Raw genomic sequence first — 133,729 nt, 5'->3', positions numbered from 1 at the left:
CAAGTTACGTTCATAAGTTTTACTGAAACTTTAGGTCAAATGTAACTGCGATTTTCTCCCAATATACTTAGATTTATGGGGTGTTCCACCTATCAAATTAAAGATCTATGAGTCTACTTTCCAACGCATTAAACCGTTTGTCAATACGAAATCGGAGTAGAGAGATATGTGCATTTTTGCGAGACTGCACAGACTGTCACCTACTTGCTTAAACGAGAATCCAAAACTGGGTCAGTTCGGGTCGTCCAAAACTGGGCCAGTTCAGGTCGCTCAAAGAGGCCTTTTTAAAGGCTTATCCCCTTCATATATTAGGATGATAATAGGGCAAAATAACCAGACTTAATTTCTGCAAAAATCCTCCCAAAAATTTCTCACAAACCCCAATTGATTTTCTCTCCCTTTCAAGTTCTAATTGGAGGTAAAGCCTAGAGTTTGAAGAACCAAGATAAGAACTGAGTTATCCCACAAATAAGGTAAGTTTACTGCTCTCTTTCATTCATTCTTTACAGTTGTAGATGCATGGAAAGTTATTCTATATTTGTAAGAACTCACGGGACGGTAATCGGAAGCCGTGAGTTTGAGTTATTCACTTGTAGCGGACTGTTTTATGGATTGTTTTGTGGACTGTTTGGTATTGCTATTGGGCTGCGTGATTTACTACTGTTTTGTGGAGTTTTGGAGGAGGAAGGGTGTGGAGAAACACCACATAAATGCAGGATATTGGGCTGGTCGTTCGTCGTAATATTTTCGGGGTTGTTGACACTACTACGGTAGTTGTTTCGTGTATGAAGAGATTGGGGTGTGTTGGGCTACTTTGTAGTATTGTGTGGTGTACATAAGGTTGGAAAATAATATATATATATATATATATATATATGCTGTTATTGTTATTTTTGGTGTTGTTGGTGTTATCTTGAATTTGGAGGAAGTAAAGATTATTGGGGAGATGCTGTCCGTTTTAATACAAAATAAGCATGTCGTTCGTTATGCGATAGTTATACGTTTCATAACTTAATGATAGTATTATTATCGTTATTGTAGATTAAGGTGAGAAGAGGCGAGTTCAACTTGGTGATTGGAAAGAGTGTGATAAGTTATATTAAGGCTAAGCCTTCCTTCATTTTGGCATGATCTCCTAGCTACATGTGTTAGTAATGAGACATAAAGAGTAGTTCGTATTCATGAATTTATTCACATTATTCTAGTCTCATAAGTTACAATATCATTCCTTATCGAGACTCTATATTCAATTTAGTATTGTCTTCTTCCAATCAAGAGAGCAGCAAGCCTATATATACAGTATTACAGTATTTTCATTACCATCGAGCTATAATCGATGGGCAGGCCCCTATTGGGCAACCTCTGATCGAATAGAAAGTTATATACCGAGCCTACTGTGGCCGAGCGCCTATGAGCGAGCCAGCATGGCCGAGATACATAGCCTAGTATGGCCGAGTGCCTATGAGCGAGCCTACTACGGCAGAGCAGTTATATATACCGAGCCTTATAAGGCCAGACAATTATTTTACTTACTATATTGAAGGAGCTGAGTCAGTATCAACAAGTAAGTATATCTCCAGATCATCTTTGACTCTCAATTACTTTCAATTATTAAATTATCAGTTCAGTTTTAACTTTCAGTTATGGTATTGCCTTATATACTCGGTACATTATTTTATACTAACGTCCCTTTTCTGGGGACGCTGTATTTCATGCGTGCAGGTTCAGATAGACAGACGGGTAGACCTTCTTAGTAGGTGTTTTTAGAGTTCAGCCTGATCGGTAAGCTCCAAGTCCTTCGGAGTTATCGGGTCTAAGTTTTCGTGTACATCTTTTGTATGTATGTATATATGTTATGGGTAGGTCGGGGCCATGTTCCGATCATAATATATCCATCAGTAGAGGCTTGTAGACATATCTTGTCAGTTAGTGCACTATGTTGGGATTCTAGGCCTGGTATGTATATTTTGGTGGTTTGTCAGTTGTAGTAGTTATGACGGCCTTGTCGGGCAAACATTATATTGATGTTTAGTCAGTACTAGTTTCCATTCAGTTTTATATTTTGCTTCGCAGATTATCTTGCAAGGTGGCCCCATGGCCAAATTATGACATTATATGTTTAGAGTCCCTTAGTCGCAATTTGGTACACTAGGTTAGTTGAGGCACCGGGTGCCAGTCTCGCTCCCAGGTCGGGGCGTGACAAACTTGGTATCAAAGCGGTTCTGTCCTAGGGAGTCTACAAGCCGTGTCTAGTAGGATCTTGTTTATAGATGTGTTGCGCACCACATTATATAAGCATGGAGCTACAGGACATTTAGGAGTTGGTTACCCTTCTTTCAAATCTAAATCGTGCTGTAGAACTGAGTTATAGGAAATTTGAGTTAAACTTACGTGTTGGTGTTTTCATACACAGATGACAGTGACTAGGAAGACTACGGCTAGCCAGAGGGGAGATACAACAACAGGTGAGGGGACCAGCAGGGTACCCCCAGTAGATGGGTCCCAGTCTGAGGCCTAAGGCAAGACCCTTACTCAGCCATTACCGGTTCCTCCACCACCTGAGGAGATTCCTAGGGATACCGCACATCCAGTTCCCCCTCCACTTTCACCAGATCAGGACTTGAGGAGTGCGGTGCATTTGTTGACATAATTGGTAGCTACCCAGCAGCAAGCTAGGGCATCAGCTAGTGGAGGATCTTCTGAGGGGTCTGGGAGTTCAAGGGTCCGAGAGTTTATTGCTTTGAGTCCCCCAGATTTTACGGGGTCAGATCAGAGGGAGGACCCGCAGGATTTCATAGATCAGCTTCACAGGATCTTTCGGGTTATGCATGCCACAGAGAAAGAAGCAGTTGAGCTAGCAGCTTTTTGACTCCGAGATATAGCCATCCTTTGGTACGAGGGATGGGAGAGGTCCAGGGCACGTGATGCACCTCCATCTAGTTGGGAGAATTTTTCAGATGCTTTTCTTGACCAGTACTTATCGAGGGAGATCCGACAGGCTCGGGTCGATCAGCTTCTAGCCCTTAAGCAGGGCAATATGAGTGTTCGAGAGTATAGTCTCTGTTTTGACTCATTAGCCAGATATGCACCATCCATAGTTGTTACTATGCGTGATAGGATCCACAGGTTTATAGCAGGGTTAGCCCCAGAGTTGACCGAGGCATGTGCCACCGCTGCATTGCATGATAATATGGATATCTCCCGGATTCAGGCATTCGCTCAGAATATAAAAAGGGGTAGGCGTCGACAGCATGGTACAGAGAGGACTGAGCAAGGGCAGCGTAAGAGGATGAGATTTCCTAGGTATCAGGAGCAGTCTCAGGGTAGTTATAGGCCCCAGTACTTCGGACGGCCACCTAGGCCTCCGCTACCTCAGTTACAGGGTTACAGGTATGACCGCTATACTCAGTCAGGACCAAGTGAGAGCTCACGGGTGTCGGTTTTGCAACGACAACGAGGTTCAAGGCAGACATGGTCATTTCCACCGCGGTGTGACATCTGTGGTAGAGGACACTTGGGCCAATGCTGAGCAGGTTCTGATGTTTGTTATACATGTGGGCGTCCGGGGCATATGATGTGAGATTGCCCAAATAGAGATTCTGGGGGTATGGCACAACCAGCAAGTTCAGTGACAGGATCATCTATGTCTGTGCATCCTTCTAGGCGCGAGCCTCAATCTTCGGCTGGTAGAGGTCGAGGCAGAGGTAGAGGTTCCATTTCAGGTGTTAATCAGAATCGTATTTATGCTTTAGCGGGTCGACAGGACCAGGAGTCTTCACCAGACATTGTGACAGGTATATTGACCATTTGCTCTCACGATGCTTATGCCTTGATAGACCCAGGATCTACTTTATCATATATTACCCCATTTGTCGTGGGGAAATTTGGTATAGTGCCTGAAATACTAAGTGATCCTTTTGCGGTATCTACACCGGTCGGAGAATCGATTATTGCTAGACGGGTTTACCGAGGTTGTACGGTGACAGTTTGTAGTCGTCAGACCTCAACCGACCTAGTTGAGCTAGAGATGATGGATTTTGATGCTATCATGGGCATGGACTGGTTATCAGCTTGCTATGCCATAGTTGATTGCCGAGCAAAGGCAGCCAGATTTCATTTTCCAGGTGAGGCAGTCCTTGAATGGGTAGGTAATACAGCGGCACCCAGAGGTAGGTTTATTTCTTATATGAAGGCGATGAAAATGATTGCAAAAGGGTGCATTTATCATATTGTGTGAGTTAGAGATGCAGATGCTGAGATATCTACACTTCAGTCTATTCCCGTAGTCAATGAGTATGCAGATGTGTTTCCAGATGAGCTTCCAGGTATTCCTCCAGAGCGAGAGATTAATTTTAGCATCGATTTGCTTCCAGGAACTCAACCAATATCCATCCCTCCGTATAGAATGGCACCTGCCGAATTAAAGGAGTTGAAGGAGCAGTTAAAAGATTTGCTGGAGAAAGGTTTCATCAGGCCCAGTACCTCACCTTGAGGTGCACCGGTACTCTTTGTGCGAAAGAAAGACGGCTCGTTGAGGATGTGTATCAATTATAGGCAGCTGAACAAGGTAACTATTAAGAATAAGTATCCACTTCCAAGGATTGATGACTTGTTTGATCAGTTGCAGGAGGCTAAATTCTTTTCAAAGATAGATTTGAGATCGGGATACCACCAGCTCAGAGTTCGGGAGAAAGATATTCCGAAGACAGCCTTCAGGACCCGATATGGCCACTTTGAGTTCTTTGTCATGTCCTTCGGGTTGACGAATGCACCCGCTGTATTTATGGACTTGATGAATAGCCTATTCCGGCCATTTGTAGATCTGTTCGTGATAGTATTTATTGATGATATTCTGGTCTATTCAAGTTCAGAGGATGAGCATGTGGACCACTTGCGAGCGGTACTCCAAACCCTCCGTGATCGTAAGTTGTATGCTAAGTTTTCTAAATATGAGTTCTGGTTGAAGTCTGTAGCATTCTTGGGGCATATTGTATCCGATGAAAGTATAAAGGTAGACACTCAGAAGATTGAGGCCGTGAAATCTTGGCCTAGACCTACCACTCCGACAGAGGTTCGTAGCTTTCTAGGCTTAGCAAGATACTACCGGAGGTTCGTAGAGGGTTTTTCTTCCCTTTCGGCACCATTGACGAAGTTGACGTAGAAATCAACTAAGTTTCAGTGGACGGAGTCTTGCTAGCGGAGTTTCCAAGAGCTTAAGAACATGTTGACCTCAACGCCAGTTCTAACACTTCTAGAGGATCCAGAGGGTTATGTCGTGTATTGTGATGCCTCAGGTGTCGGGTTAGGATGTGTCCTGATGCAACATGGGAAGGTAATTGCGTATGCTTCAAGGCAGTTAAGGAAGCACGAGAAGAATTATCCAACCCACGATCTCGAGTTAGCTGCGGTTGTCCATGCACTTAAGATATGGCGGCATTATTTATATGGTGTTCATGTTGATGTATTTACAGATCATAAAAGTCTGCAATATATATTCAAGCAAAAAGAGTTGAATTTGCGACAGAGGTGATGGCTTGAGTTATTGAAATATTATGATGTTAACATTCTCTATCATCCAGGGAAAGCTAATGTTGTAGCAGACACCTTAAGCCGCCGATCTATGGGTAGCTTAGCACATGTAAAGGTCGAGAAAAGACAATTAACTAGAGAGATTCATCAAATGGCTTATTTGGGGGTTCGGCTAGTAGATTCCAACGATGATGGAGTTGTACTCCAAAACACTACAAAATCATCTCTCACAGCTGAAGTCAAGGAAAGGCAGTACAAGGACCTAGAGTTGGTCGAGTTGGGAGAGCGAGTTCCGCAGCAGAAGAATCCATTGTTAGAGCTCAAGGGAGATGGTTTCTCAGATACATGGGTCGTTTGTGTGTTCCAAATGTAGCAGGGCTACGAGACAGGATTATGTCAGAGGCACATTATTCGTGGTACTCCATTCATCCTGGGTCGACGAAGATGTATCATAACATTAATGATGTGTACTGGTGGAACGATATGAAGAAGAACATTATAGAGTTTGTCGCCCAGTGTCCTAGTTTCCAGCAGGTGAAAATAGAGCATCAGAAGCCCGGAGAGCTAATGCAGACTATAGAGATCCCGACATGGAAATGGGAGGCGATAAACATGGACTTTGTTATGGGTTTACCTCGTTTTCATCGTAAGTTCGATTCTATATGGGTGATAGTCGATAGGCTCACTAAATCAGCTCATTTTCTACCGGTCAGATCTACATATACAGTAGAAGATTATGCAAAGTTATATATTAAGGAGATAGTGCTGCTACACGGAGTACCAATATCTATTATATCTGACCGTGAGGCTCAATTTACAGCACATTTTTGGAGGTCATTTCAGAGAGGTCTAGGGACTCAGGTGAATCTCAACACATCTTTTCATCCACTGACTGATGGACAAGCTGAGTGCACAATTCAGACGCTCGAGGATATGTTACGAGCATGTGTGTTGGATTTTAAAAGAAGTTGGGATGAACATCTACCTCTTGTCGAGTTTGCATATAATAACAGTTACCACTCTAGTATCTGGATGGCTCCGTATGAGGCTTTGTATGGGCGTAAGTGCAGATCTCCTATAGGGTGGTTTGATGTTGGAGAATCTGGGTTACATGGGCCAAACCTAGTTCAGCAGGCCGTAGAGAAAGTAAAGCTTATCCGGGAGCGACTGTTGACAGCTCAGAGTCGCCAGAAGTCATATTCTGACGTGCGGCGACGAGACTTAGAGTTTGAGGTTAATGACTGGGTATTCTTAAAGGTATCCCCTATGAAGGGCGTGATGAGGTTTGGCAAGAAAGGCAAGCTTAGCCCACGGTATATTGGGCCTTACAGGATTATTCGGAGAGTGGGCCAAGTAGCTTATGAGTTAGAATTTTCCTCAGAATTGGAGTCAGTCCATCCGATTTTTCATGTATCTATGCTACGGAAGTGCATTGGCGATCCTACCAGAGTGGTGTCCACAGATGATGTACAAATTACTGAGGACTTGTCATAAAAGGAAATTCCAGTTGCCATCTTAGACCGACAAATTCGCAAGCTACGAAATAAGGAGGTAGTCTCCGTGAAGGTTTTATGGAGAAGCAATAATGTGGAAGAGATGACATGGGAAGCGGAGGAAGAAATGAAGTATAAATACCCCCACCTATTTCAAACTGAAGATATGGCTCGAGATGGGATGCTACAACATAACTCTATTCAGGCTAGTAGGTCATCAAGTAAGCTCTTATTTTCTCACTTTCAGTATTTATGATTTACGACTCTTTGAGGCAAAGTGTTGTTATTTATAGACATTGGCCATGTGTGGCATGCATAGTATATTTTCTGGCTGCATGCAAGTTGGTTATAGTCTAGTGTACGAAGGAAACTCTGGCAAATTTTTTCCAAAGTCTCTAAAAGTAAACATTCGAGGACGAATGTTCCCAAGGGGAGAATGATGTTACACCCTATATTTTTTTGTACGTAAAACTTCATCGTGAGCAAACTAATATAGGATCCAATAATGAGATCATCTTTGAAAATATATAAAGCAAGTTAATCATGTTACCTCAGAAGTTAATAATATTAAATACCATGAACAACAAGTACAAAGAGGGTTGGAAGGTTTAGAAGCTAAAGGAATTGAAGAAAATAATATTTCGTCGAAAGCCGACAAATTGAGAATGTTATAGCATGTACTTTTGGGATGAGATCAGGGTGTTTTACATGATAAGGAGGTTATGTTACGAGTTATGTTATTCGTATGATAGTCGTGTGTTATGTTTTGAAGTCAAACGAGTGGTGGAACAAAAGTCGATGAAAGTCATCACAAGTTACGTTCATAAGTTTTACTGAAACTTTAGGTCAAATGTAATTGCGATTTTCTCCCAATATACTTAGATTTATGGGGTGTTCCACCCATCAAATTAAAGATCTATGAGTCTACTTTCCAACTCATTAAACCGTTTGTCAATATGATATCGGAGTAGAGAGATATGGGCATTTCTAAGAGACTGCGCAGACTGTCACCTACTTGCTTAAACGAGAATCCAAAACTGGGCTAGTTCGGGTCGCTCAAAGAGGCCTTTTTAAAGGCCTATCCCCTTCATATATTAGAATGATAATAGGGCAAAATAACCAGACTTAATCTCTGAAAAAATCCTCCCAAAAATTTCTCACAAACCCCAATTGATTTTCTCTCCCTTTCAAGTTCTAATTGGAGGTAAAGCCTAGAGTTTGAAGAACCAAGATAGGAGCTGAGTTATTCCATAAATAAGGTAAGTTTACTGCTCTCTTTCATCCATTCTTTACAGTTGTAGATGCATGGTAAGTTATTCTATATTTGTAAGAACTCACGGGACGGTGATCGGAAGCCGTGAGTTCAAGTTATTCACTTGTAGCGGACTGTTTTATGGATTGTTTTGTGGACTGTTTGGTGTTGCTGTTGGGCTGCGTGATTTACTACTATTTTGTGGAGTTTTGGAGGAGGAAAGGGTGTGGAGAAATACCACATAAATACAGGATGTTGGGCTGGTCTTTCGTCGTAACATTTTCGGGGTTGTTGACACTACTACGATGGTCGTTTTGTGTATGAAGAGATTGGGGTGTGTTGGGCTATTTTGTAGTATTGTGTGGTGTATATAAGGTTGGAAAATAATGTATATATGCTGTTATTGTTATTTTTGGTGTTGTTGGTGTTATCTTAAATTTGGAGGAAGTAAGGATTATAGGGGAGATGCTGTCCTTTTTAATACAAAATAAGCATATCGTTCGTTATGCGATAGTTATACGTTTCATAACTTAATGATAGTATTATTATCATTATTGTAGATTAAGGTGAGAAGAGGCGAGTTCAACTTGGTGATTGGAAAGAGTGTGATAAGGTATGTTAAGGCTAAGTCTTCCTTCATTTTGGTATGATCTCGTACCTACATGTGTTAGTAATGAGACATAAAGAGAAGTTCGTATTCATGAATTTATTCACATTATTCTAGTCTCATAAGTTATAATATTATTCCTTATCGAGACTCTATATTCAATTTAGTATTGTCTTCTTCCAATCAAGAGAGCAGCAAGCCTATATATACAGTATTACAATATTTTCATTACCATCGAGCTATAACCGATGGGCAAGCCCCTATTGGGCAACCTCTGATCAGATGGAAAGTTATATACCGAGCCTACTGTGGCCGAGCGCCTATGAGCGAGCCCAACATGGCCGAGATACATAGCCTAGTATGGCCGAGCACCTATGAGCGAGCCTACTACGGCAGAGCAGTTATATATACCGAGCCTTATAAGGCCGGACAATTATTTTACTTACTATATTGAAGGAGTTGAGTCAGTATCAACAAGTAAGTATATCTCCAGATCATCTTTGACTCTCAATTACTTTCAATTATTATATTATCAGTTCAGTTTTAACTTTCAGTTATGTTATTGCCTTATATACTCGGTACATTATTTTATACTGACGTCCCTTTTCTGAGGACGCTGCATTTCATGCGTGCAGGTTCAGATAGACAGATGAGTAGACCTCCTCAGTAGGTGTTTCCAGAGTTCAGCCTGATCGGTAAGCTCCAAGTCCTTCGGAGTTATCGGGTCTAGGTTTTTGTGTACATCTTCTGTATGTATGTATATATGTTATGGGTAGGTCGGGGCCTTGTTCCGATCACAATATATCCATTAGTAGAGGCTTGTAGACATATCCTGTCAGTTAGTGCACTATGTTGGGATTCTAGGCCTGGTATACATATTTTGGTGGTTTGTCAGTTGTAGTAGTTATGACGGCCTTGTCGGCCCAACTTTATATTGATGTTTAGTCAGTGTTAGTTTTCATTCAGTTTTATATTTTGCTTCGCAAATTATCTTGCAAGGTGGCCCCATGGCCAAATTATGACATTATATATTCAGAGTCCCTTAGTCACAATTTGGTACACCAGGTTAGTTGAGGTACCGGGTGCTAGTCTCGCTCCCAGGCAGGAGCGTGACAGCATATGGGGTCTAGAGCCAACTTTTAATGACACACATAAGGTTCCATCAACTACTGAACCTCCTTCTTTCTAAGGACCCAAACTGTTGCTTGTTTCTAAGGGTCCAAACTGTTGCTTCTAATATAAGAGAACTAGATTACACAACAAATAAGAGATTGCACCCACTCCAATACTCAAAAAAACAGAAAAAGGAATAGCTTTGGATCATCATTCATGGTGCTAGCAAAAAAATAAAGAGCTCTGGGTTATCATCCATGGCTTTTCAATCTATACCTAAGTGTGTGTTATATGCACATTATAGATACAAATTAAAAGTAAATGGACGGCATAAATATTTTGAGTAGGAAAATAATTGAAAAAAAGGGAGAAACGCTATAGAGATGATATAACAAGAAAATACTCCCAACATTTAATATCATGAGAAGAGTAGCCAGTGAAGGAGCAGAGTCAAAAGCAAAGTAAAAGCACTCCTTCTGTGAGCAGCTTGTTCGGGTTAATTTGACGAGATGGATAACGGAAAGGATTAAGGGGGATTGTCGTTCATTTATAATAACTATGTAATTTTTGCTTAAAGTTATTTGAGGTGACAAAATGGGAAAAACACAATGCAATCTCAGCTCTTAAATTTTGAATGTACATGTGGCTCACATCAAGATGTCTATTGATGATTACTGGATGAATACATTATTGGAGCGAATCGGAACCCTATTTACATGGTGCATATACGTTTATGGTCCTTTTAATTATTGAAGATAAATGGACTGCACCTTCAATTCTTGTATTTTTAATCTATGTACCTTGAGTTTTTCCACTATTTCATTAGTAGCGTGATCACCTTTACTCATTTTTACTCAATAAAAATGGTAGACAAATAAACTCACTTTCATCAGTCACGATCAACAAATTGAATTTCTTTCTATTTTGGCTTTTATAATTTTGTGTGAATTTATAAGGATTCAATTGAAAACGCGGTGGTGTTTAAAAGAAAATAGCATTTTAAAATAATAAAAACAGAATAGTATTGGAATCCTGCAGGATAACATCCTTATTTTTAGTAGAACTCAAATTTGTTACACTAAGTTTCAACATTAATATTAATATTCCATAACATAAAACTTTTTAAGATACCATAATAAGACAAAATACGTGAACATCACTAAATAGGAAAATCAGAGTACCAAAACTAATCATAATGTATTTGTTTACTTTATTTTTGTGTTTTTTTCTTCAAAATTTTAAATTAATTTTGGATATTAAATTAACATTTTATTTTGGAAAAGTAAACCTTGAATGGCCATTATTTCGAAATTTTGTTATATTCCTATATTTAGATGGTATATTAATAAGTTAATAAATAACTGAATAATTTAACACGTTAGCAAATTTACTTTTCTAAACCTTAATAATTGATTTTTTCCCATAAATATGGTGAATGTAAATTCTAAAAACTATAGCTTCATTTGGGTTTTAGGAAAATTTTCTGATATTCCATTTGTCTGAAAACTTTGATAAAATCAACAGGTACAAAAACAAACAAGAGTTGTTTTGTTTCTTGCCTTACATATACCTTGTGCAGGTACGAGATTTTTTCTGATAGACCCTCAACTCAGGGTCTCATAGGTTAGCAACTTCAAGTAATATTCTAGATGTTGTTTTTCTTTATTAGAGTTTTAGCATTTAACATTAATTAGGTGTATAAAAAAGGACAGTCCGGTGCACTAAGCTCCTGCTATGCACGAATATTAATTATGTGTATATTTATATTAAACTTGATTTTAATTATTAAGCAAAATATAAATGTATACCAATTTATTTTATGAAAAGTATTTTTTTAATAATTGAGAAGTTCATCTATAAAAAAATATAAAACAAAAAAACTACTCTTTTTTGAATTGCAGAGAAACTACCTTACGAATAAAATTAATTTTATTGAAAAGGAATTGGCGAGAATATTACACATAAAACTGCGGTGTGTCAAAGGAATTTGCATACAGATTAAGGGGGCAAAGTATGTATTAGGCCAAAATTATTTTACCTTCTAATATGTATTTAAGTTAAATAAAACTAGACGAAAATACAAACTAAATATTAGCAACATTTATGAGTTTATGATAAGGTTTGATTATATTATTGAGAGTTGTCTTTTATGATAAGGTTTGATTATATTATTGAGAGCTGTCATTCGTAAAGTTGTGTATAGAGAATGATCATTAATTAATGAGAATTCCATATATGCAATATTTGAAAATATGAATAAATATTATTTGAAGTTTGAGTCAATTATCCGCTCGGATTTGAAGTAGTTCAATCTCTTTAATGCAACTTCATAAATCAAATCTGAAGTTCTTTTATCTTTCAAATGCAACTTTAGAAATTCGAATCTTAAGTAGTTTACTTTATTGATTGCAACTTCAGAAATTCGAATCTTAAGTAGTTCACTCTATTGAATGCAACTTCGGATTTCGAATCTAAAATTCTGAATGGAACTTCGGATTTCGAATCTTAAATTCTGAAACATAAACTTGTTTTTCGATTTTCAACAATCCAATACACGATTCAATACCAAAATTTACTTTAAATGGGCTCAAATTTAAAGCATAACTTTTAAATATCATAAATAACAAATCTCGATCATCAGATTATTGAAATAACAACAAATTTAACAAACCCAATAAGAAAACAAAATTAAAGAAAAAGAGAAAAGTGTATGTATCTGAAGTTATCTAAAAATTGGGTATCAGTTAAATTTTTTTTTAAAAGTAGATATAAATTCAACGGATAACGCAAAATTTGGCTCCGCATAAAAATTTTGCCTTTCACTATGGTTGTTGGGCCCGGGCACAACCGAGGCTAATCTTAACTAGTAATAGCTATGTTAGAGAGTACTTTCTCACTTCTATTTTCACCTATAGTCGAGCCAGCCAATCCTAATCGATTGAGTTCGAGCTTCAGTTGATCATTGATCAAACTAAACTTTGTCCAAAATCGAGCCGCAAATAAGATAAGTTGTGACGTTAACTCAATCAACATAAAATGCGAGTGCCAAGCTAAAATACAAGTGCCAAACTAAACCTCCATACATTTCAGCCTAGTAAGCATATCTTGAGTATTACATAAATTTTGACAAATTTAATAAGTTTTCTCGTAAAATAAGAAATGAGAGTACGAAGAATACGTTTTTTCAAACATAAAAAGTAGTACCCACGTGATTTTATATTCAAAAGAGTTTTTCAATTTACAAAACATTGTAAATGGAAGGTGTTTCCCAAGCCCATGTATGGGATTGCACTGGATTTCAAAATTTTATTAATTGAAAGTTAAATGTGATGTTGAATAGCACAAAGACCAAATTTGGTGTATTTGTGAAACAAACTGGATATTACATCCAAAGTAACTTATTGTATTAACTCACCAAACGAAATTACAATAAAAAAATGTTCATAGAACAATAGAAACAACACCGAAGGAAATAGAGGCGAGATGAGAAAAGAAACTACAACAGGAAGCTAAGAAGAAAGGAGATGAGATATAGATTCGGAAGAGGAGATGAGAAGCACAGACTTGAACCGAAGCTTCAAGATAATTCGCATGCCCTGTATTCCCCGGGATCCCAAATATAATGTCCTAGCATTCTATTTAGTTATTTAGTCAATGAGCCTTTTCTCAATTTAACTCTAGTCCCAATGCTCCCAACTGGATCAGTTTTGTTGCACACTTCTGGTCTATAATCCCATACTGAGTCACGCGGGTTCACAACAATACCTCCCGCCTCAAAAAGAACCTTGTTCTCAAGGTTCTGGGTAAAACAGAAAATGCAACAATATCCGCTTAACCTTGTCAACAACAAACATTAAATTCAAAGCAACAGTAGGATGGTTGGTTTTCTCTTCCCATAGTTCCGCCTGACATCTAGATAGTATAAGCATAACAGTACAACAATTAGGATCACCATCTAGCCGCGATGAGATCAATCTAGCTAAGTGAAGTTGCACCATGTATTTTATCTTGAAGTAAAAACAATGTTATCCAATTAAAGGAGCCCTCAAACTTCAGAATACTAGCCTGCATGAGTTGCTGGACTTTAGCTTCTGAAAGTTTTGAAGCAAGCCCAGCCAATCCAGATTTTATTCTTTCATATGTGATTGTTCCACTATCGTTGGTATCCATACTCGTGAACACATATTTCAGATACTTGATTTCTTCTTCTGATAAATCTGTTGCAGTGACCTTTAATGCTGGTTTCATGAGATTGCCTATTACCCTGAACTGCTTCAGTTTGGACAGCACTACATGGTCTATTGGCTTGTCTGATGCTTCCTCCCATTGAAGCTATGGTTGTTCAATAACTTTTGATGAAGTACTTCTCTGTTTCATATCCTCTGGTAGCATTGTTGGAACTAGGTCCTTTGCATTATTTGTTATGAATGGCCATGGACCAGTGAGAAAGTCATTTACTCCATCGGTGAAGATATGAAATCCAAAATTAGTCGCTTGTATTGCATATCATCCTTGCTAGCCAGCAAGAAATTCTCTAGCTTAAGATCCTTATGCATAACACCCATGAAATAGCTATTGTGGACTACATTTGGAAGCTATCTAAAAATATCAGCAAGATCTTTCTCTAACGAATATCCTCGGGTGATGGTTCCATCAAACAACTTCCCTCCAGCACACAGTACCATCAGAAGGTGCATATAATACTTGTCCTTATAAAATGATGTAGGTAAAGCAGTCGAGCGATTCAGTACTATGCAACTCAGAAATAAACACTGCAAAATTCTGTCGCAAAGACTGTTTAATGATTAACACGAACTCTTCCAACAAAACTGGGCTTGCAGACTCAAGCAACAAAATATCATCAGGAACATATGTCTCAATATTAGGGACCTCATTAGCCAACATGAACTTTTTATCATGTGGCAGAACAGACACATGACTAAGAAAAAGATTCAGCCATGACTCCTTATGTGAAACTGGACTTAGCAGAAAACTAATTGGAACCCTTTGAGGAATGTTGTCAAATACTAAGACTATACTGGTTCGTGATTTTTCCTCCTCCGCAATAGTAGTTCCGCTTAGGGTTTCCACATTCCAATTGAAACCAAAGGAAACCACTAAGGAATTAAAATTATTAAGTGAACTTTCTTGTAACGATCCGGCCAGTCGTTCCAGGAGTTATAGCCTTGTTTCCCCATTCCTGCTTCTTTATGTGTTGTTCAGCGGTGTTGAGTTGTATCGAGTTGGTAGGTTTGGGTCCGGAGTAGTTTTGGAGTGAAATGAACACTTAGTCTCTTAGTTAGAAAGTTAAGTTAGACAAGTCAACCGAAAGTTGACTTATGAGTAAACGAATTCGGATGTGGATTTTTATGATTCGATTAGCTTCGTGGGGTGATTTTAGACTTAGGAGTGTGTCCGGAATGTAATTTGGAGGTTCGTGGTAGAATTAGGCTTGAATTGGCGAAAGTTGAAAGTTTAGAAGTTCTTAAGCTTGAATTCGAGGTTGATTTGGTGTTTGGGTGTTGTTTTGGGTATTCCGGAGGTTCAACTAAGTTCAGGTAGGATATATGACTTGTTGGAATTATTGGTTGAGGTTCTGAGGGCCTCGTGTGAGTTTCGGATAGGTTTGGGTTGTGTTGCGCTCGTTTTTCTTATGTTTCGACGTCGTTTCTTCAAGCATAAATGATATTATATTGAACAAATGAGCTTCGATTTCTTTTTTGATTGAAGAATTAGATCCATATTGTAATTAAGGACCCGTAGCAAAAAAAATCGTCGAATTTGGACATCGTATGAGAATTTTATGGTCATTTTACTAAGAATTAGGTTGCTAGATTTTTCAGCTTAATTACGAAATTGTCACTAACGACATATTTACTAACGGCATATTTAAAAATCTGTACTATTTGCAAATATTAAAACCTACATATCTCCTTCATTATAAGGTCAAATTGAGTGATTCAAAAGCCTAACTTGACTAAAATTTCACAAGAAATCCATTGGAGGTATAAAAAGCGAGTTTAAGGATCGTTTATCATGAGAAACGAGGTAGAATAACTGGCGGGAAAATATATAAAACGAGAATTTGTTCATTCAGTCATATTTTGAGTTGGGGAGCTCGAATTTGGGCGATTTTGGGGGCGATTTTCACCATAAGGATTGGGTAAGTGTTCTCTACTCAGTTTTGGTTATATTTCATGAATCCATCTTCGTTTTTGAGATTTGATTGATGATTTCAAAGTGAAATTGAGGGAATTAGGGTTTGAGTTTTGGAGAGGTTAAGTGAGGATTTGAGGGACCAAACGGAGTCTTATTTTGATGAATTTTATATGGTTAGACTCGAGAGAGGATGAGGTTTATTATTCTGCCATTTTTGACTGATTTCGAGACGTGGGCTCGGGGGGCGGGTTTTGGCCGGTTTCGGATTTTTGGCATATTTTGTAGTTTTTATTGTGGAATTCAATTCGTTAGCCTATGTTGATGATATTAATCTGATTATGGTTAGATTTGGAGCTTCTGGAGACCAAGTCCAGAGACGACGACATCCCGGAGTAGGATTTTACGCTGTTAAGGTAAGTAACAATTTTAACTCTAGCTTTGAGGGTATAAACCCGGAGAATTTGATATCGTGTGACTGTTTGAAGGTGATACCCACGCTAGGTGACGAGCGTGTGGGTGTATACCTCGAGGGATTGAGACTTGGTCCGTCCCATGAGGCCTCATGACCATCATCTGTGTTTACGTAGTTACTTGTTGTTGAACTTGTCTGTCTTCATGTTAGAGATCATGCTTAGGCTTTATTCATGCTCACATTATTTGTACTCAGTCATAGAAATTATTGTACATGTTTACCTCAGTCTCTATTATTTGCTAATATGCAGTGATACTTGATGTGGGCTGTGTTCCCTTTTTTGTTGATGATGGTGAGACTAGTGAGGTACATGATTGAGTGAGGTCGAGTGCCTGGTTGTGAAGATATTAATACCATAGCGCGTGAGTTGTCCGCGTAGCACGTGAGTTGACCGTGCGGGTCCAGGGATTGATACCATAGCGCGTGAGTTGTCCGCGTAGCACATGAGTTGACCGTGCGGATCCAGGTATTGATATGATGGCACGTGAGTTGTCCGTGCTTAGAGCTTGGGCTTTGGGTGCCCCTCCGGAGTCTGTACACACCCTCAGTGAGCGCAGAGTGTTGAGTGTTTTGAGTGCTGAGTGCGAGTGATGAGTGATGGAGTGACACTACTGTGAGGTTGTATTTATTAGTGTTGTTGCTGCATTCATCTGTTAAACTTCTTTGTGGCATTTACTGAGTTATGGAATTTACCTGTTTATTTTTATTTATTTTTAAATTGTGAAAATAAATAATTGGACTGTTTTACTTAGCTCGTCACTACTACTCAGTTCCTTAGTTATTTCTGTTACTACTGAGTTGGTTGTACTCATATTACACCCTGCACTTTATGTGCAGATCCAGGTGAGTTAGAGCGCGGCGATCGTTGAGTTCAGGCCGGCTATCTGTGGAGATTGTAAGGTAGCTGCTAGCGTTCGCAAGACCTTGTTACTCCTTTTGTCATTTCTTCTTTTGGACAGTTAGACAATATATATATATATATATATATATATATATATATATATATATATATATATATATCTTAGTTTATAATTTTAGACGCTCATGACTTAGTGACACCCTGATGTTTGGGGCTCGTTTTCGTATTTTCTATAATTATATTTAGAGTTGATTTAGTTTACGAGAAATTCAAATGTTGGTATTATTTTATTAAATTCTTATAATCGATTTAATAGTAATATTTTGGGAAATAGGCTTGCCTTATAACACGATAGGCGTCATCACAATCATGGTTAGATTTTGGGTCGTGACACTAACAACTCAGCAACTATCTCGAAATTGTCCTCGAGGCTAAATACACCAAAATGCAGTGTAATGGGAAAGTACCGTGATTTATCCAAATGTACATTCAAGTGCTCAAATAAAATGCATGGAGGAACATACTCACCGGGATCAAATGGAAGGTATATAGATATATGCTCATGAATCAATCTGATTCCATCCAAAATCAATAGGCCATTCCTGTCCCCGAGTGATTCGACCACTTCATTGTCAACCAAAGATTGGCCGGCATGGTGAGAAAAATTATCAAACGGCTGACTCACATCAGTTCTAGAGTGCTCGTCATCTTCATATGTAACTATGATACCTTCTCCATTGCAAATGATAAAAGGAAGTCTATAGATAGGGAGAATGAGATGGTAATTTCCACAAACTTCACTCTCTGACTCCAACTTTTTGCTGAGAACCAGGCAAATAATCTCAAAGTCATCTACCATAGGTGAGAACTCTTGAAAAGTTTGCCCAGCTCCTTGAGAAAAATTATCAAACACCTCGCCTTCGCGCGTTGTTGAGGAGCCCTTAATCAATTGATACTTGCCGAAACTAGATCTTCATAAATAAGTGTAGATTGCGTAACAGAAACACTAACCTCATCTTTGTGAGAGCTTTCATCAAACACATGGACATCCTCTGATTTTGCATAATCAGATTCTATTGTATGAGTAAGGACACTAACACCTGATCTCTCTGTAGCAAACACCTTGGAACAACAACATTCATGTGACATATTGTCGAACACCTAGGCTTTAGTTTCTATAAAATATTCCTTGATTGTGGCCATGTGACCTCCCAACAATGCGAGATGCTGTTTACGAAAACGAATTCGCACCTTTGCAGCAAAGTGTTCCCAATCCGTCAATTGCTTGTTCCGAAGAAGCCATTGGAACCACTCCAACGCCTCACCATCTAGGTAAATAGATGCGCGTAACAATTTGTTATTTTTCCCATGTGCCATAAAATTTAAAGTAGCGTTCAGCCTGAGAAATCCGTAACTCTGGATCCTCGCCACTAAATCGTCAGAATTCCACCAGAGTAGACTTACTCGTTGTAAGGTTTTCAACCAACTCATGTAACAGTGAACGATTTTGAGCGATATCCTTCGACCATGAATCCTTCACGACCTTAATTGAATCATCGATAGTTCGAAATATTTGGTCCTCCATTGAAGACCTCCGGATAAAAGCACCAATGAAACAAACTGGATATCACACTCAAAGCAACTAATTGTATTAACTCACCAAACGAAATTACAATAACCAAATGTCCATAGAACAATAGAAACAACACTGAAGGAAATAGAGACGAGATGAGAAAAGGAACTGCAACATGAAGCTAAGAAGAAAGGGGATGAGATACAGATTCAGAAGAGGATATGAGAAGCACAAACTTGAGCCGAATCTTCAACATAATTCGCATCCTGTATTCTCCTGCATCCCAAATATCACGTCATAGCATTCTATTTGGTTGTTTAGCCATTGAGTCTCTTTTCTATTTAGCTTCAGGCCCAATAATCCCAATTGGATCAGCTTTGTTGCACACTTCTAACCTATAATCCCATACGTTACGCCGGTTCACAACAATTTACTACTCCCTCCTGTCCTTTTTTTGTTGTTGTCATATTTCTCTTTTATAAGAAAACTATTAATGAGAAAGACTTTTATTATTATACTCCTTTAAATTTTTTATGTTATGTTATCAATATCTTTTACGTTAAAAAATAATTAATACTAAAAATAAATAAAAAAATAATTATATCTTAATTTTTTAAAATTAAAAAATATTTTGAATCAATTATTTATAATAATATGATAGTTAAAATGGATCGGAGAAAATAATAATTAAGGACCAAAATCAGATGTCCAAAGGGACCGAAATTCTCCCAGAAAGAAAAAAAAAAAAAACGAAACAAGAATGAGCCAACTTTGAAAAGACCCAGAATTTTTTTTGGAAAAGACCGACATGAAAAAAACAAACATGAAAAGACCAAGAGAACCCCGCCATTTTCAACATATATCAATGACTACCCCCATAAAACCCTAATTCTCAAACCCCTTCAAAACTACACTTCCCTTTAGCGGAGCCTCTCCTCCGTGCCACCCCTTCACCGTCGTCTATCGTTTCCTCCTTTTCTCAAATCTACCCAAAACCCAGAACCCCATTTTTGTTTCTGCCTCAAATTAGCCAAAATGTCGATGTCAAAGAGTTCCAAAATGCTTCAATACATCAATTACCGTATGCGTGTAACAATCCAAGACGGCCGTCAATTGATCGGAAAATTCATGGCTTTCGACCGACACATGAACCTCGTGCTCGGAGACTGTGAAGAGTTCCGCAAACTCCCTCCGACAAAAGGATCCAAAGAAGAACGTGAAGATCGGCGTACACTTGGTCTTGTACTTCTCCGTGGTGAAGAGGTTATTTCCATGACTGTTGAGGGCCCACCTCCTCCCGATGAATCCCGGGTCAAGTCTACTGCTGCTGGTTCTGCTGTACCCGGCCCGGGGCTCGGTCGGGCTGCTGGTCGTGGTGTTCCTACCGGGCCTTTAGTTCATGCTCAGCCTGGACTTGCTGGGCCTGTTCGTGGTGTTGGTGGGCCTGCTCCTGGTATGATGCAGCCTCAAATTTCTCGGCCTCCGATGCCGAATGTCTCTGCTCCCCCAATGAATTACCCGCCGCCGGTGATGAGGCCGCCTGGTGGTGGCCCACCAATGCAAATGCAGATGCAGAGACCTGGGGGCCCACCACCGCCTATGGCGCCACCACCACAGTTCAGGCCTGGTGGTGGCCCACCACAGTTCCCGCCGCAGTTTGGTCAGCGGCCAATGGTTCCGCCGCCTCCCATGATGAGGGGCCCACCTCCACCTGGTGCTCCACCTAGACCAGGAATGCCTGGTGGTCCTCCTGGTCAACCGCCTCGCCCGGGTATGCCACCCCCGCCTCCTGGCGGTCAGGTTCCTGTTTATGGACCTCCTCGTCCTGGTATGCCTCCACCACCTAATCAGCAGTAATATAACCGGTAAGTACTGCCAACTGACTTCAAATGTCTATGCTTTACACTCCTTCATTATGTATGAATATATTTTACTATGTTTTAATTTGATATGCTAATTTGAGTTATTATGATGTTAGTGGCAGTTGACCTTTTTTCTTAATTGAAGTAATAGTTGAAATTATAGAGAAGTGCATCTAAGTTCAAAATATATAAAGCTTAATGAATCTGAGTTCTAGGAAATTACACGAGCTGTAGGTGTGACGTTATTAATGGAATAGTGTCAAAATTTAGTATTATATAAAAATTGAAGTGAAGGGAGTTGATACGACATTTGACATGCTCAAGAAGTATGAGTTTCATTTACTGCTGTCTAGCTTCAAACTTCAAATGTAGTTCTATAAATCTAATCTTACGTTCAGAGTTTACAGACTCAGATGTCGGAGTAGGAATTTACTAACTCGCGTAATTTCTTTTCGGCGATTGAACTTGGGCTTACTGAAGAAATGGCTAGTATGATATACTCTATGTTGCTGTCTAGCACGAATCTTTAAGTTTAGCTCTATAATGCTTATCTTAGCTCAAATTCTAGTAATTCGTTGATGAGAAATTTATTTCTAGAGTATATTTTGCAACTAAATTTCGAATGTTAAACTAAACACAGCTATCTCAAGGTTGAGCTAGAGTATGGGAAAAAAATTGGATGGTAGGTGCTCATAATATTTGTTACTACTTTTATGGTTATAGCGCATAGTTTTAGCTCTAGCATCAGGTGTTATTTGATAGGGCTCTTTTTCGATAAAGTTGATTAGAGGCTCTTTTAGTTTTCATTACCAATATCATATGTGTAGCGCTTTTTCGTCTTATGGATTGGGCCAGAAAAGAATAATTTACGTGATCTGTTTAACTAGCTCTCATGTCCATGATTCTTCTGAAGGTTTTAAGTAGAATTTCTTTGTTATCGAATTGAGAAGGAAGTACTCAAGCATTAATTCTTATATAAAGTCATTTGAGGACATTTTCTTTTTCGGATGTGTGATTCTAGGACATATGCTGAACTACTATCCAACCGCTAATAATTAACATCTTTTGGAAAGATACTTCTTATCATTTGCTTGTTGCAGTTAGGTTTTATATGGTTTCTCTTGTGTTCAATTGTGTGGTGATCTGCAATAAGATTGGTTCTATGTCAACTGAACGGGATCTCTTCTTTGATTTGGTTTCCGTTTTATGTTAGATAGCAGGTTTGTCAGAGATGAAATCATGTGTGTTGTGCATATTGTAGGCATATATATGTTGATGGATTTATGATATTTGATGTAGTGTGTGTCCTTTTGGAAAGACAACTAGACTAAACATTCTTTTTCAGGATCTTCCACCTTTTAAGGTCATAGCACACGTAGTTGAACACTTATTATACTTGTCATGTTAGCCTTTTCTTGGATGCCCTAGGTTCTTGTTTGAAGCCAGTTGTTTAACACAGAACAAGCGCCATAGCTGACCTTTGGTATTAAATAATTTTGGTTCGTTTTGTTTGTGTAAAACTTTTTTTGTTTTTTGTTGTTGCAAAAAGTGAATTTATTTTTTGGAAACAAGCTGTGTGTTTCAAAGTTATAATCTTTTTTCTTGTGTAGAAAGATGAAAATTTATTTTGAAGTTGAAGTGTCAAGGAGTTGTTTTTCACCAAATAAACACACTCTTCTTCCACTCGCATTCTCATTACTAAAAGGACTACTACTACTACAGAACACATCAACTTCCATAAACTTTTTTTGAGAAGGAAACTTCCATAAACTTTCCTTCCAATCAAATTCATCAAAAATCTTTTTTCCAAATGTCATCCAATGGGCTTCTTAGTCCCGATTGCATTTGCTAGTAACTTGTATAATTATGTGAGAAGCTGAAATCCTTAACTATTTTTTTTTCTGGCTGAGAAATCCATATGAAATGTAGAACTAATGTGAGTTCTTTCCATCATTTTTCTTCTTTCTTCATCTTTTAGGTTGTTTACTGGTTCCTATTTCCTATTGCACTAATGATCTTCGAGCATGGCCAAGATTTTGAGTAATTTGTGGGATATCACTTCAGAGGCTCATTTTTTTCCTTTGTTATGTGTACACGACAAACTTATGGTTACTTTGCGAATTGAAAGTGTGCTACTACTGCCTAGATATACAGCAAATGCGTGTGAATCATTTTTCTTGCATTACTAGAAAAAACTCGGTTTTCTAAGAATGCTCCAGTCATTTAATCAATGAATTCTCTGGAAGAATTGTTCTCTCTTTCCCCTCCCGTTCCTTGGCTCTGTTCCTGGTCCATCTTGAATGATGACTCATTTGTATTGTTTTTCTGGGAGCAGTGTAGGGCTTACTGTAAAGGTCAACTAGTCATATCTTCTCCTGCATGCGTGAATGGTGGTGTTACAAGTATCACTGGGCTAAGGCGGTTTCTATTATGTTGAGCTGGTCAGATGATCTATCTTCATGCTGTATGCACCCAATGTTCGTCGAGTTCTGTAACTTTGCGATATAGGAGATTTCAAACGGATGTAGTTAACAGTATTTGTCTTTTCTCTTCTTCTGAATATTAAAACTGTTTACTATTTTGATGTGACTGAATGAGAACTTAAGTGGTACTAGACGGAGCTGGAATGTGCGTCTTGCATCTTTTTTTTTCTTCCATTCCCTGGATGGCAAGAATAATTGCAGATGCTCAGTACTAGGTTATTTCTTCAACTAGTCTTAGGAGTACGCGAACCTCGTCTGAAAAAACAAAAGTTTTAAAAAAATCTCATAAGCATTATATTAAAGTTTTGAGTTATATAAAAGATAACAAAAAAATAATATAAAATCGTGAGAATGATGATTGTCGATTTTATTCAACAATCTCAATAAAGGAAGAAGCTTTGTCCCTATAGAAGTGCACAAAGTTTTAAATTTTAGTTATGTCAAAACATAATTATTAATTATAATTATGATTTTATCTTACATGAATTCATTATGAATTAGCAAGTTTTATGTTGGCCGGCTGCCTACCGTAATTGTCCTCCTTTATGCTAGCTTGGGACAGCCAATGTAAGCGATCTCACAGAGGCGGAGTTAGGACTGAGTCATAATTATTGTTGTTGACATAAAATGCATTTATGAAGGGTTAAAAATTAATATCAACTCATATTACAATTTCGTATTTTTATAATATATATATTATCAAATTCTTTTAATGCAAATGTATGATCCATAAATCACATTCCATCAAAATTATGGTAGAATTTAATTTGTTTAATAGATCTAAATATTAGAAAAAAAATTAAGTATTAATTTTAATTTTTAACATGGATTTATTTGTTGAAGGAATAATTTAGTTTTTTAAATGTATAAAAGTGGATATGTCAACCAATTTCAACTCTATGGGCAATTAACTTCACAAAATTACTCCATAAATTTTTATGTTTTTAGGTACTTTAAATATTATTACTTTTTATTAGATTTAATCTAAAACGTTAATAGTATTTCTCTACTTTCAGAATATATATTTAATTTAAAAATTGACATATAGTAGATAACCAAATCAATAGTTTTCAAAAGTAATTCTCTGTGTCCAAAGACAAATAAAATCCCCGTCGATTTTCAATAAATAAAATTGTTGGCATTATTTCTATTTTTAAGTTTTATAAATGTCGAGTTGTGTCTTGAGATAGAAACATAGTCATATTTATAAAATAAATTATATGTCTATAATTTGACGTGAGGGGATTAAATTTTTAAAAGTTAAAGATCACTTTTCTATATGGAAGAAACATATTGATAGCGGTAATGGTATGCTAATAGTTAGTTCTCCTAAATTGAAATAAGTAATGTATTTATATAAGTTAAATCACTTTTTCTTATGGAAGAAACATATTGATAACGGTAATGACACGCTAATAATTAATTCTCCTAAATTGAAATAAGTAATGTATTTATATAAGTTAAATTTTTCTTGACTTGAAATTCCTAAATATTAGGAGCTTTTATATAGTTCAAATATGGAATGATATAATATCCAAAAATTTATTTAATTTTATGTCCTAAATGTTAGGAAAATGAGTAAATGACAATTTTGTCTAATGTAAAATCAAATTTTAAAAGATAAAAAAGATGAACCATATTTCGTTAAGGGTATTCGTGTTTTTAATATAGTATAGATTCATTTGAAATTTTCTGTCAAATATGAGTGTCGAGCTTTTAGTGTGAGGGAAAGGGATGGGTGATGCTTCAGTGAATGGGAAAGATTAGGGGGGCAAACATGCGGGTCGGATCGGATATGAGCAAGTTGAAATGGGTAATTTAAAAACGGATAAATTATCCGACTTGACCCATAACTAATATGGATAAAAAATGGGTTAACCAGCAGATAATATGGATATCCATGACTTTTTGAATATGATTACTTTTGGAAGAATTTTTAATCTCCCAAACTTGAGGAACCCCTAATTTGAGTCTTTACAAATGTAAAAGTTAACCCATTAGTTATCCATGAGTTATCCATTTTCTAATCGGATAATATGATTTTTATCTATATTTGACCTGTTGTTAAAAACTTTATTTTCCAACCTATTTTTTAATGGATAATATGGATAAATAACTGTTTTTTTTTAACTATTTTGCCACCTCTAGAAAAGATATAAGGCGTCTCAAGTAGAAGAGGATTTTGTAGGTGTTTATATCTGGTGGGGGAGTATGAATTAGTAGATTATTTTGTGGAAAAGGACCGTGGATTTGTGGCTCGGGTTTGGGGAAAAATTAGGGATCTGTGCTGGCCATAGTCAGCTGAACTTCAGCCATCCTAAAGGTTACCATAATTGAGAAATATGGGAATATCTCATGTTATTTCGGTTTATATGGCATCCGCTAGTGTGATATTGACAATGGCTACACTATATTAAACCAGAAAATAAAATAAAAAAGAACTGTGAAGGACTAGTTACAATGTTTGCTTACATAATTAGAAACTTGGAAGAAAGGCCTTAAGCCTACTGATACTCCTACTATCCCTTGTCTTTACCCTCCAAAGGCCCTAACAACAGTTAAAGAATTTTTTGTTATAATAGCATTTCGTGGTTCTGATGTTGCCACAAAAGGTGGTTCCAGTATTATTTTGTTGCCACAAAAGGTTGTTCCAATGTTATTTTGGTTATGTTGAGCTGCTCAATCTTAACGACGTATACATCCAATCCAATGTCGTCGGTTTTAATAAATGTAAAATCGTTTTGCTATTCTCATTTTCTTTCGAATATCAAAGCAGCTCTTTGATATGATTAAAGGGGGATTTCAGTGAGTTTGCATCTGCTATTCCTTACATCAATGGAAACTAAAATAATTGCATATTATTCATTAATTAAGTCATTTCTTGGTTCCACTTGTCTACAGCAAATTTCTGCCTACAAAGGTCTGTGTTTTCATTAAGGAATGATGACTTACTCTGAAATGGCTTTAGTTACAGAGGCATAAATAGCTTAAATCCTTTACTTCTCAAAGGAGGTCTATTGAAATTTTGCATTTCTTATTGAGTTCTTGGCCAAAATTATCCTTTCTATTCTGGGATTCGCCTTACTTTATCCCATAAATATGATTATGAGCACCATTTGTCTTCTAGGTTTGCAAAAAATGAGCATATATTATCCAATTACCAGAAGACACCCACAAAACTGTTAAAACTAACCCAAACTCATTAGCATTGATATTTCAAAAAGAAAAACAGAGAAACCAGCTTTGTGTCAAGTAAAATCCCACACCATCTCTTGATCTTATTTTTTCAGCTTTACTAAATTGACAAATTCATGAGTACTACAAGATAAACTTTGACACCCTCAGAAAGAATTATTGAGACAATATATTCCATATGTGCTCATGTTTAAGAAATTAATAAGACAATGGTGCTCAGGATAATATTTGGAGAATAAAGTCTAATCTGCCCTTAAAGATAAGGGATAATTTTGGCCAAAAGTTCTCCCTTATTCTCTTTGTTCCAAGGATGGAGGGGAGTTATCAACTACTCTAATATATGCTTTTCTAATATATGATGAGGAAAATAAATATTTCAACAGGACCAGTTGCACTTGAGTCCTAATTTAAAAGAGACGATCAAGCTGAACAGCAAACTATCTTCAAACATTTCAAATAATATCAAGCTGAAAAACCAAAGATTTCAACATGAAGCTGGCGTAAGGCCAAGTTCAACATATCAAAATTAGAGCAAACACAGAGAACCATCAAGTGCCGCTCAGAAAATCCTTTGCAATTTGATTGAATCAGATTCTGGATTGCCCAGAATCATAGTTTTAGGACTTCATCATAGCGGGAAAATATACATCATTGACTTGACCAGCCATTATTGGCAATTCTCCAAGAGTCTAGACAACCTATATATCAATTGGCATTGAGTCCTAATTAAAAAGAGACTATCAAGCTGAATGGCAAAAAATCTTCGAACATTTCAAATAATATCGAGCTGAAAAAACAAAGATTTCAACATGAAACTGGCATTTAGAAAAGGATAAGGCCTGGTTTAACATTTAAAAACTAGAGGAAACATTGAGAACCATTAAGTGCCACTCAGAAAATCCTTTGCAATTTCACTGAATCAGATTCAGGATTCCCCCAAATCATAGTTTAGGACTTCATCATTGCGGAAGAAGATATACATTCATTGCCTTAACCAGCCATTATTGGCAAATCTCTAGAGTCTAGACTACCTATATATCAATTGCATTTGATTCCTAATTACAAAGAGATTATCAAGCTGAAAGGCAAACAATCTTCAAATAATATCAAGCTGAACTACCAAATGTTTCAATATGAATTTATAGTTTAGAAAAGGATAAGACCTGGTTCAACATTTCAAAACTATAGCAAACATTGAGAACCATTAAAAGTACTGCTCAGAAAATCCTTTGCAATTTCACTGAATCAGGTTCAGGGTTCCCCCAAATCATAGTTTTAGGACTTCATCATAGCGGGAAGAAGATATTTGTCATTGCCTTGACCAGCCATTATTGGTGAATCTCTAGAGTCTAGAGAACCTATATATCAGTAATATGTACTTAAAATACATTTTAATTCACCTGGTACAAATGAGTTGCAAAATCTAAACCTTAGAAATTTCCAACCATTCTCATTCTGAGACAACAAATTACAAAAAGCTCAGGGTTAGGTGCTTCAACATCCAAACAAAAATAAAAATGATATCAAAATTTTCAATTCAAAAAAGACACCAAAATAAATCTTTTCTAAGCAGTTTTTTGGACCTAAAATTTCATGAAGAGGTCTTAACATGCAACTCATTTCTTCTTTTCACCACCTCCAGCAGCCCTGGATCACAAAAAAACAAAGATAAGCACCTAGTCAGACACACAATGGGTATGAGAACGCAGGGGCAGGAGAAACAAGGAAAACAATGATCGAGAATCCTAAAGTATAATATTCTAGTTGAAAATGATGCCGATTACCTCATTTTACGGAGAGCATTAGACATCTCCTCACGCTTCTTCTTTGCTCTCTTGTGAGTGCCCAGCTTCCTCTTGGCTACTTTAAGAGCACGTTTGTCCTTTCCAACTTTAAGAAGTTCAGTAATTCTCTTCTCATAAGGTGCAAAACCAGCTACTTCCCTGATAAGGCTTCTAACAAAATGTACTCTTTTGCTGGTTTTCTAAACAAGAGACAAAGAGAAACAAAACTATTACAAGTGACGTGGAGTTAGTTATTGGAGAATCTCTTTTTCTTTTGGTCAGTTAGATATCCAGAATGTCTAACATCCAAAACATTAAAAGACAGAGATCAAGTATGAAAAAAGAACGACTTACCCCTTTCCTATCAGAAGGGCGGGGCGCCAACTCTTTCTTAGTAACAACATGTCCTTTGTTAAGGCCCACAGAAAGGCCTGTATTTGGCTGCTTCGGAGCCATTCCTACAAATACCCAAGGCATATTAAAAAAACCAGACTACTGATTGTAAGCAGCAATTATTCAACTATGACAGACACGCTGGTTCTGGTCATACACACTTCTTTAACACTATACATGCATCAATGACTCATACTTAACTAGTAGAACATATGGAGTAGAAAATGTATCAAACTAACTTTATTTCTTCCCGCAATGCTCTTTAAGTAAATATAACCAAGTAATTTCATCCACAACATAATCACCAAAATGGAGATTGAACTGCCCTTTCGAGTCAAACCGATTAAAAATGGAAACTTAAATCTCTATTCTGTTTTATATCGAAAATTACATCTGTACTCGTCAAAACAATCCAGGCCTTGACAAACTAAGCAATTTCATCTCCAATAAAATCACCAAATTAGATATTCAACTACCCTTTATGTCAAATAGCTAAATACTACAAAAATAGCATCTCTCTTCATCAAGTACTATATGTCTATTCTGACTTAACTTTAATACTCACTAGCTTATCTTTAATATAGCAAGAAAGAATAAAAGAAAACTGCAGAAGCTGAACAAGCTCGTTTTCAAAGGATCACTTTGATAATATCTAAAATACTATATGTCTATTCTAATATAGTAAAAGAAGCACAGAATTTCTAATTAAGCAGATAATATCACACACTAACCCAATCAGCTCAAATTGAACTATACTAATTAAGCAGATAATAGAAAAAACAGAATTGGAAAAGAAAATAAACTTCAAAGATCTTAGATTTTCAGTTTAATTAAGGTTCTGACCTTAGAAATAATAAAAAGTTGCCCGGAAGCGGCCAGAAGAGAGCTAGGGTTTTTCCGATTGCAATATATACAGCATTTATATATAGTCTGCATGTTGACGGGAAGAAAGGTAGTTTTGATATTTGGTATTAATGAAATAAGTACAATCAGTGTTTTAATAGTGTTTTAAGAGTCGTCCGAGACGTTTTATATATGCGTTAACGAAGCGTAAGTCCCGAGGTACGGGGGCGTAAGCCTCATACGTATTTAATTTTTAATATTTTATTAAATAATATAATTATAGTAAAATATTTATAAACAGATAAAATTACATAAAAATAAAAAAAACTATAATGGTGTGAAATATATATATATATGTGTGTTTCATCCCCACAAAAAACTAATCAAAATAATCTATTATATGCTACTTAGAAGCTCAAGTAACCTGAGTCGAAAAGAATAAAGTTTTCTACATTGAGAAACAAAAAAGATGACTAACCTACAATTTAAACTTTGAACTTGCTGCTATGAAAGAGAATATAATTCTCTTTGTATTTGTAAAAAAAATTAAATATTCGTTGCTTTTGGGAGATATTAGTAGACTATCGGACAAGATAAAGAATTGAGAAATACTATGAATTGGTGCTACAATTAATAAAAAATGTCTTGACTTTTAAATTTAATACATTTCAATTCCTTTTTAAAATTTTTGAGTAATTATCAAGTTGAATTTTGAGAATTTGAGTATTATATGAATGACTTATTCAACAAATTTTATTTTAATTTGAAAAAATATCTAGGGCTTACGCCTCACTAAAAAAACGCGTCTCAAATGCACGGCGTACGCCCCAAACGTCCGGGCGTATGCCTCTTGAGACTTTCGCCCCACACCGTCGCCTCAGGGCATTTTTGGTGCACCTCGCCCCAAGGCTCACCCCGAAAACGCCTTTTAAAACACTGAGTACGACAATATTTTGATGATAAAGCCCACGCGTTTTCTATTTGTAGAGATAGCACCTTCAAAACTTGTAAATGTAACAAAGACACCCTTTCTTAGAATTTTTTTTTTTGTGGGGGGGGGGGGGGGGATATAAGATTATTACTTCTTTAATCCGTTTTATAAGACTAGTCTTAGGGTACGCGTATTGCGCGTGTAACCAACTCTCTATACTATATTGTAATTAATGTTGCTCTAATTTTTTATTTATTTCATATTCAATGCTCTTCTTAAGGAAATATATTTATGTACGCTAAAAGTTTTGCAATTACTTCTATGATGAATTTGTAAAAGAATTGAATTTATGTACACTATGAGTAGTTGGTTCAGAGAGTTATTTTGTTAAATCAGTTAAAACATTAATCACCTTTTCTCAAAATTAGAGGATAAAAATTAATCATTATTAAAATTCTTAATATTTAGCTCATTCTAAGTTTTTAAGGTTTAACTATAACAATATTTCTAAATAATAAAACTTATATGTTCAAAGGATAACAAAAAATTGATCTACATTTCACTTAAAAAATTTAGTTAATTTTTAAGTCTTAAATAATAAAAAGAGAATTAAATTACAATTTTTTTTCGATATCAAAATTATTTTTAATGGATAAAAGATTGACCAGCATGTCATTGTAATAAATTCAAAAATTTAATTATTTTTAACCACTGTATTAGAGTGTAAAATTTCAAATCCTTGATATATTTAAGAAAATGTCACGACCCAAAGTCTCACATGTTGTGATTACGCCTATCTCAATACTAGGCAAGCTGACAACATCAATAAAACACAAAATTCTTTAAGTTTGAAAATGTAATAAATAAAGTTAAGAGAAAATTTCACAAATACTAGTACAAGATATTGTGTCTCTATACAATACGCTCCCAAAACTCGGTGTCACTGAGTACATGAGCATCTAAATGATGGCAAAGTCTGGTACACTGGCTAGAAAGTAAAACTGAATAAATAAACTGAAAGATAAGGGAGGAGAGTCAAGGTTTGCGAACGCCAAGCAGCTACCCCGATGATCTCCGAAGGTTCGGGACTCCTGCAAATCAGCAACCGCCGTGACCGAAAGCACTTGGATCTGCACACGAGGTGCAGGGTGTAACGTGAGTACAACCAACTCATTAAGTAACAAACCTAATATGTGGTCTGAAGACAGTGACGAGCTCAAACAATGTAGTAAATATACAGAGTTTAACAATACATAAAGTAGGCATGCTTCTACGTTCAACAGTTAAATTTAGCACAGAGGAAATACGCCAAGTTTGATTGATAAGAAGAGTACGGCGTCTCTATAGCTATATGCCAATGTGAGAACCGTATGTGATGCAACACAGTGAAATCTCAAGTACTTACACTCTTAGAGCATTCAATCTGCCCGTCTCAATTCTCGTTCGTCATGCTCCGTCACTCAGCATTGTACGATACCTAATGCGGCGTGCAACCCGATCTACATATAGCCATAAGGCCCGTTGTGGCGTGCAACCCACTCTCTCTCTGTCTCTCTCTCTCTCTCTCTCTCTCTCTCTCTCTCTATATATATATATATATATATATATATATATATATATATATATATATATATATATATACACACACACACACACACACATTAGGCTTGTTACGGCGTGCAACCCTGTAACGATCCGACTTGTCGTTTTAAGAATTTAAGCCCCTTCTGGCGGCATAAGGCCTTGAGAAGCTTCTTATTATGTGTATTGACTAGCGTGCGTGGTTGAATTCAGTTACCGGATGATTCAAAGTGAATTGGGACACTTGGTCTCTAAAAAGGGAGCTTAAGTCTTAGGATTTTGACCGTAGTCGGAACCATGTGAAGAAGACTCTGGAATGGAATTTTGATGATGTCAATAGCTCCGTATTGTAATTTTGGACTTAGGAGCGTGTCTGGAAAATTATTTGGAGGTCCGTAGTGGAATTAAGCTTGAAATGGTAAAACTCAAAATTTTGGAAACTTTGACCCCGGGGGTTGACTTTTTGATATCGGGGTCGGAATACGATTCTGAGAGTTGGAACAACTCCGTTAAGTTATTTGGGAATTGCATGCGAAATTTGACATCATTCCGGGTTGGTTTGATAGGTTTCGGCACGAGTTTTAGAAGTTGGAAGTTTTGGATGTTCATAAGTTCGATTCATGGTGCGATTCGTAGTTTCGACGTTGTTTGATGTGATTTGAGACCTCGAGCGAGTCCGTGTTAGGTTATGGAACTTATTGGTATGTTTGGACGGGGTCCCGGGGGCCTCGGGTGAGTTTCGGATGGGCTACGAGTCATTTTCCTCCTATTTTGAACTGTTGTTCTGTCTTCTGGTGTTCTTCCTGACCACCCCATATTTCTTCTTCGCGTTCGCATTAAACCTCTTGCATTCGCGAAGGTTTGCCTTTTTCCTTTGTCGCGTTCGCGATTAGCCACTCGCGTTCGCGGAGCTCTTCATGACAACCTCATATTTCTTCTTCGCGTTCAACGTCTTGCGTTTGCGTAGGTTCCGTCCCTTGTTCTTCGCGTTCGCACTCCTTCCCTCGCGTTCGTGAAGGGTTTTTATGGACAACCTTACCTTCCTTCTTCGCTAACGCGAGCCTTTCTCCGCGTTCGCGATGCTTTCAGACCTGGACAGATTATAAGATTTCCAAATCGAGGGTTAGGCCATTCTTATCACATTTTTGACTTGTAGAGCTCGGTTTTGAGCGATTCCTTGTGGTTTTTCAAGCAAATCGATTGGGTAGGTGTTCTTCACCTAGAATCTATTTATTTCCATGATTCTATCTTTATGTTTATCATTTAAATTGTGTTTTGAGTTGAGAAAAATGGTGATTTTTGAAGAAAATTTTCAAAATAAAAATCACGATTTGAGGGACGAAATGGTATCGGAATTTGATAAAATTGGTATGGTTGAACTCGTATCGGAATGGGTGTTAGAATTTCATGAAAATTATGCTGGGTTCCGAGGGGCGGGTCCCGCGTTGACTTTTTGGAATAAAATTTTAAGTCAACATATTATTATCCGAAATTATTTCCGATGAATTTTAATGAAGTTATACAATTAATTTGGATAGATTTGAGCGGTCCAGAGGTCAATTCAAGCAAGAAGGCGATTTTGGAATATCGACATAACTTCAAAGAGGTAAGTGTCTTGCTTAACCTCGAGTGGGGGAATTTCCCCTTAGGCATTGAGTCTTATGTGCAATTTGTGTAATTGAAAACCATATACGCGAGGTGACGAGTACGTACTTGGTTTATATATGCAAATTTTATTGAGTTAAAGTCTTGAGCATATTGTGTAGTAAATTGAATAATTATTGGCATATATTTAATCATCTACTTGTCGTGCCTAAATCCTAGTTGTTGACTCTGTTGTTATACGACAATGTGATGTGATTGTTATTTGATTATTTATGAAAATTCGTGAATTTGCTGGTTTGATAATTATTGTAATTTAATTTCATTTTGGATTTTTCCCTCTGCAAATAATTAATTATATGAGTTTAAGAAGAGGTGTTTATATAATTATTGAAAATTTGATTTTTTATGAAGACTTTGTTTTATGTTTAGTAATTTCTATCTCTATTGATTGTTTTTGGGTGTTGTACACATTGTGTGGAGTATTTGGCTATGTATTGTAAAATTAATTGACTTGGTTGTAGCTTTGGAATTTGGTTGTGGCCATTGGGCAAATTGTGATATGAATTGATTTTTGTTATGTCGCTGTGATAATTTCCCGTGTAAATTATTGTGTTGTGTGAGTTGTTATTTTGGGAAGATAAGGGTGGCATTTCACCGTTGATATTATGTGGTTATAAGGGTGGCATTTCAATGTTGTTGTGTTTGTCGGAATATTGTCTGGGCGGAGCGATAAGGGTGGCCATAAGAGCGATAAGGGTGGCAATATGAGCAATAAGGGTGGCTATTGATATTGTCTGGGCGGAACGATAAGGGTGGCTATAGGAGTGATAAGGGTGGCTATTGTCAGGGACGATATGTGATGATGTGGGATTATGGTGTTCATAATTTTCATGTGATGTTATGATTTTCTTGTGTTTATTTTTATACCTTGTGCAATTTGTCTTGTTGTTGGTAAATTGATAACAATCTGATTTATGTTGAAATTGAGAGCTTGTGGCTATTGCCAGGCGGATTATAAAATAAAATGTGGGCACGAGGTGCCGTGAGTAAATAATGAGGATATTTGGCACGTGAATTGTCCGTGCAATTGTGATATGAAATGTGGGCACGAGGTGCTGTGAAGAAATGATAATGATAATTGGCACGTGAATTGTCCGTTCAGTTATGATATGAAATGAGGACACGAGGTGCTGGGGAAATATGATGATTTAATTATGGGCACAAGGTGCCGTGAAAATATGAAAATGGGCTGAGACCCATATTTTTATGATTATGAAATGAGGTGTCATATGGTGACTTTTTAATTGAAAGAATTATATTCAAAATATTTATTTGGAAGAATTTTTACTTAGAAAGTATTATATGAAAGAATTGTATTTGAAAGATATTTATTTGAGGAAATTATATTTGAAAAAATTTATTGAAAGAATTATATTTGAAAAATAATTAATTGAGAAAATTATATTTGAAAGAGAATTATTTGGAAGATTTATATGTGAAAGACATTTATTTGAAGGACTTGATTTATTGGGTGTAATTGTACTTATTAATTTTTGAGTGATTTTAATGGTATTCTTGTTGTCTACTGTGCATATCACTGGTTGTTTCATGTTGCCCTGTTGTTATTTGTTTCCTATTATCTTGTATATTATATTGCACAGGTTATTAGATTAGTGAGTGTCTTGACTGTACCTCGTCTCTACTCCATTGAGGTTAGTCTTGATACTTACTGGGTACCAACCGTGGCGTACTCATACTACACTTCTGCACATTTTTGTGCAGAGCCAAGTATAGAAGATAACAGACTTGAGCAGAGTTAAAGCGTGATCGTAAGGATTCAAGGTAGAGCTGCTTGGTCGTCGCAGTCCCTTGGAGTCTTTTCATTTCATTGTACTGTTAACTTGTAATCAAACAGTAATGTATATTCGGTCCTCGTGATCATTCTATGTATTCAGTTAGAGTTCGTGACTCAGTACTACCAATCTTGGGAGGTTGTATATTGTAATTATTTTCGCTGTTAGTTTTAAAAAAATGGCTTCAAAAGGTAATTAAAATCGACTTACCTAGTCTTAGAGACTAGGTGCCATCACGACGCCTATGGTGGGATTTTGGGTCGTGACAAGTTGGTATCAGAGCTCTAGGTTCATAGGTTCTACGAGTCACGAACGAGTGTAGTAGAGACTTGTGGATCGGTACGGAGACGTCTGTACTTATCTTCGAGAGGCTACTGAACTGTTAGGAAATTTCCATTTCTTTCATTCCTGTCGTGCGGAATTTGTTGAATTTTGAATTCGAACCTTTGTATCTCCATTATCTCACAGATGGTGAGGACACATGCTACTGGATTAGCTGAGTAGTCATCTGCACATACTGCTAGGACTGCAAGAGGCAGGGGCCGAGGTAGAGGCCAAGGAAGGGCACGTGCTGCGACTAGAGCACCTGTCAGAACAACAGTTGAGGAGCCACTAGTAGCTCCAGTTAGGGGACGGGTACCAGAAGCACCTGTTGTTACCCCCTGACTTCAGGAGACTTTAGCATAGTTTCTGAGTATGTTTGGCACATTAACTCAGGCGAGATTGATTTCTGTTGCACCAAATATTCCACAGATTGAGGGAGTAGCTCCGACTCCTACCACAACTCCAGAACAGCAGGTTCACGTTGGTCAGGTTCCTGGTGTAGCACCGGTACAACTTGTTATTCCGGTTCGGACTGAGGTCAGGCCCGAGGCATCAAAAGAAGAACAAAAGAGACTTGAAAGGTTTAAGAGGTATAGTCCACCTACTTTCAGTGGCACAGCTATAGAGGATGCCCAAGAATTTCTAGAAAATTGTCACCGTATTCTCCGCATCATGGGTATTGTGGAAGTGAGCGGAGTTGCCTTTACTAAATTTCAACTATCAGGCGCAGCGTACCGGTGGTGGCAAATCTTTGAAGAAGGTAGACTAGCCGATGCAACACCAACAACTTGGACTCAATTTTCGGAAATATTCTTGAAAGAGTTTGTTCCCTAGACTCTCCGAGATGCGTGGTGCACGGTGTTTGAACGGTTGCGTCAAGGCACTATGACAGTGTCAGAATATGTTATCACGCTCAGTAAGTTAGCCCGTCATGCACCTATCTTAGTTCTTACAATCAGACAACGGGTCCGCAGATTCATTGGGGGGCTCAATTATGATATTAAAATATGCATGGCTGGAGAGTTGCAAACTGATGCTCCATTTCAACAAGTAGTGGAGATTGCAAGGAAGATTGAGGGTGTTTTAGGCGAGGAAAGGGAGTCTAAGGAGGCCAAAAGGTCTCGAAGATCTGGAGGATTCAGTGGATTTTACTCTTCAGCTAGAATCCATTATAGCGGAGGCTCGAGCAGTCGGTCCGCTCAGTCCGCACATCAGATTACTCGGGGTAGTCCAGTTGATAGTGCACCACCGACACAAAATTCTTACAGTGGTTATTCATGTTATCCGGCACAGACTCAGTACGAGCAGTCGCGACCTCAGAGGGGTTGTTATGAGTGTGATGATACTAGGCATATCATGAGAGATTGTCCCAGACTTGGGAGGGGTGGATTTCATCAGAACACTCCAGCTACAAGCTTTATTCCAGTTGATACTCCACGTGCACAGTCAGCTAGAGGTGGAGGACAGGCGGGTAGCGGACGCCTAAGAGGTGGAGGCCCGACCCGTTGATATAATCGCTATATTTTGGCTGAGGCCAATACACGAGATGGTATTGTTACAGGTACGATCCTGATTTTATTATAAAAGGATATTTTCCTTAATTTGATTCGGTTCTGAATATTGAGGTGAGTCCTATATTATGCTCCACTTATGGGTGAACTTCATAAATTTGTGACTCACATATATGTTTATCCCTGTTGGGAGATTTAAAGGTGTGAGCCCGTGTCTGTCATTTATTTATGTACACCATTGAGGGCTATAAGTCCAAAAATAATTTTTATTATTCATTACAGTGGGTTTAATGTGTTTCAAAATAATTGATTTCGATTTTTATGAATTATATGCCCTACCGGTAGGAGGGTTCATTATATGATGTGAAAATTGTTTATGAAATATACTGAAAAGAAGAAAGAAAGGAAATTAAAATTTTCAGTTGACACAATGTGCAACATACATGTGATTCAGAGTTGAGGACGAGATCCTCGCATTTTTACATGATGTGAAATATTTAAACCGGGCTGCAAGTCGCGATGGAAGTTATGTAAGGACGAGGTCCTTGCGGTGAAATATTTATGAGTTTAAAATTTTTCTTTTGTGAAATTTAATTGTACAATAGTATTAATAGGGAGTCTTGCCTGTTAGGCTTATTTGATAATTCTTGTATATTTTTCTATGCATATTCAGCCATTTTGGTGCTGTAAACATTGAGTTTTAACCTATGAGATGAGTGCCCAAGTGGCGCTAAATGTGACTCATTAATCCGAGTAAGAAATCATGAGGTCTTCATGCCTCACATTCTGTTGTAAGTATTGTAAAAATTTGAAATGAGGTGGTGGTTAATATGAAATTAATTGATGATGCTGGAATTAATTATGAATAACTTTTAAGACCAGAGATGTGGTGATGAGCATACATATGATGTGCTTCATGTTCTGATATCATTATGATAATGGAGTGCTTGTAATGCTGAGATTGGTATTATTGATATATATCTTGTGGTATTTTGTTGGGTTGTGGATGTATTGTTAAGAGTTGTTTTGGTGTTACTCTGGCAGGTGGATAGGCCCAATTACAGGGGAGACTCTGCCGAAATTTCTGAAAAATTTGGGAGTTAGTAAAATTTGGAGGATTGAGATTTGCAAAGGAAGAGATAAGTTATGTTGTGTGTTTGAGGGCGAATGATCCTAAGCGGGGGAGAATGAAACACCCCAGAAATTTTTTGAAGTACTTCAACACTATCAAGATAGTTTATGTGTGCATAGGCACGAGTTGCTATAGCCAGTTGAGACTAATATTGTGCTTTGTTGTGAGAAATCAGGCCTTTTGAAAATATTGAAGCGTAAGAAAATGGCCTTAAAGTTTTCAAGTATGGATAAAAGAAATAATCTCAAATGAGATGATGTTGTCACGCTTATCTCAGATGCAGTAACGTGGGATCAACCGTGAGTATATGTGTAAAAGCAAAACCATCAATTAGGTAACCGCAGAATAATTCTTAGCACGTTCAAGGACGAACATTTGTTTAAGAGGTGGAGAATGTAACGACCCGACTTGTTATTTTAAGAATTTAATCCCCGTCTGGCGACATAAGGCCCTGAGCAGCTTCTTATTATGTGTATTGACTTGCGTGCATGGTTGAATTCAGTTACCGAATGATTCAAAGTGAATTGGGACACTTGGTCCCTAAAAAGGAAGCTTAAGTCTTAGGATTTTGACCGTAGTCAGAACTGTGTGAAGAAGACTCCGGAATGGAATTTTGATGATGTCAATAGCTCTGTATGATGATTTTGGACTTATGAGCGTGTCCGATAAATTATTTGGAGGTCCGTAGTGGAATTAAGCTTGAAATGACAAAACTCAAAATTTTGTAAAGTTTGACCTGGGGGTTGACTTTGTGATATCGGGATCGGAATGCGATTCCGAGAGTTGGAACAACTCCGTTATGTTATTTGGGACTTGCCTGCAAAATTTAACATCATTCCGGGTTGGTTTGATAGGTTTCGGCATGAGTTTTAGAAGTTGGAAGTTTTGGAAGTTCATAAGTTCGATTCATGGTGCGATTCGTAGTTTCGACGTTGTTTGATGTGATTTGAAACCTCAAGCGAGTCCGTGTTAGGTTATGAAACTTGTTGGTATGTTTGGACGGGGTCCAGGGGGCCTCAGGTGAGTTTCGGATGGGCTACGGGTCATTTCCCTCCTATTTTGAACTGGTGTTCTGTCTTCTGGTGTTCTTCTTTGCGAACGCGAAGAGTATCTCGCGTTCGCGAAGTGTTACTACTGACCACCCCATATTTGTTCTTCGCGTTCGCGTTAAACCTCTCGCGTTCGCGAAGGTTTGCCTTTTTCCTCCATCGCGTTCGCGATTAGCCACTCGCGTTCGCGAAGCTCTTCATGGCAGCCTCATATTTCTTCTTCGCGTTCACGTTCAACGTCTCGCGTTCGCGTAGGTTTCGTCCCTTATTCTTCGTGTTCGCACTCCTTCCCTCGTGTTCGCGAAGGGTTTTTCTGGACAGCCTTACCTTCCTTCTTCGCGAATGCGAGCCTTTCTTCGCGTTCGCGATGCTTTTAGTCCTCGGCAGATTATAAGTTTTCCAAATCGTGGGTTAGGCCGTTCTTATCACATTTTGACTTGTAGTGCTCGGTTTTGAGAGATTCCTTGTGGGATTTTCAAGAAAATCGATTGGGTAAGTGTTCTTCACCTAGAATCTATTTATTTCCATGATTCTATCTTTATGTTTATCATTTAAATTGTGTTTTGAGTTGAGGAAAATGACGGTTTTTGAAGAAACTTTTCAAAATGAAAAATCACGATTTGAGGGACGAAATGGTATCGGAATTTGATAAAATTGATATTGTTAAACTCGTATCGGAATAGGTGTTAGAATTTCATGAAAATTATGCCGGGTTCCGAGGGGCGGATCCCGCGTTGACTTTTGTTGACTTTTTGGAATAAAATTTTTAGTCAACGTATTATTATCCGAAATTATTTCCGATAAATTTTAATGAAGTTATACAATTAATTTAGATAGATTTGAATGGTCCGGAGGTCAATTCAAGCAAGAAGGCGATTTTGGAATATCGGCATAACTTCAAAGAGGTAAGTGTCTTTCTTAACCTCGAGTGGGAGAATTTCCCCTTAGGCATTGAGTCTTATGTGTAATTTGTGTAATTGAAAACCATGTACGCGAGATGACGAGCACGTACTTAAAGTCTTGAGCATATTGTGTAGTAAATTGGGTAATTGTTGGCATATATTTAATTATCTACTTGTCGTGCCTAAATCCTTGTTGTTGATTCTGTTGTTATATGACAATGTGATGTAATTGTTATTTGATTATTTATGAAATTTCGTGAATTTGCTGGTTTGATAATTATTGCAATTTAATTTCATTTTGAATTTTTCCCTCTGCAAATAATTTATTATATGAGCTTAAGAAGAGGTATTTATATAATTATTGAAAATTTGATTTTTTTATGAAGGCTTTATTTTATGTTGAGTAATTTCTATCTCTATTGATTGTTTTTGGGTGTTGTACACATTGTGTGGAGCATTTGGCTATTTGTTGTGAAATTAATTGACTTGGTTGTAGCTTTGGAATTTGGTTGTTGCCATTGAGCAAATTGTAATATGAATTGATTTTTGTTATGTCGCCGTGATAATTTCTCATGTAAATTGTTGTGTTGTGTGAGTTGTTATTTTGGGGAGATAAGGGTGGCATTTCACTGTTGATATTATGTGGTTATAAGGGTGACATTTCATTATTGTTGTGTTTGTTGGAATATTATTTGGGCGGAGCGATAAGGGTGGCTATAGGAGCGATAAGGGTGACAATAAGAGCGATAAGAGTGGCTATTGATATTGTCTGGGCGGAGCGATAAGGGTGGCTATATGAGTGATAAGGGCGTCAATAGGAGTTATAAGGGTGGCTATTGTCAGGGACGATATGTGATGATGTGGGATTGTGGTGTTCATAATTTTCATGTGATGTTATGATTTTTTTGTGTTTATTTTTATACCTTGTGCAATTTGTCTTGTTGTTGGTAAATTGATAACAATCTGATTTATGTTGAAATTGAGAGCTTGTGGCTATTGCCAGGCGGATTATAAAATGAAATGTGGGCACGAGGTGCCGTGAGTAAATAATGAGGATATTTGGCACGTGAATTGTCCGTGCAGTTGTGATATGAAATGTGAGCACGAGGTGCTGTGATGAAATGATAATGATAATTGGCACGTGAATTGTCCGTTCAGTTGTGATATGAAATGAGGGCACGAGGTGCTGGGGAAATATGATGATTTAATTATGGGCACAAGGTGCCGTGAAAATATAAAAATGGGGTGGGACCCGTGTTTATGAAAAATATAAAAATGGGCTGAAACCCGTATTTTTATGATTATGAAATGAGGTGTCACATGGTGACTTTTTAATTAAAAGAATTATATTCAAAATATTTATTTGGAAGAATTTTTACTTAGAAAGTATTATATGAAAATATTGTATTTGAAAGATATTTATTTGAGGAAATTATATTTGAAAAGATTTATTGAAAGAATTATATTTGAAAAATAATTAATTGAGAAAATTATATTTGAAAGAGAATTATTTGGAAGATTTATATGTGAAAGACATTTATTTGAAGGGCTTGATTTATTGGGTGTAATTGTACTTATTAATTTTTGAGCGATATTAATGGTATTCTTGTTGTCTGCTGTGAATATCACTGGTTGTTTCATGTTGCCTTGTTGTTATGTGTTTCCTATTATCTTGTATATTATATTGCACAAGTTATTAGACTAGTGAGTGTTTTGACTGTACCTCGACAACCAATAAATGCTCAAAAAACATCAAAATCTACCATACTGAGCAACAATAGATAAACTCTGGTCTCAAACCTGCCAATAATAACTAAAAACGATCGATACACATGGTCAACAACAATGGAATCTCCTACAGGTGTGGATACATAGATAGGAGAACTCAAAGAATCACTGAATATACCCAAATACAGAGCAAAGTAAGATGATAAATATAAATAAGTGGAGCCTGGATAAAATAAGACTGATGCATCTCTATTACAAACATGAATAATACCTCTGATAACTGAGTCTGATGCAACCGCCTCCGTCCTACTCGGGAGAGCATAACATCTGTCTTGGCCTCCCCATCTAGGGCGACCCCTACACACTCGACCTCCATCCCTAGCTGGCTGAGCAGGTGGAGTGGCAACTGGTGCGGTAACCACGAGGACCCTGTGGAATAAGTGAAGCTTGAGTAGTATGTGGAGGTGCACCCATATTGAGTCCGGGGCAGTCCCTTACCAAATGACGATTATTACCACACTCAAAACAAGCTATCGTAGGACATGGCTGCTGAAAGTACCCCGTGCATAATGGGAAACCTAAGACTTGGGAGTAGCCGGAATAGCACTGGAAGATAGAAGTGCTGAATGAACTGGACAACTCACATAGCCTCAACCATGACGAGCTGCAACTGGGGCACAAGCACCACGATATCCACCAGAATCTCGAGGCCTCTTGGCCTCCCTGTCCTCTCTCTCTCTCTCTCGGCCACGAAAATCCTCCAATCCCTATGTGATCTCTATCACCTGATGGTATGGAGTATCAATCTCCAACTCTTGAGCCATGTTGAATCTAATACCATAGTTGAGCCCCTTGATAAATCGACGGACTCGATCTCTATTTGTGGAAACCAAGGCAGGTGCATACCTGGACAACTCATTGAACCTGAGAGCAAACTGTGATACGATCATATCACCATGGCGCAACTGCTCAAACTCCACGCGCAATGCATCCCAAAGGTTGTGGGAACATACTCTGTCAGGAACATCTTTGAAAACGGAGCCCATTATACGGAGAATTTGGTGGCACTTCTCCAGAAAGCCTTGTGCGTCCTCTGTAACTAGGCCACTGAAAGTAGGAGGATGGTACTTTTTGTACCACTCGAGCCTGAGCCCTCCTCTTTATATGTTATTTCCCTAACCTCGGTCTGAATTGGGATAACCGGCTGCACTGGTATAGCCTCTGGTACCTGCTCTACATGGAATCCCTGCTTTGGGGTATGGGTCGTGGTAGTTTGTGCTCCTCCCCCAGCCTGAGATTTTGCTGGTGCAAGTGGAATCAAACCCGCCTGAGATTTTGCTGGTGCAAGTGGAATCAAACCCGCCTGAGCTAGAGTACCAAATATGCTCAAGAACTAGGCGAGAGTCTCCTGAAGTGCAGGGGTATCAACAGGCACCGCAAGTGCCTACCTCCCAACTAGATCTACTAGTGGCTCCTCTGTTGCATCTCGGGTAGGTGCTCTTGCTGAACTACATGCCCGTCCTCGACCTTTCCCCAGCCTCGGCCCCAGCCCTAGACCCGGCCTCTCGGGACTCTAGCAGGGGCAGGTATTTGATTATCGGATCTAGCGGTGCATGTCCTCACCATCTGTGAGAGAATAGAAAGACATAGATACATAAATCTGAAGTCAACAAATTCACACGATAAAGGATCAAAGAAGTGAGGTTAGTCTTGATACTTACTGGGTACCGACCACGGCGTACTCATACTACACTTCTGCATATTTTTGTGCAGAGTCACGTATTGAAGATAACGGACTTGAGCAGAGTTAAAGCAGGATCGTAAGGATTCAAGGTAGAGCTGCTTGGTCGTCGCAGTCCCTTGGAGTCTTTTCATTTCATTGTACTGTTAACTTGTAATCAAACAGTGTGTATATTCGGTCCTCGTGATCATTATATGTATTCAGTTAGAGTTCGTGACTCAGTATTCCCAATCTTGGGAGGTTGTATATTGTAATTATTTTTACTGTTAGTTTAAAAAAAATGGCTTCAAAAGGTAATTGAAATCGGCTTACCTAGTCTTAGAGATTAGGTGTCATCACGACGTCTATGGTGGGATTTTGGGTCGTGACAAGTTGGTATCAGAGCTCTAGGTTCATAGGTTCTAAGAGTCATGAACGAGTGTAGTAGAGTCTTGCGGATCGGTACAGAGACGTATGTACTTTTCTTCGAGAGACTACAGAACTGTTAGGAAATTTCTATTTCTTTCATTCCTGTCGTGCGGAATTTGTTGAATTTTGAATTCAAACCTTTGTATCTCCATTCTCTCATAGATGGTGAGGACACATGCTACTGGATTAGCTGAGTTGTCATCCGCACATACTGCTAGGACTACAAGAGGCCGGGGCCGAGGTAGAGGCCGAGGAAGGGCATGTGCTGCGACTAGAGCACCTATCAGAACAACAGTTGAGGAGCCACTAGAAGCTCCAGTTGGGGGACGGATACCAGAAGCACCTATTGTTACCCTCGGACTTCAGGAGACTTTAGCACAGTTCCTGAGTATGTTTGGTACATTAACTCAGGCGGGATTGATTTCTGTTGCACCAAATATTCCCCAGATTGGAGGAGTAGCTCCGACTCCTACCACAACTCCAGAGCAACAGGTTCACGTTGGTCAGGTTCCGGGTGTAGCACCGCTACAACTTGTTATTCCGGTTCGGACTGAGGTCAGGCCCGAGGCATCAGAAGAAGAACAAAAGAGACTTGAAAGGTTTAAGAGGTATAGTCCACCTACTTTCAGTGGCACAACTACAGAGGATGCCCAAGAATTTCTAGAAAATTGTCACCGTATTCTCCGCACCATGGGTATTGTGGAAGTGAGCGGAGTTGCCTTTACTACATTTCAACTATCAGGCGCAGCGTATCTATGATGGCAAATCTATGAAGAAGGTAGACTAGCTGATGCAACACCAACAACTTGGACTCAATTTTCGGAAATGTTCTTGAAAGAGTTTGTTCCCAGACTCTCCGAGATGTGTGGCGCACGGAGTTTGAACGGTTGCGTCAGGGCACTATGACAATGTCAGAATATGCTATCGGGTTCAGTGAGTTATCCCGTCATGCACCTATCTTAGTTCCTACAATCAGAGAACGGGTCTGCAGATCCAAAATGATGGAAATCATGAAATCCTCGATTTTAATACACTATCCAGTATTGTAGCACCTGCGGTCTCGCGGGTGCGAGAAATCTCTCGCTTCTGCAGTTTGCCAAGGCTCCACTGCCTTCGCTTTTGCGATCGAGCTTCCGCTTATGCAGACACTTGCGCTTCTGCGACCCCTCATCCACATCTACAATCACACAGGTGCGGAATTTCCTTCGCACATGCGACCACTGCCCCACTCTGCCCTTTCTGCTTCTACGCTGCCATGCTCGCTTATGCGAGCTCGCACATGCGATCAAAAATCCGCATGTGCATTTACACCAGACCTAAAAAATTTTCTAGGATTGCTCCAAGTCTAATTTCGATCTGTTAACCATCCAAAATCCACCCGAGGCCCTCGAGACCTCAATCAAATATACCAATGAGTAGTAAAACATCATAAAAACTTAGTCAATGCCTCAAATTACATTAAACAACACTAAAAATATGAATCGCACCACAATTCAAGCCTATTGAAACTAAAAAATGCCAGCTTCTACCAACGATGTCAAAACCTATCAAATCACGTTCGATTGTTCTCAAATCTTGCACACAAGTCACGAATGACACCAAGGACCTACTCCAACTCCTGAAACCCAAATCCGAGCCCGGCAACCACAAAGTCCACTCTCGGTCAAACTTCTAAATTTCCAGGTTCTGCCATTTCGAGCCTAATTCAACTATAGACCTCCAATTTACAATTTGGATACGCTCCTAAGTCCAAAATCACCCAACGGAGCTAACAGAACCATCAAAACTCAACTCCGGAGTCGTTTACATATAAGTCAATATCCGATAAACATTTTCAACCTAAGCTTTCAAACTTGAGACTAAGTATATCAACTCATTACGAAACCTTTACGGACCCGAACCAACTACCCCGGCAAGTCACATAGTAGCTATAGAGCAAAAAATGAGTAGTAAATGGGGTAACGGGGCTACAACTCTCAAAACGACCGACCGGATCATTACAAAAAATGCCAAACATAAAATTATTAGTACTCTATAATATTTAGAATTCATATTAGATGTCTATAAAGATTTATATTATTCTATTAAAATTAATAAATCTTAATAACCTGTATAAATATTATCTCATCCATACCAATTTATTTTTCGACTTGAACTTTGAATAATTTTGATTTAGGGTTTTAACTTTGTGAGTTAGGCAATTGTCCTTTATAATAATGACATGCTTAATGGTTTAAATCATGAAGTAAAAAAATAGCTAATTCTTTTTTTTTCTTTTCCCTTTTATGTCAAATAAAATTTAGGTCTTCAGATATTAGAAAATACAATTTCACCAACCAAATTTAGACAGTTAAAATCAAATTATTTTGCTAGTAAACTTTGTGAGTTTGTTGATTAGTATAATTTCAATACTAATAAATTCGTAGTTGTAGTCGTCCATCATTATTTACCAATGATGTAATTTCTGATATTGAGCAATTATTTGTTTGTTTGGAATTTTTGTTGTTAAATAAATATTTCATATCACGAATGAATTCACAGTCTTTCTACCAATTAGAAGGCTCTTCATTATTAATAAATAAAAATTAATTCTCTTATATTTATCAAATATTGGCTTATTATAACTCTTATTCTTCGTCTAGCTTCATATTTAGAATAATCAATAGTACTGGATCTAAAAATAAAAATAAGAATAAATAGTAGTAGTTCTTTTCGTTCAAGTAAAAAATAGTAGTAGTACTTCAATTTTTAGGGTTCATAATAAAATAACTATTTTATTCAATGTGAACTCTAATTTAAAAGGGTAATAGCACGTGTATCCCATATTTACACAACTTAACAAAATTATGTAAATATTATTAAATTATATATATGAGTTATAAATAATTAAAAAATATATAAATTTATAAAAATTAGGAATGTTAGTCTAATTTAGCTAGCTTAATAACTGTAACGACCCGGCCGGTCATTTTGAGTATTTTAATCCCGTTTTCCCATTTACTGCTCAATTTATACTTTATAGTTATTTTATGACTAATCGGGTTAGTTGGTTCGGGTCCAGAAGGAATTCAGAGTGAAATGAGATACTTAGTCTCATAATTAAAAATTTAAGTTAGAAAAGTTGACCGGATGCTGACTTATGTGTAAACGACCTCGAATTTAAATTTTGATGATTCCGATAGCTCCGTATAGTGATTTTGGACTTAGAAGCGTGTCTGAAAAATTATTTGGAGGTCCGTAGTTGAATTAGGCTTAAAATAGAGAAAGTTGAATTTTTGGGAAGTTTGACCGGGGGTTGACTTTTTATATCGGGGTCAAAATCCGATTCTAAAATTTTTAATAGGTCCGTTATGTCATTTATGATTTGTGTGCAAAATTTGAGGTCAATCAGACCTTGTTTGTAGAAATTGAAAGTTTCAAAGTTCATTAGGCTTGAATTAGATTATGATTCGTGGTTTTAGTGTTGTTTGAGGTGATTGGAGGTTTCGACTAAGTTCGTATGATGTTTTAGGACTTGTTGATATATTTGGTTGAGGTCTCTAGGGGCTCGAGTGAGTTTCGGATGCTTAACGGATCATTTTTGGACTTGGCTTGATAGTTGATGTTTTGGTTTTACTAGGTTCTGGTTTCTTTGTATGCGATCGCAGGGATTCATTCGCGATCGCTTAAGCTTAATTGAGGCAGTGATGATTTTATGCTTCGCGATCGCGTAGCTATGCGAGTTTGTTATCCGCGAACGCATGAAGAAGGTCGTGTTCGCATAGAGTAAGTAGAGATCACATGTTTTGTGCTTCGCGATCGCGTGGACGAGTCCGCGATCATGTAGATCTGTGATGTTGTGCATCGCGATCGCGTGGCAAAGTCCGAGATCGCGTAAGGTTAAATTTGGGTAGTGGAAAGCTATTCTTCGCGATTGCATGGGAATATTCACGATCGCATAGAGCAAATGACTAGGCATAGAGTTTAAGTTATCCCATTTTCCATTTTTGACGGATTGGAGCTCGTGAAGAGGCAATTTTCGGGAGTTTTTCAAGGAAAACAATGGGATTCGAGGCATTTAGAGGCCAATTCACGAGGTAAACGGAATAAGAATTTCATAGTTTGAGGTAAGTAACAGTTATAAATCTGGTCTTGAGGGTATGAAACCCCGAATTTTTGTATCATGTGATTATTTTGGAGGTGACGCACATACTAGGTGACGGGCGTGTGGGCATGCACCGACCGAGGGGATTGTGACTTGGTCCGTCCCGTGAAACTGTATAGTTGAATAACTTGTTGTTAGCTATATGCTCTCTATGTGTTGAAGAATTTTGACTGTAAATCATGTTAGAAATCATGCTTAGTCTATGTGATGGTACTATTGGGACCCACAGAGGTCGCGTACTTGTTGAATTATTTGCTAATTGTTGTCTTGTACTCAGTCATGATTTTACTTGCGTATCATACCTCAGTCTTTCTTGATATTTGTTGATACACTATGTTATCTTTGTTTGGGCTGATCTTTGTGATTTCCGAGAGCCCGAGAGACTAGAGAGGTTGAGGACTGAGTAAGGCCGATGACATGTCGGTGAGGTAAGGATATTATGGCACTTGAGTTATCCGTGCAGAATATTATAGCACGTGAGTTGTCCGTGCAACACGTGAGTTGTCCGTGCGCATTATGGCACTTGGGCTGTAGGAGCCCTTCCGGAGTCTGTACACCCCCAGTGAGCGCGGGTACCCATTAAGTGTGAGTGCTGAGGGCTGAGAGCCGAATGGTTGAGTTGTTGTGACGAGTTGAGTGACTGTTTCCTTGAGAGGCTGTACTTGCTTTTCATTTGTTTTTGCACTTACTTGCTATTTGTCATTGTTGTGAAATTCTCTGAAAGATTTTATATCCGAATTACATGAACTTGAATTGTATAAATTGATTTGACTTAAACTGCTGGATTTGAAAGCATGTCTATTCCGTGTTGGAATTATTAAAAATGAACTATAATTGTGTAGCTCGTCACTATCTTCAATTCCTTATTTATTATTGTTACTTGCTGAGTTGGTTGTACTCATACTGCCTGCACTTCGTGTGCAGATCCAGGTGCTTCTGGACATAGCAGGTGTTGATTCTCTCGCACAGTTGATTTTTTGGAGATTCAGAGGTAGCTGCCATGTTTTGTAGACCTTGTCTCTCTTTCCCTATCTCCTTGTTTATTGTATTTGGTCTTAGACTATTATAGACCGTATTTTTCGAGACTTGTATTCATACTAGATGCTTATGTACTCAGTGACACCAGGTTTTGGGAGTATTTATATTTGTACTTGTGAGATTTCTTCCGCTGAATTTAATCATTCTATTTTCAAATTAAAAGAAATTATGGTTTATTGAGAATGTCGGCTTGCCTAGTATCAAGATAGACGCCATCACGACAGGTTGGGAATTTGGGTCGTGAAAAGTTGGTATTAGATCCTAGGTTACATAGGTCTCACGGGTCATTAGGAGGTTGAGTAGAGTCTTGCGGATCGGTACGGAGACGTCTGTACTTATCTTCGAGAGGCTGCCGAACCCTTAGGAAAACTTCACTTTCTTGTATTCTGTCGTGCGAAATTGTTGATTCCGTAAACTAAATTTTTGTTATTCTATTCTCTCACAGATGGTGAGAACACACACTGCCGGATCGGACGGTCAGCCACCGGTGCCACCAGTTAGGGCCGCGAGAGGCTGGGGCCGAGGTAGAGGTCGAGGTGTAGCTCGTACCACAGTTGGACCAGCACCTGTAGTACCACCAGTTGCTCCAGCTTAGGAGCAGATTCCGGATACAGTTGAGCCGGCGAGACCAGCTCAGGCACCAGCTACACCTATTGTGATTCCAGGCCTTCAGGAGGCTCTGGCCCATATATTGACAGTTTGTACTGGTTTTGCTCAGATGGTTTCGGCTCAGGCCGCACCTGCCACTTCTCAGGTCGGGGGAGTTACTCATACCCATGTTGTCCGTACTCCAAACCAGGTAGTACAAGGACTTCATATACCGGGGGAACTACCAGCCCAACCGGTTGCAGCTGCTTAGGCCTCGGTAGTTCCTGTTATGGAAGATGATGAGCAGATGAGACTTGAGATATTTGAGAGGCTTCGACCTCCACCATTTAGCGGTGTTGAGTCAGAGGATGCTCAGGGTTTTCTGGATAAGTGTCAACGGATGCTTCGGACATCGGGTATTCTAGAGACCAGTGGGGTCTTATTAAATACTTTTCAGTTTTCTGGGGCTGCCTTTAGATGGTGGGAGGCTTACGAGAGGTATCGGTCGGTCGGCGTAGCACCCCTTACCTGGCAACAGTTCTCCGGTCTATTCCTGGAGAAGTTCATGCCTCAGTCCCGCAGAGAGGAGCTACGCAGGCAGTTTGAGCAACTTCGTTAGGGTGATATGTCCGTGACATAGTATGAGATGAGATTTTTAGAATTGGCTCATCATGCTATCTGGTTGATTCCCATAGATAGGGAGAGGATCAGGAGGTTCATAGATGGCCTAAGTTTTCAGTTGCGATTACTCATGACTAGAGAAAGAGTATCTGGTGCTACTTTCGACGAGGTTGTCGACGTTGCTCGTCAGATTGAGATGGTTTGCAGCCAGGAGAGGGTTGAGAGGGAGGCTAAGAGGCCTTATGGTTCATGTGATTTCAACAGTGTTCCTTCAGTGGGTCAGTTTTACCATGGTAGGGGTCGTTGTCGTCCAGCTCATCGTGCTGCATCAGCTAGCCACGCTTCTTACAGTGCTCACTCAGGCTAGTCTTCATTCAGTGCACTACCAGCGCTGAGTTCTCATCATGCCTTGTCTTCTCAGGCTTCTGCAGATAATTCTTCAGGTTAACAGGAGCAACAGTTCCGTCAGAGGAGGGGTTGTTTCGAGTGCGGAGAATTGGGTCATTTCAAGAGAGATTGTCTTAGGCTGTTGAGTGGGGCTCCACAGCAGAGTTCTCGACCAACGGCACCAGTATTAGCAGTTACACCACCCACCCAGCCAGCTCGGGGTGGGGGTCAGGCAGCTAGGGGTCTCCCAAGAGGGGGAGGCCGGTCAGGTGGCGGTCAAGCTCGATTCTATGCTTTTCCTTCCAGGCCAGATGTTGTTGCCTCAGATGCAGTGATCACAAGTATTGTTTCAGTGTTCCACAGGGAGGCTTCTATATTATTTGACCCTGGTTCCACTTATTCATATGTATCATCATATTTTTTTCATTATCTGGATATGCCCTGTGAGTCCTTAGTTTCACCTGTTTGTGTATCTACACTGGTGGGTGATATTATTACTATGGACCGTGTGTATCGATCGTGTGTGGTAACTATTTGGGAACTGGAGACTAGAGTTGGTCTCTTATTACTCGGTATGGTTGATTTCGATATAATCCTAGGTATGGATTGGTTGTCTCCATGTCATGCTATTCTGGACTTTCACGCAAAAATTGTGACGTTGACGATGCCGGGTTTGCCAAAGGTTGAATGGAGAGGTTCTATAGATTTTGTTCCTAGCACGATAATTTCTTATTTTAAGGCCCAACGTATGGTTGAAAAGGGATTATTGTCAAATTTGGCCTTTGTGAGAGATGTTGATGGAGATACTCTTATTATTGATTCAATATCGGTCGTGCGAGACTTTCCGGATGTAGTTCCTCCAGACCTGCCGGGTATGCCACCCGACAGGGATATTGATTTCGGTATTGACTTGGTGCATGTCACTCAGCGCATTTCTATTCCTCTGTATCGTATCGCACCAGCTGAGTTAAAAGAATTGAAAGAGCAACTTCAGGAACTCCTTGAAAAAGGGTTTATTAGGCCTAGTGTGTCACCTTGGGGTGCACCGGGTCTGTTTGTGAAAAAGAAAGATGGTACTATGAGGATGTGCATCGATTATAGGCAGTTGAACAAAGTTACAATCAAGAATAAATATCCCTTGCCGCGTATTGATGACTTATTTGATCAGCTTCAGGGAGCGAGGGTGTTCTCCAAAATTGATTTGAGATTTGGGTATCACTAGTTAATAATTCGGGATTCAGATATTCTAAAGACAACATTCAGAACTCGTTATGGCCACTACGAATTTCTTGTGATATCTTTTGGGCTAACTAATGCCCCAGCAACATTTATGCATTTGATGAATAATGTATTCCAGCATATCTTAATTTATTTATAGTAGTATTTATTGATGATATTCTGGTGTACTTACGTAGCTAGGAGGAGCATGCACAACACTTGGGTATTGTATTACAGAGGCTGAGAGAGGAGAGACTTTATGCCAAATTCTCTAAGTATGAGTTCTGGCTTAGTTCGGTGGTATTCTTGGGACACATAGTATCCAATGAAGGAATTAAGGTTGATCCAAAGAAAATAGAGGCAGTTCAAAATTGGCCCAGGCCATCTTCAGTTACTGAGATTCGGAGTTTTCTCGGCTTGGCTGGTTATTATCGTCGTTTCGTGGAGGGTTTCTCGTCTATTGCATCGCCTACGACTAAGTTAACCCAGAAAGGTGCTCCGTTCAGGTGGTTGGATGAGTGTGAAAAGATCTTTTAGAAGCTTAAAACAGCTTTGACTACAGCTCTAGTATTGGTGTTGCCTACAGGTTCAGAGTCTTATACTGTGTATTATGACGCGTCGCGTATTGGTCTCGGCGCAGTGCTGATGCAAGACGGTAGGGTGATTGCCTATGCGTCCAGACAGTTAAAGGTACATGAGAAGAATTATCTAGTCAACGATCTTGAGTTAGCATCTATTGTTCATGCCTTGAAAATTTGGCGGCATTACTTGTACGGTGTCCAGTGTGAGGTATATACCGATCATCGGAGTTTACAACATTTGTTTAAACAGAAGGATCTTAATTTGCGGCAACGAAGGTGGTTGGAGTTGCTTAAGGATTATGATATCACCATTCTCTATCATCCCGAAAAGGCCAATGTAGTGGCCGATGCCTTGAGTCGTAAGGCGGAGAGTTTGGGCAGCTTAGCATACTTACCAGTAACAGAGAGGTCTTTAGCCTTGGATGTTTAGGCCTTGGCTAATCAGTTTGTTAGATTGGATGTTTCCGAGCCGAATCGAGTTTTGGCTTGTGTGGTTTCTCGGACTTCTTTATATGATCGCATCAGAGAGAGCCAATATGATGATCCACACCTGTTTGTTCTTAAAGACACGATTAAGCACGATGATGCCAAGGAAGTCACTATTGGAGATGACAGTGTATTACGGATGCAGGGGAGGCTATGTGTTCCTAATGTATATGGTTTGCGTGAGCTAATTCTCCAGGAAGCTCACAGTTTGCGGTACTCTATATATCCAGGCGCCGCGAAGATGTATCAAGATTTGAGGCAGCACTATTCATGGAGGCGAATGAAGAAAGATATAGTTCGATTTGTAGCTCGGTGTTTAAATTGCCAACATGTAAAGTACGAGCATAAGAGACCAGGAGGATTACTTCAAAGACTTGAAATTTCGGAGCGAAAATGGGAGCGTATTACCATGGACTTCATAGTTGGGCTCCCACAGACTTTGGGAAAGTTTGATGTTGTTTGGGTGATAGTAGATCGGTTGACCAAATCTACGCATTTTATTCCAGTTTGTACTAATTATTCTTCAGAGCGATTGACTGGGATTTATATTCGTGAGATTGTTCGCCTACACTGTGTACCAAGTGTCCATCATATCAGATCGGGGCACGCAGTTCACATCACATTTTTGGAGAGCGGTGCAGCGAGAATTGGGCACACAGGTTCAATTGAGTACACAATTTCACCCTCAGACGGACGGACAATCCGAGCGCACTATTCAGATAGTGGAGGATATGTTACACGCTTGTGTCATTGATTTTGGGGGTTCTTGGGATCAATTTCTGCCACTCGCGGAGTTTTCTTACAATAACAGCTACCAGTCGAGTATTCAGATGGCTCCGTATGAGGCTTTGTATGGGAGACGGTGCCGGTCTCCGGTGGGTTGGTTTGAGCCGGGTGAGGCTAGGCTATTGGGTACTGACTTGGTTCAGGATGCTTTAGAGAAGGTCAAAGTGATTGAGGAACGGTTTTGCACGGCATAGTCTAGACAGAAGAGTTATGCCGATAGGAAGGTTCGTGATATTGTTCACATGGTTGGGGAGAAGGTTCTACTCAAGATTTCACCCATGAAGGGTGTGTTGAGGTTCGGGAAAAAGGGCAAGTTGAGCCCTCGATATATTGGGCCTTTTGAAATACTTAAGAAGATTAAAGAGATGGCTTATGAACTTGCTTTGCCACCTAGTCTATCAGGTGTTCATCCGGTGTTCCATGTATCCATGCTCGAAAATATGTCGGTGATCCGTCTCATATTCTGGATTTCAGTACAGTACAGCTGGACGGTAATCTGACTTATGATGTAGAGCCGGTGGCTATTTTAGACCGGCAGGTTCGAAAGCTGAGGTCAAAGAACATAATATCAGTGAAAGTACAATGGAAAGGACAGCCAGTCGGAGAAGCTACTTGGGAGATTGAGCACGAGATTCACACTTATTTGAGGCTCTAGGTATGATTCTAAACTCGTTCGAGGACGAACGTTTGTTTAAGAGGGGGAGAATGTAATGACCCGGCCGGTCGTTTTGAGTATTATAACCCCGTTCCCCTATTTACTGCTCAATTTATGTTTTATAGTTATTTTTTGACTTACCGAGGTTAGTTGGTTCGGGTCCGGAAGGAATTTAGAGTGAAATGAGACACTTAGCCTCATAATTGAAAATTTAAGTTAGAAAAGTTGACCAGATGCGGACTTATGTGTAAACGACCTCGGATTTGAATTTTGATGATTTCGATAGCTCTGTATGGTGATTTTGGATTTAGGAGTGTGTCCGAAAAATTATTTGGAGGTCCGTAGTAGAATTAGGCTTAAAATGGCGAAAGTTGAATTTTTGGGAAGTTTGACCCGGGGGGGGTGACTTTTTGATATCGGGGCCAAAATCCAATTCTGAAATTTTTTAATAGGCCTGTTATGTCATTTATGACTTGTGTGCAAAATTTGAGGTCAATCGGACGTGATTTGATAGGTTTCGGCGTTGTTTGTAGAAATTCAAAGTTTCAAAGTTCATTAGGCTTGAATTGGGGTATGATTCATGATTTTAGTGTTGTTTGAGGTGATTTGAGGGTTCGACTAAGTTCGTATGATGTTTTTGGACTTGTTGGTATATTTGGTTGAGGTCCCGAGGGGCTCGGGTGAGTTTCAGATGCTTAACGGATCATTTTTGGACTTGGCTTGATAGCTGAAGTTCTAGTTTCAGCAGGTTTTGGTTTCTTTGTACGCGATCGCAGGGATTCATTCGCGATCGCGTAAGCTTAATTGAGGCAGTGATGATTTTGTGCTTCGCGATCACGTAGCTATGCGAGTTTGTTATCTGCGAACGCGTGAAGAAGGTCGCGTTCGCATAGAGTAATTGGAGATCACGCGTTTTGTGTTTCGTGATCACGTGGACGAGTTTGTGATCACGTAGATCTGTGATGTTGTACATCGCAATCGCGTGGGAAAGTCCACGATCGCGTAGGGTTAAAGCTAGGCAGTGGAAAACTGTTCTTCGCGATTGCATAGAGCAAATGACTGGGCAGAGAGTTTAAGTTTTGAAAATGGGACTTCGTCCCATTTTCCATTTTTGACGGATTGGAGTTCGGGAAGAGGCGAATTTCAGGAGTTTTTCAAGTAAAACAACGGGATTAGAGGTGTTTGGAAGCCAATTCACGAGGTAAATGGAATAAGAATTTCACAGTTTGAGGTAAGTACCAGTTATAAATCTGGTCCTGAGGGTATGAAACTCCAGATTTTTGTATCATGTGATTATTTTGGAGGTGACGCAATGCTAGGTGACGGGCGTGTGGGCGTGCACCGAGGGGATTTTGAGTTGGTCCGTCCCGTGAAACTGTAAAGTTGAATAACTTGTTATTAGCTATATGCTTTCTATGTGTTAAAGAAATTTAACTGTAAATCATGTTAGAAATCATGCTTAGTCCATGTTATGGTACTGTTGGGACCCACAGAGGTCGCGTACTTGTTAAATTATTTTCTAATTATTGTCTTGTACTCAGTCATGAATTTACTTGCGTATCATACCTCAGTCTTTCTTGATATTTGTTGATACACTATGTTATCTTTGTTTGGGCTGATCTTTGTGATTTTCGAGAGCCCGAGAGACTAGAGAGGTTGAGGACTGAGTAAGGCCGAGGGCCTGTCGGTGAGGTAAGGATATTATGGCACGTGAGTTGCCCGTGCAAGATATTATAGCACGTGAGTTGTCTGTGTAGTACGTGAGTTGTCCGTGCAGCACGTGAGTTGTCCGTGCGGATTATGGCGCTTGGGATGTAGGACCCCCTCCGGAGTCTGTACACCCCCAGTGAGCGCGGGTACCCATTGAGTGTGTGCGTTGAGGGTTGAGAGCCGAGCAGTTGAGTTGTTGTGACGAGTGAAGTGTCTGTTGCCCTGAGAGGCTGTACTTGCTTTTCATTTGTTGTTGCACTAAGTTGCTATTTGTCATTGTTGTGAAATTCTCTGAAAGATTTATATCCGGATTACATGAACTTGAACTGTATAAATTGATTTGACTTAAATTGCTGGATTTGAAAGCATGTCTATTCTCTGTTGGAATTGTTGAAAATGAACTATTACTGTGTAGTTCGTCACTATCTTCAATTTCTTATTTATTATTGTTACTTGCTGAGTTGGTTGTACTCATACTACACTATGCACTTCGTGTGCAGATCCAGATGCTTCTGGATATAGCGGGTGTTGATTCTCTCACACAGTTGATTTTTCGGAGATTCAGAGGTAGCTGCCGTGTTTAGCAGACCTTGTCTCTCCTTCTCTATCTCCTTGTTTACTGTATTTGGTCTTAGACTATTATAGACCGTATTTTCGAGACTTGTATTCATACTAGATGCTCATGTACTCAATGACACCAGATTTTGGGAGTATTTATATTTGTACTTGTGAGATTTCTTCCGCTAAATTTAATCATTCTGTTTTCAAATTAAAAGAAATTGTGTTTTATTGTGAATGTCGACTTGCCTAGTATCGAGATAGGTGCCATCACGACAGATTGGGATTTTGGGTCGTGACAATAACACAAATATCAGATGCCTTATTGTGATTTCATGCCTTGCGTCCAATTATTAAAGTTATTCAATTCTCTTCTTTTATGTGGGATCAATTAGCAGAATATACTTGATATAAAGGAATTAATGATAAAATTATTATAATAATTTGTTCATCGTCTCTAAAATTATATTTTGAACTTGACATGAAATTGTTATGTGTCCTTTCGTAGGCATTTCTATAAGATTTTTTTAAAAAAGAAAAGAAATAATTCCGGTAATCATATCAAGTTGGCATATGTTATGTACGAATTCAATGGTTGAATTATAATTTATTTAGCTATATTTACTTGAACCTGTTTCTTGTGCAAACATATAATAAAAATACTATCCGTAAAAGAAAATAAATAGTACGCGTGGAAAAATAGAATTCAAAAGCATATACCTTTTAGTCTTTTACAATAATTTTAGTAATGCAAACTTCATAATTAAAAATCTTATCATCTTAAAAAAAGTTCTTCATAATTCAATCATGTTGCAATAGTCTAGCATCCTGTCACTTCTATCTCGTTAAGGAAAGCTTCAAAAACAAAATCTAGGAAGGAAGAGATTTATTTTACCTAAAAAGGAAGGAAAAGATTCTATATGGTTTTAAAGTCTTAAATATTAAGATTTTTTATATAATTAAAATAAAGAAAGATTTAATAAATAATATTTTAGTTGTTTTTAAATTAAAGTCCTAAATATTTTAAAAACAATTAAATTATAAATTTATTTAATGTTAAATCTATTTTTAGAGGGTAAAAAAAGCGAACGATATTTCGCTAAGGGCATTCGTGCTTTTAATATACGTAAATTATCATTTGTTCGAATAACTGAAAAAAGAAATAATGGCAATTCATTTAGAATAGTGTTTGTCTAAAGTTAAGTATGTTTTCTTATTAAAATTTGGACATAAATAAGGGTTCTTTACACAAATAGCCGGCGATATTTATTGTTTATTTTTTCTAACCATATACATAGATTATACATAATTATACACATATAATACATAAATTATGCATATATTATACCTCAATGGCTATATTTAGTTTAAGTGATTAGGTGGGTGGTTGTTTGGGTTAACTTAATTCTTCCATAAATAATGATATCGTTCTTTGGTTAACGAAGCAAGTTTCAACCCATGCTAAACCTTAAGTTGTCTTTACATTAGAAAGGGTGAGGTGCCTGTGGCAGAGCCAGCTCCGGTGGATTTCACATCTTCACCGGGATTCCAGAATGTCATGAGTTGTATGCTGCGATTCATGGACAATATGACCCAGGCCGGGTTTATTTTCGGCAGACCCAGCCACATCTCAGGCGGGCGGGGGAGCACAGACCCCTACCGCACAAGCTCATGGGCAGGCAGCTGTTGTATATCAGACCCAGGGTGCACTACCCGTGGGTGGAGCCCAGCCAGTGACAGCAGCTACACCTGAGCCCAGGCCAGCTGCAGCCGCTGATCCGCAGAAACTATTGGACAGATGGACTAGACTACATCCTCTTGTCTTTGGGGGTGAGCGACATGAGGATCCCCAGGATTTCATTGATCGGTGCAAGGATAGACTATACAACATGAGGATAATGGAGTCTCATGGGGTAGACTTTGCTACTTTTCAGCTAGAAAGCAGAGCCCATAGATGGTGGAAGTGATTGAGGGTGTGCGCCAGCGGAGCCGAGATCAGGTTATGAGAGATAAGCAGTTTAGATATTCAGTAGAGTTCAGAGGTGCTTCGTATGGGAGTAGAGGTCAGTTCGTGAGAGGGCAGTCCAGCATGCCCCCATATCCAGCACCATCGTATCCTCTGGGTGTTCCAGTGTGACCTTATTTCAGTGCTATACCAGAGAGTTCTTATCGCCCACCAGCTATTCGGGGTTCTTCTAGTGGGTATTCAGGTCACCGGGGCCAGATTCTTAGTCAGCAGCCCATTATACCTAAGAGTTGTTACGAGTGTGAGGATCCCAGTCACATACTGAGATTCTGCCCCAGGCTTCGGGGTAGACCGGTGCAACAGGGTCAGCAGCCTATGATTACCGCACCAGTTGCTCCACCAGTCATCCGATCACCAAGAGGTGGAGGACAGGTGGCTAGGGGCCGTCCTAGAGGTGGAGGTTAGCCAGGCGGAGGCCAACCAGTTGGCGCTCCAGCTCGATTCTATGCTTTTCAGGCCAGACAGGATGTAGAGGCCTCAAATGTCGTGATTACATATATTATTTCTGTTTGCGGCAAAGATGCCTCCGTATTATTTGATCCAGGATCTACATATTTATATGTGTCCTCTTTATTTGCTCAATTTCTGGGTGTTTCTCGTGAGTCCTTGAGTACTCCCATTTATGTGTCCACTCATGTGGGCGATTCTGTTGTTGTGAATCGGATATACCAGTCCTGTATTATTACATTCTGTGGTGATGAAACAAGAGCAGATCTCCTATTGCTTGAGATGACTGATTTTGAAATTATCATGGGCATAGACTGGTTATCTCCATATCATGCCATCCTAGATTGCCATGCCAAGACTGTTACGTTGGCTATTCCAGAATTACCTAGGTTGGAGTGGAAGGGTTCGTCTGTTAGTGCATCTAATCGGGTTATTTCTTTTATGAAGGCTTGACACATAGTTGAGAAGGGTTGTTTAGCTTATCTAGCCTATGTTCGGGATACTACTGCAGAGACTCCGGCTATTGATTTAGTGCCTGTAGTTCGGGAGTTCTCCGATGTATTTTCTTCAGATCTTCCAAGCATGCCACCTGATCGTGATATTGATTTTTGTATTAATTTGGCTCCAGATACCCAGCCTATATCTATCCCACCGTATCGCATGGCTCCGAAAGAATTGAAAGAACAACTTGAGGAGTTACTAGCCAAAGGGTTCGTCAAACCGAGTGTATCGCCTTGGGGTGCACCAGTATTATTTTCGAAGAAGAAGGATGGAACGATGTGAATGTGTATTGATTATCGTCAATTGAACAAAGTCACTATTAAGAACAAGTACCCGTTACCGCGTATTGATGATCTATTTGACCAGTTTCAGGGTGCTAGGGTGTTCTCTAAGATCGACTTGAGGTCGGGGTACCATCAGTTGAAGATTCAGGATTCAGATGTTCCGAAGACTGCTTTTAGGACTAGATATTGTCATTATGAGTTTCTGGTGATGTCCTTCGATTTGACTAAAGCCCCGGCAACGTTTATGGATTTGATGAACATAGTATTCATGCCATATATTGATTCGTTTGACATTGTCTTCATTGATGACATCTTGATCTACTCGTGCAGTAAGGAAGAGCACGAGCGGCATATGAGAGTGGTGCTTCAGACATTGCGGGAACAAAAGCTATATGCTAAGTTCTCTCCAAATGTGAGTTCTGTCTAGAGTATGTAGCATTTTTGGGGCATATTGTATCGGGCGAGGGTACTAAGGTTGATTCCAAAAAGATCGAGGCAGTTCAGAATTGGCATCGTCCCACTTCGGCGACTGAGATCAGAAGTTTTCTGGGTTTAGCAGGTTATTATCGTCGGTTCATGGAAGGTTTTTCATCTATTGCAGCACCTTTGACCAAATTAACCCAGAAGGATGCTCTGTTCCGGTGGTCCGATGATTGTGAGGTGAGCTTTCAGAAGCTCAAGACAGCATTGACTACAACACCAATGTTAGTGTTGCCTTCCGGTTCGGGGATGTATACGGTCTATTGTGATGCTTCACATGTTGGCTTGGGTTGGGTATTGATGCAGGAAGGGCGAGTTATTGCATATGCTTCACTTCAGCTGAAGCCCCATGAGAAGAATTATCCGGTGCATGATTTGGAGTTAGCTGCGATTGTTCACACTCTTAAGATTTGGAGGCATTACCTTTATGGGGTGTCTTGTGAGGTTTACACTGATCATCGTAGTTTGAAGCATTTGTTCAAGCAGATGGACCTAAATTTGAGGCAGCGCAGATGGCTGGAGTTACTGAAAGATTATGATATTACTATCCTGTATCATCTGGGCAAAGCAAGTGTGGTTGCAGATGCCTTGAGTAGAAAGGCAGAGAGTATGGGTAGTTTGGCTTTCATTGCATCAGAGGAGAGGCCATTAGCTTTGGATATTCAATCCTTGGTTAACCGACTTGTGAGATTGGATATTTCAGAGCCCAGTCGAGTACTAGCATGTGTTGTACCTCAGTCTTCACTATTTGAGCAGATCAAGGCTCGCCAGTACGATGATCCACACTTAATGGTTCTTTCAGAAATGGTACTACGGGGTGGTGCCAAGGAAGTTACTATTGGAGCGGATGGTGTTCTGCGAATCTAGGATCATCTATGTGTTCCTGATGTGGATGGACTGAGGAAAAAGATTCTAGAGGAGGCACACAGTTCTCAGTATTCTATTCATCCAGGTGCTACGAAGATGTATTGTGACATGAGGCAACATTATTGGTGGCGACTAATGAAAAAGGACATAGTTGAGTATGCAGCTAGGTGTCTAAATTGCCAGCAAGTTAAATATGAGCACCAGAAGCCAGGTGGCCTACTTCAGCAGATGACTATACCAGAGTGAAAATGGGAACGCATCACTATGGACTTTGTAGTTGGGTTGCTGCGGACCTTGCGAAAGTTTGATGCAGTTTGGGTGATTATTGATAGGTTGACCAAGTCGGCACACTTTATTCCGGATGTGACTACATATACTTCAGAGAGGTTGGCCCAGATTTATATGCAGGAGATAGTTCGGTTGCACGGTGTGCCAATTTCTATCATATCAGGTAGAGGCCCTTAGTTTACTTCACATTTCTGGAGAGCAGTACAGAGTGAATTGGGGACCCGTGTAGAGCTCAGCACAACCTTTTATCCGCAGACCGATGGGCAGTCAGGGTGGACAATTCATATTTTGGAGGATATGCTCAGGGCATGTGTGATTCACTTTGGAGGTCAGTGGGATCGTTTCTTGCCTTTGGCCGAGTTTGCTTATAATAACAGTTACCAAATCAGTATCGAGATGGCTCTATTTGAGGCTTTATATGGTCGGCGATGTCGTTCGCCCATCGGATGGTTTGAGCCCGGTGAGTCTAAGTTATATGGTACTGACTTGATGAAGGATGCCTTGGAAAAGGTAAAGTTGATTCAGGAGCGACTTCGTACAGCGCAGTCCAGACATAAGAGTTATGTAGATCAGAAAGTGCGTGATTTATCATATATTATGGGTGAAAAAGTTCTCTTGAAAGTTTCGCCGATGAAGGGAATCATGAGATTTGGAAAAAGGGGCAAGTTGAGCCCAAGGTTTATAGGCCCATTTAAGGTGTTGAGACGAGTTGGGGAGGTTGCTTACGAGCTTGCCTTGCCTCCCAGTCTATCAAGATTTCATCTGATTTTCCATGTATCTATGCCCTGGAAGTATCATGCCGGCCTGTCACATGTGCTATACTTCAGCACAGTTAAGCTAGATAATAGCTTGGGTTATGAAGAGGAGCGAGTTGCCATTGTTGATAAACAGGTTCTCCAGTTGAGGTCTAAGAGGATTTTTGCAGTAAAAGTCCAGTGGAGGGGCCAACCAGTCGAGGAAGCAACTTGGGATGCCGAGGAAAACATGCGGAGCAGATATCCACACTTATTCAGCACTCCAGGTACAATTCTAAACCCGTTCGAGGATGAACGTTTGTTTAAGAGGTGGAGAATGTAATGACCCAATCGATCATTTTGATTTTTAGAACCCTATTCCCCTAAATAAAACTTCCCAAATGTGCTTTTAATAATTTATGACTTGCAGGGATGGTTGGTTCAGAATTTGGAAGTGATCGGGTTGAAATCGGAACAATTGGTTCCTTAGTTTGGCTTTAGAAGGCCAAGTTTGACTTCGGTCAATATTTTGAGAAAACGACCCCGGAATCGGGATTTGACGGTTCCAATATGTTCGTAATGATGATTTCGGACTTGGGCGTATATTCGAATCGGGTTTTGGATAAACCCGGGAGTGTTTTGGCGCTTAATAGTGAAAACCAACTAACTAAGGCTTAAAGTTCTTTAAATTTGGTTTGGAGTAGATTTTTGAGTAATCGAGGTCCGTTTGAAATTCCGTGTTTGGGAATAGTTCAGTATGATGATTTAAGACTTGCACGCAAAATTTGATATCATTCCGAGTAGTATAAGTATATTTTGGCGCGTTCGGAGTATGTTTGAAGAATTTGAAAATTTTAAGTTTAATCAATTTGGTTTGGGGTATGATTCGTAGAGTTGATGTTGTTTTACACATTCCGAGAGTTCAAGCGAGTCCGTTTTATGATTTCAAACCTGTTGGTATGTTCGGGCGAGGCCCCGGGGGCCCCGAGTGTTAACCGAACGAGGCTCAGATCAATTTTTGAATTTTGATGAATAGCTGAAGCTTCTAGCTTCTGGTATGATTGCACCTGCGCATGGTGAGCCGCAGGTGCGAGCAGACAGGTGCATGCCACCAGCCGCAGGTGCGAAGGTGAGGAGCAGGTCTGCCACCGCAGGTGCGGAACTTTGGGCGCACCTGCGAACGCACAAGTGCGAGACAATGCGCGCAAATGCGAGAGGGGGGTAGTCGAGTGAAACTCGCACCTGCGAGGCTTTTTCGCAGGTGTGGTACAGCTCCGCAGGTGCGAAACCACTACTTGGCAGAATGGTTAAAAATCGGGGCTCAGACATTTTGAGCCTATTTTTCTGTCACGACCAAATTATCCCTCCGTAAGGTGTCATGATGGCACCTAGTCTTTACGACTAGGTAAGCCTAAAATTGCAAAAAATATAAAGATACACAACATTTTAAAGATAAATAATATATTATAAATAGCCAAGAGTAGTACCACTCGGCATATACAAAATAATTTCCCAAGACCCGAAATATACTAAGTCACAAGCTGCTATAATCTATGTAGCTCTATACAAAAGTTTGAAGATAATAAAGAAAGTCTCTAGGCGAGGGAGTAGAAGGGGACTCCAAAGATCTGCAGACGCAAGCAGTAGTACCTTGAAGTCTCCTAAAATTAGCAGCACGTACTAACCCCGAGGCTGATAGCTCGCATCTGGATCTGCACACGAAAACATGTGCAGGGAAGGGCATGAGTACACCACAATGGTACCCAGTAAGTGCCAAGCCTAACCTCGGTCGAGTAGTGACGAGGTCAGGTCAAGGCCCTACCGGAGTAAAAATAATAAATTAAACAGTAAAAGATATAAGTGAAATTTACGGTAACATAATTAAAGAAATTCTAAAAAATTTAACAGTTAAGGGAGCCCTCGGCTCAAAACAAGGTAAACACAATGGGAAATCTCCTGGGATACCGTCCCGTAGTTTCGAATGATTATGCAGTACATGGGGATCTCCTGGAATACGTCCGTAGTCCCAAAGTAAATATGCAGTGCTGGGGGATCTCCCGGAATACGTCCGTAGTCCCAAAGTAAATATGCAGTGCTGGGGGATCTCCCGGAATACGTCCGTAGTCCCAAAGTAAATATGCAGTGCTGTGGGATTTCCCGGAATACGTCCGTAGTCCCAAAGAAAATATGTAACGCAAGATGAAATGGCATGTATAGCATCGAGTTATACAATTTATACTGAACACACACAAGGAAAATAGGAATTTAACTAAGCATGACGCACAGAATGTCAAATAGGCAGTTAAAACACGTAAGCATGCTTTTCTAGTCTAAACTACACAATCAAACATATTAGTACAATTTAATAAGAGAAGCAATTTATGATTTAAAAAGGATAAACATGATTTTTTTGTTTTTGCAATAATAGCCCGTGTACGTACTCGTCACCTCACGTACACGGTGCCCACACACCAAATAATATCAAGATATCCTAAGGGGGAAGTCCCGAACACAAGGTTAGGCAAGCCACTTACCTCGAACCACTCAAATCACCTCAATAATACGTTCTTGCCACGAGTATCCGATTCCAAATGGCCCGAATCTATTCAAATAAATTGCATAATGTAAATATAACTACGAGTAACTAATTTAGCTAATTAATTCGAAGCTAAAGCGTGAAATTAGGAAGAACTCCCAAAAAGTCACCCCGGGTCCACGTCTCGGAATTGGGTAAAAGTCACAAAATACGAACACCCATTCACTCACGAGTTTACTCATACCAAAATTGCTCAAATCCGATACCAAAATCTCGATCAAAACCCCAAAATTCGGCCTAAGAATTTTTCTCAATTTTCACCCCAAATCCGAAATTAAATGATGAAATCAATCATAGATTAGTGGAATATAACCATAAAGGAGTTAGGAATCATTACCCAAAAACTTCCTCCGAAAATCTCTCCAAATTTCGCTTTCTACCGAGCTCTCAATCAAATTTTTGTGTTATGAACTCAACCCTCGTTTTTGAACCTTAAATTCTGCCCAGGTGCGTTCTTCATCGCGAACGCGACATCACGATCGCGAACGCGATGAACAATCTTCCACTGGCCCAAAATTACTCCTTTAGGAACGCGAGGGGACTCTCGCGAATGCATACCTTCCACTGACGGACCCTTCGCGAACGCGGGAACCTCTTCGCGAACGCGTAGGCTTAATGCCCGAAGCTTCCTCTGCCCCATTCCTCTACGCGAACACGAGGACCATATCGTGAAAGCGTAGGCTTAAGGTCCCACACCTTCGCGAATGCGGGAACAACATCGCGAACGTGAAGAACAACTTCGCTGCCTTTCCCAGATGCTCTACGCGATCGCGAGGCACCTCTCGCGAATGCGATGAAGGATTTTTCTGCAATAAAACACCAGAAATCTGCCCCTTCTCTAAGTCCAAAGATGACTCGTTGTGCATCTGAAACACACCCGAGGCCCCCGGGACCTCGACCAAACATACCAACCAATCCTAAAACACCATACGAACTTAGTCGAGCTCTCAAATCACATCAAACAACGCTAAAATCACGAATCATCCTCCAATTCAAACTTAAAGAACTTGAAACTTCAAAATTCTACAACCGATGCCGAAACCTATCAAATCAAGTCTGATTGACCTCACATTTTGTGCACAAGTCATAATCAACATTACGGACCTACTCCAACTTTCAGAATCGGAAAACGACCCCGATATCAAAAATTCCACTACTGGCCCAAAAAATCCAAAAAATCGACCTTTGCCATTTCAAGCCTAAATGAGCTAGGAACCTTCAAAATACAATCCGGACACTCTCCTAAACCCAAAATCACCTAACGGAACCAACGAAATTCCATATCGGAGTCATCTTCACACAGTTCTGACTATAGTCCAAATCCTAAGGCTTAAGCTCTCATTTAGGGACTAAGTGTCCCAAAACACTCCGAAACTCAAAACCAATCATCTTGGCAAGTCACAATAACAGAAATAGATTTGGGGAAAGCAGTTAATAGGGGTTCGGGGCTCTAACTCTCAAAACAACCGGCCGGGTCGTTACATCCTCCCCCTCTTAAAACAATCATTCGTCCTCGAACGAGTATAAAGACATACCTAAAACTGTGAAAATATGAGGGTACTGGCTGTGCATATCCTGCTCGGTCTCTCAAGTCGCCTCCTCGACCGGCTGACCCCTCCATTGGACCTGTACTGAAGCAATATTCTTTGACCTGAGCCTTTTGACCTGCCTGTCCAAATTGGCTACTGGCTCCTCAACATAAGATAGATCTTTGTCCAACTGGACTGAGCTGAAATCCAATACATAAGTCGGATCACCGTGATACTTCCGGAGCATATACACGTGGAATACCGGGTGAACTCCTGCTAGGCTGGGAGGCAAGGCAAGCTCATATTCTTTGCCCTTCTTCCCGAACCTCATGACACCCTTCATAGGCGATACCCGAAGCAAGACCCGCTCACCAACCATAAATGCCAAATCACGAACCTTACGGTCTACATAACTCTTCTGCCTGGATTGGGCTGTGCGAAGTCTCTCCTGAATCACCTTCACCTTATCCAGGGTATCCTGGACCAAATCTGTACCCAACAATCGGGCCTCACCCGGCTCAAACCATCCCACTGGGGATCGATACCACCTACCATACAAAGCCTCATACGGTGCTATCTGAATGCTAGACTAGTAACTGTTGCCATCTGAATACTGGACTGGTAACTGTTGTTGTAAGAGAACTCTGCAAGTGGCAAGTATCGGTCCCATGACCCTCCGAACTCCATCACACAGGCATATAGCATATCCTCAAGAATCGGAATTATGCGCTCGGACTGCCCATCCGTCTGAGGGTGAAAGGCTGTGCTCAACTCCACCCTAGTACCCAACTCCTGCTGTACGGCTCTCCAAAACCATGATGTGAACTGTGTACCTCTGTCTGAAATGATGGATACTGGAATACCATGAAGGCAGAAAATCTCTCTGATATAAATCTCAGCCAACCTCTCAGAAGAATAAGTGGTCAACACTGGAATAAAATGAGCTGACTTGGTCAGCCGATCCACGATAACCCAAATAGCATCGAACCTTCTCAAAGTCCATGGAAGTCCAACTATAAAGTCCATGGTGATCCGCTCCCACTTCCACTCTGGGATTTCTAACCTCTGAAGTAATCCACCCGGCCTTTGGTGCTTATATTTGACCTGCTGACAGTTGAGACACTCTGCCACAAATCCAACTATATCCTTCTTCATCCTCCTCCACCAGTAGTGTTGTCTCAAATCCTGGTACATCTTCGCGGCACCGGGATGAATGGAGTACCACGAGCTGTGGGCCTCCTCGAGAATCAACTCCCGAAGCCTATCTACATTGGGCATATAGATCCGGCCCTGCATCCTCATCACACCATCATCACCAATAGTCACATCTCTGGCATCACCTCGCCGAACCCTGTCCTGAAGAACTAGAAGATGAGGATCATCATACTGGCACTCCCTAATACGGTCATAAAGAGAAGACCGATCAACCACACAAGCTAATAGTCGGCTAGGCTCTGAAATATCCAATCTCACAAACTGGTTGGCTAAGGCATGAACATCCAAGGCTAAGGGCCTCTCAGCTTCCGAAAGATATGCCAAACTCCCCAAACTCTCTGCCCGGTGACTCAAGGCATCGGCCACTATGTTGGCCTTCCCCGGGTGGTATAATATAGTGATATCATAGTCTTTAAGTAGCTCCAACCACCTCCGCTGATGCAAATTAAGGTCCTTCTGCCTGGACAAGTACTGCAAACTCCAGTGGCCAGTGTAAATCTCACAGGGAACACCGTACAAATAATGACGCCAGATCTTCAGGGCGTTAACAATAGCTGCTAACTCAAGATCATGAACTGGATAATTCTTCTCATGCACCTTCAACTGTCTAGATGCGTAGGCAATCACCCTACCGTCCTGCATCAATATCGATCCAAGGCCAATCCTCGAGGCATCACAATAGACAGTGTAGGACCCTGAACTTGTAGGCAATACTAATACTGGGGCTGTAGTCAAAGCTGTCTTGAGCTTCTAAAAACTCTGCTCACACTCCTCGGTCCACCTGAACGGAGCACCTTTCTGGGTCAGCCTGGTCATATGTGCTTCAATGGATGAAAATCCCTCCACAAAGCGACGGTAATACCCCGCCAAACCAAGGAAACTGCGGATCTCCGTAGCTGATGACGGTCTAGGCCAACTCTGCACTGCCTCTACCTTCTTCGGATCTACCTTGATCCCATCACAAGACACTATGTGGCCCAAGAATGCCACTGAATCAAGCCAGAATTCACACTTAGAAAATTTTGCATACAACCTCTTCTTCCTCAAAGTCTGAAGCATGGTCCTCAGGTGCTGCTCATGATCTTCCCGAGACCAGGAATATACCAGGTGCTGCTCATCAAATGCATAAAGGCTGCTGGGGTATTGGTCAGCCCAAATAACATGACAAGAAACTCATAGTGACCATATATGGTCCTGAAAGCTGTCTTCGGGATATCCGGCTCCCGAATCTTCAACTGATGATAGCCAGAACGCAAGTCAATCTTGGAAAATACCCTGACATCCTGTAACTGATCAAATAAATCATCAATGCGAGGCAAATGATACCTGTTCTTCACTGTAACCTTGTTCAGCTGCCAATAATCAATACACAAACGCATAGAACCGTCCTTCTTCTTCACAAATAAGACTGGATCACCCCAAGGTGATATACTGGGCCTGATGAAACCCTTACCAAGCAAATCCTGCAACTGCTCCTTCAGCTCCTTCAACTCAGGAGGAGCCATACGGTAAGGAGGAATAGAAATGGGCTGAGTTACCGGCAACAAATCAATGCCAAAATCAATATTTCTATCGAGTGGCATACCCGGAAGATCAGCTGGAAACACATCTGGTGTCACGACCTAAACCGATGTGCCACGACGGTCACCCGGCACCTTACTCAACCAGAACCAACGTAACGTATCTTTCGTATCATACTATCATAGGTAATTGAGCCGGAGAGGCTGTCGTGAGATAAGTAGAATAAAACATGAGGAAATACTCAATATATGGTGACCCAACTTGATATACCGACTTATACATATTACGTACTGGCCTATAAGGCCATACTAGTATCCGTATACATGACATCTGTCTACAAGCCTCTAAGAATACATAAATATCATAAAGGTCGGGACAGATCCCCGCCATACCAAACAATACATATTCAAATCATACTGACCAAATAGGCAACTCCGGAGCAAGTGGAGTGCACAAACACCTTCTGCTGAGCTGATAGCCTACTAGGAGAACTCTCAACCTGTCTATCGGGACCTGTGGGCATGAAACACAGCGTCCCCAGGCAAAAGGGACGTCAGTACAAATAAAGTACCGAGTATGTAAGGCATGACAGTAGTATATAAAAGACATGAAAGAAACATGGAGTAAAGAACTCAACATGAAATTCTGAATAGCTCTTTGAATCATGAAAATTTATAATGTCATGCATGTGCGTATAAATGTCATACCATGCATAGGTATATGCGTTCATAACATCATCAAGCCTCTGAGGGAATCCCATCATATCATCTCGGCCACTGTGGGCAAAATCATCAATGCATACCAGCTGATCAGGTGGTGGTGCGTATATAACGTCTTAACCTTTTCCCATATCCCATATACATATAATATACGCATTTATAATGCTTTCTGGTCATGGGTCAATGTACATGTATAAATGCATGAAATGCATAAGAAATATATTAATAAGATTTCTCGAATATCATAAAATCAATATGCCTTTCGGACAAACTTTATCAAATGCGTATTTTTCTAAGACCCATGAACAGAGGATATTATAATAATTCACATGGGGAATCAAGAATATATACATCCCTAGTATTTCTATGAATAGAGTCATTTATGAAAGTTGCGTATTTTGCTCGTTTCGTTTGTATCATTTGGATCATGCCAAAAGAAAAGAAGGGATAGCCTTAACATACCTTAACTCCGCTGAGTCCTTAATACCTTCCAAGAAATTCTTCAAACAACTCAATTCAATCTACCACATCATAAGGAGATTCAAAATCAGTGTTGAGTAAAGGCTAAATCCACAACTTAAACTAGTAGTTCGTTTACGTAAATTTGGGCAGCATCTCCCTTGTAACTAGGCCCTCCTCCAATACCATATACCAACAACAACATGAAAACGATAATAACAACATGTGAGCATCATTTTACAACCTTATCTCCATCATAATATACCACAAAATAGCTCACATACCATGATCACTTCATACATAAAACGACAACCAAAAGTAGTATCAAACAACTTAAAATAATGTAACGATGAACGACCAGCCCACCATTCCGTAATTATGTGGTGTTTATCCACACCGTTTATCCTCCAAAACTCCATTAAACGGTAGAAAAATATACAGCCCAAAGGCAACACGAAACATCCCACAAAATAGTCCACTACAAGTCAAATAACTCGAACTCACGGCTTCCGATCACCGTCCCGTGAGTTCTAACTATTAGGAAATGAATTTATCAACCTTCCTTGATATTTAAACACTTAAATATAGAAAGTACACATTTTATTAACTATGAAGTACCTTCCAAAACTCAAACCACAAAGAAAAAGAGAGGCGATGTAGCGATACTTACATCGTAGGGATCGTTTTAATGTTATCGCTTCTTGATTCCGTGCCCAGGATGATAATATTGTTTGAAGATCTTATAGAGAGTTTAAGAGTAAAGTTAGGGGCGTTATTTGGGAGAGCTCTCTAGAAAATTGGAGAAAGAGACGAGATGGGATGCAAATATCCCAATTGTTTTAAAAGTCATAAATGTGATACTTGGCACCCTTTGATTAGCCCTTCTTCTAATGCTTATAACGTTTTATCTGGGTGTCGTATGAATGAACGGTGAAGTGCGTTAGAAACTACATTCCAAGACCTTAAATTTGATATATAAAAGTCCCTAAAATACCTCATATAGCACACGAAATATATTTCTCAAAAAGCTCTGTGACATGGCAAATCCTTAGTCGGTGTTTCCGCAACTTTAATCCGATTTTTCTTAAACTTCGTATTTTCTATCAAAACATCATATATAGCCATATTATGACTTTAAAATCATTTAAATCATGATTAACAAGTCTCATATTTATTACGTCACCTTAGGACGCACATGGTGTAACAATTATCCCCCCTTAGAAACATTCATCCTCGAAATTTAAACTCTCAGAAATCTATAGAAATTTTGGTAGAGTCTCCTCTGTAATGGTACTACTACCAAATTGTCACACAGAAAACCCAACAATACAAAGCCACACAGGGCCATAATCATCAATAACACCAATGGCCTCATACGAACAATAACAGTAACTAACATAAGAATCAAGTACCATATACGTACCTAATGGTTGTGATGTCTCAGTTTGATCCTCCTCCAGAAGTGGAAAAAAAATGAGGATACCCAGTCTTCATTTCTTCTTCAGCTTCCCAAGTCATCTCCTCCACATTATTGTTAATCCAAAGTACTTTTACCGAATCTACATCATTAGTTCTTAATCTCCGAACTTGTCTATCTAGTATAGAAATGGGAGCTTCCTCATATGATAACTGCTCTATAACCTGAACATTATCAACTAGAATGACTTTAGAGGGATCTCCAATACACCTACGGAGCATATACACATAAAAGGCTGGATGTACATACTCCAATTTGGAAGGCAAGTCTAATTCATATGCTACTTGGCCTACTCTGCGTATAATCTTATAAGGTCCAATGTACCGAGGGCTAAGCTTTCCTTTCTTACCGAATCTCATAACGCCTTTCATCGGTGATACCTTTAGGAATACCCAATCGTCTACCTGAAACTCCAAGTCTCGTTGTCCATTATCTGCATAGGACTTCTGATGACTATGTGCTGCTAATATCCTTTCCCTTATAAGTTTAATCTTTTCAACTGACTGTTGTACCAACTCTGGTCCTACTAACTTAGTTTCCCCAATCTCGAACCATCTGATAGGTGACATACACTTCCGTCTGTGAAGAGCTTCGTATGGAGCCATCTGAATGGTGGAATGATAACTATTATTATATGCAAACTCAATAGTTGGAAGATGATCATCCCCGCTACCCCTGAAGTCCATCACACAAGCCCGTAGCATATCCTCCAGAGTCTGAGTAGTACTTTCAACCTAACCGTCTGTCTGGGGATGAAATGTTATACTAAAACTTATCTGAGTCCCCAATCCTTTTTGGAAGGACGTCCAGAAATTAACTATAAACTGAACACCTCTATCTGAGATAATAGATATAGGGACACCATGAATTCGTACTATCTCCCTAATGTAAAGCCTTGCATAATCCTCTATTGAGTAAGTAGTCCTGACAGACAGACAATGGCTACTTTTGTAAGTCTAGTGACAATAACCCATATAGAATCGAACTTACGTTGGGTACGAGGTAAGCCTATGATGAAATCCATATTAATCACTTCCCATTTCCAAGTCGGAATCTCTATAGCATGTAATAATCCACCGGGTTTCTGATGCTCAATCTTAACCTGCTGACAATTAGGGCACTGAGCAACACACTTTGCTATATACTTCTTTATTCTGTCCCACAAGTATATTCCCCTGATATCATGATTCATCTTCGTCGCTCCTGCATGAATAAAATAACGAGAATAATGAGCTTATCCCATAACCTGCTGACGCAATCCTACCACATTAGAACACATAATCGACCTCGATATTTGAGAACTCCATCTCATGTAATCTCAAATGGTGTATTCTCCTTTTGAGGGGATGTAAATCTGTAATGAGCTAGCACATGATCCTTATACTAGCGTTCCTTCACTTCAGTTACTAAAGAGGATGTTGCCGTGTCCTGAATAGTAACTCCGGTATCACCTAAGTCCAGTAATCGAACTCCAAGACTAGCTAGTTGATGAATTTCATGGGCTATCCCATACTTCTCTGGCTATAAATATGATAAGCTACCCATAGATCTACGGCTGAGGGCGTCGACTACTACATTCGCCTTTCCTGGATGGTATAAAATATCAACATCATCATCTTTTAGTAGCTCCAACCATCGCCTCTGACGTAAATTTAATTCCTTTTGCTTGAATATATACTGAAGGCTCTTATGATTCGTATAGATATCAACATGAATATCATACAAATAGTGCCTCCGCATCTTAGTGCACGAATCACCGCGGATAACTCTAAATCATAGGTCGGATAATTCTTCTCATGCTTTCTTAGTTGTCTTTAAACATAAACAATTACTTTTCATGGTCGTTCTATCACTTGTTGCATGAATACATGGCTTATCTCACTTACCACAAATACTGGAATTTTCTGTAACTCATATGATCTCAAATATCATCTTTTGAATGTTTTTTTCCATTCATTAGCCACGATATGTGCCACTTTCTTATGGAGTACATACAATGTTGTTGTGAGACTGTTGTTACAAGTCCATTTATTCCTTATGTCACTATGCTTAAGTTGAAGCCTTCTTCCTTATTCCCTCAGCTAGTCTTTCTTTGTAGTACTTAAGAGAAACCCTTTGACTTCTGTAAAGTTGCGAGCTTATTACATCGTATACCCGAAAGAATTTTTTTATATTCTTACTCGCCTATAATTATCCTTAATTACTTACCTCCGCGCCCTTGTGCTCGTAAGGTTGATTCTTAACTGAAAGTTTTGACTGCCTTCTCAGTGGCACCATTTTTTTTTTATTTTCGTAACACTTATACGGTACCTTTAACAATCCCAACTCCTATCTGAATATTTCTCAAGGATTACGATGTCATCATATTTGCGAGACTGAATTCCCTATGTTGGGTTTCCCTATGTTTATCTTGCACAACCTGCTGATTTGTCTGTATCCTCTTGCCTAGCCATGACTAGGTTCTTCCTGAATCAACTACTAACTACTCGTTAGTCCGTTCTCATATCTATATTCTGCGTAATGCCTCTTGGGTTATATCCTTTGTCTTAACTTACCCCGCATAAATGTATCAAGTGTTCATTTGCACTTATATATCAATAATATCTAGTGATGGAACCCTTACTGTCTCTCCCCGTCGTCATGCTTACATAATGTTCTGGAGTTGTATCATATCCATAGGATCTAAATAAATGCAATCTCATTCCTTTTGCCTTTCTACCACATTCTTCCTTTATTATTCCATAGTTACCTTAACCACATAACTCCGACTTAATACTATATCACACCATCTTCCCCCCTTTAGGGGAGTACTAACATTTATTGCTATGAAGATTTACCTATAAATGTTTCACCTCTTCATATTTGGCATCTTTTCACATCTTCACGGACTCTTACTTGCCTTGCGTTAACCCTTATGTACCATGGATAATTTAATTTCTTACACACAATGGTGACACCTAGTGCAACTGGCACACTTAGTCCCTTAAGTTTAACTCTGCTCACAACGCTTGTTTTAGGAAAACGTCTTCCTAAATGACCTTTAAAAGTTATTCTTCTGTTGTCAATTCAATTATCGCCCGGAACGCGATCTCTGAAATTCTCACGATGTCAACTATTATCAAATCCTTCGGTCCCGAATTCATGTTCAGTTTATCTTATTCACTAGCCTATACTAATTTATATTACTCTGGAGGTCTAACTTTTCCCTGTGGTAATCACGTATGAGTCACCAACTCATTTCTCGAAATGGGGATATGACTTTATGGCTTATACTCTTTTATTGTCTCAAGGCATGTAACTTCTTGTCTTTTTCTTCACTTGACTATAGAATCTGTAGTCCTGTCATATTTTGATTTATCGTTATCATCCATTTATCACATCTTACTCATAATGCTTCATTTACTTTCTTCTTATTCTCCTGCTAATATTTCTGTCTACCACCTTATTATGAAAACTTCTTCAAAACATTCTTTCACTTTTAGCCCCACTTGATTCAACTCACTGGCTCTTTGGGTCGCCTAACACTCTCTCTTTACTAGGGACGAGATCCATACAAAGGTAAATATTTATCCCTTCTAGGATTCCAATGCCAATCTTATGAAATTTCTGAACATTCTAGTATTCATATCTGATTGTACTATTCTAGAGTGCACCATCTGGGTGCCTCGCAAGGAGAACCATTACCACGTTTGCAATATCCCTTGGAAATGTGAGCTAATGATAACAATCCATCCACAATTTTGGGTTACTCTAACCCCAGCTGTATGCTGATATCCCATCCTTCTCTTAAATTATATATGTTAGCTCCCACAGGGCATAACTGAAATGGGTGTTGTCAAGTGAATATATCTTTGTTATTGTTAAAAGTAACTTAGAATTCTTATATTTCTCTGCTTGAATTGTAAATACAGATAATCTTCACTAACTGGGTACCTCGTATCCTTCTTCACCTAGCATCTTTTACTTGTTGAAACTCGCATCTATCTTTTGATTCTCTCGTTACTTTTTACCATAGGGGTAGATAGATACTCATGCCTTAGGGCTCCTTATAAAGAGGCTTACACGTCGTAGTACACACATATCTACTGAAGGCCTTACATTTACTCATCATAAGCATGATGCAAAATCGAGTTCCTCTGACTCAAGTCTTCCACAACCACATTCAATCTCTTACCAACTGTCTTTTTGGATGTAGATGTCGTTGTATAACGAATAAAATAGAACTTAGGAGTTTGAATTTCTTACAACTAAGCTCTACCACACGATCTAGAGTAAGAAGAAAGAGTGACAGTCCAAAATGCCCTGTAGCCTCCTGCTTATAGGTGTGGTGCACAACACACCTATAAACAAGACTCTACTAGACACGGCTTGTAGACTCTCTAGGACAGAACTGCTCTGATACCACTTTTGTCACGACCCAAAACGATGGGCCACGACGGGCACCCGACACCTTACTCAACCGAGTACCAACGTAACGTATCTTTCGTATCATACTATCATAGGTAATTGAGCCGGAGAGGCTGTCGTGAGATAAGTAGAATAAAACATGAGGAAATACTCAATATAGGGTGACCCAACTTGATATACTAACTTATACATATTACGTACTGGCCTATAAGGCTATACTAGTATCCGTATACATGACATCTGTCTACAAGCCTCTAAGAATACATAAATATCTTAAAGGTCGGGACGGAGCCCCGCCATACCAAACAATACATATTCAAATCATACTGACCAAATAGGCAACTCCGGAGAAAGTGGAGTGCACAAACACCTTCTGCTGAGCTGATAGCGTACTAGGAGAACTCTCAACCTGTCTATTGGGACCTGCGGGCATGAAACGCAGCATCCCCAGGAAAAAGGAACGTCAGTACAGATAAAGTACCGAGTATGTAAGGTATGACAGTAGTATATAAAAGACATGAAAGAAACATGGAGTAAAGAACTCAACCTGAAATTCTGAATAGCTCTGTGAATCATGAAAATTTATAATGTCATGCATGTGCGTATAAATGTCATACCATGCATAGGTATATGCGTTCATAACATCATCAAGCCTCTAAGGGCATCCCATCATATCATCTCGGCCACTGTGGGCAAAATCATCAACGTATACCAGCTGATCAGGTGGTGGTGCGTATATAATGCCTTAACCTTTTCCCATATCCCATATACATATAATATACACGTATATAATGCCTTATGGTCATGGGTCAATGTACATGTATAAATGCATGAAATGCATAAGAAATATGTTAATAAGATTTCTCGAATATCATAAAATCAATATGCCTTTCGGACAAACTTGATCAAATGCGTATTTTTCTGAGACCCATGAACAGAGTATATAATAATAATTCACATGGGGAATCAAGAATATAGACATCCCTTGTATTTCTATGAATAGAGTCATTTATGAAAGTTGCGTATTTTGCTCGTTTCGTTTGTATCATTTGGATCATGCCAAAAGGAAAGAAGGGATAGCCTTAACATACCTTAACTCCGCTGAGTCCTTAATACCTTCCAAGAAATTCTTCAAACAACTCAATTCAATCTACCACATCATAAGGAGATTCAAAATCAGTGTTGAGTAAAGGCTAAGTCTGCAACTTAAACTAGTAGTTCGTTTACGTAAATTTGGGCAGCATCACCCCTATAACTAGGCCCTCCTCCAATACCATATACCAACAACAACAAGAACACGATAATAACAACATGTGAGCATCATTTTCCAACCTTATCTCCATCATAATATACCATAAAACAGCTCACACACCCTAATCACTTCATACATAAAACGACAACCAAAGTAGTATCAAACAACTTAAAATAATGTAACGATGAACGACCAGCCCACCATTCCGTCATTATATGGTGTTTCTCCACACCATTTATCCTCCAAAACTCCATTAAACAGTAGAAAAATATACAGCCCAAAGGCAACACAAAACAACCCACAAAACAGTCCACTACAAGTCAAATAACTCGAACTCACGGCTTCCGATCACCGTCCCGTGAGTTCTAACTATTAGGAAATGAATTTATCAACCTTCCTTGATATTTAAACACATAAATACAGAAAGTACACGTTTTCTTAACTATTAAGTACCTTCCAAAACTCAAACCACAAAGAAAAAGAGAGGCGATGTAGCGATACTTACATCGTAGGGATCGTTTTAATGTTATCGCTTCTTGATTCCGTGCCCGGGATAATAATATTGTTCGAAGCTCTTATAGAGAGATTAAGAGTAAAGTTAGGGGTGTTATTTGGGAGAGCTCTCTGGAAAATTGGAGAAAGAGACGAGATGGGATGCAAATATCCCAATTGATTTAAAAGTCATAAAGGTGATACTTGGCACCCTTTGATTGGCCCTTCTTCCAACGCTTATAACGTTTTATCCGGGTGTCGTATGAACGAACGGTTAAGTGCGTTGGAAACTACATTACAAGACCTTAAATTTGATATATATTATGTCCCAAAAAGACCCCATATAGCACACGAAATATATTTCTCAAAAAGCTCTGTTACATGGCAAATCCTTAGTCGGTGTTTCCGCAACTTTTATCCGATTTTTCTCAAACTTCATATTTTCTATCCAAACATCATATATAGCCATATTATGACTTTAAAATCATTTAAATCATGATTAACAAGTCTCATATTCATTACGTCACCTTAGGACGCATAGGGTGTAACATCTGGAAAGTCCCTCACCATTGGAACTGACTCGACTGTAGGGGTATCAATACTGACGTCTCTCACATAGGCCAAATACGCATCACACCCCTTCGCAACCATTAACTGAGCCTTAAGAAATGAAATAACCTTGCGGGGAGTATACTCTAAGGTACCTCTCCACTCTAATCTCGGCAAACCTGGCATAGCCAGCGTCATGGTCTTAGCGTGACAATCAAGAATAACATAATGAGGCGACAACTAGTCCATGCCCAAGATAACATCAAAATCTACCATACTGAGTAATAACAAGTTGGCTCTGGTCTCAAAACCACTAAGAGCAATCAAACACGACCGATATACGCGGTCCACAATGAGAGAATCTCCCACAGGAGTAGATACATAAACAGGGGAACTCAAAGAATCCCGAGATATCCCCAAATGTGGAGCAAAATAAGAAGATACGTATGAATACGTAGAGCCTGGGTCAAATAATACTGATGCATCCCTATGACAGACGGGGACGATACCTATGATGACTGAATTTGAAGCAACGGCCTCTGAACGGGCTGGAAGGGCATAGTACCTGGCACGACTTCCCCCTCTAGGGCGACCTCAACCTCCCCGACCTCCACCTCGAGCTGGCTGAGGAGGTGGGGTGGCAGCTGGTGCTGGAAGAATGGCCGGAGGACCCGGTGGAGCACGTAGAGGCTGATAAGTCTGTGGAGGTGCACCCCTCTTGGCTCTGGGGCAATCTCTAACCAGGTGACGAGTATCACCCTACTCAAAACAACCTCTCGAAGGACGCGGCGACTCAGACTGACTCGGACCTGGCCTGCTGGACTGGCCGGTAATAGCACCTCGAGTAGGAGGCATACTAGATACTGGCAGTGCATAATAGGGCTCCTGAGGTCTAGGAGGAGCTGGAACACCGCTGGCTGCTGGAAGAGCTGAATGAACAGGGTGACTCACAAAACCCCTACCATAGTGTGCTGCTGGTGCACGAGCTCCTGAATAATGACCAGCATCTCGAGACCTCTTGGCCTCTCTCTCCCCTCTGTCCCGGGCAAACATGCCCTCCACCCTCCTGGCAATGCTCACTGCCAGCTGATAAGTGATGTCCATCTCCAACTCCCTGGCCATATTGGTCCGAATACTGGAGTGGAGTCCCTCAATGAAGCGACGAACCCTCTCTCTGACTGTAGCAACCAGAGCCGGCGCATGGCGAGCTAACTCAATGAAACAGACTGCATACTCCGACACAGTCATAGCACCCTAACGCAACTGCTCAAACTCTGCGCGCCAAGTATCCCTGAGGCTCTGAGGAACATACTCACGCAAGAACATCTCTGAAAACTGAGTCCAAGTGAGTGAGGCTGCCTCGTCCGGACTACTCAGCTCATAGGCAAGCCACCACTTATATGCTGCTCCCCTCAGCTAGAAAGCGGTGAAAGCCCGTGTATGTACTCGTCACCTCACGTACACGGCGCCCTCACACCAAATAATATCAAGATATCCTAAGGGGGAAAGTCTCCAACAGAAGGTTAGGCAAGCCACTTACCTCGAACCGCTCAAATCACCTCGATAACAGGTTCTTGCCGCGAGTATCTGACTCCAAATGGCCCTAATCTATTCAAATAAATTGCATAATGTAAATATAAATACGAGTAACTAATTTAGCTAATTAATTCGAAGCTAAAGCGTGAAATTTGGAATAATGCCCAAAAGGTCACCCCGGACCCACGTCTCGGAATCGGGTAAGAGTCACAAAATACGAACACCCATTCACTCACGAGTTTACTCATACCAAAATTGCTCAAATCCGATACCAAAATCTCGATCAAAACCCCAAAATTCCGCCTAAGAATTTTTCTCAAATTTGAAAATCCCCAAAACAAGTTTTTTTTTTTGCAATAATAGCCCGTGTACGTACTCGTCACCTCACGTACACGGCGCCCTCACACCAAATAACATCAAGATATCCTAAGGGGAAAGTCCCCAACACAAGGTTAGGCAAGCCACTTACCTCGAACCGCTCAAATCACCTCGATAACACGTTCTTGCCACGAGTATCCGACTCCAAATGGCCCTAATCTATTCAAATAAATTGCATAATGTAAATATAAATACGAGTAACTAATTTAGCTAATTAATTCGAAGCTAAAGCGTGAAATTAGGAAGAACGCCCAAAAAGTCACCCCGGACCCACGTCTCGGAATCGGGTAAAAGTCACAAAATACGAACACCCATTCACTCACGAGTTTACTCATACCAAAATTGCTCAAATCCGATACCAAAATCTCGATCAAAACCCCAAAATTCGGCCTAAGAAGTTTTCTCAATTTTTCACCCCAAATCCGAAATTAAATGATGAAATCAACCATAGATTAGTGGAATATAACTATAAAGGAGTTAGGAATCATTACCCAAAAACTTCCTCCGAAAATCTCTCCAAATTTCGCCTTCTACCGAGCTCTCAATCAAATATTTGTGATATGAACTCAACCCTCGTTTTTGAACCTTAAATTCTGCCCAGGTGCGTTCTTCTTCGCGAACGCAATGAACAATCTTCCACTGGCCCAAAATTCCTCCTTCGCGAACGCGATGGGACTCTCGCGAACGCGTACCTTCCACTTACGGACCCTTCGCGAACACGGGAACCTCTTCGCGAACGCGTAGGCTTAATGCCCGAAGCTTCCTCTGCCCCGTTCCTCTACGCGAACGCGAGGACCATATCGCGAACGCGTAGGCTTAAGGTCCCACACCTTCGCGAACGCGGGAACAACATCGCGAACACGAAGAACAACTTCGCTGCCTTTCCCAGATGCTGTACGCGATCGCGGGGCACTTCTCGCGAACGCGATGAAGGATTTTTCTGCAATAAAACACCAGAAATCTGCCACTTCTCTAAGTCCAAAGATGACTCGTTGAGCATCCGAAACACACACGAGGCCCCTGGGACCTCGACCAAACATACCAACCAATCCTAAAACACCATACGAACTTAGTCGAGCTCTCAAATCACATCAAACAACGCTAAAATCACGAATCACCCTCCAATTCAAACTTAAAGAACTTGAAACTTCAAAATTCTATAACCGATGCCGAAACCTATCAAATCACGTTCGATTGACCTCAAATTTTGTGCACAAGTCATAATCAACATTACATACCTACTCCAACTTCCGGAATCGGAAAATGACCCCGATATCAAAAATTCCACTACCGGCCTAAAACTCTAAAAATTCGACTTTCGCCATTTCAAGCCTAAATGAGCTACGAACCTCCAAAATACAATCCGGACACGCTCCTAAACCCAAAATCACCTAACGGAGCTAACGGAACCTACAAAATTCCATTCCGGAGTCATCTTCACATAGTTCAGACTATAGTCCAAATCCTAAGGCTTAAGCTCTCATTTAGGGACTAAGTGTCCCAAAACACTCTGCAACTCAAAACCAATCATCTCGGCAAGTCACAATAGCAAAAATAGATTTGGGGAAAACATTTAATAGGGGTTCGGGGCTCTAACTCTCAAAACAACCGGCCGGATCGTTACATCCTCCCCCTCTTAAAACAATCGTTCGTTCTCGAACGAGTATAAAGACATACCTAAAACTGTGAAAAGATGAGGGTACTGGCTGCGCATATCCTGCTCGGTCTCCCAAGTTGCCTCCTCGACCGGCTGACCCATCCACTGGACCTTTACTGAATCAATATTCTTTGGCATGAGCTTTGTGACCTACCTGTCCAAAATGGCTACTGGCTCCTCAACATAAGATAGATCTTTGTCCAACTGGACTGAGCTGAAATCCAATATATGAGTCGAATCACCCTGATACTTCCGGAGCATAGACACGTGGAATACCGGGTGAACTCCTGCTAGGCTGGGAGGCAAGGCAAGTTCATAAGCAACCTCCCCAACTCGCTGCAATATCTCAAAAGGACCAATGAACCTCGGGCTCAGCTTGCCCTTCTTCTCGAACCTCATGACACCCTTCATAGGCGATACCCGAAGCAAGACCCTCTCACCAACCATAAATGCCAAATCACGAACCTTACGGTCTACATAACTCTTCTGCCTGGACTGGGCTGTGCGAAGTCTCTCCTGAATCACCTTCACCTTATCCAAGGCATCCTGGACCAAATCTGTACCCAATAATTGGGCCTCGCCCAGCTCAAACCATACCACCAGGGACCGACACCGCCTACTCAAACCATCCCATCTGAATGCTGGACTGGTAACTGTTGTTGTAAGCGAACTCTGCAAGTGGCAAGTATCGGTCCCATGACACTCCGAACTCCATCACACAGGCACATAGCGTATCCTCAAGAATCTGAATTGTGCGCTCGGACTGCCCGTTCGTCTGAGGGTGAAAGGCTATGCTCAACTCCACCCTAGTACCCAACTCCTGCTGTACAGCTCTCCAAAACCGTGATGTGAACTGTGTACCTCTGTCTGAAATGATGGATACTGGAATACCATGAAGGCGTAAAATCTCTCTGATATAAATCTCAGCCAACCTCTCAGAAGAATAAGTGGTCAACACTGGAATAAAATGAGCTGACTTGGTCAGCCGATCCACGATCACCCAGATAGCATCGAACCTTCTCAAAGTCCATGGAAGTCCAACTACAAAGTCTATGGTGATCCGCTCCCACTTCCACTCTGGGATATCTAACCTCTGAAGTAATCCACCCGGCCTCTGGTGCTCATATTTGACCTGCTGACAGTTGAGACACTTGGCCACAAACCCAACTATATCCTTCTTCATCCTCCTCCACCAGTAGTGTTGTCTCAAATCCTGGTACATCTTCGCAGCACCAGGATGAATGGAGTACCGCGAGCTATGGGCCTCCTCGAGAATCAACTCTCGAAGCCCATTTATATTGGGCACCTAGATCCGGCCCTGCATCCTCATCACACCATCATCACCAATAGTCACATCTCTGGCATCACCTCGCCGAACCCTGTCCTGAAGAACTAGAAGATGAGGATCATCATGCTGGCGCTCCCTGATACGGTCATAAAGAGAAGACCGAGGAACCACATAAGCTAATACTCAGCTAGGCTCTGAAAAATCCAATCTCACGAACTGGTTGGCTAAGGCCTGAACATCCAAGGCTAAGGGCCTCTCAGCTGTCGAAAGATATGCCAAACTCCCCAAACTCTTTGCCCGGCGACTCAAGGCATTGGCCACTACGTTGGCCTTCCCCGGGTGGTATAATATAGTGATATCATAGTCTTTAAGTAACTCCAACCACCTCCGCTGACGTAAATTAAGGTCCTTCTGCCTGGACAAGTACTGCAAACTCCAGTGGTCAGTGTAAATCTCACAGGGAACACCATACAAATAATGATGCCAGATCTTCAGGGCGTGAACAATAGCTGCTAATTCGAGATCATGAACTGGATAATTCTTCTCATGCACCTTCAACTGTCTAGACGCGTAGGCAATAACCCTACCGTCCTACATTAATACTGATCCAAGGCCAATCTTCGAGGCATAACAATAGACAGTGTAGGACCCTAAACCTGTAGGCAATACTAATACTGGGGCTGTAGTCAAAGCTGTCTTGAGCTTCTAAAAACTCTGCTCACACTCCTCGGTCCACCTGAACGGAGCACCTTTCTAGGTCAGCCTGGTCATAGGTGCTTCAATGGATGAAAATCCCTCCACAAAGTGATGGTAATACCCCACCAAACCAAGGAAACTGCGGATCTCCGTAGTTGATACGGTCTAGGCCAACTCTGCACTGTCTCCACCTTCTTCGGATCTACCTTGATCCCATCACAAGACACTATGTGGCCCAATAATGCCACTGAATCAAGCCAGAATTCACACTTAGAAAATTTTGCATACAACCTCTTCTCCCTCAAAGTCTGAAGCACGGTCCTTAGGTGCTGCTCATGATCTTCCCGAGATCGGGAATATACCAGGATGTCGTCAATAAACACAATGACAAAGAAATCAAGATAAGGCCGGAATATACTGTGCATCAAATGCATAAAGGCTACTGGGGCATTGGTCAGCCCAAATGACATGACAAGAAACTCATAGTGACCATATCTGGTCCTGAAAGTTGTCTTCGGGATATCCGGCTCCCGAATCTTCAACTGAAGACAGCCAGAATGCAAGTCAATCTTGGAAAACACCCTGGCATCCTGTAACTAATCAAATAAATCATCAATGCGATGCAAAGGATATATGTTCTTCACTGTAACCTTGTTCAACTGCCGATAATCAATACACAAACGCATAGAACCGTCCTTCTTCTTCACAAATAAGACCGGAGCACCCCAAGGTGATACACTGGGCCTGATGAAACCCTTATCAAGCAACTCCTGCAACTGCTCCTTCAACTCCTTCAACTCAGGAGGAGCCATACGGTAGGGAGGAATAGAAATGGGATGAGTGCCCGGCAACAAATCCATGCCGAAATCAATATCTCTATCGGGCGGAATACCCGGAAGATCAGCTGGAAACACATTTGGAAAGTCCCTCACTATTGGAACTGACTCGACTGTAGGGGTATCAATACTGACGTCTCTCACATAGGCCAAACACGCATCACACCCCTTCTCAACCATTCGCTGAGCCTTAAGAAATGAAATGACCTTGCAGGGAGTATACTCTAAGGTACCTCTCCACTCTAATCTCGGCAAACCTGGCATAGCCAGCGTCACGGTCTTAGCGTGACAATCGAGAATAGCATAATAAGGTGACAACCAGTCCATGCCCAAGATAACATCAAAATCTACCATACTAAGTAATAACAAATCGGCTCTGGTCTCAAAACAACTAAGATCAATCAAACACGACCGATATACACGGTCCACAATGAGAGAATCTCCCACAGGAGTAGATACATAAATAGGGGAACTCAAAAAATCCCGAGATATCCCCAAATGTGGAGCAAAATAAGAAGACACATATGAATACGTAGAGCCTGGGTCAAATAATACTAATGCATCCCTATGACAGACGGGGACGATACCTGTGATGACTGAATCTGAAGCAACGGCCTCTGAATGGGCCAGAAGGGCATAGTACCTGGCCTGGCCTCCCCCTCTAGGGCGACCTCGACCTCCCCGACCTCCACCTTGAGCTGGCTGAGGAGGTGGGGTGGCAACTGGTGCTGGAAGAATGCCGGAGGACCCGGTGGAGCACGTAGAGGCTGATAAGTCTGTGGAGGTGCACCCCTCTTGGCTCTGGGGCAATCTCTAACCAGGTGACGAGTATCACCACACTCAAAACAATCTCTCGGAGGATGCGACGACTGAGACTGACTCGAACCTGGCCTGCTGGACTGGCCGATAATAGCACCTTGAGTAGGAGGCATACTGGATACTGGCGGTGCATAATAGGGCTCTTGAGGTCTAGAAGGAGCCGGAACACCGCTGGCTGCTGGAAGAGTTAAATGAACATGGCGACTCACAAAAGCCCTTACCATAGTGTGCTGCTGGTGCACGAGCTCCTGAATAATGACTAGTCTCTCGGGACCTCTTGGCCTCTCTCTCCTCTCTGTCCCGGGCAAACATGCCCTCCACCCTCCTGGCAATGCTCACTGCCAGCTGATAAGTGATGTCCATCTCCAACTCCTTGGCCATACTGGTCCGAATACTGGAGTGGAGTCCCTCAATGAAGCGACGAACCCTCTCTTTGACTGTAGCAACCAGAGCCGGCGCATGGCGAGCTAACTCAATGAAATGGACTACATACTCCGACACAGTCATAGCACCCTAACGCAACTGCTCAAACTCTGCGCGCCAAGCATCCCTGAGGCTCTGAGGAACATACTTACGCAAGAACATCTCTAAAAACTGAGTCCAAGTGAGTGAGGCTGCCTCATCTGGACTACTCAGCTCATAGGCAATCCACCACTTATATGCTGCTCCCCTCAGCTGGAAAGCGGTGAAAGAAAACACACTCGTCTCCACAATGCCCACAGTGCAGAGAATACAATGACACTCCTAAAAAAAACCCAGAGCATCATCTGAAGCTAGTCCGCTAAAAGTAGGTGGGTGGTACTTCTTATACCTCTCAAGTCTAAGCTGCTCCGCCTCAGAAGCAGCTACTCTGATCTCATGCTGAACCGGAGCCACTGAGGGCATAGGAATATACTCTGGGGCGTGATCAACCTGGACCCTCTGCTCAGGAGTACGGGTTGCGGGAGTCTGTGCCCCTCCCACGGCCTGAGATGTAGCGGGAGCTATCGGAAATAGTCCAGCCAGAGTGCTAAACATGCTTAAGAACTGAGCTAAAGTCTCCTGGAGGGCTGGAGTAACAATATGGATCTCCGGTGCTGGCCTTCCAGCTGGAGCTGCTGGGGGATCCTCTGACGTAGCTCTCGCAGGTGCTCGGGCTGCACCGCGTGGTCGTCCTCTACCCCGACCCCGGCCTCTGGCGGCTCTGGCAGGGAGCTCGAGTGCTTGATCGTCGGTCCTCCCATTGCGGGTCCTCACCATTTGTGAGAAAGAATAGAATAGAATCTTAGAATGTTTTTTTGGTGTCAATAACTCGCACGACAAGGAAATCAAAGAAATATAATTGTTCTTAACAGTTACATAGCCTCCCGAAGATAAGTACGGACGTCTCCGCATTGATCCGCGAGACTCTAATAAACTGGCTTGTGACTCGCGACTCCTATGAACCTAGTGCTCTGATACCAACTTGTCACGACCTAAATTATCCCTCCGTAAGGTGTCGTGATGGCACCTAGTCTTTATGACTAGGTAAGCCTAATATTGCGAAAAATATAAAGAAACACAACATTTTAAAGATAAACAATATATTATAAATAGCCAAGAGTAGTACCACTCGGCATATACAAAATAATTTCCCAAGACCCGGAATATCACTAAGTCACAAGCTGCTATAATCTATGTAGCTCTATACAAAAGTCTGAAGATAATAAAGAAAGTCTCTAGGCGAGGGAGTAGAAGGGGACTCCGAAGATCTGCGAACGCAAGCAGTAGTACCTTGAAGTCTCCTAAAATCAGCAGCACGTATTAACCCCGAGGCTGATAGCTCGCACCTGGATCTGCACACGAAAACATGTGCAGGGAAGGGCATGAGTACACCACAATGGTACCCAGTAAGTGCCAAGCCTAACCTCGGTCGAGTAGTGACGAGGTCAGGTCAAGGCCCTACCGGAGTAAAAACAATAAATTAAACAGTAAAAGATATAAGTGAAATTTACGGTAACATAATTAAAGAAATTCTCGAAAATTTAATAGTTAAGGAAGCCCTCAGCTCAAAACAAGGTAAACACAGTGGGAAATCTCCCGGGATACCGTCCCGTAGTTCCGAATGATTATGCAGTACATGGGGATCTCCCGGAATACGTCCGTAGTCCCAAAGTAAATATGCAGTTTTTGGGGGATCTCCCGAAATACGTCCGTAGTCCCAAAGTAAATATGCAGTACTGGGAGATCTCCCAGAATACGTGCGTAGTCCCAAAGTAAATATGCAAGACATGGGGGATCTCCCGAAATACGTCCGTAGTCCCAAAGTAAATATACAGTGCTGGAGGATCTCCCGGAATACGTCTGTAGTCCCAAAGTAAATATGCAACGCAAGATGAAATGGCAGGTATGGCATCGAGTTATACAGTTTATACTGAACACAGACAAGGAAAATAGCAATTTAACTAAGCATAGCGCACATAATGACAAATAGGCAGTTAAAACACGTAAGCATGCTTTTCTAGTCTAAACTACACAATTAAACATATTAGTACAATTTAATAAGAGAAGCAATTTATGATTTAAAAAGGATAAATAAGATTTGTTTTTTATAATAATAGCCCGTGTACGTACTCGTCACCTCACGTACACGGCGCCCACACACCAAATAATATCAAGATATTCTAGGGGGGAAGTTTCCAACATAAGGTTAGGCAAGCCACTTACCTCGAACCGCTCAAATCACCTTGATAACACGTTCTTGCCACGAGTATCCGACTCCAAATGGCCCGAATCTATTCAAATAAATTGCATAATGTAAATATAACTACTAGTAACTAATTTAGCTAATTAATTCAAAGCTAAAGCGTGAAATTAGGAAGAACGCCCACAAAGTCACCCAAGGCCCACGTCTCGGAATCGGGTAAAAGACGCAAAATACGAATACCCATTCACTCACGAGTTTACTCGTACCAAAATTGCTCAAATACGATACCAAAATCTCGATCAAAACCCCAAAATTCGTCCTAAGAATTTTTCTCAAATTTTCACCCCAAATTCGAAATTAAATGATGAAATCAACCATAGATTAGTGAAATATAACCACAAAGGAGTTAGGAATCATTACCCAAAATCTTCCTCCAAAAATCTCTCCAAATTTCGCCTTCTATCGAGCTCTCAATCAAATTTTTGTGTTATGAACTCAACCCTCATTTTTGAACCTTAAATTATACCCAGGTGCGTTCTTCTTCGCGAACGCGACATCACGATCGCGAACGCGATGAACAATCATCCACTGCCCCAAAATTCCTCCTTCGCGAACGCGAGGGGACTCTCGCGAACGCGTACCTTCCACTGACGGACCCTTCGCGAATGCGTGAACCTCTTCGCAAACGCGTAGGCTTAATGCCCGAAGCTTCCTCTGCCCCGTTCCTCTACGCGAACGCGAGGACCATATCGCGAACGCATAGGCTTAAGGTCCCATACCTTCGCGAACGCGGGAACAACATTGCGAATGCGAAGAACAACTTCGCTGCCTTTCCCAGATACTCTACGCGGTCGCGAGGCACCTCTCGCGAACGCGATGAAGGATTTTTCTGCAATAAAACACCAGAAATCTGCCACTTCTTTAAGTCCAAAGATGACTCGTTGAGCATCCGAAACACACCCGAGGCCCCCGGGACCTCGACCAAACATACCAACCAATCCTAAAACACCATACGAACTTAGTCGAGCTCTCAAATCACATCAAACAACGATAAAATCATGAATCACCCTCCAATTCAAACTTAAAGAACTTGAAACTTCAAAATTCTACAACCGATGCCGAAACCTATCAAATCACGTCCGATTGACCTCAAATTTTGCGCACAAGTCATAATCAATATTACGGACCTACTCCAACTTCCGGAATCGGAAAACGACCCCGATATAAAAAATTCCACTACCGGCCCAAAACTCTTAAGTCCTTAATCACCATACAGAGCTTTTGACATCATCAAAATTCCATTCCGGAGTCGTCTTCACACAGTTCCGACTACGGTAAAAATCCTAAGACTTAAGCTTCCATTTTGGGGACCAAGTGTCCCAAATCACTCCAAATCATCCGATAACTGAATTCAACCACGCACGCAAGTCAATACACATAATAAAAAGCTGCTCAGGGCCTTATGCCGCCAGGCGAGGCTTAAATTCTTAAAACGACAAGTCGGATCATTACATTAACCACCTCTTAAACAAACGTTCATCCTCGAACGTACTAATATTTATTCTTAGGTTACCGAATTGATGATTTTTACTTTTACACATATACTCACGGTTGGTCCCACGTTACTGCATTGGAGGTAAGTCCGGCATCACCATCTCATATTGAGATTATTTCTTTTATCCATATTTGTGAACCTTAAGACCAATTCCTTACACTCCAAACATTTCAGAAAGTCCGATTTTTCATCAACGCACGGTATTAGTCTCAACTGGCTTTAGCAACTCGTGCCTACGCACACATCAACTTTCTTGATGGTGTTGAAGTACTTCAAAACTTTTCCGGGTTGCTACATTCTTCCCCGCTTAGGATCATTCGCCCTCAAACACATAACATATTTATCTCTTCTTTCGCACGTCTCAATCCCCCAAATTTTACTAACTCACAAATTTTTCAGAAATTTCGGCAGAGTCTCCCCTGTAAATGAGGCCTATCCACCAGCCAGAGTAACACCAAAATAACTCCTAACAACACATCCACAAACCAACAAAACACCACATATCTGGTCTTAATAGTTGTTCATAGTCGATTACAACATCGCCAATTAACCTCATATTCACCAAAACCTTGTTTTGAATTTTCACAACACTGACAGCAAAATGTGAGGCATGAAGAGCTCATAACTATTTACTCGGATTAATGAGTCACTTTTAACGCCACCTGGGCACTCACCTCATAGGCTAAAACTCAATGTTTACAACACGAAAATGGCTGAATATGAACAGAAAATATACAAGAATTATAAAATAAGCCTAACAGGCATGACTCCCTATTAATATTATTGTACAAATTAAATTTCACAAAAAGAGAATTTTAAACTCATAAATATTTCACCACAAGGACCTCGTCCTTATATAGCTTCCACCGCGGCTTGTAGCCCGGTTTAAATATTTTACATCATATAAAAATGCGAGGATCTCGTCCTCAACTCCGAATCATACGTATTTTGCACATTGAGCCAACTGAAATTTTCAATTTCCTTTCTTTTCTTCTGTTCAATATATTTCATAAATAGTTTTCACAACACATAATGAACTCTCATATTGGTAGGGCATATAATTCATAAAAATTGGAATCAATTATTCCGAAATATATTAAACCCACTGTGATGAATAATAAAAATTATTTTTCGACTTATAGCCCTCAATGGTGCACAAAAAAAAATGACAGACACGGGCTCACATCCTCAATTCTCCCAACATGGATAACATATAAGTGTGTCACAAAATTACGAAACTTACCCATAAGCGGAGCATAATAGGATGACTCACCTCAATATTCAGAACCGAATCAAATTAAAGAAAAATACCCTTTTATAACAAAATCAAGATCGTACCTGTAACGACACCATCTGGTGTATTGGGATCAACCTAATCATAGCGATTATATCAACGGGTCGGGCCTCCACCTCTTAGGCGCCCACTACCCGTCTGTCCTCCACCTCTAACTGACTGTGCACATGAAGTATTAACTGGACTAAAGCTTGTAGTTGGAGTGTTATGATAAAATACACCCCTCCCAAGTCTGGGACAATTTCTCTTGATGTGTCTAGTATCACCACACTCATAACAACCCCTCTGCGAGTTCAGCTGCTCACACTGAGTCTGTGCCGGATAACTGGAATAACCATTATAGGAACCCCGTGCCGGTGGTGTATTAAAAGAACTTACTGGAACACCTCGAGTATTCTGGAATTGTTTCCATGACCCCGTTGTTACTGAAATGTAGATTTATTAACGACGCGAGAATACCGCAAGTCCCAGCATCTTCCCATAAAAATCTCAGCTCTTAATCATATACAAGTCTCGGAGAACCTTTCAATACAACATAAATACATCTCTGGCCAAAACTCATATAACATATGACCCCGCAATCTGATCGTTGATAGTGGACTCCCTCACTTGGCGCGAAGCCATAGGACACATTCCGATGATCCACAATACTAACCTTCATCGCTCGTAGGACACCGGTCATAAGACACCTCAAGCCATTTATTTGGCGCATGTCATCCTCGTGATAGTTAAACTCGCTTGCTCCAGTGCCTTTGTTGCGTATGTCAACCCCCGGTCAAACTTCCCAAAAATGCATCCTTCGCCATTTCAAGTCAAATTCCTCTACGGACCTCCAAATAATTTTTCGGACACGCTTCTAAGTCCATAATTATCATACGGAGCTATTGACATCATTAAAATTCTATTCCGGAGTCGTCTTCATACAGTTCCGACTACAGTAAAAATTCTAAGACTTAAGCTTCCATTTTGGGGACCAAGTGTCCCAAATCAGTCCAAATCATCCGGTAACTGAATTCAACCACGCACGCAAGTCAATACACATAATAAGAAGCTGCTCAGGGCCTTATGCCGCTAGGCAGGGCTTAAATTCTTAAAATGACAAGTCGGGTCGTTATAACCTATCATCGCACACCCACGTTATCCAGAGGCGTAGTGGTGAGCTGCCTTTCTGAGCCGTTCTGCAGCTACTGGTGCCTCTTCTGGGAATTTTTATTCTGTCTATTTCATTCGAGACAGTATTTATAATTTTTGTATAATCTACTAGATGCTCATACACTTGTGACATCAGGTCTTGGCACACACATTTGGTAGAATTGGGAGTTTATTATTATTTTTGGATTTAAATTAATCGGTATCTTTTCTATTTTCTTTAATATTCCTAGTAAAAAGAATTAAATTTCTTAGAAAATTATTAAAATGATTGATGTATGGTTAATTTACTGATTTGGCTGGCCTAACCGTGACGTTGGGCGTCATCACAACCTTTAGGTGAAATTGGGTCGTGACAGTTCTGTTTTTTTCTGCGTAAATTATTTTTACACTTGAACAATGGTCTTTGCCATAATAATAAATTTCTGGATTTTTTGTGTGTTGATGTACCTTTTTCAATAAAAAAAAATGTATTCATTGGATAGTTGAGACACACATAAATTGATCTATACACAATCATTCTTAAAAATTAATAAACTTTTGACAATCTTGTGTTTTATGTGACCAACGTTTTCACTAATACTTGTTACATGGTTGTTTTTCTTGTAACAATTTATCCATATTTAGAAGAAAAAGTAAAATAAATCTCTCATAAAAAAATATTTTCATTATCGTTAAATATAAAATATGTCATCAATTTGTGCCTGTTGTATTGTTGCTTTCCATTTATCAATTTGTCCATTATTTATCAAGGGATGAGAAGATAGTAATGGTTTTGAAAAGTCATTTGAAATTAAAATGCCTTGAAGAGAAAAAGGAGTTTAAATTGATTTGGAAGAAAATAAATTGGCACACCAATGTATTATATATTTATTGGGTTAGTGCAAACACCCCGGTACAGATAAGTGTTTACCTCTAAAAACATTCATTTATAGATTCTGTTTGTCATGTCATTTTTTTTTTCCTAATAAAAGTAATAATTAAAGAAACATCATAATTTTGCTAACATTAGTGCAAGAATATCCACGTTATCACATAATACTACCCATTTTTTTTTTAATTGTTCGTTCTATTTGATTTAAAGAATACAATATTACCAACAAAAAAAAAAAGGAATGCATGTACAAGACAACTTCTATTTTTATCAAAATTAAAATAGAAATATTTGCTACGATACAAAACTAGAAGTATGACAAATATTAACAGATGGCAATAATTCACAATAAACTACCCCCTTTCATTTTTCTTTTGTTTTTTGTTATTTGCTTCCTTCAGAGGAAACTTCTACCAAACCTCTCTTCCACAATATCACAACTAAGCAGAAGCCATCGTCATAAGTTATTCTACTTGCAAACCAGAAAAATCTCTATCATTTTAAGTCAAACTGGTTAAAATCGTAACTTAAATCTCTATTCTTTTCTTCTGTTTTATATCGAAAACTACATCTATACTCATCAAAACAATCCAGACCTTAATAAACTAGCAATTTCATCTCCAATAAAATCACTAAAAAAGATATTCAACTACGTCTTTATGTCTAATAGCTTAATACTACAAAAATTTGCATCTCTTAATCAAGTACTCCCTCGCTTAACTTTAATATACTCCTAACAAGAAAGAATAAAAGAAAACTGCAGAAGCTGAACAAGCTCGTTTCCAAAGGATCACTTTAATAATATCTAATACTATATGTCTATTCTAATATAGTAAAAGAGGCACAGAATTACTAATTAAGCAGATAATATCACACACTAACCCAATCAGCTCCAATTGAACTGTACTAATTAAGCAGATAGTAGAAAAAACAGATTTGGAAAAGAAAATAAATAACAGAGATTTTATATTTTCATTTTGATTAAGCTAGGGTTCTGACCTTTGGAAGAAAAGGTTGCCTGGAAGCGGTGAGAATAGAGATAGTCTGATTGCAATATATACGGTATTTATATATACTAGTATCTATAAAAGTGCACGTGATTATTTAAACATTTATTTATATGAAGGAACAATAATAAAATTTAATTAACCGTGAGAAATTTTATGCATAATAATACAATAATCATCTAAATGCCGAAAAATATTATTACATTACTATAATATATGAATTTAAAATAAAAGGATATCATCAAAACTTACACAAATGATCAATTTTGTCATGTTAGTTATATAATTATGTATATATATTATAGTTTAAAAATATTTAATGTGATAGTATCTTAACGAACATGTCACAACCCAATTTCACCTATAGGTCGTGATGATGCCCAACACTACAGCTAGGCAAGCCAACAAATAAATTAAACATATATCAATTATTTTCAGAATAATTTTCTAAGAAATTTTATTATTTTACTAGCAATATTAAGAAATTAGAAAAGATACCGATTAACTTAAATCCAAAGAAAAAAAAATACAATTCCAAATTCTACCAATGTGTGTGCCAAGACCTGGTGTCACAAGTATATGATCATCTAGTAGATTATACAAAACCTCAATATTGTCTGAAATAAAAATAGACAGAATGAAAAATACAAGGAGAGACACTGGCAGCTGCAGAACAGCTCAGAAAGGCAGCTCACCACTATGCCCCTGGATAACGTGGGTGTAAGACTATAGGTCCCCAACTAGTACTTGCCTCAGGTCTTGCACAAAAAGTGCAGCAAGTGTAGTATGAGTACGTAAACAACGTGTACTCAGTAAGTATCAAGCCTAATCTCGAAGTGGTAGAGACGAGATGACCAATTTTGACACTCACTATGGGTCAATAATAATAATTAAAATAAAACTAGAATATTTAAATCAACATGATTCACATAATTTACAATAATTTATTTAACCAGTAGAAATAATTAAATTCCTTCAAATGCAACAATTCTCAATATATTAATTAAATTCCTTCAATTCTAATAAAATTTCCAATTTTTCAATTAGCTTCGCAAGTTGCAATAAACTATCAAAGTATCGTGTAATTATTATTATTAAGCACGATTTCTGCCGAGGTCGTACCACCCGATCCAGAGTGTCGTGTACACTGCCGAGGGACGTGCGGCACGATTCATAGATGCATCTATCCTGCCGAGGCGTTCGGCCCGCTCCACAAGAAAGGAAGACATTTTCTTATGTATCTTCAGAATGAGAGTATATTTATTATAAGATAAATTCAGGAGGAAGAACAATTTCTCTTAACAATTAATTAATTTAAACAGAAAATTTAAGCATATGAGATTTTCATTCTTTAATATCTTCCCTAATAATTCACAATATATATATATATATATATATATATATATATATATATATATATATATATATATATATATTATATATATATATATATATATATATATCAAATAATTTAATTAAGTAAAGACTACAATTTACACAAGTAATTCATGCTTTTGAGTCCTAAACTACCCGGACTTTAGCATTAATAGTAGCTACGCACGGACTCTCATCACCTCGTACGTACGTAGCCCCCACAATTAGCAACAATTATTTAATTTAATCACCTATGGGGTAATTTCTCCCTCACAAGATTAGACAAGAGACTTACCTTAATTTGCTCCAATTTAATCCACTAGAAGGCCCTTTCCTCGATTATCCAACTTTGATTGGCTCGAATCTAACCAAAAATAATTCGATACAATCACTAAAATTTATAGGAATCAATTCTATAAGAAAATACTACATTTTCATTAAAAATTCCGAAATTAATTAAAAATTTGTCCATGGGGCCCACGTCTCGGAATCCGACGAAAGTTACGAAATCAGACAACACATTCAATGACGAGTCCAACCATACCAATTTCACTCAAATACGACTCTGAATCGATACCGAAATCTCGAAAATTTGTTTCTATGATATTTCCAAAAATTTCTCAAATTTCAATCTCAAAACACTAATTAAATGGTGAAAACAATGATATATTTGTGTATATAGACCAAATCCGAGTTGGAATCACTTACACCAATGTCTTTCCTTGAAAATATATCAAAAGTCGCATCTGCTCAAAGCTCAAGTTCGTCAAAAATGGTAAATGGGACGAATGCCCATGTTTTTATAACTTACAGATCTGTCCAGGCTGACCTCGATCCTGGACCTCGATCATGGAGTCCGATCATGTGGAGTCCGATCATGTCACGACCCAAAATCTAATCTGTCGTGATGGCGCCTATCGTGAAACTAGGCAAGCCGACTCATTTCCAAACAAAACCGATATTTTCATTTCCAGGATAATTTCAATACTATTTAATATAAAACCTTCATTTAAGGAGTTCAAATCAAAGAAAAATAGAAGTGCGAAAAAGAAAAGCCCAACATCGGGGTGTCACTAGTCATGAGCATCTACTACAATCTGTCTAACAATATCAAGGCTAACTCAGCCTGGAAATAACTAAATGCAACTAGAGGAAGATAAGAGGGAGAAGAGCAGGGGCTGTGATCGCCAAACAGCTACCTTGCTATATCCAAGAAAATCTGCGACCAGAACAATCAATAACCGCTACCGTGTCCAGCTACCTGAATCTACACACAAGGTGCAGGGAGTAACGTGAGTACGCCAAATCAGTAAGTAACAACAATAAATAAAGACTGAGCAGTAGTGACGAGCAATAAGGCATATAACGTTCATATAAGGACATCTCACTAAAATACCATTTGCTTTCAATATCAGGATTTGAATCAAAACATGTCGTTTAAACCTAGTTCCAGTAAAAAATTATTTAAAGATATTTTTCAACAGTTTTCAAACAGAGGAAAATGCAAAGGTGAGCAAAAATGATGAAATCATAAACAGCCCCTCGGGCAAACCTCACAGTCACTCGTGCCACTTGAGCATACCTCACAATCACTCTTGACACTCGGGCATACCTCACAATCACTCATGCCTCCCAGTCACTCAGCACTCGGCACTTGCACTCAGTAGGTACCTGGGCTCACTGGGGGTGTGTACAGACTCCGGAGGGGTTCCTTCAGCCCAAGTGCTATAATCTGCACAGACAACTCACATGCTATAATAATAAAGTATACTGCAGGCGGGCAGCCCCGATCCACACTCATCCTCACAAATCAGGCCCTCGGCCTCCCTCAGTCATAAACCTCTCAAGCCACTCAGGCATTTAAGTAAAACAGGGCATTCAGCCCAAAACATTTATGTGCATTAAAATAGAGTCATAAAATTGAGTTATGTGGTAAACAAGTATAAACATGGCTGAGTATATATTTTCAATCGAAAACAATGAGGATAGTAAGAAACATCCCCTAAGGGTCCAAACAACCTTGGCGTAAGGCCCAAACATGGCATTCAACCCGATTTATAGAAATTCTTTCTAAAACATATAAGTATCATATGATTTCAACGAAGTATGCAACTTTACAGTTGCTACGGGATGAACCAAGTCACAAATCCCCAACAGTGCACGCCCACACGCCCGTCACCTAGCATGTGCGTCACTAAAAATAGTAGAATGATACAAAATCCGGGGTTTCGTACCCTCAGGACTAGATTTACAATCGTTACTTACCTCAAATCGGTCAAATTTCTACCCTGCAATGCTCTTGCCTCTGAACTCGGCCTCCAAATGCTCTGAATCTATTCATAATCAGTACAATACCATCAATACGCGCTAATGAAATGAATTCCACAAGAAAAGCTACACAATTAGACCAAAACCCGAAATTGGCTCAAACCCGCCCCCCGGGCCCATATCTCGAAATCTGACAAAATTTACAAAACTAGAAAGCTCATTCACTCACGAGTCTAACCATACCAAATTCATCAAAATCCGACATCGTTTGGTCCTTCAAATCCTTAAATTACTCTCCAAAAATTCCAAGCCCTAACCCCTCATTTTCACTAATTACAATGATTAAACAACGGAAAATCACCATATATACAAGTATTAGGGCTCAAGTAACTTACCTCAATGAAACCCCCTTGATTCCCTCTTCAAATCTCTCCCAAAAGCTCCAAAAACAGAATAGAAATGGTGAAGAATGCACCAAAATCGCGAAGGGTTCTATTTATGGTTTCTGCCCAGCTTTTTCGCACCCGCGGCCATTTTTTCGCACCCGCGCGACCGCACCTGCGCAACTCACTTAATCCCCCAGATTCCGCACCCGCAAATACCTTTCTTGTACCTGCGGACTTGCATCTGCGGTCCCTGGTGCGCATTTGCGAAACCAGCCCAAAATTCTCATCTCCGCATCTACGCTCAAGGCCTCGCACCTGTGGGCTCACAGATGCGGCCAATTCTTCGCACCTGCGTTCCCAGCCTTGGCCCAGCGTCGCCTGCACCTGCGCACTCCCCACGTGCACCAGCAACCTCGCACCTGCGAGGCTTTCTTCCGCAAGTGCGAAAATAGCAGAAGCAGCAGCTCCAACTGCAAATTCCAACTTCGACAAATCCGTTAACCACCCGGAATCACTCCGAGGCCCTCGGGACCTCAACCAAAAATACCAACAAGTCATATATCAACATACAAACTTAGTCAAACCTTCGAATCACTCAAAACAATATCCAAACACGAAATTACCCTCTGATTCAAGCCTAAGAACTTCTAAATTTCCGAATTCGGCAACCGATGCCGAAACTAACCAAACCACGTCCGAATGACCTCAAATTTTGCACACACGTCACAAATGACACTACGAACCTACACCAACTTCCGGAATTCTATTCCGACCCCGATATCAAATTTTCCACTGCCGACTGAAATCTCTAAATTTCCAATTTTATCCAATTCAAGCCTAATTCTACCACGGACTACCAAATCACATTTTGGACGCACTCCTAAGTCCAAAATCACCTAACGGAGTTAACGGAACCATCAGAATTCAAATCCGAGATAGTTTACAGATAGGTCCATATCCGATCCACTTTTCTAACTTAATTTTTTCAATTATGAGACTAAGTGTCTCATTTCACTCCGATTTCGTTCTGGACCCGAACCAACTAACCCGATACAACATAATATAGCTGAATAACACAAAAAGAAGTAGAAATGGGGAAAACGGGATTATAACTCTCGAAACGACCGGCCGGGTCGTTACAGATCATGCGGAGTCTGATCATGTGGAGTCCGATCACAGCCCAGAATTTCCAGCATAAGAGAAAAATTGCAGCAGTTGTTTTAAGTCCAACTTTTGATCCGTTAACCATCCGAAACTCACCCGAGGCCCTCGGGACCTCAATCAAATATAACAACAAGTCCTAAAACATCATACGAACTTATTTGAAACCTTAAATCTTATAAAACGATGCTAAAACCACGAATTATACTCCAATTCAAGCTTAATGAAACTTAAAATTTCCAACTTCTACATTTGATGTCAAAACCTATCAAATCATGTTCGATTGACCTCAAATTTTGCACACAAGTCATAAATGACATAACAGAACTATGAAAATTTTTGAAACTGTATTCCGACTCCGGTATCAAAAAGTCAACTCCCCGGTCAAACTTCCAAACTTAAATTCTTGTTTTAGCCATTTCAAGCCTAATTTCACTACGGACTTCCAAATAAAATTTTGATCATGCTCCTAAGTCCAAAATTACCATATGGAGCCGTTGGAATCATCAAAATTCTATTTCGGGGTCGTTTGCACATAATTCGACATCCGGTCACTATTTGAACTTAAACTTTTAATTTTTTATCAAAATTTCATATCTCGGGCTGGGGACCTCAGAATTTGATTCCGAGCATACGCCCAAGTTACAAATTACGATACGGACCTACCAGAACTATCAAAACATTTATCCGAGTCCGTTTGCTAAAAATGTTGACCAAAGTCAACTCAGTTGAGTTTTAAAGCTCTAATTCATATTTTAATTTATTTTTCACATAAAAACTTTTCGGAAAATTTTACGGACTGCGCACGCAAGTCGAGGAATGATAAAATAGTACTTTTTTAGGTCTTAGAACACAGAATTAATTATTAAATTTAAAGATGACATTTTGGGTCATCAAAGAACACTTCTTTGTGGACAATATTTTTTTGTGTATGTTTCCTCCTAATGCTTTGGTTGCTCTGCCTTAACTAAAACTCTTATTTTCGATCTTGATATCCCTCTTAAAAGTGCAACATACAGTTGTTCGTGCAAGAAAACATATTACAGTAAATATAGTGTAACGCCCCGACTTGTCGTTTTAAGAATTAACGCCCTGTTCAGTGACTTAAGGTCTAGAACAACTTCGTAATATGTATTATGATCCGCGGGTGTGGTCGAGTTTGATTTTCGGAAGATTCAGAAATAAATTGAAAGAACAATTCTTATTTAAAAGCTTAAATGGAAAGAGTTGACCGGAGAGTTGGCTTTTGAGCAAACGACCCCGAAATGGAATTTTGATGATGTCAATAGCTTCGTATGGTGATTTCGAACTTAGGCGTATGTCCGGATTTGGATTTGGAAGTCTGTAGGACAATTCGACGCATTTTGGCGAAAGTTGGAAAATAAACGATTTTTAGAAAGTTCGATCGAAGGTTGAATTTTTGATAACGAGGTCGGAATCCGATTCTGGAAATTGGAATAGGTCCGTTATGTCATTTATGACTTGTGTGGAAAAATTGAGGTCAACCGGACTTGATTCGATAGGTTTCGGCATCGAATGTAGAAATTGGAAATTTCATAATAGATTAAAGTTTCAAGTGAGTTCGCACAAGACCTAACTTCAAATGAGTATAACTCTCATGATACGAAGTGTTATATGGTGTATTACCTATCAAATGAAATATCTTTGAGTCTAGGTTCTAATGAAATATTGCAGAAGTGGTTATGCGACCGCAAACTGGTCGCAAAATGGACCGGAACAGCCCAGCTCTGGGAACCAATTTTTGCGACCATTGTGCGGCCACATACTCATTCTGCGGTCCATTATGCGACCAAAGACCTGCTTTCGGAGGGTTAATTTTTCTATTTTCATAACCCGACCCCATTTTGATAAATAAGCTTTGGGGCAATTATCTGAAGTTCTTTAGAGAGAAGTGAGAGTGTTCTAGAGAGATAAAGTAGATGAAGTATTTTGTTCATCAAGATCTTGCCCAAGCTTTGAAATCCAACAAGAAAATCTCACAAGATCTTCATCTAAGAGGTAAGATTCAAACCCCTAGTCTTTAATTTCGAGTTTGGGGGTAAAAGATGGGTGATTGGGAGTATGATTCTTGGGTGTAAGAGTATTATGTATATATTCTTTTACAAAATGTTGTCACGACCCAACTCTATGTTAGGTCGTGATGGCGTCCAGCACCGTTGCTAGACAAGCCAACAACGAACAACTTAGTGATTTCCCATTTTTATTAAGCAATTTCAACGTCTAACTCTACTTAAATTTAAAGCATTTGATAAATAACGGATTGTTTTAAGGTAAACCAACAGAAACATTTAAAAGCAGTTATAAATATTAAACTACAATCCAAACATCAAAGTCTACTAACATGTGCCAAGATCTAGTGTCACAAGTGTGTGGGCAGCTAGTAGAATATACAAAAAAAAAAGATAACTATCCTACTGTCTGAAACAGGATAGACAGATAAAGGCAAAAGAGAAACTCTGGCATGCTACTGAATGGCTCAGGAGGGGGAAGCTCACTGTGAAGTCTCAGTCCATGATCAGGTATGCGCGCCGGGCGGGTAACTAGATGCACCAATCTCAGATCCTGTACAATTAAGTACAGAAGCGTAGTATGAGTACATAAACAATATGTACCCAGAAAGTATCCCGCCTAACCTCGAAGAAGTAGTGACGAGGGGTCGACTTGACACTTACTAGGGCCAATAATAATGTAATTAAAGTGTTATGCTAAGTATAGATATCATGAATAATACTGACAGTTCAATAACGGGAAGAGATAAGTTCTTCTTTCAAAATTAAAATTTCAATTACAGTCATATCGTTTAACAACTTACATTTCAAGGCATTTAAGCAGTATAAATCACGGAGAGTTCCAAATAATTAACATGCGCAATTATGCCGAGGTCGTACGGCCTGATCCAACAAAATATTTAAATTGTGCACCGCCGGAGGGTCGAACAATGCGAACCATCGATGCATCTATTTACTACTGAGGCGCTCGACCCGATCCACAAATAACAATTATTTTCAAGAAAACACAAGTTCCTCATTTACAGTCAAGTATCTCATACAAACCTTCAAGTAAGTGAATTTAACTTTATACAATTCTTTTATCAAATTTTTGTCACGACTAAGTGGTTATATTAGCAAGTAAGGGAACCAACATTCCAAGTATAGCATGATACGGGTCCTAAACTACCCGGACAATAGCATAATAGTAACTATGTACGGACTCTCGTTACCTCGTACGTACATAGCCCCCACCATTAGGTACAAACATTTATTAAATTCACCTATGGAGTTAATTCCCTCTTACAAGGTTAGAAAGGAGACTTACCTCGTCTCAAAGCCTACTTCCCAATTCAAGAACGTACTCAAACCTCCAAATTTGATTCCAAACGACCCGAAGCTAGTCAAACATTACATAAACTAATCAATCTATGCTCAAAAGTTCATAATTCCACCATTTAAGTGATTACCCAACCTAAATTGCAAGATTCCTAAAATCCGCCCCCTCCTCCCCCCCCCCCCGAGCCCATAAGCTCGGATTCCGAAATTGTTTAAAGAAAGTTGTTACCCATAACCATAGGAACATAAATATATGATTTTTACTAAATTCCATATTCCGTGTGTTGTTGATTTGATATTTCTTGGAAATAATCACATTATGGATTTTTCATTAGCAATATTAATTAAATAATATTAAATTGAGGCATTTATATATTTATCAAAAAGTTAGATTAAAGAAGGCGTTGTCCTGTGATGAGTTATTTTTTCATCCTTGTGGTTGTTTTTGAGATCTTATATACATTGTGTGGAGCTTTGGGCTATTTGTTGATAAATTTATTGATTCTGCTACATATTTGGAATTTGGTTGTGGTCAGTGGCAAATTGTGATATGAATTGTTGTATTGTGTTATGGTTTAAACACTCTCCTTGATGTTATTTATGCTTCCTACCTTGCTTGTTAATGATATACATGTGCTTGGTAAGGAAGAGTGTAAAGCACGAAGGGTGATGTCATGCCATTTGAGAGTGTAAAACACGAAAGGTGATGCCGTGCCATTGAGAGTGTAAAGCACGAAGGGTGATGCCATTCCAATTGAGAGTGTAAAGCACGAAGGGTGATGCTGTGCCATTGAGAGTGTGAAGCACGAAGGGTGATGCCGTGCCACTTCAATTATATTATCACGTGAGGATGAGAGTAAAAGCATGAAGGGAGATGCCGTGCCATTATTTTTATATTATCATATGCTCATGGCACGAAGGGTGTTTGCAGGCGAGGATAAGATACATACATTATATTGTGATATCTTTTTGTTGTGTATTCATTCAGTCCTTTATCTTGAGATGTTATTGTGCACCTACATTTTCTATGTGACTTGTAGTCGTTGTTGCTTCATGTGTGCCTCCCACTTTATTTCCTTTATTGTTATTGGCATTTCTCCCACCTAGTTGGTACTGTTATATGCATGCACAGTGAGAAAGAGACAAATGCACGAAGGGTGTTGCCATGCCAATTTATTTGATCTACATATATACATTGGGTGAGAATGAGACAAGTGCACGAAGGTATTGTCGTGCCATTCGATGTGATATATTGAATATATTTCTCACACCAGGAAAGTTAAATGAGGTGTCACATGGTGACTTTTATTTGAAAGAATTATATTTGAAGTTATTTATTTGAGGGAACTATATTTGAAAGAGATTTATTTGAAAGAATTATATTTGAAGATATTTATTTGAATGAATTATATTTGAAAGAGATTTATTTGAAAGAATTATATTTGAAGGAATTATATTTGAAAGAGATTTATTTGAAAGAATTATATTTGAAGATATTTATTTGAAGGAATTATAGCTGAAAGATATTTATTTGAAGGGAGTATATTCGAGATATATTTATTGAAAAGTATTATTTGAAAAGCATATAGGTGAAAGATTCATCTTTGAATGACTTGATTAATTGGTTGTACTTGTATTCATTATTTGTTGAGCAATATTAATGGTGTTCTTGTTGTCCTGTTGTGTATATCACTGGTTGATTTGTGTTGCCATCATTGTTATTTATTTCCTATTATATTTTGTATACTATATTGCACAGGTTATTAGACTAGTGAGTGTCTTGACTGTACCTCATCACTACTCCACTGAGGTTAGTCTTGATACTTACTGGGTACCGATTGTGGTATACTCATACTACACTTCTGCACATTGTTTTGTGCAGAACTAGGTATTGGAGATATCAGACTCGGATAGAGTTAAAGTGTGATCGCAAGTATTCAAGGTAGAGCTGCTTGGTCGTCGTAGTCCCTTGGAGTCTTTCCATTTTTATTGTACTGCTAATTTTTTATTCGAACAGTATTGTATATTCGGTCCTCGAGATCATTCCATGTATTGAATTAGAGTTCATGACTCAGTATTACCAGTCTTGGGAGGTTGCTTGAATATTTCCGCTATTGGTTTCGACATGTGAATTCGATTATCTATTTCAAAAAAAAAAATAATTGCTTGAATTATTTCTTATAATCGGCTTACCTAGTCTTAAGAGACTAAGTGCCATTACGACGTAAGTGGTAAGATTTTGGGTCGTGACATATAGTCGAATATTTAAGATATTTGTCCTTGTACTTTATTTGTTATATTTGCAAAAGAAAAACATACTAAAAAATATTTTCACACAAATTTAAAAGGATATTCTTTAGTTTCGGAAGACGAAAGTTGAATTCAGGGATAAAAATATATTTAGAAGCACATTGACCACTATCATAATTTTTGCATGTATGACGTTATTGTCAAAACTTCTATATACCATATGTGTGTTACATAAGCTATTCGGCGTATCTAAGTTTTTCAGTAGCATCACAAACATATTGTTTTTTTAAAATTAACCTATGTACAATGGAAGATCAATTTTAACTTAGTCTATTATATATATGGTGACACTAACATACGTAAGAAATAATAAACTTGACAACAAACATGTATGGTAGAAGGCCATTCGGTATAAAAGTATTTAAGTATTCTTCTTGGTAGTAATTAATGGTATCATTTTTTGCTGAGTGAAAAACTGAAAAATATTTTATTTTTATTATAAAATTTTGCAATCAACATTTTATTTAGTTGATCAACATATTAATTTTTGCTAGCTAAGATATCTTTTTAATTCCATTATGCTATTTGCACAAATTACGTTTTAATATAATGATAGAAATATTTCTCTTATTAAATGCACTACTATTACTATTAGGATTGATAACCAAGTGTTCAGAAAAAACCAAATAATCTTTTATTGGATGCTCTTATTCGTTTCCGACACAAAGCAAGAAGACATTTAATATTGAGTTCTTACTTTATATTTCTTGTCAGTTGAATCTTTTTCGTTTGAAGCCAGAAGTTTAACTTTAACGAGCTAACTTTTACAGTCTCTACTTTTGTCGATTTTGGAATTACTGGTAGTACTTGACAGAAATCACCTCCCAACCCATTAATGTTTCACCAAACGGTTCATTAATAAAAACTCTGAGTAATTATTTCGATCGTTCGTGTCACGACCCCAAATTCCTTCCGTAGGAGGTCGTGATGACACCTAGTCTCTAAGACTAGGTAAGCCTATCAATGCGAAATAATAATATATATATGAAATAAATAAACTACAATTCAAATAATTACAACTCCCAAAACCCAGTAGAAATAAGTCACAAGCTTGTAAGAATTTATCCTCAATGTCTCTATCTATCAATGTTTAAGGAAAATATAAAAGCAACGTGATAATGATAGAAGGGGACTCCGGAGTCTGCGGATGCTGGTAGATATACCTCGAAGTTTTCGTACACAGGTAACTCACTGATGTCTGGGCTTAGGCATATGCTTAGGCAGGTAACTCACTCGTACCAACAATAAAAATCATGCTTAGGCATATGCTGTTAAATCATTTTTATGGTTGAATAATATGTTCAAATTGTATTTTTTTCACTCAGTCATGTTTATTCATTTTATATCATAACTCAGTCTCTCTTATTTATTATTGATGCATCATATCACTATTATTGGGTTGCTTATCATGATTTCTGAGAGCCCGAGAGACTGGAGAGGTTGATGACTGAGTGAGGCCGAGGGCCTAATTGTGATGATATTTATGGATCGGGATGCACGCCGCAACATGTTTATTGATTTATGCCATGATTGGCTTGATATAGCGCTTGGGCTGAAGGAGCCCCTCCGAAGTCTGTACACACCCCAGGTGAGTGCAGGTACCTACTGAGTGCGAGTTCCGAGTGCGAGTGTCGAGTGCCGAGTGATGAGTGACTGTGAGGAATGAGTGAATGTGAGGTTGGAGTGAATGGGAGGAATGAGTGACTGTTACTCTGAGAGGATGCATTGATTTCATTATTTGCTGCATTTCAGTTGTCATATATCACTATTTTGGAAATTTCAAAAAAAATATTATTTTCTGTTTCGGTCAAACTTGTTATGAAATTTCAGTGAAATCTTAAATGTTGAACTGAGAGCATGCCTACTCTTTTATATTGGAAAGTATTGTATTTGGACTTAGCTGAGAAGCTCGTCACTATTTTCAGTTCTTTATTTATTACTGTTACTTACTGAGTTAGTTATAGTCATACTACACCCTGCACTTCGTGTGCAGATCCAGGTGATCACGGATACAGTGGGTGTTGATTCTTTCGCACAATCAATTTTCTGGAGATTCAGAGGTAGCTGCCATGTTTCGCAGACCTTGTCTCTCCTTCCCTATCCTTTGTTATTGTATTTGGTCTCGGATTATTATTATAGACCAAATTGTTTCCAGACTTGTAATGTATAGATGCTCATGTACTCAGTGACACCAGGTTTTGGGAGTGTGTTTATTTCTAATGTTTGTGGGATTTACTCGTAAACTTAATTATTATTATTTCAGTATTTAAAAGAAATTGTGGGTTATTGATGTTGTCGGCTTGCCTAGTATCGAGATAGGCGCCATCACGACGGGTGAGATTTTGGGTCGTGACAACATCCCTCTTCACGCGATCGCATAGAGGAAGCGCGTGGCCCAACTTCCTCTTAAGTTTCCCTTACGCGATCGCAAACAATGCCATGCGATCACTATGCACAGTCTGGCCCAACCTACGCAATCGCGGTTGACCTCATGCGATCGCGGAGAACAAAATCAACACTGCCCCAACTAAGCCTACGCGATCACGTCCCAATCTTCGCGATTGCGAAGAAGGTTTGAAATACCAGAAATCAGCAGCTACCAACAGTACCAAAATGAAGGAAAATGCTCCGAATACCATCTGAAACACACCCGAGCCCCTCGGGACCTCAACCAAATATACCAAAAAGTCCTAAAACATCATACAGACTTAGTCGAGTCTTCAAATCACATCCAACAACACTAAAAACACGAATCACACATAGATTCAAGCCTAATGATCAAGTCCGATTGACCTCAAATTTTGCATGCAAGTCATAAATGACATAACGGAGCTATGAAAATTTTCAGAGTTGGATTCCGACCTCGATATCAAAAAGTCAACTCCCCGGTTAAACATCCAAACTTAAATTCCTATTTTAGACATTTCAAGCCTAATTTAACTTCGGGCCTCCAAATAATTTTTCGGACACGCTTCTAAGTCCAAAATCACCATGCGTGGGCTATTGGAATCATCAAAATTTTATTCCGGGGTCGTTTACACATAGGTAGATATCCATTACCTTTTTAATTTAAGTTTTAAACTTTGGAACTAAGTTTTCCAATTTATTCTAAAAATCTCATCGGACCCGAACCAATTGCCCCGACAAGTCATATAATAGTTATAAGGTACAGAATGCGCATTAAATAGGGGAACCTGGCTACAACTTTTAAAATGACTGGCCGGGTCGTTACATCCTCCCCCTCTTAAAATAATCGTTCATTCTTGAACGAGCATAAAGACATACCTAAAGTGGTGAAACGATGAGGATAACGGCTGCGCATATCCTGCTTGGTCTCCCAAGTCGCCTCCTCGATCGGTTGACCCCTGCACTGAACCTTCACGGAAGCAATGTTCTTTGACCTCAACTTTCGAACCTGCATGTCCAAAATAGCCACTGGTTCCTCAATATAAGATAGATCCTTGTCCAACTGAACTGAACTGAAGTCTAACACATGAGACGGATCGTCGTGATACCTCTAGAGCATAGAAACATGGAATACCGGATGAACTACAGAGACTAGGTGGTAGTGCAAGTCTGTAAGCCACCTCTCCAACTTTCTCAAGAATCTCAAAAGGCACAATATACCTAGGGCTCAACTTGCCCTTCTTCCCGAATGTCATCACACCCTTCATAGGCGAAACCCGGAGCAAGACCCGCTCACCAACCATGAATACAACATCATGAACCTTCCGATCCGCATAACTCTTCTATCTAGATTGGGCTGTACGAAGTCGATCTTGAATCAATTTAACCTTTTCCAAGGCATCCTAAACCAAGTCTGTACCCAATAGCCTAGCCTCACCAGGTTCGAACCAACCCATTGGAGACCGGCACCGCCTACCATACAAGGCCTCATACGGAGCCATCTGAATTCTTGACTGCTAACTGTTGTTGTAAGCAAACTCCGAAATTAGTAAGAACTGATCCTAAGCACCCCCAAAATCTATCACATACGCACGAAGCATATCCTCCAATATCTGAATAGTGCATTCGGATTGCCCGTCTGTCTGAGGGTAAAATATTGTACTCAACTCCACACGAGTATGCAACTCTCGTTGTACAACCCTCTAAAACCGTGAGGTAAATTGCATACCCCGGTCGGAGATGATAGATATCGGTGCGCCATGAAACCTAACAATCTCGCGAATATAAACCTGAGCCAGTTGCTCTGAAGAGTAAGTAGTAACTACAGGAATGAAATGAGCTGACTTGGTCAATCTATCCATAATCACCCAAACTGCATCGAACTTCCTCTGAGTCTGTGGGAGCCCAACAACGAAATCCATAGTGATCCACTCCCATTTCCATTATGGAATCTCTAACTTCTTAAGCAATCCACTCGGTCGCTGATGCTCATATTTCACTTGTTGACAATTTAGGCACCGAGCTACATACTCCATTATTTCTTTCTTCATCCGCCTCCACCAATAGTGTTGTATCAAGTCCTGATATATCTTTGCAGTACCCGGATGAATGGAGTACCACGAACTCTGAGCCTCCTGGAGAATCAACTCACGCAAACCATCTACATTAGGCACACATAGCCTGCCCTGCATCCGTAATACATCGTCATCTCCAATAGTGACTTCCTTGGCATCACCGTGCTGAACTGTGTCCTTAAGGACAAGCAGATGGGGGTCATCATACTGACGCTCCCTAATACGATCATACTGTGAAGACTGGGAAACCACACAAGCCAAAACTCGGATCGGCTCGAAAACATCCAATCTAACAAACTGGTTGGCCAAGGCCTGAACATCCAAGGCTAAAGGCCTCTCTGCTACTGGTAGATATGCTAAGCTGCCCAAACTCTCCACCTTACGACTCAAGGCATCGACCACTACATTGGCCTTCCCAGGATGATAGAGAATGGTGATATCATAATCCTTAAGCAACTCCAACCATCTCCGCTAATGCAAATTAAGATCCTTCTATTTAAACAGATGTTGTAGACTCCGGTGATCGGTGTAGACCTCATAATGGACACCGTATAAATAATGCCGCCAAATCTTCAAGGCATGAACAATAGCTACTAACTCAAGGTCGTGGAGAGGATAATTCTTCTCATATACCTTTAACTGTCTGGACGTGTAGGCAATCACCCTACCATCTTGCATCAACACTGCGCCGAGACCAATTCACGACGCGTCACAATACACAATATAAGACCTTGAACCTATAGGTAATACCAATACCGGGGCTGTAGTCAAAGTTGTCTTGAGCGTTTGGAAGCTCTCCTCACATTCCTCGGTCCACCTAAACGGAGCACTCTTCTGGGTCAATTTGGTCATAGATGCAGCAATAGAAGAGAAACCTTCTACAAATCGGCGATAATACCCTTCCAAACCAAGGAAAGTCCGGATCTCCGTAGGTGAGGACGGTCTGGACCAACTCTACACTGCCTCAATCTTCTTCGGATCTACCTTGATCCCCTCACACGAAACTATGTGACCCTAAAATCCCACTAAATCAAGCCATAATTCACACTTTGAAAATTTTGCATATAACTTTTTCTCTCTCAAAGTCTGAAGCACATTCCTCAGGTGTTGTTTATAATCTTCCTGACTCTGGGAATACACTAGAATGTCGTCAATAAACACAATGATGAAATAATTAAGATAGTGCTGAAATACACTATTCATTAAGTGCATAAATGCTGTTGGGGCATTGGTTAACCCAAATGACATTACAAGGAAATCATAATAACCATACCGAGTCCTAAAAGCAGTCTTTGGGATATCTGGCTCCCGAATCTTCAACTGATGATAGCCTGAACGCAAGTCGATCTTAGAAAACACTCTGGCACCCCGAAGCTGATCAAATAGGTCATCAATATGTGGCAATGGATACATGTTCTTCACTGTAACCTTGTTCAGTTAGCGGTAATCAATACACATCCGCATAGAACCATCTTTCTTCTTCACAAATAAGATAAGAGCACCCCAAGGCGATACACTGGGCCGAATGAAACCCTTATCAAGCAACTCCTGTAACTGTTCTTTTAATTCTTTCAAATCTGCTGGGGCCATACGATATGGTGGAATAGAAATGGGCTGAGTGCCCGGTAACAAATCAATGCCAAAATCAATATCCCTATCGGGTGGAATACCTGGATGATCTGCTAGAAGTATATCAGGAAAATCCCTTACTATAGGAACTGACTCCATGGTAGGATTAGCAACACTAACATCTCTCACATAGGCCAGATATGCATCACACCCCTGCTCAACCATTCGTTGAGCTTTAAGAAATGAAACAACCCTGTTAATAACATGATTCGAGGTGCCTTTCCACTCTAGCCGCGATAGACCTGGCATCGACAATGCCACCGTCTTGGCGTAATAATCAAGAATAGCGTGTTAGGGCAACAACCATTCCATGCCCAAAATAATATCAAAATCTACCATACATAGCAATAATAAATCAGCGCAGGTCTCAAAACCACTGATAACAATTAAACACGATTGATACACACGGTCCATAATAATAGATTCACCCATGGGTGTAGATACATAAATAGAAGAACTCAAGGAATCACGTGATATGCCCAAATACGGGGCAAAATAAGATGACACATAAGAATAAGTGGAGCCTGGATCAAATAAGACTGATGCATCTTTATGACAGACCGAAATAATACCTGTTATAATAGAATCGGATGCAACAACCTCTGTCCTAGCAGGAATGGCATAATATCTGGCCTGGCCTCCCACTCTAGGGCGACCTCTACCTGCCCGACCTCCACCTCTGGCTGGCTGTGCAGGTGGAGTGGCAATTGCTGCAGTAATCATGGCCTGAGAAGCCTGAGGGCCCTGTGGAATGGGTGAGGCCTGAGAAATCTGTGGAGGTGCACCCCTCCTAAATCTGGGGCAATCTCTCATGATATGACGAGTGTCACCACACTCAAAATAAGCCCTCGGAGGATGTGGCTGCTAGGACTGGCTAGGGCCTGATCGACTAGACTGCCCGCTGAATGCACCCCGTACAGGAGGTGCAGTAGACACTGGTGGTGCATAATATGGAACCTGAGGTCTGGGAGTAGCCGAAATACCACTGGAAGCTGGAAGTGCTGAATGAATAGGATGACTCACTTAACCTCTATCACGACGAGCTACGACTGGGGCACGAGAATTATTATATGTGCCTGAATCTCGGGGTCTCTTAACTTCCCTCTCTTCCCTCTCCCGGGTCCGCATACCTTCCAATCTCCTAGAAATTGACACCACTTATTGGTATGTGATGTCCATCTCTAGCTCTTGGGCCATACTAAATCATATACTAGGTTGGAGACCCTCAATAAATCTGTGAACCCGCTCTCGAACAGTAGCAACTAAGGCTGGTGCATGCCTAACCAACTCACTAAATCGGACTGCATACTCTGACACGGTCATAGAACCCTGGCGCAGCTACTCAAACTCTGCGCGCCATGCATCTCTAAGACTCTGAGGAACATACTCCCTTAAGAACATATCTAAAAATTGAGTCCAAGAGAGTGCAGATGCCATAGCGGGACTATCCAACTCATATGCCTGCCACCACTAGTAGGTTGCTCCTCTAAACTGGAATGTCGTGAAAGAAACCCCACTGAAATCCACAATACCCATAGTACGAAGGATACGGTGACATTCCTCCAGAAAACCTTGAGCATCCTCTGAAGCTAAACCGCTGAAAGTGGGAGGGTGGTACTTCTTGTATCTCTCAAGCCTGAGCTGCTCCCCCTCTGAAATTGTTGTCCTAACCTTAGGCCAAAATGGGATAACTGGTTGAACTGGTATAACCTCTGGGGCATGGTCAACTTGGGCCCGTGGCTCTGGAGTACGGGCAGCGGGAGTCTGTACTCCCCCCTCCCCCCGGCCTGAGATGTGGCAGGAGCAAGTAGAATTAACCCTGCCTGAGCTAGAGTGCCAAACATGCACAAAAACTGGGCAAGAGTCTCCTGAAGTGCATGAGTAGTAACAGGCGTCTCAGGAGCATGCTCTCCAACTGGAGCTACTGGTGGCTCTGGTGCAGCAACTCGTGCAGGTGCTCTGGCTGCACCACATGATCTTCCTCGGCCTCTGCCCCGACCCCGGCCTCTTGCGGCTCCAACATGGGGCGCGGGTGTCTGATCATCAGATCTAGTTGTGCGTGTCCTCACCATCTGTGAGAGAATAGAAAGACAATGGTTTAGAACTTTGAAATCAACAAATGCGCACGATAAGGAATCAAAGACGTGACTATTTTCCTAACAATTCCATAGCCTCCTGAAGATAAGTACAGACGTCTCCGTACCGATCCGTAAGACTCTACTAAACCTGCTCGTGACTCATAACACCTATGAACCTAGAGCTCTGATACCAACTTATCACTACCCCAAATTCCCTCTGTAGGAGGTCTCGATGGAACTTAGTCTCTAAGACTAGGTAAGCCTTTCAATGCGGAATAATAATAGATATCTGAAATAAATAAACTACAATTCAAATAATTACAACTCCCAAAACCCGGTAGAAATAAGTCACAAGCTTCTAAGAATTTATCCTCAATGTCTCTATATATCAAGGTTTAAGGAAAATAAAGAAGCAACATAATAATGATAGAAGGGGACTCCGGAGTCTACGGACGCTGGCAGATATACCTCGAAGTTTTCGTACACAGGTAACTCACTGATGTCTGGGCTGGTAAGATGTTGTAACGACCCGGTCGGTCGTTTTGAGAATTTAAGTCCCCTTTGGTAGCATAAGGCATGTGCAGCTTCGTATTATGTGTATTGACTTGCGTGTGTGGTTGAATTCAGTTACCGGATGATTCAGAGTGATTTGAGACACTTAGTCCCTAAAATGGAAGCTTAAGTCTTAGGATTTTGACCGTAGTCAGAACTGTGTGAAGACGACTTCGGAATGAAGTTTTGTCGGTTTCGTTAGCTCCGTTGGGTGATTTTGGACTTAAGAGCATGTCCGGACTGTGAATATGAGGTCTGTAGCTGATTTAAGATTGAAATGACAAAAGTCAAATTTTTGGAGTTTTGGACCGGAAGTGGACTTTATGATATCTGGGTCGGAATGCGATTCTGAGAGTTGGAACAACTCCGTTATGTTATTTGGGACTTTCCTGCAAAATTTTACATCATTCTAGGTTGGTTTGATAGGTTTCAGCACGAGTTTTGGAAGTTCATAAGTTCGATTCGTGGTGCGATTTATATTTTCGGCGTTATTTGATGTGATTTCAAACTTTGAGCGAGTCAGTGTTAGGTTATGGAACTTACTTGTGTGTTTAGATTGGGTCCCGGGGGCCTCGGGTGTGTTTCGGATGGGTTACAGACCATTTCCTTCTATTTTTGAACTACTTGTTCTGGTGTCTGATGTCCTTCTTTGTGATCGCGAAGATCCTTTCGCGTTCGCGAAGTGTCTCTGCTGACCGCCTCAATTTCCTTCTTCACGTTAGCGTAATACGAGTCAGGATCGTGTAGCTCTGCATATTTACTTCACTGCGTTTGCGTCCCCCAGTCCGCGTAGTGTTATTTTGGAAGGGGAATTATTTGTTCTTCGCGTTCGCAAGCGTACTTCCGCGATCACGTACTTCTTCCTTTCCCTTCTTCGTATTCGCAGCTCTCTCTTCGCGTTCGCGCAGAAGAAAATAGTAACTAGGCACTGGTGACTACTTCCTCTTCGCGTTTGCGAGCGTGTTGTCGCGTTAGAGAAGCACAAGCTAGGCAACACTCTTTTCCTTCTTCGCGATCGCGTTTGATGTTCCGCGATCACGATGATTTGATGCCTGGGCAGCATAATATAGTCTCCAAATTGAGGGTTAGACCATTTTTATCCTATTTTGACTTGTAGAGCTCGGTTTTGAGCGATTCCTTACGGGGTTTTCAAGAAAATCAATTGGGTAAGTGTTCTTCACCTAGAGTTTAATATATTCCATGATTTTATCTTTATTCTTATCATTTAATTTGTGTTTTGAGTTGAGGAAAATGGTGATTTTTGAATAAAATTTTCAAAATGAAAAATCATGATTTGAGGAACGAAATGGTATCGGAATTTGATGATTTTAGTATGGTTGAACTCGTGAGTGAATGTGTGTTCGTATTTTGTGACTTTTACCCGATTCCGAGAGCGATTTTTGGGTTAAATTTTGGATTTTAGCAGAAAATTTATATTTTCATATGGAATTTATTCCAACAATTTGTATTGATTGAATCGAATTAATTATGACTAAATTCGAGCGGATCGGATTCAGAAAAATCGAGGAAAAGGGCATACTACTTGACTGATTGAGCGCAGTTTGAGGCAAGTGTCTTGCCTAACCTCGAGTGGGGGAATTACCCCTTAGACATCGAGTTTTATGTGCCATCTGTGAAATGTGAAAAGCCGTGTACGCGAGGTGACAAGTACGTACTCGGGCTTATATGTGCAAAATTTGTTGAGTCAAAGTCTTGGGCATATTGTGTAGTAAATTGGATAATTGTTGGCATATATTTAATCATCGGTTTGTCATGCCTCAAATCACATTTATTGAATTTATTTTTATATGACAATTGATGTAATTATTACTTTTATATTTATGTGAATTCCGTGAGTTTGATGGTTGATATTTCTTGGAATTTAATTTTTATTATGAATTTTCCCTATGCAAATAATTAATTAAGTAAGCTTAAGAGATGTATTAATATAATTATCTAAATTTGGATTAATGAAGGCTTTGCTTTATGCTGAATAATTTCTATCTCTGTTGATTATTTTTGTGGTATTGTACACATTGTGTGAAGCCTTTGGCTATTTGTTGTGAAATTAATCGATTTGGTTGTATCTTTGTAATTTGGTTGTGGCCATTGGGCAAATTATGATATGAATTGATTTTGTTAAGTTGCCGTGATAATATTTCGTGTAAATTATTGTGTTAATTGAGTTATTATTTTGAGGACATAAGGGTGTCATTTCACTGTTGATATTATGTGGGTATAAGGGTGGCATTTCACTGTTGTTATGTGTGTTGGAGTATTGTCTGGGCGGAGCGATAAGAGTGGCTATAGGAGAGATAAGGGTGGCTATTGATTGTCAGGGCGGAGGGATAAATGTGGCTATTATAGGAGTGATAAGGGTGGCTATAGGAGATATAAGGATGGCTATTGTCAGGAATGATATGTGATGATGTGGAGTGGTTGCATTGGTGATTTTATGTGATGTTGTAATTTTCCTTGTGTTTATTTTTATACCTTGTGCAATTTGTCTTGTTGTTGGTAAATTGATAATAGTCTGATTATGTTGAAATTGGGAGCCTGTGGCTATTGCCAGGCGGATTATGAAAAGAAATGTGGCACGAGGTGCCGTGAGTAAATAATGATAATATTGGCACGTGAACTGTCCGTGCAGATGTGATATGAAAAATGGGCACGAGGTGCCGAGGAAATATGATGATTTAACTATGGGCACGAAGTGCCGTGAAAAATATGAAAAGCGCGGAGACCCGTATTTTTATGATTATGAAATGAGGTGTCACATGGTGACTTTTAATGGAAAGAATTATTTCAAAATATTTATTTGGAAGCATTTTTATTCAAAAAGTAGTATTTGAAGGAATTGTATGTGAAAGATATTTATTTGAGGAAATTATATTTGAAAAAGATTTACTAAAAGAATTATATTTAAAAGATATTTATTTGAGAAAATTATATTTGAAAGAGAGTTATTTGGGAAGAATTACATGTGAAAGATATTTATTTGAAGAACTTGATTTAATTGGGTGTAGTTGTATTTATTATTTGTTGAGCAATATTAATAGTGTCCTTGTTGCCATGCCGGGCATATCACTGGTTGATTTGTGCTACCCTTATTGTTATTTGTTTCCTATTATTTGTATACTATATTGCACATGTTATTACACTAGTGAGTGTCTTGACTGTACCTCGTCTCTACTCCACTGAGGTTAGTCTTGATACTTACTGGGTACCGATTGTGGTGTACTCATACTACACTTCTGCACATTTGTTTTGTGCAGAGCCAGGTATTGGAGCTATCGGGCTCGGACAGAGTTAAAGTGAGATCGCAAGTATTCAAGGTAGAGCTGCTTGGTCGTCGCAGTCCCTTGGAGTCTTTTCATTTCATTGTACTATTAATTTTTAATCAAACAATATTGTATACTAGGTCCTCGTGATCATTCTATGTATTCAGTTAGAGTTCGTGACTCAGTACTACCAGTCTTGGGAGGTTTTCATATTTGTTTCCGCTATTAGTTTTGATTAGCTATTTTTTTTAAAATGGCTTGAAATGTAATTTTAATCGGCTTACCTAGTCTTAGAGACTAAGTGTCACAACCCAAACTAACCCCTGTCGTGATGGCGCCTATCGTGGAACTAGGCAAGCCGACTCATTTCCAAAACAAACCGATATTTTCATTTCAAAAAAAATTTCAATGTTATTTAACATAAAAAAAAACCTTCGTAAAAGAGTTCCAATCAAAATAAAAGTGCGAAAGAAAAAGCCCGACATCAGGGTGTCACTAGTCATGAGCATCTACTACAATCTGAAAAATGGCTAAATACAACTAGAGGAAGATAAGAGGGAGAAGAGCAGGGCTGCGATCTCCAGGCAGCTACCTTGCTATCCCCGGGAAAATCTGAAATTAGAACAATCAACAACCGCTACCGTGTCCAGCTACACCTGGATCTGCACACAAGGTGTAGGGAGTAACGTGAGTACGCCAACTCAGTAAGTAAGAACAATAAATAAAGATTGAGCAGTAGTGACGAGCAATAAAGCATATAACATTCATATCAGGAAATCTCAGTAAAATACCACATGCTTTTAAAATCAGGATTTGAATCAAAACATCTTGTTTAAACCCAGTTCCAGTAAAAATCAATTAAAGATATTTTTCAACAGTTTTCAAATAGAGGAAAAATGCAAAGGTGAGCAAAAATGATAAAATCATAAACAGCCCCTCGGGCAAACCTCACAGCCACTCGTGCTACTCGGGCATACCTCACAATCACTCTTGTCACTCGGGCATACCTCACAATCACTCATGCCTCCCAGTCATTCAGCACTCAGCACTCGCACTCAGTAGGTACTTGCGCTCATTGGGGGTGTGTACAGACTCCGGAGGGGCTCCTTCAGCCCAGGCGCTATATCAATCCAAATCATGGCATAAATCACTCAGGCCCTCGGCTTATATCAAACATGTTGCGGCGTGCAGCCCAATCCCATAAATATTCTCACAAATCAGGCCCTCGTCCTCACTCAGTCATAAACCTCTCAAGCCACTCAGGCATTTCAGTAAAAACAGGGCATTCGGCCCAAAACAACATTTATATGCATCAAAATAGAGTCATAAAACTGAGTTATGCAGTAAACAAATATAACCATGACTGAGTATAGATTTTTAATCGAAAACAGTGATAGGATGGTAAGAAAAGGCCCCTAAGGGTCCAAACAGCACTGGCACAAGGCCCAAGCATGGCATTCAACACAATTTACAGAAACTCTTTCTAAAACATATAAGTATCATATAGTTTCAACAAAATATGCAACTTTACAGTTGCTACGGGACGGACCAAGTCACAAATCCCCAACGGTGTATGCCCATACGCCTGTCACCTAGCATGTGCGTCTCCTCAAAATAGTAGAATGATACAAAATCCGGGGTTTCATACCCTCAGGACTAGATTTACAATCGTTACTTACCTCAACCCGGTCAAATCTCTACTTCATAATGCTCTTGCCTCTGGACTCGGCCTCCAAATGCTCCAAATCTATTCACAATCAGTACAATACCATCAATATACGCTAAAGGAATAAATTCCACAAGAAAAACTATAAAATTAAAACAAAACCCGAAATTGGCTCAAACTCGGCCCCCAGGCCCACGTCTCAAAATCCGACAAAATTTACAAAACTAGAAATCCCATTCACTCACGATTCTAACCATACCAAATTCATCAAAATTCGACATCGTTTGGTCCTTCAAATACCTAAATTACTTCTCCAAAAATCCCAAGCCCTAACCCCTCATTTTCACTAATTACATGATTAAACAATGGGAAATAACCATATGTACGAGTATTAGGGCTCAAATAACTTACCTCAATGAAAACCCCCTTGATTCCCTCTTCAAATCTCTCCCAGAAGCTCCAAAACCGAATAGAAATGGTCAAGAATGCACCATGATTCGCGAAGTGTGCAATATGTACCTTCTGCCCATGCTTCTCGCACCCGCGCGACCGCACCTACAGGCCTAACAACCACACCTATGCATGTCACTTAAACGCCCAGGTTCCGCATCTGCGGCAAACCTGTCACACCTGCGCTTGTGCACCTGTGTGTGGTGCGCCACATCTACGAAGCCAGCCTTCTTGCTTCCTTCTGCATCTGTGCCCCACTTCTCGCACCTGCGGGCTCGCAGATGCGGCCAATTCTTTGCACCTGCGTTCCTAGCCTTGGCCTTCCACTTTCGCATCTGCGGCTTCCCCAAATGCACCAGTGACCTCGCACTTGCGACACTTCTTTCCGCAGGTGCAGAAATAGCAGAAGCAGCAGCTTCAGCTGCATTTTCCAACTTCGACAAATCTGCTAACCACCTGGAATCTCCCCGACGCCCTCGGGACCTCAACCAAAAATACCTACAAGTCATATATCAACATACAAACTTAGTCGAACCTTCGAATCACTTAAAACAACATCAAAACACCAAATTACCCTCGGATTCAAGCCTAAGAACTTCTAAATTTTCAAATTCGGCAACCGTTGCCGAAACTAACCAAACCACGTCCAAATGATCTCACATTGTGCACACACGTCACAAATGACACTACGAACCTACTCCAACTTCCGAAATTCCATTCCGACCCTGATATCAAATTTTCCACTGCCGACCAAAATCGCAAAATTTCCAATTTTTGCCAATTCAGGCCTAATTCCACTCCGGACCTCCAAATAATATTACGGACACACTTCTAAGTCCAAAATCACTTAACGGAGCTAACGGAACCATCAGAATTCAAATCCGAGATCATTTACATATAGGTCAACATCCAGTTGACTTTTCCAACTTAAGGTTCTAAATAAGAGACTAAGTGTCTCATTCCACTTCGAAACCACTCCTGACCCGAACCAACTAACCCGATATATCATAATATAGCTTAAGAGTATAAAGGAAACAGAAATGGTGGAAACGGGGCTATAACTCCTATAACGACTAGTTGGGTTGTTACATCCTCCCACTCTTAAGAAACCGTTCGTCCTAGAACGGGTCTAGAAACATACTTGGAGTCTCGAATAGGCGTGGATATCTGCTTCGCATCTCCTGCTCGGTCTCCTAGGTGGCCTCCTCCATAGGCTGACCTCTCCACTGCACCTTCACTAAAGCTATATCCTTTGACCTCAACCTTCGAACCTGTCGATCCAAAATAGCCACCGGCTCCACATCATAAGTCATATCACCCTCCAACTGAACCGTGCTGAAGTCCAAAACATGGGACGGATCTCTAATATACTTCCGGAGCATGGAAACATGAAATACTGGATACACACTCGACAAGCTGGGTGGCAAGGCAAGCTTATAAGCCACCTCCCTTATCCTCTGAAGCACCTCAAAAGGCCCAATGAACCGGGGGCTCAACTTGCCCCTCTTCCCAAACCTCATAACACCCTTCATGGCTAATACCTTCAGCAAAACCTTCTCCCCAACCATGAAAGATACATCAGGGACCTTCCTGTCCGCATAGCTCTTCTGCCTAGACTACATCGTACGAAGCCACTCCTGAATCAATTTCACCATCCAACCAGAGATCTACACCTCCTCCCATATAAAGCCTCGTACGGAGCCATCTGAATACTCGACTGATAACTGTTATTATATGCAAACTCCGTGAGTGGCAGAAACTGGTCCCACGAACCCCCAAAGTCAATGACACAAGCACACAACATTTCCTCTAATATCTAAATAGTGCGTTCGCACTGCCCATCCGTCTGAGGGTGAAAAGTTGTGCTCAACTCAACCTGAGTACCCAACTCTCGCTGCATGGCCCTCTAAAACTGCGATGTGAACTGAGTACCCCTATCTGAAATGATGGAAATTGGGACACCATGCAGGCGAACGATCTCTCGGATGTAAATCTCAGCCAACCGCTCTGAAGAGTAAGTAGTACCAATTGGAATGAAGTGCGCAGACTTAGTCAGCCGATCCACAATAACCCAAATAGCATCGAACTTTCTCAAAGTCCGTGGGAGCCCAACTACAAAGTCCATGGTGATCCGCTCCCACTTCCACTCTGGGATCTCTAATCTCTGAAGCAAGCCACCCGGTCTCTAATGCTCAAACTTAACCTGCTGACAGTTGAGACACAGAGCCACAAACCCAACTATATCCTTCTCATCCATCTCTACCAATAGTGCTGCCTGAAATACTAGTACATCTTTGCGGCACCCAGATGGATGGAATACCGCGAGTTGTGGGCCTCCTCAAGAATCAACTCTCAAATCCCATCTACATTAGGCACACATATCCGGCCATGCATTCTCAGCACGCCGTCATCACCAATAGTCACATCCCTAACATCACCTCTCTGAACCCTGTCCTGAAGAACGAGCAAGTGAGGGTCAACATACTGACGCTCCCTGATACGGTCATAAAGAGAAGACCTGGAGACCACACAAGCCAATACCCGACTAGGCTCTGAAATATCCAATCTGACAAGTTGGCCCGCTAAGGCCTGAACATCCAATGCCAAAGGTCTCTTTGCTACTGGAAGATATGCTAAACTCCCCAAACTCTCTGCCCGGCGACTCAAAGCGTCGGCCACCACATTGGCCTTCCCCGGATGGTACAGGATAGTGATATCATAGTCCTTAAGAAGCTCCAACCATCTCCGCTGACGCAAATTAAGATCCTTCTGTTTGAACAGATGTTGTAGACTCCGGTGATTAGTATAGATCTCACAATGAACCCCATACAAATAATGATGCCAAATCTTCAAGGCGTGAACAATGGCAGCTAACTCAAGATCATTGACAGGATAGTTCTTCTCATGGGTCTTCAACTGGCGTAAGGCATAGGCAATCACTCTACCCTCCTGCATCAAAACACAACTAAGTGCCATCATGACACCTGTGGTAGGATTTTTGAGTCGTGACAGATGTACCTGGATCTGCACAAAAGGATGTACAAAAGGGTAGTATGAGTACACCACAGCGGTACCTAGTAAGTGCCAAACCTAACCTCGGTAGAGTAGTGACGAGGTCAGGTCAGGCCTTACTGAAAAATAAATAATGACATGGTATAATATTTAACAATATAATAAGATAAAATGATAATGTAAATGAATCAAGTAGTATGTCACCATTTAATTACACCAAATAATGGCAATTAATACCTCGTGGAAAAGAAACAATATTCTTTTCAACTTTAAGAAAATCACAACAATAATCAAAGGCAACTGCGGCCATAAATCAATATCAACAAGGGAACTCCCGAAGTACCGCCTTGTAGTCCCAAATCATAAATAAATTCATAATATCTCATTTTCTTATACCACCGCGGGAGCCTTCATAATTTATTTTAAAGAAAATATTTTTTCCGAAATAGCATCCCGCGTTTTAGCCACCCTTATCACACCGCATGACTTCTAGTAGATTCCCCTACTAGCCACGCACATCAAGCCATCCTTATTTCACCGCATGCGTTTCAACACCCAAAACTTATACCACTGCATGCGTATCAATATCACAATTTGCACCTCAAGTGCCCAATTATTTCAATTTACCAAAATAAATCAACAACAATATTTTTTCGTAATAAAGAGCTCACGGTTCATGCCAAAATAATTAAATAATAATATTTTTCCACAATAAAGAGCTCACCGCTCCATCACAATTAGTACAAAAATCTCACAAAAAAAAATTCAGCAAATATAATATTTCACAAATTTACCACCTTGTTTTAAATATCAAATTTTTAAATGTAAAATACTTCATTTTTAATAATATTTAAATTAAAGAAATTCCACCTTCAAATAATACACCGAATAAAAAAAACCAAGTTTCAGCTAACAGGTAAAACAATTAGCAGGAGAAGGTCAAGCAAACTTAAAGTATATAAATCAGATCAATGATGAAGAATATAACAAAATAAAATAATTGAATTAATGCGCAACAGTGATCTACACAATTTAAAAATATAATCTTTGACATTTATCCCGTGTACACACTCGTCACCTCATGTACACGACTTTCAATACATTATAATTATCACATAAATACCAATCCTAGGGGAAATTTCCCCCACACAAGGTTAGACAAGTCACTTACCTCACTTGCTCCAATTTAATCAAGTAGTATACCTTTTCCTCGACTTTCCGACTCCGATCGACTCAAATCTAGTCATAATTAATTTGATACATTCAACAAAAATTTTAAAATCAATTCCATAAGAAAATACTATATTTTTCAATAAAATCCGAAATTAACTCAAAAAATCGCTCGTGGGGCCCATGTCTCGGAATCTGGCAAAAGTTACGAAATATGAACGCTCGTTCAACCACGAGTCTATCCATACCAAAATGACTAAATTCCGATAACAATTCGACCCTCAAATCTATCCAAGAGGGTTTTCAAATATTTTCAACTTAAATCATCAATTAAATGTTAAAAATAGTGATGGATTCGGGTAATCTAACCAAAATTGTGTTAAGAACACTTACCCCGATGTTTTCTCTGAAAATCTCCCAAATATCGTCTCAATCCGAGCTCCAAGTCGTTAAAAATGAAAAATCAGAACTTAAACTCACTGCCCGGGCTTTTACTCTTCGCAATAGCGAACATCCACACGCGGTCGCGAATGTGATGACCCAAAATATTATCTTTAAATTTAATAAGTAATTCTGTATTCTAAAACCTCGAAAAGCACTTATTATCATTCCTCGACTTTCTTGCACAGTCCGTAAAATTTTTCGGAAAGTTTTTATGTGAAAAATAAATTAAAATGGGAAATAGAGCCTTAAAACTCAATTGAGTTCACTTTGGTCAATATTTTGAGAAAATGGACCCAGATCAGTATTTTGACAGTTCTGGTAGGTCCGTATCGTGATTTGGGACTTGGGCGTATGCCCAGAATTTAATTTGGAGGTCCCTAACTCAAGTTATGATCATTTTATGGAAACTAGTAATTTAAAGGCTAAAGATTTCCAAGTTTGACCACGGGGTTGACTTTTTGATATCGGAGCCGAAATCCGATTCTGTAAATTTGAAAAGCTCTGTTATGTCATTTATGACTTGTGTGCCAAATTTGAAGTCGTTCCGGATTCATTTAATATGTTTTGGCACGAGATTTGCAAATTTAAAAGTTTAAAACTCAAAGTTCTAATCGGGGTATGAATTGTAATTTCAGCGTTGTTTGACGTGATTTTAGACCCCGAGTAAGTCTGTATTATGTTACGGAACTTGTTGGTATATTCGGACGGGGTCCCGAGTATCCCGAGTGTGATTCGAATTGAAATCGGAACAAGAATTGGACTTAAGAAAAATCTGAAAGTTTCTGCTTCTGGTGCCTTCGCTTCTGCGAAGTCTTGGTCGCAGAAGCGAGCCATGCCTCGCAGAAGCGGATGGACTGTCGCAGAAACGCGACCATAGAAGCGGCCCACGCATCGTAGAAGCGGGAAAGGGGGAAGGGGTAGCCTTGTGCAGAAGCGGACTACTCTTCACAGAAGTTAGTCCGCAGATGCGGAAATTTGGTCCGCAGATGCGAAAAAGACTGGGCAGAGCCCTTAAATTCGGAAGTCGCCATTTTTACTCATTTTGGTCATTTTGAGCTCGGTAAGGCGAATATTTGGGCAATTTTCACGGAAAAAAATTAGAGTAAGTGTTCCTTATCCTATATTGATTATATTTCATGATTCCATACTCATGTATATCATGAATCCGTGAATTTATGGAAGAAAATCAGATTTTTATAAAATCTTCCAAAAATGAAAATTTAAGATTTGAAGGTCCATTTGACATCGGAATTCGATAAATTTTGTATGATTGGACTCGTATCGGAACGGATGTTCGGATTGCGTAAGGTTTTCCTAGATTTGAGACGTGGGTCCCACTATAGAATATTTTAATGAATTTCGGATTTTTATCCAAAAAATTAGTAAATTCATATGGAATTAATTCCTATGATTCGTATTGAATATATCGAATTGTTTGTGAATAGATTTGAAGCTTTTGGAGATAAATTTAAAAGGAAAAGTTTTGGTTGAGTAATTGATTGGAATTTACAAAGCGAGGTAAGTGTCGTGGTTAACCTTGACTTGAGGGAATAGAACCCTTAAACTATTTGTTATGAGAAATGCATGTGAACGATGTATAGGCGAGGTGACGAGTGTCTATACGTCGTCAAATTAATTATTTGCATAATTACTTGAAAAATCATAGATCGTTTTAAATCATGAATTAATTATTATAATAATTGTTTCTCTCCTATTCTTTGTCAAATATTAATTCTTGAATTCCTCTATTAATTGTTATATGCTATTTGAATTTTGTGTCTTAATTATTATTTGACATTTAGCATATTAAATATTAAACTGCCTATTTTCTCCCTGATTTCCATAATAATTTACTATTTGTCATTGTTTGTTTCATAATTAAATCATAATTATTGTATGCTTGTTGTCTTATAATTTTATATTAATTGTTGCATTTATTGGGGAAATTTCTTCTATAAGAATTGATAAATGGATATATTGGAGGATCGGATTGCACGCCGCAACATAATTGAATGAAATGGATATATTGGAGGATCGGGTTGCACGCCGCAACAGACTTATTAAAAAGTCCATATTGGAGGATCGGGTTGCACGCCGCAACAGAATTGATTGATATGGATATATTGGAGGATCGGGTTGCACGTTGCAACAGACTTATTAAAAAGTCTATATTGGAGGATCGGGTTGCACGCCGCAATAGACTTATTAAAAGTCAATATTTGGGGGATCGGATTGCACGCCGCAGTAGACTTATTTAAAAGTCAATATATATACTTGATTAAAAATAATTATATGAGAGGATTGAAAATGAATATATTGTGAGAGCGGGTTGCACGCTGCAACAAAATTGATGGAAATGATAATTGATTATGACTGTTGAGTTGGCTTCAATTATTATAAATGAGTTACCCAATTTATTTCTATTATTTGTTGTTGTTACTAATATTGCGTACATGTTAATGTAAGTGATCCGCCTTATCCTCGTCACTACTTCGTCGAGGTTAGGCTCAGCACTTACCAGTACATGGGGTCGGTTGTACTGATACTATACTCTGCACTTCTTGTGCAGATTTCGAAGTTGGTCTCAGCGGCGCACCATAGACTTGCTCGGATTTCAGCTACCAGAGGAGACTTGAGGTATAACTGCATGGCATCCGCAGTTTTGAAGTCCCCATCTATTTTACCAAATTTTGGGATGGTATTTAGACACAGTTGTTTTTTTATGGATTATTCACTATATTTCAGACTTTACTTCCGCAATTGTTCTTTGTTATTAATAAATTTAAAAATTATTTAAAAATTTGGTTAATATTATTCTAACGTTGGCTTGCCTAGCAAGTGAAATGTTAGGCGCCATCACGGTCCGAAGGTAGGAATTTTGGGTCGTTACAGTTAGTATCAGAGTGCTAGGTTACATAGGTGTCACGAGTCACGAGCAAGCTTAGTAGAGTCTGAAGGATCGGTACGGAGACGTCTGTACTTATCCCTCATAGGCTACGAAGTTTAGGAACAATGTCACTTCTTTCTTATTCTGTCGTGCGATTTTATTCTAACATCGATGATTGAACCATTCTACTCTTATTCTCTCGCAGATGGTGAGAACACCTAATACCTCTACTGATAGACAGGGACCATATCCCCCGGTGGCAATGATGGTGAGGGGTAGAGGTCGAGTCTGAGGTCGTGCTAGAGGCCGAGGTAGAGCTCGGTCCAGAGCTTGAGCAGCTGCGCATGTTGAAGAACCTCAGGTGGACCTTCAGGAGGAGGTTCTAGTTCAAAATGTACCAGTTAGACCAGTTCAGGTCCCGAAAGGATTCATAGCCACTCCAGTACTTCAGGACGCTCTAGTTCATTTGGTAAGTCTTATTGAGGGCGTGGCCCAGAATGGTACATTTTCAGTGGCACCAGCCATCTCACAGGCTGGGGGAGGAGCACAAACTCCCACTACTCCCGCTCCGGAGCAGATGGCTTCCTAGAATCAGGCTCCAGCAGCCCCGCCAGTTGGGGTAGTTCAGCCAGTTGTTGCGGCACAGAACGGTGATAGGCCCGCCATGTCTTTTGAGGCCTTATTGAGACTGGATAAGTGTACTAAGCTCTTTCCAGTTCACTTTAGTTGTACACCTTCTGAGGACCCACAAGATTATCTTGAACGCTGCCACGAGGTGCTGCAGAACATGGGTATAGTTGAGACTAATGAGGTTGATTTTGCTGTATTTTAGATTATGGGTTCCGCCAAGAGATGGTGGAGAGATTATACATTGCCCAGACCAATTGGATCGCCTGCACTTACCTGGGAGTAGTTCTCTCAGCTATTTCTGGAGAAGTTCCTTCCTATCACACTGAGAGAGGAATTCCGCAAGCAATTTGAGAGTCTACAGCAGGGCAGTATGACTGTTACTCAGTATGAGTCCCATTTTGTGGATTTGGCCCGTCATGCTCTCCTTTTACTACCTACTGAGGGGGAGAGAGTGAAGAGGTTTATTGAGGGACTCACTCACCCTATCAGGCTTCAGATGGCCAAGGAGACCGGAAGTGAGATTTCTTTTCAGGCGGTTGCTAATGTCGTGAGGAGGATCGAGATGGTTCTTGCACAGGAGAGAGGACATAGGTCTGATAAGAGGCCTCATCAGTTCGGTGGTTTCAGTGGTGCCTCGCTGGAGGCAGGGGTAATTTTGGTAGGGGTCATCCTCCCAGACCGTTTCATTCAACACTTCATGCATCTCCCGGTGCTTCAGGGAGTCACGGTCCTATTATGCCTTACTCTAGGCAGCTAGCATTCAGTGTACATTCAGCTCCTATCAGTGCATCACCACTCCAGAGTTATTACATCGGTTATCCGGCCCATTTGGTTCAGCTTCAGCTTCAACAGCCACGACATCAGGATGGGTTTTATGAGTGTGCAAACATTGGTCACATCAGGAGGTATTTCCCTAGATTGGCGAGTAACAGATCTCGACAAGATTCTCGTGCCATCATACCGGCACCAGTTGCTTCACCGCCTACTCAACCAGCTAGAGGTAGGGACCAGGCAGCTAGAGGTAGAGGTCAGGCCATTAGAGGTGGAGGTCAGGCCATTAGAGATGGAGGTCACACCGTTAGAGGTGGAGGCCAGCCAGTTAGAGGCCGTCCCAGGGACGCAATTCAGAGTGGTGGGGCTCAGCCCCGATTCCATGCTTTTCCAGCTAGGCCTGAGGCCGAGTTATCTGATGTTGTGATCACATGTATTATTCCAGTTTTCCATAGAGATGCTTCAGTTCTATTTGATCCAGGATCTATTTATTCCTATATGTCCTCCTATTTTGCTTCATATTTGGTTATGCCTTGTGATAATCTGAGTGCTTCTGTGTGTGTATCTACACTGGTGGGAGACTCTGTTGTAGTAGATCACGTCTATCATTCGTGTGTGGTTACTACTGGTAGTCTTGAGACTAGTGTGGATCTTCTACTTCTTGATATGGTAGATTTTGATATCATCTTGGGTATGGATTGGTTGTCACCTTATCATGCTATATTGGATTGTCATGCCAAGACAGTGACCCTAGCCATGCTGGGGTTACCTCAGTTAGAGTAGAAAGGAACTCCTGGTCAGTCTGCCAGTAGGGTTATTTCTTATATGAAAGCTCGGTGTATGGTAGAGAAAGGGTGTCTAGCCTATTTGGCTTATATTCGCGATCCCAGTGCGGATGTTCCTTCTATGGACTCAGTACCAGTTGTTCGTGAATATCCAGAAGTATTTCCTGTAGATTTGCCGGGGATGCCACCCGACAGAGATATTGACTTCTGTATTGATTTGGCTCCGGGCACTCGGCCCATTTTTTTCCACCATACTGTATGGCCCCGCCGGAGTTGAAAGAATTAAAAGAGCAGTTACAAGACTTGCTTGATCAAGGATTCATTAGACCCAGTGTCTCACCCTGGGGTGCACCAGTATTATTTGTAAAGAAGAAAGATGGCTCTAGACGGGTGTGTATAGATTATCGCCAGTTGAACAAGGCTACTATAAAAAACAAATATCCGCTGCCAAAAATTGATGACTTATTTGATAAGCTTCAGGATGCCAAGGTATTTTTGAAGATCGATTTGAGGTCTGGTTACCATCAGTTGAAGATTAGGGCATCTGATGTCCCTAAAAGAGCTTTTCGGACTCGATATGGGAATTACGAATTCCTAGTGATGTCATTTGGGTTGACAAATGCCCCGACAACATTTATGGATTTGATGAATCGGGTGTTCAAGCCTTATTTGGATTCTTTTATGGTTGTTTTCATTGATGATATCTTGATTTACTCCAGCAGTCGAGAGGAGCATGAGCAGCATCTTCGAAGTGTGCTTCACACTTTGAAGAATAATTAGTTATATGCCAAGTTTTCAAAATGTGAGTTTTGGTTAGACTCAGTTGCCTTTTTGGGGTATGTTGGATCGGCAGAAGGCATAAAGATGGATCCTAAGAAGATTGAGGCTGTTAAGAATTGGCCTAGACCTACTTCAGTTATAGAAATCCGAAGTTTCCTAGGTTTAGCAGGTTATTATCATCAGTTCGTGGAAGGGTTTTCATCTATAGCAAGCCCATTGACCAGATTGACCTAGAAAGGTGTCCCATTCATATGGTCAAACGAGTGTGAGTTGAGCTTTCAGAAGCTCAAGATTGCTTTGACTACGACGCCAATTTTGGTATTACCCACAGGTTCAGGATCATATGCGGTATATTGTGATGCATCTCACATTGGGCTTGGTGAAGTGTTAATGCAAGATGGCAAGGTTATTGCATATGCGTCGCGGCAGTTGAAAGTTCACGAGAAGAATTATCATGTTCATGACTTAGAACTGGCAGCCATTGTTCATACGCTGAAGATTTGGAGGCATTACCTCTACGGTGTCTCGTGTGAGGTATTTACTGATCATCACAGCCTTCAGTACCTGTTCAAACAAAAAGATCTTAATTCGAGGGAGAAAAAATGGTTGGAGTTGTTGAAAGACTATTATATCACCATTTTGTATCACCCCGGAAAGGCCAATGTGGTGGCCGATTCTTTAAGTAGAAAGGATGTGAGTATGGGCAGTCTTATGTATATTCCGGTTGGTGAGAGTCCATTAGCTGCAGATGTTTAGACTTTGGCTAATCAGTTTGTGAGGTTAGATATTTCAGAACCCAGTCGGGTTCTAGCTTGCACAGTCGCTCGGTCTTCTTTATATGAGCGCATCAGAGAGAGGCAGTATGATGATCTACATTTACTTGTCCTTAAGGACATGGGGCGGCACGGTGATGCCAAACAAGTTGTTGTGGGGGAAGATGTAGTTCTGCGAATGTAGGGTTGTATTTGTGTGCCTAATATGGATGGGCTTCGTGAATTAATTCTTGAAGAGGCACACAGTTCCAGGTATTCTATTCATCCAGGTACCGCCAAAATGTATCAAGATTTACGGCAACATTATTGGTGGAGGAGAATGAAAAAGGATATAGTTACATATATAGCTCGGTGTCTGAATTGTCAGTAAGTTAAGTACGAGCATCAGAGACCTCGTGGTTTGCTTCAAAAGTTGGAAATTCCTGAGTGGAAGTGGGAGCGTATCACTATGGATTTTGTTGTTGGGCTCCCACGGACTCCGAGAAAATTTGACGCAGTTTGGGTCATTGTGGACAGATTGACCAAGTCAGCACATTTTATTCCAGTGGCAGTTACCTATTCTTCATAGAGGTTAGCTGAAATTTACATTCGTGAGATTGTCCGCCTTCACGGTATGCCCGTGTCTATTATTTCAGATTGAGGTATGCAGTTTACCTCACATTTCTGGAGGGCTGTACAACGTGAGTTAGGCACGCGGGTGGAGTTGAGTACAACATTTCATCCACAGACAGACGGACAGTCAGAGCACACTATTCAGATATTGGAAGATATGCTTCGTGCTTATGTTATAGACTTTGGAGGTTCTTGGGATCATTTCTTGTCACCTGCGGAGTTTGCTTATAGTAATAGCTACCAGTCGAGCATTCAGATGGCTCCATATGAGACATTATACGAAAGGCGATGTCGTTCGCTAGTTGGCTGGTTTGAACTGGAAGAGGCTCGGTTATTGGGTACCGATTTGGTACAGGATGCCTTGGATAAGGTCAAGATTATTCAGGATTGACTTCGCACAGCTCAGTCTAGGCAAAAGAGTTATGCCGACCGTAAAGTTCATGATATTGCATTCATGGTCGAAGAAAGAATATTACTCTGGGTTTCACCTATGAAAGGTGTAATGAGGTTCAGAAGGAAGCGCAAGTTGAGCCCTAGGTATATCGGACCCTTTGAAATTCTTGAAAGGGTGGGTGAAGTAGCATACATGCTTGCATTACCACCTAGTTTATCAACGGTTCATCTGGTGTTCCATGTGTCTATGCTCCGAAAATATCATGGTGATCCGTCCATGTGTTAGATTTCAATTCAGTCCAATTGGACAAAGATTTAACTTACGAGGAGGAGCCGGTGGCTATTCTAGCCCGGCAGGTCCGACAGTTGAGGTCTAAGAGTTATCCTTCAGTTCGAGTGCAATGGAGAGGTCAGCCGGTAGAGGCATCTACCTGGGAGTCCGAGTCGTACATGCTGAGTAAATATCCATACCTTTTCTCCTGCTCAGGTACTTTTTCTAACTACGTTAGAGGACGAACGTTTGTTTTAGAGGTGGAGAATGTAATGACCCAAAATGTCATCTTTAAATTTAATAAGTAATTTTGTGTTCTAAGACCTCGAAAAGCACTAATTATCATACCTCGACTTGCGTGTGCAATCCGTAAAATTTTTCGGAAAGTTTTTATGTGAAAAATAGATTAAAATGGGAAATAGATCCTTAAAACTCAATTGAGATGACTTTGGTCAACATTTTGAGCAAACGAACCCGGATCAGTATTTTGACAATTCAGGTAGGTCCGTATCGTGATTTGGGACTTGGGCATATGCTCGAAATTTAATTTGGAGGTCCCTAGCTCAAGTTATGACCAGGCTAAAGATTTCCAAGTTTGACCACGGGGTTGACTTTTTGATATTGGAGCCGGAATCCGATTCTGAAAATTTGAAAAGCTAGTTATTTCATTTATGACTTGTGTGCCAAATTTGAAGTCGTTCCGGATTCATTTAATATGTTTTGGCACGAGATTTGCAAATTTAAAAGTTTAAAACTCAAAGTTCGAAACGGGGTGTGAATTGTAATTTTAACGTTGTTTGACGTGATTTTAGACCCCGAGTAAGTCCGTATTATGTTACGAGACTTGTTGGTATATTCGGACGGGGTCCCAAGAACCCATAGTGTGATTCGAATCGAAATCGGAACAAGAATTGGACTTAAGCAAAATCTGAAAGTTTCTGCTTCTGGTGCCTTCGCTTCTGCGAAGTCTTGGCTGCAGAAGCGAGCCATGCCTCGCAGAAGCAAACAGTCCGCAGAAGCGGCCCACACGTCGCAGAAGCGGGAAAAGGGGAAGGGGAAGCCTTACACAGAAGCGGACTCCTCTTCGCATAAGCGAGTCCGTAGATGCGGAAATTTGGTCCACAAATGCGAAAAAGATTGGGCAGAGCCCTTAAATTCGGAAGTCGGCATTTTTACTCATTTTGGTCATTTTGAGCTCGGTAAGGAGAATTGTTGGGCGATTTTCACGGGAAAAAATTGGGGTAAGTGTTCCTTATCATATATTGATTATATTTCATGATTCCATACTCATTTATATCATGAATCCGTGAATTTATGGAAGAAAAATCAGATTTTTATAAAATCTTCCAAAAACAAAAATTTGAGATTTGAAGGTCCATTTGACATCGAAATTTGATAAATTTTGTATGGTTGGACTCGTATCGGAACGGGTATTCGGATTTAATAAGTTTTTCCGAGATTTGAGAC

At 40.0% G+C, this 133,729-nt stretch overlaps 3 protein-coding genes across 4 annotated transcripts; 1 reads left to right on the top strand and 2 right to left on the bottom strand.

Annotated features, from left to right (window-relative positions):
• The first annotated feature begins 19,910 nt into the window (after positions 1 to 19,910).
• Positions 19,911 to 23,539, top strand: LOC104107656 (uncharacterized). Its single transcript, XM_009616517.4, has 2 exons — positions 19,911 to 20,922; positions 23,255 to 23,539. Exon 1 carries the CDS (start codon positions 20,093 to 20,095, stop codon positions 20,912 to 20,914), a length of 822 nt encoding a protein of 273 aa, XP_009614812.1. The 5' UTR covers positions 19,911 to 20,092; the 3' UTR covers positions 20,915 to 20,922; positions 23,255 to 23,539.
• A 4,472-nt stretch (positions 23,540 to 28,011) lies between these two features.
• Positions 28,012 to 94,753, bottom strand: LOC104107655 (large ribosomal subunit protein eL36y-like). 2 transcript variants are annotated; one of them, XM_070182443.1, is made up of 4 exons: positions 94,744 to 94,753; positions 28,736 to 28,839; positions 28,382 to 28,581; positions 28,012 to 28,244 (listed from the first exon to the last, which is right to left on the bottom strand). In XM_070182443.1, the coding sequence occupies exons 2-4, from the start codon at positions 28,835 to 28,837 to the stop codon at positions 28,214 to 28,216; spliced, it is 333 nt and encodes a 110-aa protein (XP_070038544.1). In that variant the 5' UTR covers positions 28,838 to 28,839; positions 94,744 to 94,753; the 3' UTR covers positions 28,012 to 28,213. The 2 variants fall into 2 exon arrangements, with proteins under 2 accessions (XP_070038544.1, XP_009614811.1); XM_009616516.4 differs by lacking the exon at positions 94,744 to 94,753 and adding an exon at positions 29,618 to 29,752.
• On the bottom strand, positions 72,261 to 111,872 carry LOC138906441 (uncharacterized). The gene is made up of 4 exons (XM_070195238.1): positions 111,749 to 111,872; positions 73,400 to 73,500; positions 72,690 to 72,902; positions 72,261 to 72,461 (listed from the first exon to the last, which is right to left on the bottom strand). Exons 1-4 carry the CDS (start codon positions 111,870 to 111,872, stop codon positions 72,261 to 72,263), a joined length of 639 nt encoding a protein of 212 aa, XP_070051339.1.
• Between the last annotated feature and the right edge of the window lie 21,857 nt (positions 111,873 to 133,729).

This window comes from Nicotiana tomentosiformis, chromosome 1 (genome assembly GCF_000390325.3).
Source record: "Nicotiana tomentosiformis chromosome 1, ASM39032v3, whole genome shotgun sequence".
NCBI lineage: Eukaryota > Viridiplantae > Streptophyta > Magnoliopsida > Solanales > Solanaceae > Nicotiana > Nicotiana tomentosiformis.
This window is presented reverse-complemented; position numbering and strand designations above follow the sequence as displayed.

What these genes read in the sequence shown, in the direction of transcription:
- LOC104107656 (XM_009616517.4), top strand. Translation starts at nt 20,093, where the DNA reads ATGTCGATGTCAAAGAGTTCCAAAATGCTTCAATACATCAATTACCGT.
- LOC104107655 (XM_070182443.1), bottom strand. Translation starts at nt 28,837, where the DNA reads ATGGCTCCGAAGCAGCCAAATACAGGCCTTTCTGTGGGCCTTAACAAA. An exon ending in GCCCTTCTGATAGGAAAGGG is followed by an intron (nt 28,582 to 28,735) that starts GTAAGTCGTTCT and finishes TCTCTTGTTTAG; the next exon opens with AAAACCAGCAAAAGAGTACA. An exon ending in AATGCTCTCCGTAAAATGAG is followed by an intron (nt 28,245 to 28,381) that starts GTAATCGGCATC and finishes TTTGTGATCCAG; the next exon opens with GGCTGCTGGAGGTGGTGAAA.
- LOC138906441 (XM_070195238.1), bottom strand. Translation starts at nt 111,872, where the DNA reads ATGGTTGAGCAGGGGTGTGATGCATATCTGGCCTATGTGAGAGATGTT. An exon ending in ACTTCTAGCAGATCATCCAG is followed by an intron (nt 73,501 to 111,748) that starts GTATTCCACCCG and finishes TTATTCATGCAG; the next exon opens with GAGCGACGAAGATGAATCAT. An exon ending in AGTTTCAGGTAGACGATTGG is followed by an intron (nt 72,462 to 72,689) that starts GTATTCCTAAAG and finishes GATAATGTTCAG; the next exon opens with GTTATAGAGCAGTTATCATA.